Source organism: Ixodes scapularis, unplaced genomic scaffold (assembly GCF_016920785.2).
Source record: "Ixodes scapularis isolate PalLabHiFi unplaced genomic scaffold, ASM1692078v2 PGA_scaffold2__306_contigs__length_199485367, whole genome shotgun sequence".
Taxonomy (NCBI): domain Eukaryota; kingdom Metazoa; phylum Arthropoda; class Arachnida; order Ixodida; family Ixodidae; genus Ixodes; species Ixodes scapularis.
In genome coordinates, this window is record NW_024609857.1 from 46,773,952 (window position 1) to 46,918,130 (window position 144,179).

General features: G+C 47.5%; 3 protein-coding genes and 2 pseudogenes across 3 annotated transcripts in view; 2 read left to right on the forward strand and 3 right to left on the reverse strand.

The window, feature by feature from the left end:
• The first annotated feature begins 25,000 nt into the window (after positions 1–25,000).
• Positions 25,001–84,361, forward strand: LOC120843729. The gene is made up of 2 exons (XM_042291374.1): positions 25,001–28,196; positions 84,297–84,361. Exons 1-2 carry the CDS (start codon positions 25,001–25,003, stop codon positions 84,359–84,361), a joined length of 3,261 nt encoding a protein of 1,086 aa, XP_042147308.1.
• A 2,847-nt stretch (positions 84,362–87,208) lies between these two features.
• Positions 87,209–89,287, reverse strand: LOC115323940 (annotated as a pseudogene).
• Positions 89,288–111,447: 22,160 nt separating this feature from the next.
• LOC121047462 lies at positions 111,448–113,485 on the reverse strand (annotated as a pseudogene).
• A 22,322-nt stretch (positions 113,486–135,807) lies between these two features.
• Positions 135,808–136,482, reverse strand: LOC120843730 (piggyBac transposable element-derived protein 4-like). The gene has a single exon (XM_040215176.1). The coding sequence runs from the start codon at positions 136,480–136,482 to the stop codon at positions 135,808–135,810; it is 675 nt and encodes a 224-aa protein (XP_040071110.1).
• Positions 136,483–141,792: 5,310 nt separating this feature from the next.
• The window catches only part of LOC8027004 (multidrug resistance-associated protein 1-like), a 4,417-nt gene continuing 2,030 nt past the window's right edge, over positions 141,793–144,179 (forward strand). Inside the window, exon 1 of the mRNA XM_040215177.3 lies at positions 141,793–144,179. This exon is cut by the window's right edge and continues 2,030 nt beyond it. Within this exon, the coding sequence (XP_040071111.1) occupies positions 141,860–144,179 (2,320 nt within the window). The 5' untranslated portion in view covers positions 141,793–141,859.

Sequence of the window (144,179 nt, forward strand, 5' to 3'; positions counted from 1 at the left end):
GTGGGCTGGTCCTTTTTAACATTGTTAATTTCTCTGTAATTATGTCTTTCATACGTGTATCTATTGTACACTAACCTAACAAACAGCGGCGATAAAAAAAAAAGAAAAGAAAAGCTGTGGCGCAGCTCTATGATATGGTAACGTCTCCCTTTTGCACGCAACGGACCCTGGTTCGATTTCCGCGGGTGGCGGCCCATCTTTTTCAAAGATTAATCAAAATGAACCACGGCCACCCAACGCCCTTCTACGCCAACTAAAGCATCAACAACGACAAGGAAAACGGCTACACTATCATAAACTGCAGCATAAACAACGCACATCATTTCCAGTGTTGGGAAGAGCTATCGCTGAAAAATATACGTATTATTTCAGGTGCATAATAAACTGTATATTTTCTTGCAACATCGGTGGAATTTTAACCCTATTGACTTCAGTAAAGCAAAACGTCATAATGTCCTTGACAAAGTCTTTCAAAACACATGAACATATCTGTATTTTTCTGTTTCCAGATGACACGTGGAGGATGATAGGCGCCGGCCTTGACTTGAGTTATAAACTAGGTCTTTTCCAATTGTTTTATTTTTAATAAATATTTTTGTTCTCGCGTCATTGGAGGCTCCGCATACAACCGTCTACGCATCAGCGGGATCGATATGCCATCTGCGTTACTTGGTAAATAAGCTGTATCCTTATCTTTTTTGTTGTTAGTTTTCTCTTTTTTTTTTTTTTTGCGGCAACAGTTAATGCAATTTTCCCATCACTGAAAATGACGTCCGTTTTTTATGTGCATTGTCGTTTTTAGATGTATTTGGCGTAGTAGGGCGACCATTGTCGATGTTGCCAAATATTTAAAAAAAATATCGCCTGCCGCCGAGGGATTCGTACCTGCCCCCGCTGCGTGCGCAGCGGAGGCATTACCATATAGATACGCCAAAGTGTTAACAAACCGCTTTATAAAAGGTGTCTTACTATGCCTAAACTTCTCGTCAAAGCTGTATTTTACAGGTGGGTTTTACCTTGTAAAATCACGAGGCGTAGCTCCCTTTATGTAAAGAATGTGGCCAAACAGCTTGCCAGGGTAAACGGCGGACGGGGACGCAAACGACCGAGCCGAGTGACAGAGCGAGTTTGGCGCAGGTATTGATAGATATGGGGGTGGGGAGCGGCGTCGAGGGGGTGGGGGGGGGGGGGGGGGAATTATGTTGGAAAGTGTAACCGACCAGCAAAAAAAGCAGACAACACGCAAACGAAATCATGTGGCAGCAAGAGCGCCATCGTCATGCAACCGCGTTGTCTTTCATTTTTGTTAGTTTTGCTATATTTATCCGCATTTATTTTTAAACCAACGTTAAATTACAAAAAAAAAATATTTTCTTTAATAGACTACGGTCAACACGGGCACTTTCGATGTATACCTCATTTTATTAATTTTTTTTAAAATCAAGCCGGAACTAGAGTAACTGTATAGGCTCTGCTTGCAGCAAGTGGAGCATATGCAGTTAGTCTAGCCGAAACAATGGGTAGCGCCATCTATCAATGCGATCGCCAAACGCGTCCCGCCCCTCATGGCCTCCGAGATCCCGAAGCGCGCGCGCGAAGGCCTCCGGCCGTCCCATTCGAGTCGCTCCCTAGCAGTACGAGTGTAATTGGGCTACCTCGGTCGCTCGCCGCGAGGGGGCGGTGTCTGCCCAGTCATAACCGAGGAGCAAGCCGGCACCGTCGCAGGTAGAGTTCTGCATTGGTACAGGCCAGACCGCGGGCCACGGGCCGGCTCGGGCTTCACGGCTACATTCATGAAGGGCCCGGGCAGGGTATGGGCCTTGCATTCAAGTCTACAAGGGGGCACAAAGAGGACCAAGCCGGCCATCACTTGTTTTTTTTTTGTTGTTGTTGTTTTTTTGCGGCCTGTTCTTCAGAAGCGTGTTCGGGTGTTGGGAAAGGAAACACAGTGGGGGATAGACAGATGCTGAAGCACGTGTGTGTGGGTCAGGGATGGGCAAAATACGTGCAAATATGTATTGAAATACAAATACAAAATATTTCGTCAAAAATGTATTTAATTACAAATCTAATTACATTTCCAAAAGAGCATTTAAGTACAAGATACAAATACAACCAAATGTATTTGGTCTCCTCCAAATACTTTTCCAAATACATTCCTCAAAATTTGCGTCAGCGACTTCAGGGCACCTGCAACGGGTTTCTGGGTATCCCGTTTTAATTTTGCATCGCACACTCGGGAGTTAGTGTGCGAGGCTCTAGTAACGTAATAGAAATATAATCACAAAAAAAATGTAATCAGCTTGGACGTAATAGGTGAAAAAAGTACAGAGCTTCAAGCAGCTTTTTTTGTCGATTACATGTTGGTATAGATCAACAAAGAACCGAGACGACCAAGGCGCGCAGCACTAGCTAAAGATTTTTTTTTTATTTTTGCAACTCGCACCAGTTACGAAAATCTGGACGACCCGGGCATTTAGGATGTTCCAGCCAAAAATATGGATGGAAATCAGGCTGGAAAGCATCACAAGTTGTCACAGGCACTTATTTAGCCAGTCTGTCTGGGAACGTCGATTTCGTCACTATTCTTGCCCTGGACTAGCACCGTAATCACAAAGTCACTAAACACTTGTGCTTGATTGAGAGACACTGCATTCGGTGCAGAACGTAGTTTTCTTCCTGCTCTGGACAGTGACAATAAATTTGAGAGATGTATTTTCGCCCACAAAATTTTATTTAATTACAATTGTATTTGAAATCCTCTCGTTTTAGTATTTAAATACACACGTTAAATACATTACCCAATTTGTAATTAACTACAAATGCAAAATACACAAAGTATTTAAAATACGTATTTCAAATACTTGTATTTGAAATACTGCCCATCCCTGGTGTGGGTGTATGTTTTTGTATGGTTCGGTCTGTGCAGCGAATGCTCTTCCAGAGGACTAGCGCCGCGGCGTTCCTTTTCGTTCCCAGCGGCGCTGCCATCCTACCATCGCTTCTCACCACCAACACGCGCACACACGCACCTACACAATGCGCACTCTCGCCGGCGTAAGCCATCTGTACGTACGAGTGCGGCATCCCCAACATGGGTGAAGAGGTTCCCCTGAGGAGTACTTTTCCTGAACTATTTCTCGCAAACCACCGCGAAAACATGTTTTTACGGTTGTCCGCAGCGACAGTGGTCAATTTAGAACTTTTTCCACCTGTTGTCCGAACCCGTCGCGACGTCTCCCTTCCTTTTCAACGGTGGCACGTTGTTTTGTTTACTGCTGCTTGTCATTTTTGTTTTTCCGTCCTTTTTGCGCAGGTTTGGTCGCAGAAAAGGACGATTGGGGTGATTTTTCTTAACAAGCGTCCTAGGCCTGCAGATTGGTCCAACTAATAACAACAAAAAAAAAACAGAAAAAAGTTGCTTACAGTATTTACTATCGGGTACCGTAATCAACTTATGTGTACAGCGGCAAGCGAGCTGCCATTCCGAGCAGTTTGTGAGCTATTCATACTGGGCTAAAATAAAGCGCAGCTGGTCCGTGAAAATTAGCTTCGGGCTCCACGGGGCGCGGTGCCGTCGGGGCCGAGATGCGCTCCGATAGCAAACCGAAACTTAAAAACCGGTCGAATTTCTGCGGTTTTTCAGAAAGCCGTAAACTGCTTCGCGTGCCTTCTATCGTTCTGCAATTTGTTGATGTAGTGTTTTTCGATGATGCTGAGCAATTTTCTAATTAAAACCATGCCCTTAAACACAATATTAAAAAGGTTAATTACGCAAAAATAATTAACAATCTAATTATCCCGGACTTTAATAATTTTCCTAAATGGGCCCCTTGCTTAGGACCAAAACGACAACAGCCTTTTTTTGGTTGCAACGCGTAGTTTTCGCAATATCGAATTTGTCCACCTTTCGTGGAACCCCTATATATATATATTGTTACGAAGACGACGACACACATCTTTGGGAAATAGGGGCGCGCGCTGCATGTCTTGGACACACGAGCTGGGAGCGATTCGGCTGATCCGCCATTGATCGCCTCTGGTCTTCCCACATCGCACCATCAAATACGTCTCTCATAAACACCCTCACAAGTGGTGGAGGTGCAGACGATTCCCAACCTCTCGGTTCCTGTCCTATCACGATCGGTCCTGGAGCTTCGCAGCGGACGTTCAACGCACAACGCAATGCCGAACGAGGCGGGCAATGCCAACGGACAACGACCACCCGCTGCACCGCCCATCAAGAACCGCCAGCGAGATCCACCAATTTTCAATGGAGCACCAGAGGCTGATGTCAACGACTGGCTAAGAAGTTACGACCGGGCTAGCCTACATAACAGGTGGGACGATACTCTCAAGCTCGCGAATGTGGTTTTCTTCTTGAAGGATACCGCACTCCAATGGTTTGATAATCACGAAGAAGAGATAAATTCCTGGGACGGATTCCAATCGGCTTTCGCGGAAGTATTTGGCTAACCCGAACGCCGCAAACAACAGGCGAAAGATAAACTTGCCCGAAGGTACCAAACTACAACCGAGTCCTCCACGTCCTACATTGAGGACGTCCTCCGCCTGTGTCGGCGCGTCGACACTAACATGACTGAAGAAGACAAAATCCGACATTTGTTCAAAGGGCTATCACACGAGCTATTCTCAATCGTAGCTCCAAAATCCCCTCCAACTGTTCAGCACCTCATTACAGAGTGCAAGAAGTACGAGGAGTTGCAGAGCGCCCGAATAACAAAGGAACCCTTCGAACGCCTGCCCGAAGTATCTCAACAGACCACAACGGCGTCCGACCTCCCACAATTAATTCGGCAAATCATCCGCCAGGAACTGCTGGCGTACTTCGGCACACCACGATCGTCAGATGGATCCCCAAACCAACGGAACGATACCGAAACTATACAAAAGGTAGTACAGGACGAAGTACGAGCTGCTCTCCAACCACTCGCCCCGCCTACCCCTACATATGTGCCAGCACCACCAGCACCCACACCCTGCTGCCCAATGCTGTACGACACGCAACCCCGCTTCCAGACGTCCTTCGTACACCACCCCCCTCCCCCACGACGAATTTATGGACAACAACGACGCACCGACATTTGGAGAACAGAAGACCAGCGCCCAGTGTGCTTCTATTGTCACACAGCCGGTCATATCGCCCGTTACTGCCGTCGACGAATTGATAATAACGCCTATTTTCATGCGCCTGGCAATCTGTCTCCCTATTCCAGAGATTTTGACGACAGCCGCTCCCCCGACGCACGCCGCTCGGCAAATGATTCACAAACACCTCACGAACAACGCGGCCGATCACCCTCGCCGTACCCCAGACGTCGCCGATCTGTGTCACCCTTCAACCACGCAGCCGCAGCGTCGACGCCGTCGTCAAACTGAGGAGGGCAGCCTGTGTTGCCACCGGAGGTCAGGCTGCACTGCCACAAGTTGCCGAAAATCCTCCTTTTATTGGACCGACGACACTTAACGTTCATATTGCAGGACAAACATTCGTCGCTTTGGTCGACACAGGAGCCGCCAAATCATGCATATCAGACAATGTCTGCCGCCGCTTACGTAAGGTAATTACTCCAGCCAACGGACACCTATTGCGCATGGGTAACGGCGAATTGGTGCAACCTATCGGATGTGCATCAGTGTCCATCCTCATTGCAGACATATCCTATATTGTCGTATTCCTCGTCGTTTCTAACTGCGTCGCTGACGTTATTTTAGGCTGGGATTTCCTGACGTCCACAGACGCCTTTATAAACTGTGCTAGAGGCGAACTAGAGCTGAGCGGCATTGACCCCGTTACTGATCACTCCCATTTGACAAACATGACCCTCCGCACAAACGACGACCTTCTTTTGCCACCACTATCCGCCGTTGCCGTGGCGCTCACAGCCGACCCGTCGTTTATTGGCCCCTCTGGACTAGTAGAACCTGTTGAATCACTATTTGCGAAGAAAAGTATTGGCGTTCCATACTCCATCGTGTCCCTAGTAGAAGGCAGTGTCTGTCTTTGCCTCACCAACCCATCTACGGAGTCGCAAATACTTCCCCGGAACACTCGTGTCGCCAATATGACCATGTATCAGGAACACCACATCGCCACTCTTTCGGAACATTTGTCCCCCCCCCCCACTTGTCTACCCGCTTGTGCACGCGATATGAGTGACAACTTTACAAGGATGGTGGACGCTAATTTGCCTCCCGAGGACCATCGATTAATCACCCTGCTTAAAGCTTATTCTGATTTATTTGACTTCAGCAGCCAAGCCCTTGCTCAAACATCCGTTGTCCATCATCACATTGACACTGGAGAGGCACGCCCACTGAAAAGCAGACCATACCGAATTTCACCCACAGAGCGCAAAGTCATCCAGCAACACGTCACCGAAATGTTGGAGAAGAAAGTCATCCAGCCTTCCTTTAGCCCTTGGTCTTCACCCGTCGTCCTCGTAAAAAAGAAGGATGGGTCGTGGCGCTTCTGTGTAGACTACCGCCGCCTGAATAAAGTAACCAGAAAAGATGTCTACCCACTGCCGAGGATCGACGACACCCTAGACGCCCTCCAAGGGTCATCCTTCTTTTCATCGATGGATCTCCGGACCGGCTACTGGCAAATACCAGTCGCTGATGCTGACAGACCTAAAACGGCATTCGTGACACCTGACGGCCTCTACCAATTCAACGTAATGCCGTTTGGTCTGTGCAATGCTCCAGCAACCTTCGGAAGGATGATGGATACATTGCTCCGCGGCCTCACCTGGGATATATGTCTATGCTACCTCGACGACTTCGTCGTTTTCTCAACCACACTTGATCAACATTTAAACCGGCTGAAGCAAGTTCTTGGTTGTTTTCGCTCCGCACAGTTACAATTAAACTAAAAAAAATGTACGTTCGCTGCTCGACAACTGAAAGTACTTGGCCATGTAGTCAGTGCCAATGGCATCAGCCCGGACCCCGACGAACACAGAGCCGTTTCTGAATTTCCTGTCCCGCAAGTTCAAAAAGACGTCCGTGCTTTCCTTGGACTGTGCACATACTTCCGAAAGTTCATCCCTGGCTTCGCTCACGTCGCTGAACCTCTCAATCAACTCCTTCGCAATAACACCGCATTCCAATGGGGCCCACTTCAACACCAATCTTTTGAGTCCCTTAAATCGGCCTTGACGAACAGTCCCATTCTTGGCCACTTTACTGAAGGAGCCGAAACCGAGATACGTACAGACGCTAGTGGATATGGCATCGGTGCCGTCTTGGCTCAGAACTTTCCAAACAATCAACGTGTTATCGCTTACGCGAGTCGCACTCTTACCCAATGTGAACGGAATTACACTATAACTAAACGCGAATGCTTGGCTGTTGTATGGGCTGTGTCAAAATTTCGCCCCTATATCTACGGCATTCACTTCCATATAGTGACCGTCCACCACGCACTCTGCTGGCTCACCAGTCTGAAAGACCCCTCAGGACGTCTTGGGCGATGGTCCCTCAAACTGCAAGAATACAGGTTCACCGTCCTCTACAAGTCTGGAAAAAAACACCTTGATGCCGATGGCCTGTCTCGATGCCCTCTACCGCTCGTCGCTCCTCATCAAGACACAACAAACTAGCTCACGACAGCGCCTTTGACAACGGTTGACATTTCTGCAGCCCAGGCGTCTGATCCTTACCTAAAACCGATAATTGATTACCTTTTTGGGGTAACCCCACATGTCTCAAAGAGCACAGCACGCTCCGCGCGTTTGTTCGCCCTTCACAACGGCACCCTATTCAGAGGAAATTACGACCCGGAAGGACGTCCTTGGCTTCTCGTCATTCCACGAGAGCTGCAAAGAGATGTTATTGGTGCAAATCATGACGACCCAACGGCCGGACATCTAGGTTTCTCCAAAACGTACTTTCGCATCCGAACCGACTACTTTTGGACTGGAATGTACCGCGCCATCGACAAATATGTCCGTTCTTGTCACCAATGCCAAACCAGGAAGAGTCCGACGACAAAACCATCTGGTACACTGCACTCCATCTCCCCACCACATCATCCCTTTCAGAAAGTTGGAATTGATTTCTTGGGCCCATTTCCCGTCTCCACCAATAACAACCGGTGGATCATCGTAGCTATTGATTACATGACCCGCTGCGCAGAAACCAAATCTGTTCCTGAGGCTACCGCAAAAGAAGTTGCGAACCTTTTCCTCACCTCCATACTACTACGTCATGGAGCTCCACAGTCCATTACCAGGGACCGTGGCACCCCCCTTCATTGCAAAACTCCTGAACGAGGTCCTGAGGCTCGTCAGTACAATTCATCATGTGACAAGCGCTTATCATCCGCAGGCTAACGGCCTCACCGAGCGGCTGAATCACACACTAGCTAACATGATGTCCATGTACATTGCCGACAACCACACTAACTGGGATGAAATCCTTCCTTACGTCACCTACGCCTACAATACCGCACGTCAAACAAATACAGGATTTTCTCCTTACTATCTCCTCTATGCTCACGACCCTCTCACAACTCTCGACACTGTTTTGCCATATATTCACGCATCTTTGGACCCCTTCGCCTCTGATATCATTTGTCGAGCCGAAGACGCCCGTCGCCTCGCCCGCGTATAAGCAAACCATATCCCGTACAGCACCTGGCCACGCCCCCTTGTCACGTGACATGACGTCACTTCCGCCAAGGCAATTTGTCATGTCACGTGACCTGACGTCACTTCCGCTCCAAACCGAAACCAGTTGTTTTATTGGTTTGCGAATTGTCACGTGACATGACGTCACTCGCGCCGCTGTGGCAAGGTAAACATGGCGCCCGCCGCCGCCTGAAGCACGAATCGTACGCGGTCGATCATCGGTGCAGTCGCGGCTGAAGCCAGAAACGCTTGAGACGGGAAGCCTACGTGATCGACGCAGTCGCGGCTGAGACGCTGTGAACGCGGTGACGCGAGGGACTCAACACTTGGTGACGCAACTACGCGACGCCCGCAGTATGCGACGTCTCGCATCGTGCTTCTGCACAGGAGTGCGTAAAAGGCGCAAGTACTTCTCTTAGCGTTCTCAACTCGTCGCTTGATAAGAGCGAAGCAAGGTTACTACCAACGCCTACCGCTGGTTTCCGAAGTCGAGCCTTCGGTTTCCAACGTCGGGTCTCGATGTCGCCGCTATTCTTGCCGCGCAGGTTCGTCGCCGACGCGGCGGATGTGAACCATGTCATGCATGAACGCCTTTTTCGATACGAAAATATGCTCTGTCGTCACGAACGCTTACGCCGACCCACAAGCTGAATTTGAAGTATTGTCAGCATTTTTATTTCGCCTGTACGTTGTCATCGCATCACCGTTACTCGCGGCGACGCAGATCTTCGTGCTTGCCTTCTAGCGGTGCCGCGGCTCTCCCGACCCAAAATAAAAAAAGCTGCTCTACGCTCGAACCGCAAATTGGGGAAGTGGTAAAGAAATTAGCTTAGTACCGTCAAAAACACTCGTATGACGATAGGCATGCCCAGTGGAACTATGAAGAGAAAAAACAAGAGTGCATACTTTGAACTCGAAAAGTTTTTATTTCACCACATTAAATATATTGTTGCAATGCAGTGCTGGTTTCAAAGAATGCTATTTCCTCAGTCCCTTGCAAAATGGCAAGTTCACACTGAAAAGCAACAGTTTACGTGTACAAAAAGAAGTTCACAAATGGTAATAATAGTTTCTCTCGAGACCTAAGGTAAAGCAAACGGGCATGTCGCCTCAAACGTATAAGGCACATGAAAGCTGTAACTTTGAAAGCTACTACAGCTTTTTCATGTAAAAGCAGCTTCACACACTTGCAACAGCTTATGACCTGTGGCTGACCAGTCAGTCACAAGAGGCTAAAATCGGTTTGAAGTCATTCCCTTCGTAAGCAGTTTGCAGGTGAGTGGAACAGCCTTAAAGTGTGACACCTTTCGCTGTAAACACCAATTGTAAACAATGAATAAACCTCTTCTGTTCTTACTTAAGTTGTACCATGTCGGAATTTTACATCACACTTGTGTGCCTGTGAAATTGTGTGTGCATGTGACAAAATGTGAAATTGAGCCCGAAACTGACACGGCTGCAAAATAATCAGTTTTAAGAACTCGTGTCGGATTCAAAATTCCACCCAAAAATCCTGGACACGGAGCAGACGTTTGATTGTATCTGTTCGGATGAGCAGCTGTGTTTTTCCTTTCATTAATCCAGACAGTTCGAATGGATGTAACCTCTGCTTTTGTACATAACATGTGGATATGAGCATAAACAACAGGGGAGGCACCCAGCATTAGCATCAGAAGAATGAAAACAGGTTAGAGAGCAGCTGGACTTAATTCTACTTGTTGGCTGATGAGTTCGTGGACGACATGAAGCGTGGAGTCTTCTGCCGCGCATGTCAACCCTCTGTGTACGCCCCTCTTTCAACGTCTTTTTTTTTTTTGACTCCGCTTTTGAGGAGACTTGGGGCTAAGGACGTTGGCAACAGGTCACCGGTTCACACTCGACAAGTGCTTCTGGCGAGTCTGTGCCCAACTACATTGCTGTGCTGCGTCGTGTCGCTCAGCACTGCGAGTAGACATAGTTTTCGTACAAGTTTTGTGACCGGTTAGTTTGTTGGGTGTGTGAAGAAGCGATTTAGCGACACCTTCTCGCCACACCAGATCTCGCTTTCGCTAGGGAAATGTGGGGTTTTCCGTTTGTCGCACACTCCGCAGCAATCGCAAGTTGTTGAGCTCAACAACTTGCGATTGCTGCGGAGTGTGCGACAAACGGAAAACCCCACATTTCCGGGCTCCAGAGACGGCAGAGGTTCGCCACATGGACAAACACCACCTACACAAGGTATGAAACGGTTCATCAATGCCAAGCCACAGCCCTGGCGCAGGGAAGACATCTTTGAGTACAGCTAGAAAATGTTGCGCACAATGCAAGTAGCTATAATTTTAAACACGCCATTTCTGTGGTGGAAAGGGACTCATCATACATGCGTGCCGTCAGTAGTTGGCCAAATCCAAGCACCACGCTCCGGTAGTGGAATCCAATCATCATCTGGGATCTTTGAACCAAGGTAGAAATCGTCGAAGTTCAAGTAAATGAAATTTTTATCTGCATAGATGGTGAGGCTTGGTCAACAATTGTTCTAAAGAGATAGTGTCGGCTTGGAACGGCAGCAGAGACTTAAACCTAAACTGCTCTCCGAACGTATCCACAATGTAAGTTGGTGGTTCTGGGAAGTGTCAATTTTTCCACGCGGTTCAAGGGAAAGGAGCGTGAGCCACCATTGCTGACCGTGAAAAGACGTGGAGCAAGCCTGCTTGAAGGAAACCGGTTTGAAGTATTCGATAAGCTACGTGATGCGTGGGCAACAGACCTTTCTGGAAATATGTGATGCCCCCAGCGTCTACTTTATGCACTGCGACGTCCAGATGTATGGTACGAGGAATTGTCCAAGAAGCGAAGACGTGGCAGAGGGAGAGCAAAACAGAGGGTGGGATGACCACTTTTTTTACCACTCACTCAATTTTTAGCATGTTCTGAGCTCCTAATGATAAGAAAGAGAGAATCGTGCTACTACTACGATATACAAAGCATTCGAGCCGGCACGAGCATACATCCGAAGAGCCCCACAATTCCCCCCTTTGCAAGGTCTTTTGCGGAAAGGTCTATTGCGCATTCAGAAGGGGAGAGAGAGAGAGAGAGAGGGGGGTCCAAGAAGATGACAAATTGAAACACTCTTTGTCGAGGCTTGAGAAAGGACGGTCTTGCTCTTGTCTACCGCCTAACACAACACAAAGCACTACTATTTAAGGTGTCCTTCAATTAGCCGAGCCACTCCCACAGACTCAAGGACTGCCAAAAGAATTTCCAAGGGTCTTCGAGTAAGGACTTGGCGGACCCACATACTTTCACACTAAATCTAAACTTAAACCCAAGTACCACAAGCGTCGACTTGTTCCTTTGGCCCATGAGCCAAAGGTGTAGTACACCATCACGCAACTCGTGCAACAAGGAATTTCGCCCCCGGTGCGGAAATCTACATGGACTACTCCGGTTGTACCCGTGGGGAAGTCACACGGCGTGATATGGCTATGTGCATGTCATAAACGCATCATTAATCCAGTCTTGAAACAGAAGTCGTACCCACTGCCAACAGCACAGCAAATGTTAACTTGTAGCATAGTCCTTTATTACGCTTCTGGTCACAAAACGTCTCCGTAACGCTATAGGAGGGCTTGGTGTGCGACTACGTGTGGCACTGGAACTGACAAGGAGCATGAAAGCTGTCAATCTAGCCAGCACCACTGGGAACTGGGCATCCAGGACGTGCTATTGTAGTTCCGAACCCACTCTGAATGAGCCACCTTTAGATCACAGTGATGCATCAATTCTCTGATAGTACCGTCCTTTTAACCAAAATTCATCAATGAAACGCATTTAACCCCAGTTTGCGTTCAATTAACGACGAGGAAGTTTCTGGACCCCTGAGGATGGACGGCTCCGCTCATCACGGATGAATTATAAAGCTTTCTCCTGGTGAAAACTGAAGTTTGTAGTTGGAATGCCTCGAATCCTACTTCAAGGCTAAGAACATCACAAGCTCCGCAAAGATGCAAGCCGTCTTCCTGGCGTTCTGCATGAATAATCCTACGACACCGTACGAGCCGTGCCCGCGCACAAAAAGCTTCGGAGGTCGAGCTTGAGATCATCAAGCGCCTCAATGAGCACCACGACCCCAAGCCAGCGAAAGTGCTCAGTCGGTTCAAATTCCATCAACGGTACGAATCAAACTACGATGGGCTCCGTCTCCGAGGATGTGGTCGCACTGCAAAAAATCACTGCCGACTGCAACTTCGGTACAGTGACGGCCACAACGACCACACCCTCTCTGGCAACGGCCACCACAGCCATGCTTGTGTCAAATGCCAGTTCACCACAAAAGACTCGACAGGTCCCGCAAGCCCCAGCGAGAGAATTCTCCGCTGTGCTACCGCTCGAAGTGATGATGAGGGACCGATTAATTTGTGGCATCAAGGATTCCCACCTTCAACGTTTGCTAGTGGAACGGAACATCACTTTAGACTGCGCCAACACTCTCGCATTGAAAACAGAGTCGGCCGCCAGCCAGCAATTCCAGATGCGGAAACAAGGTAATGTGCCCAGTTCCACTGCAACCACAAGTAAGGGGGCGAGATCATCAAAGAAATCCTGTATCCTTTGCGCAGGTATGCGTTCACCTGATAAATGCAAGCTTGCTAAAGATGCATGCAAATTTTTCCACAAGGGACACTTGGAAGAGCGTGTTTCAAGCAAAGAGTTCAACGAAAAGTCAAAGGAATGCTCGTCAAGTCGTACCCGTCGGTTGACGGTAAAGGCGAGACGCATGGAGACCTCTGCAATGAGCAGCGTCGGTGAAGGGGACCCGTCGTGGATTATTGTCACGCTCCTGGTGGATGGATGACCTTTGGAAATAGATCAGACTTTCTCAACGAACGTCGCAGATTCCAGTTCGCTTCACCGTCCTTTCAAGCGAAACTCATTAATAAAACTCATTTAACCTTAGTATGCGTAAGTGGACAACCCTCTTTCACATGTCTCTGATTTGTCAAAGCTGTATGTTGCGCTAGTTGGTATTGGTCTTGGGTTGCCAAAGGCATGGTAGCGCTTTTTTGGATGAGGACAAAAGAAAGAAAGACAAGACAGACACGAGCGCTGACTGCAACTATTTAATCAACATGGAAATGAGGCATATATACATGCTTCGATCCTATCGATCAACCAACCCCAGGCCTAGCCGCCACTTGCATGAACTGCACCTCCTTATCGAAAAGGTCGATAGATGCAACGCTGACACACCCCAGCCCTGCCCTTTTTATTTCGTCTGCTTCGATAATTTCCCTAACAGTTCTATTTTTATGTTTAGCGAGTACGGAGCATGAGTCAAACAAAGGTTTGCACTCGCAGTCATGGCAATGCATTGAAAGGTGGCCATTCCGATAGTTTTTGATGTTTAGACTATCTTCTCGGAGCCTATCGTTCAAGCATCTCCCAGTCTGACCTACATATTTCTTACCGCATGTTAAGGGAATCTGATATACCACACCCTCAACACAAACGACAAACGACAAATCCGTTTGTCGTTTGTGTTGAGGGTGTGGTATATCAGATTTCCTTAACATGCGGTAAGAAATATGTAGGTCAGACTGGGAGATGCCTGAACGATAGGCTCCGAGAAGATAGTCTAAACATCAAAAACTATCGGAATGGCCACCTTTCAATGCATTGCCATGACTGCGAGTGCAAACCTTTGTTTGACTCATGCTCCGTACTCGCTAAACATAAAAATAGAACTGTTAGGGAGATTATCGAAGCAGACGAAATAAAAAGGGCAGGGCTGGGGTGTGTCAGCGTTGCATCTATCGACCTTTTCGATAAGGAGGTGCAGTTCATGCAAGTGGCGGCTAGGCCTGGGGTTGGTTGATCGATAGGATCGAAGCATGTATATATGCCTCATTTCCATGTTGATTAAATAGTTGCAGTCAGCGCTCGTGTCTGTCTCGTCTTTCTTTCTTTTGTCCTCGTCCAAAAAAGCGCTACCATGCCTTTGGCAACCCAAGTCTCTGATTTGAAATGTGTTGGAAGAAGCAGTCAGGTCTTAAGTGAATGCGACTTTATAATAAGTGCATAATGCATGGGAGGCTAGCAGACTCCCGCGTCAGCTAAGAAATCTTAGGGTACAAGTAACATACACCAAAAAGGTTCAACCGGAAAGGCAACCTGAGCCAAGTCGCGACACAAAGAGGGCTTTTCACAGTGGCACACTAGGAAAACCTTACCGTGGAAACCCACACTCTTCTCACAGGTGGCACGTTTCAACGTTTTAGACTAACCAGAGTGAAGCTGTTCATCTCCTTAACAAGGACTGCTTTACGAAGAACGGTTGCCAACACTGATGCAGCTACACTAAGGTCGCTGGCATTGGTCGAGCGGTCAGCTCGTGGGGCTGGATCGAGGCGCATAACCCTTCGATGGCACTGCTGAGGGGATCGGTGGCCGAGCGTGTTAGTGCACCACAGCTCGGAGCACATGAAGCAGGAAGCTTGGACTGCAGAATCCAAGAATTCGAGGTTCAATCGCCGTCCCTCCTTGCTTCAATGTGGATGAACATCATAGTGGCACGCAGTCATGTATCACTACTGCGTGATGCACGTCAAAGGGGTGGTGCAACGATTTTAGTGTTGAAAGAATTGGCAGTTTGTATTTTTTATATTTTTTACCCAAGCTCAAGTGACCAAAAACGTGTCACTTTGCCTCGAAAAACCGCTATTCCGGTGCGTAGTCGCAAAGGAAAGAAAATATCTGCCAATCTGCAGTTGCCGTGGTGGCTAACGGAACTGATGTGTGATATGCGGAAGTGAACAAAACCTGTCCCCCTCCACTGCTACACTCGCCGTCAGCACCGTGGCAAACCGTCTTTTGTGTCGACAGCTCGCCGCGACCTTTGATGATGCTAATCCTTGAAAAGTTGATAATCGCGAAGGAAGTGCGGCCACGTACTCGAGAACGGAGCCCGTCGTAGTTTGATTTGTTCCGTTGATGGAATTTGAAACAACTCTGCACTTTCGCTGGCTTGGGGTCGTGGTGTTCATTGAGGCGCTTGATGATCTCAAACTCAACCTCGATCTGAAAGCTTTTTCGGTGCAAGCCGGGCTTGTACGGTGTCATAGGTTTATTCATGCAGAACGCCAGGAAGACGGCTTGCTACTTTGCGGAGCTTGTGATGTTCTTAGCCTCGAAGTAGGATTCGAGGCATTCCAACTACTAACTTCAGCTTTTACCAGGAGAAAGCTTTATAATTCATCCGTGATGAGCCGAGTCGTCCATCCTCGGGGGTCCAGAAACTTCCCCGTCGTTAATTGAACGCATACTGCGATCAAATGCGTTTCATTGATGAATTTTTGTTAAAAGGACGGTGCAATGAACAGGATGCTGCGACATTTGTTGAGAGAGTCTGATCTATGTTCGTGGCTTCCTGGCGCTGACAATACTTGATCCGAGCGAGGGGGACCGTGAGAGCGACGTTACTTGGACTCTGCACGGTGTTCTTATAAGTGTTGCCGCCGAATATAACATTCATAGCCTCGTCCCACTAGAGCGACAAACACCGGTTTTTGTCCGACGACACCACAAAGTTCTGTGTCGCCGACAATCGCCGACAAACGATTGACGACGGACGAGTTCTTGTCTGTCGTTGGACTTGAAGTGCAGCAAGCAGTCCCACTGAGGAACATCTCTCGGAGACAAACCTATCCTCCTCGCCCGTTTATGCCTTTTGTTTTCTCCCTTCCCACCCTTCTACCCTTCCTCCCGGAACGAGAAGCCCTTGGTGGCCACTGCCACTCCTCGTTCCCGGCCCCGCAGTTCCGGTCCCTCGGTTGCATGTAGTAGTCACGGGCGAGGCTTGCTGGCTGGTGCCGGGCGGTCGTGTTGCAAAAGCGAATTTGCTCTGGCTGGTTTTGCTCGTGAAAACTTGGTGTGCAAGGTGGTGCTTCAAGACGCCGAAGTCTACGCCCTTGCATCAGGATGGATACACCCATGTGCGAGGACCGACCAAAGTAAGACCGCTTACCACGAAGTAGGACACGACGTTCCGCGGCAAGCCACTCCGGCAGACAAGAGACTTGTCATCACGTTCTGTGATAATCGGGATGCCGTATTGTCCACAAAGGAGCGCTTTCCCTCGATCATTCGAATATAAAGTTATAAACATCCTCAAAATCAGCGTGAAACTCCGTGGCGCTCACCTAGAATGCCTCGAACGGCCCACAAAAGGAACGATTCAGGTATTTCTAGTTTGGAAAAAGTTTGGTGTCGACTGTCAGCACTGTTTACGGAAAGTCGCCAACAGCAAACGATGAGAAGCTGAAGATTTAATCAAGAAATAAAGTAATCGTCGCGCCTTTCACCGTGTTTGTCGGCGCGTTTTATGCCCAAAGAGCAAAACACGAAAACCGCGTCACCAGACTTTGTTTGTCTGTGTATTTTGAAGTGTTTTGTTGACAACTCCAGTCCCACTAGGAAACAAGTTTCCTTGCCCCCGTGTTCTGCGTCGTGTCCGCCCAGGTGGGACGGCGGACTCCGACAAACAGGCTGTCTGTCGGTGTAGTCTGTCGTTCGTTGTCGTGTGTCGCTGTCGTTTGTTGCTGTTTGTCGCTCTAGTGGGACGCGGCTATCACGCTGTTTACAAATAGCACCTGCAATCAAGGTTTTAAAGTTTGATCAGTTGACTCAGCGTACAGAGCCGAAGACACTTAGACTTGTCAGAAATGCTCTCAGTGCATTGATGCATCACCGTCATCTAAAGGTGGCTCATTCAGAGTGGGTTCGGAACTACAATAGCCCAGTTCCCAGTGGTGCTGGCTAGATTTGCATCTTTCAGGCTCCTTGTCAACCCCAGTGTCACACGTAGTCGCATACCAAGCCCTTCTATAGCGTTGCAGAGAAGTTTTGTGACCAAAAGCGTAATAAAGGACTATGCTACTAGTTGAGTCAACATTTGCTGTGCTGTTGGCAGTGGGTACGACTTCTGTTTCAAGACTGGATTAATGATGCGTTTATAACATTCACATAGCCATATCACGCCGTTTGACTTCCCCACAGGTACAACTGGCGTAGCCCATGCAGATTTCCGCACCAAGGCAAAATTCCTTGTTGCACGAGTTGCGTGATGGTGTACTACTCCATTGACTCATGGGCCAAAGGAACAAGTCGAGGCTTGTGGTACTTGGGTTTGAAGTTTAGATTTAGTGTGAATGTATGTAGGTCCGCCAAGTCCTTACTCGAAGACCCTTGGAAATTCTTTTGGCAGTCCTCGAGTCTGTGGGATTGGCTCGGCTAATTGAAGGACACCTTAAATAGTAGTGCTTTGTGTTGTGTTAGGCGGTAGACAAGAGCAAGACCATCCTTTCTCAAGCCTCGACAAAGAGTGTTTTAATTTGTCATCTTCTTGGACCCCTCCCCTCTCTCCCTTTCTGAATGCGCAATAGACCTTTCCGGAAAATCCCGAGACCTTGCAACCGGGGGAATTGTGGGGCTCTTCGGATGTACGCTCGTGCCGGCTCTAACACTTTGTATATCGTAGAAGTAGCACGATTCAGTCTTTCTTATCATTAGGAGCTCAGAAAATGCTAAAAATTGAGTGAGTGGTAAAAAAAAAGTTATCACACCCTCTGTTTTGCTCTCCCTCTGCCCCCTCCGTGTTCTGAAATCACAAACTGTTAAACAAACATCAACTCCGTCTTCGCTTCTGGGACAATTCCTCGTGCCATACATCTGGACGTCGCAGTGCATAAAGTAGACGCTGGGGGTACCACATGTTTCTGGAAAGGTCTGTTGCTCACGCATCACGTAGCTTATCGAATACTTCAAACCGGTTTCTTTCAAGCAGGCTTGCTCCACGTCTTTTCACGGTCAGCAACAATGGCTCACGCTCCTTTCCCTTGAACCGCATGGAAAAATTGATATTTCCCAGAACCACCAACTTACATTGTGAATACGTCCGGAGAGCTGTTTAGGTTTAATTCTATGCTGCCGTTCCAAGCCGACACTATCTCTTTAGAACAATTGTTGACCAAGCCTCACCATCTATGCAGATGAAGATTTCATTTACTTGAACTTCGAAGATTTCTGCCTTGGTTCAATGATCCAGATGATGACTGGATTCCACTTCCGGAGCTTGGTGCTGGGATTCGGCCAACTACTGACGGCATGCATGTATGATGTGTCCCTTTCCACCACAGAAATGGCGTGTTCAGAATTATAGCTACTTGCACCGTGCGCAACATTTTCTAGCTGAACTAGGAGATGTCTTCCGTGCGCCAGTGCTGTGGCTTGGCATTGATGAACCGTTTCATGCCTTGTGTAGGTGGTGTTTGTCCATGTGGCGAACCTCTGCCATCTCTGGAGTCCGGAAATGTGGGGTTTTCCGTTTGTGGCACACTCCACAGCAATCACAAGTTGTTGAGCCCTAGCAAAAGCGAGATCTGGTGTGGCTAGAAGGTGTCGCTAAATGGCTTCCTCACACACCCTACAAACTAACCGGTCACAAAACTTGTACGAAAATTATGTCTAATCACAGTGCTGAGCGACACGACGCAGCAAGGCAATGTAGTTGGGCACAGACTCCCCGGAAGCACTTGTCGAGTGTGAACCGGTGACCTGTTGCCTACGTCCTTAGCCCCAAATCTCCTCAAAAGCGGAGACAAAAAAAAAAAAAAAAAAGATATTGAAAGAGGGGCGTACACAGAGGGTTGACATGCGCGGCAGAAGACTCCACGCTTCATGTCGTCCACGAACTCATCAGCCAACAAGTAGAATTAAGTCCAGCTGCTCTCTAACCTGTTTTCATTCTTCTGATGCTAATGCTGGGTGCCTCCCCTGTTGTTTATGCTCATATCCACATGTTATGTACAAAAGCAGAGGTTACATCCATTCGAACTGTCTGGATTAATGAAAGGAAAAACACAGCTGCTCATCCGAACAGATACAATCAAACGTCTGCTCCGTGTCCAGGATTTTTGGGTGGAATTTTGAATCCGACACGAGTTCTTAAAACTGATTATTTTGCAGCCGTGTCAGTTTCGGGCTCAATTTCACATTTTGTCACATGCACACACAATTTCACAGGCACACAAGTGTGATGTAAAATTCCGACATGGTGCAAATTAAGTAAGAACAGAAGAGGTTTATTCATTGTTTACAATTGGTGTTTACAGCGAAAGGTGTCACACTTTAAGGCTTCACTCACCTGCAAACTGCTTACGAAGGGAATGACTTCAAACCGATTTTAGCCTCTTGTGACTGACTGGTCAGCCACAGGTCATAAGCTGTTGCAAGTGTGTGAAGCTGCTTTTACATGAAAAAGCTGTAGTAGCTTTCAAAGTTACAGCTTTCATGTGCCTTATACGTTTGAGGCGACATGCCCGTTTGCTTTACCCTAGGTCTTGAGAGAAACTATTATTACCATTTGTGAACTTCTTTTTGTACACGTAAACTGTTGCTTTTCAGTGTGAACTTGCCATTTTGCAAGGGACTGAGGAAATAGCATTCTTTGAAACCAGCACTGCATTGCAACAATATATTTAATGTGGTGAAATAAAAACTTTTCGAGTTCAAAGTATGCACTCTTGTTTTTTCTCTTCATAGTTCCACTGGGCATGCCTATCGTCATACGAGTGTTTTTGACGGTACTAAGCTAATTTCTTTACCACTTCCCCAATTTGCGGTTCGAGCGTAGAGCAGCTTTTTTTATTTTGGGTCGGGAGAGCCGCGGCACCGCTAGAAGGCAAGCACGAAGATCTGCGTCGCCGCGAGTAACGGTGATGCGATGACAACGTACAGGCGAAATAAAAATGCTGACAATACTTCAAATTCAGCTTGTGGGTCGGCGTAAGCGTTCGTGACGACAGAGCATATTTTCGTATCGAAAAAGGCGTTCATGCATGACATGGTTCACATCCGCCGCGTCGGCGACGAGCCTGCGCGGCAAGAATAGCGGCGACATCGAGACCCGACGTTGGAAACCGAAGGCTCGACTTCGGAAACCAGTGGTAGGCGTTGGTAGTAACCTTGCTTCGCTCTTATCAAGCGACGAGTTGAGAACGCTAAGAGAAGTACTTGCGCCTTTTACGCACTCCTGTGCAGAAGCACGATGCGAGACGTCGCATACTGCGGGCGTCGCGTAGTTGCGTCACCAAGTGTTGAGTCCCTCGCGTCACCGCGTTCACAGCGTCTCAGCCGCGACTGCGTCGATCACGTAGGCTTCCCGTCTCAAGTGTTTCTGGCTTCAGCCGCGACTGCACCGATGATCGACCGCGTACGATTCGTGCTTCAGGCGGCGGCGGGCGCCATGTTTACCTTGCCACAGCGGCGCGAGTGACGTCATGTCACGTGACAATTCGCAAACCAATAAAACAACTGGTTTCGGTTTGGAGCGGAAGTGACGTCAGGTCACGTGACATGACAAATTGCCTTGGCGGAAGTGACGTCATGTCACGTGACAAGGGGGCGTGGCCAGGTGCTGTACGGGATATGGTTTGCTTATACGCCGCCCGGCTACAAACTCTGCAATCGCAACAGCTACAACAACTTCGTCACGCGGACACCCACATACCAGTGTCTTACAATATCGGCGACCTCGTTTTACTCAAGACACCAATTCGCCAGACTGGAAAATGTGAAAAACTCCTGCCTAAATTCACCGGTCCATATCGCATCATACGTCGTCTTTCCGACATAAACTACGAGCTGGCTCCAATATCTCCGCCCCGCGACCACCGCTCCAGACCACAAGACACCGTGCACGTCTCCCGCATCAAGCCTTACTCGCCCCAACCCTAACCACCCTACAGTACCGGATGACCGGCACTACCACCACCGGGGGGAACTGTTACGAAGACGACGACACGCATCTTCGGGAAATAGGGGCGCGCGCTGCATGTCTTGGACACACGAGCTGGGAGCGATTCGGCTGATCCGCCATTGATCGCCTCTGGTCTTCCCACATCGCACCATCAAATACGTCTCTCATAAACACCCTCACAATATATATATATGAACGAATATGTGCAGATGAATGAACCATACTTAATCCAATGAATCAAAGAATCAAAGTTTTCAGGAACCCGCCGAAAGCCAAAAATTGGCGGAGCCAATTTTTGGCTTTCGGCGGGTTCCTGAAAGCCAATTTTGGCGGAGCCAATTTTTGGCTTTCGGCGGGTTCCTGAAAACTTTGATTCTTTGATTCATTGGATTAAGTATGGTTCATTCATCTGCACATATTCGTTCATATCCTCCTTGGAGACCACGTACGATGGTGTGAAGTGCCCGTGTTGTATATATATATATATATATATATATATATATATATATAGGGTGTTTCAGAAAACGCAGGCGAAATCGCTCCTGCGAAAACTACTCATCGCAACGAGAAAACGCTTGTGGCGTTTTGGTCCGGGGCCAGGGGCCCATTTAGGAAAATTATTAAAGTCCGAGATAATTAAAGGGATACTACAACGAAATTTCGGCGCTCATTTTTTGGTCTATATGTGTTCAAAAGAGCAGTATCACATGGAACATACCAATATCTTGTTAAAAAAGTCTCGAAAAGGTATTTTAAAACGAATTAAACGATTAGCAAAGAGCACCTGGTGGATGTCGCTAACGCCTCGTTTGTAATGCTCGTCTAGGAACCTTGACAGCTAGTGACGGAGGTTGTCTCGTCTCCGGCCACGACGAGAGAAGGGGGGAAGGAGGAACTCCCCTCTTCCCGAAAATCCCTTTTGTGTGTCGCAGAAGTCGCTAGTGTCCCCCTAGAAAATTATAGAAGATTAACCCGTCACTCAAAATTCGCACAAAAGCAGCCGCTTCGGTGGCTGGAACGACTAGGCCATCCTCTCGACATCAGCCTCGCCGTAGCTTTGCTCGTCCTGAGACGACCTACGTCACGATTGCGTTGGATGTCACGTGCTCTAAGCTGGGCCTTCTCCGAGCGCTTGCCAGAGTGGGCCGTTTATAACGAAAAATACAGCCACCAGGCTCAAAATACAAACGTGCGATTGTCATTTACGGATATTGTGGATCATATTCAACCTATTTTTGAACACGACGGGAATATTTCAAATTTCGTTGAAGTATCCCTTTAAGTTGTCAATTATTTTTACGTAATTAACTTTTTTAATATTGCGTTTAAGGGCATGGTTTAAATAAGAAAATTGCTCAGCATCATCGAAAAACATCAAATCAACAAATTGCAGAACGATAGAAGGCACGCGAAGCATTTTACGGCTTTCTGGAAAACCGCACAAAATGGACGGGTTTTTAAGTTTCGGTTTGCTATCAGAGCGCATCTCAGCCCCGGCGGCACCGCACGCCGTGGAGAGATAGTGCAAACAGCTAGCCTCTGCTGCGTCGCGCGATGACAGCGCAGCAGAGGTTGGTTACACTATCTCTCCACGGGGCGCGGTGCCGCCGGGGCTGAGATGCGCTCTGAGAGCAAACCGAAACTTAAAAACCCGTCCATTTTGTGCGGTTTTCCAGAAAGCCGTAAAATGCTTCGCGTGCTTTCTATCGTTCTGCAATTTGTTGATTTAGTGTTTTACGATGATGCTGAGAAATTTTCTAATTTAAACCATGCCCTTAAACACAATAATAAAAACGAAATTAATTACGCAAAAATAATTAACAACTTAATTATCCCGGACTTTAGTATTTTCCTAAATGGGCCCCTGGCCCAGGACGCAAACGCCACAAGCCTTTTTTCGTTGTGATGAGTAGTTTTCGCAGGAGCGATTTGGCCTGCGTTCTCTGTAACACCCTGTATATATATATATATATTCCGTAAAAAGCTAAATTTTCTCTTGAGATTTATTTATGCTACAAGAGATGACCATGAGACGAAAAATTCTAGGATTGTAATAGAAAAGTTTGTTTGGCCATTCCCGGTCAACGTAGAAATGACTATGACAGACAAGGTCGCATATCGAAAGAAACTGCTTGAAGCCATTACATCGCAAAGTACTTCACGTCTAACCTTAAAATTCAAGGTTTGGAACCTGTAAACATACCAGGTTGGAATACCGAATTAACCAGAATGGAACAAGGTGGGAATTCATAAATAAACCAGTTATTTCTCTTGAGATCCCATTGTTTATTTGCATATCAATTAAGTTACATTACAAACTACATAACGGGATACGGTGGTCTGTGCTACATGGTCCAAAAACTAGACATTTACAAGACACCGCTGTACCTTTTAATCACTACCTACATTTACCACGAAGTTCATAAACAAAAAATGGCGAAATCTTCGCGTTGGTGGCCGTACCTCCATCCCCAGCATTCCTGGACACGGTCTCCTTGGGCCCTCTCTGTTATTCTCAGCAACACGCAGTAAAATAATAATTTCAGCCAAACTACTGCAGAAATTCCTAAGTTCCCCGGGATATCTATATAGGGCTGTCACGATTGTGAAGGAAAAAGAAAAATTAGGAAGGGCGAGCGGCCTACAGGCAGGCCGAAGAGAAGGAAGAAGAGGATATAAGAAGCAAAGGGTGTACTTGGAGAAGGACGTCCTTGGCTCTGCTCCGAGGCGAGGCCACCAGCCACTGGCCACGCTCCAGTGTAGCGAAGAACCTCACCGATCTCCAAGACTCCTACCATAGCGACATCGCACCCCAGAGACGACCACGAGAAGCAGCTGGACCGGCTTCAGCATTTCAAGGTCGTGAGTGACGATCAACATTCAGGGGACTGGGTCACGGGGACCGATAGGGTTTGACTTTTGGGATTTACTTTCTTGTACATAACAGTAGTGTTCTTTACGTTGTAAATATATGTTTTATTATTCTACTTGCTCGACCTCTGCCTCCACTGATTCCGTGTACCGTTCTGGTCGAACGCGACAATTTGGCGAGCCTGCCAGGATGCCCTTAATTTGATCATGCCGGCCGGAACGTGCACGAATTGGTGGAGTCGAGTGAGGCAGTATGGATAGCGAACGATTATTGGCGGTGGGGAAAGAGTTAGGCTACCAAGGAGACGAGTTGAGGAAATGGATAGAAGACGAAAAGGCTAGCACAAGGGAGGAAAGAGCGATGGCTAGACAAGAACGAGAGTTAGAATGCGCTAAACTAGAGAAAGAGCGGGAAATTTTGCAACTTAGGTTAGCGGTACAGGAAGCCGCGGGGACCTCCTCTGAGAGAAGTAGGGACAACGGAGAAGGAGGGACGAACGGACAGAGACATCACTTCAGTCCGCACAAGCTGATTCCCCAATTTAACGATGCTCGGGATGACCTGGATGCATATCTTCAGCGGTTCGAACGTACGGCGGCGGGACTTGATTGGCCGCAGCAAAAATGGGCCACAACGTTAAGTCTGTGCTTGACCGGCGAAGCACTTACAGTAGTTGGCCGTATGTCCCCAGCGGATGCATTGGATTATTCGAAAGTGAAACTGGCACTCATGCAGAGATTCCGATACACGAAAGAGGGCTACCGAGAAAGATTTCGAGAAGCAAAACCCGATGACGGGGAAACGAGAAAGCAGTTTGCCGCCCGACTAGCAGGGTATTTCGACCGATGGATAGAGATTTCAGGCGTGAAACGAACGTTCGAGGCCCTCCGGGACAAAGTACTCGTTGAACAGTTTCTACAGAGTTGTTCTAGTCGCTTGTCGGTGTTCCTTAGGGAACGAGACTGCCACACACTAGAGGAGGTAGCTTCCAAAGCCGATTTATATCTGGAGGCCCAGATACCAACAGGAGCAAGCAAGCCGAAGGTGGAAGAGCTGGCTAAGAAGTCGAGCACCGAAGACACAGAGAGAGCGGCGAGGGGTGGAAGTAGAAAGACCATCCGGTGCTTTCTCTGCAACAAGGTCGGCCATAAGGCAGAAAACTGCCGCAGCCGTCCGTACACGTCCAAGACTTTGACTTGTTGGAGCTGTGGCCGCACAGGGCACCGAGCGAACACTTGCGGGTCGACACTAGACAACCGACCTCAGGCGTCCTGTGTATGGACGGTGCCAAGCCACACGAGGTGTACCGAGGCAGACGAATCTTACGTGACACTTCAGGACGGCGCCAAGATTCCAGTGGTGAACGCTGCTGTTGGACGAGCTCCAAAATTTCTGGTTGAAAACATGCCTGTGGTGGAGGGACGTCTCGGTGACCGCAAAATAACGGTTTTGAGAGACACCGGTTGTAACACGGTCGTCGTTCGAAAGGAGATGATTCCCCCCGAGTCGTTCACAGGAACGTTGAGTCCGGTGTTCCTTTTGGACAGAACCGTAAGGTATGTTCCGGAAGCGGAGATTCTGGTAAGGACCCCATACTTTACGGGAAAAGTAATGGCGAAATGCCTGAGCAACCCGTTGTACGGCTTAGTGCTCGGGAACGTGCCCATGGTGCGAGGCGTGAACGACCCCGACCCAAATTGGAATCAGGTTGAAGAGATGAGACCAGCTAGGAGGTCGGTAGCACAGACGTCGACAGGAGAAAGAGAGGAGGACAGCCGGGAAGGTATTGTCGAAAAAGTTCATGAGGGTTCTTCAGAACCAGTGCAAACGACCGCACCAAGCTTTGAGCCGCGTAGTAACGAGCCTATGCTCACCGCGAACACGATAGAGACGGGAGGAAATAAAGATCTACCAAGACAACCGAAAACCGGACTGATAGTACCGGAGGTTTCACCACTAGAGGCAACAGCGGAAGAGATGCTCACGGAGCAGAGAAATGACGAAAGCCTCAAGAAATGTTTCCGTAACATCGGCAAGGTGACTGCTAAGCACGGAGGAAGAACGACGCTGAAGTTTTTCATAAGGAACAATTTGCTTTACAGGAGTTGTACCTTCAGCTCGGGAAGGAAAACAAAACAGCTGGTTCTCCCCAAGAAGTTCAGAAGAACTGTCGTCACCATGGCCCATGATGGCATAATGTCGGGCCACCAGGGAATTAACAATACGATCGGCCTGGTCGCGGAAGAATTCTTCTGGCCAGGAATGCAAAGCGAGATTCGCCGATATGTGCGGTCATGCGACGTGTGCCAGCGGACCGTGCCCAAAGGAAGAGTGGGCAAAGCGCCCTTGGGCACAATGCCAACCATAGCGACGCCTTTCCAAAGGGTAGCCATCGATATCATTGGCCCTATTACGACCAAGTCAGATTCGGGAAAGCGATACATACTGACCATGGTAGATGTAGCCACTAGATACCCGGACGCTGTGGCTTTGCGCACAATCGGGACCCCTGAAGTGGCAGAAGCCCTAATGGACATGTTTACGCGGTACGGCGTACCGGAAGAAATTCTCTGTGATCGAGGATCCAATTTTACATCGGATCTTATGAAGGAGGTGAGCCGTTTGTTGTCGATGAGGCACCTCCTAACGACCCCTTACCATCCTATGTGCAACGGCCTGGTTGAAAGGTTCAACGGCACCATTAAGCAGATGCTCAGGCGAATGTGCCAAGAGAGACCTCGAGATTGGGACAGGTACTTACCAGCACTACTTTTTGCTTACCGAGAGGTGCCCCAATCTAGCACAAGATTTTCTCCATTTGAGCTATTGTATGGAAGGAGGGTACGAGGACCGTTGACCATCTTAAGAGAAGTATGGTCCAATGAGGCAATGACTCAAGAAATGAAGACCTCTTACGGATACGTCCTAGAATTAAGAAATAAGCTCGAGGAGACGTGCGAGATGGCACACCGCTGTCTCGAGGGGGCTAAAGAAAGATACAAGGGCCATTACGACCAGAAGAGTGTGAAGCGAGAAATGAAAGCAGGAGACAAGGCGTTAATACTCCTCCCAAGTGACAACAACAAAATGCTGATGCAGTGGAAGGGTCCATTCGAGGTCACTGCCAGAAGAAACGAGGTAGATTACGAGTTGGATTTAGGAGGTAAGAGAAAAGTGTTCCATGTGAACATGTTGAAGAAGTATGAAGAAAGAGAAGAGCACGAACAAGTCGCCCTAAGTTGCGGGTTGGCAGTAGAAGTCAACGGTGACGATGACGTCAATGACGATGGAGACGGGGACGATGTCCCAACGCTGTCTCTAAAGAAACAGCAAGATGAGCAAGATGTAGTCATTGAGGCAACTTTGGACACGGAGAAACGACGCCAAGTGTTGGACGAGTTGGATATAGGAGGTAAGAGAAAAGTGTTCCATGTGAACATGTTGAAGAAGTATGAAGAAAGAGAAGAGCACGAACAAGTCGCCCTAAGTTGCGGGTTGGCAGTAGAAGTCAACGGTGACGATGACGTCAATGACGATGGAGACGGGGACGATGTCCCAACGCTGTCTCTAAAGAAACAGCAAGATGAGCAAGATGTAGTCATTGAGGCAACTTTGGACACGGAGAAACGACGCCAAGTGTTGGACTTGATGGCTCACTACAGAGAGGTCTTCTCAGATCTACCAGGAAAGACTAACATGATCAAGTGCGACCTCAAGTTGACCACCCAAACACCAATACACATAAAACAGTACCCATTGCCGTTAAAAGTACATGAGGTGGTGGAGGAAGAGATAACGGAGATGTTGCGAATGGGCGTTATAGAGAGATCGAATTCGCCGTATAACGCACCTATGGTGATGGTGAAAAAATCGGACGGTTCGAACCGGTTTTGCATAGATTTCCGGCGACTGAATCAAGTACTGGTGTCCGATGCAGAACCCATACCAAGGGTAGACGTCACTTTTGCGAAGGTGGGACGCAAAAAGTTCTTTTCTAAACTTGATTTAGTCAGAGGGTATTGGCAGATCCCCATGAATGAAGCGTCTAAAGAAAAGACAGCATTTTCATCATCGAGTGGGCTGTATCAATTTAGGTTCATGCCCTTCGGCCTGAAAACCGCAGCAGCAACTTTCACGAAGTTGATGCGGAAGCTGCTAGAGGGTATACCGGACGCATACCACTATATTGACGACGTGCTGGTGGCGACAGACTCGTGGCAAGAACACATCGACACACTGAGGGAAGTTCTGAGCAGGTTGCGCTCTGCCGGTCTAACGATAAAACCAAAAAAGTGTGAAATTGGATTTCACCAGATAAGCTTTTTGGGACATCGGATAGGATTGGGATTAATTGCTCCGAAACAAGAGATCCTGACGAGAATACAGGACTCACCGAGACCAACTACGAAACGACAAGTAAGATCATTTCTCGGACTGACGGGATTTTACAGGGAGTTTATACCCAACTACGCAGGGCTCGTAGCTCCCCTGACAGACCTGACAAAGAAGGGAGCACGAAATGACGTGGAGTGGGAAGAGGAACATGAAGCAGCGTTCTCTCACTTGAAGCAGCTGCTAGCTGAGCCACCCATCCTTATGGCTCCTGATTTGGGAAAAGAATTTACATTGCGGACTGACGCTTCAGACACAAGCTTGGGAGCGGTGCTCCTACAGGAGAGAGACGGGGTGCTACATCCAGTTGCTTACGCCAGCCGAAAACTTAGTAGGGCGGAGAAGAACTTCGCAACAATAGAAAGGGAATGTTAGCACTGGTTTGGGCGGTGGGAAGATTTACGATTTATTTGTACGGTAGAAACTTTCGGGTTCAGACAGATCATCAACCACTAGAGTTCATTAATAAGGCAAAATACACGAACAGCCGTATCATGAGGTGGAGCATGAAGCTACAAGATTACAGCTTCCACGTGGAGTACATCAAAGGGAAAGATAATGTGGGCGCTGATTTCTTGAGTCGGATTTAGACGAGGGAGCAGATTTAGATGATAATCACGGAGGAGTGTGTCCTAGTATGTTTTGGATTAACTTTTTGTTTGCTGGGGGACGATTCAACGTGAATTAAGGGACTGAGGATTGAAGAGTCCACAATCCTATATTTTGTTGTGAATAGGGTAATTGCAGGTCAAATTAAGTACCTTCGTTTTCGAGGTTGAGAAAGTCCTGCTGCGACACAAGTGCGGGTTGTGTTGAGAGATAGAATAGGGCTAGTACCGCACCGACGATTTTGTACTTAGTTGGGCACGCGGGCGCTGGGCGTGATAAGCTGTGTGCTGTGAGTGAAGCGTCCAGATGTGCCGTGCACGTGACAGCTGCCGAACAACCGCCTACGAACAAAGGACAAGAAAATGAAAAAAACAAGCAAGAAAATTCATGGTATGAATTTCTGGAACGTCGGGGGCATTGTCACGATTGTGAAGGAAAAAGAAGAATTAGGAAGGGCGAGCGGCCTACAGGCAGGCCGAAGAGAAGGAAGAAGAGGATATAAGAAGCAAAGGGTGTACTTGGAGAAGGACGTCCTTGGCTCTGCTCCGAGGCGAGGCCACCAGCCACTGGCCACGCTCCAGTGTAGCGAAGAACCTCACCGATCTCCAAGACTCCTACCATAGCGACATCGCACCCCAGAGACGACCACGAGAAGCAGCTGGACCGGCTTCAGCATTTCAAGGTCGTGAGTGACGATCAACATTCAGGGGACTGGGTCACGGGGACCGATAGGGTTTGACTTTTGGGATTTACTTTCTTGTACATAACAGTAGTGTTCTATACGTTGTAAATATATGTTTTATTATTCTACTTGCTCGACCTCTGCCTCCACTGATTCCGTGTACCGTTCTGGTCGAACGCGACAAGGGCACTAATAAAGACTTATTTAATACCTACTTGAACCTCAGGATTGTATACTTTTTATTCCTGGGCCCGATATAATATTGTTGCATTAGGTCCTATGGGCCACTTTGACAAAATTTTAAATTTCTTGTCACTGAAATGAAGAATCGTAAAGTTCCCGAGGAATATAATAGCTGCCGACTCATAGCACACACCGCAGTTTAAATTTCGGTATTTTAATTGATACTTTTTATTCCTCGAGACTTTCAAATTCGGCCCGCTTTTTGCCCCTGTAAAGCTAGCACTCCGCCGTGCACCAAGAAGCTTGCGGCCAAGCTACCTTTACATAGGCTTATCGAAAAAAAGATTTGTACGATGCGTTTGTGACAGCATATTGACTAAGAATGGACTATATAATAATTAGATGTTTACAATCAAAATTTCTGCCCTGAATTTTAAATATAAGCAATTGTTATGTAGGGTCAGAAGCACTTGCATTGTATATATTTTGCTTTGAATTTGCCTGTGTACGTAAAGTTTTAGCTCGGTTACAGGCATAAAGTGAGAAAAATTCTTTCAGGCGTATATAACTAGAACGGGGCGCCGCTGGCCGTTCGATTGTGTGTATTTTTATCTATGTTATTATATATATATATATATATATATATATATATATATATATATATATATAATATATACACATAACGCGTATAAATTAAGAACACAACGGCGACGACGTTGAGATGATGACACACCGGGTGACGGCGGTGCCTCAATCTGAGCCCTGGGGTGCTATGTTGCGCTTTTTGCACTCCCAGGAGACTTGGAAGAAGGAAGTGACGTCAACGACTAGATCAAACGCATATTGGATGTTGACAGAAGAAAACAAAATCAACATCCAATCTGCATTTGCTGCGTTGTTGACGTCACTTCCGTCTCCATAGTCTCCTGGGAGTGCAAAAAGCGCAACATAGCCCCCCTGGTTCCTCGGAAGCGGCAGCTTCTACTTTGACTGGGCTACCTCCAGGGAGCCTGATGCTTCGACCCCAATGAACCCCAGTGAGCAACAGCGCCATCATGTTCCTGGGGCTCCTTCATGCACCTATCGAACGGCGTGCCAGATCCCCATGGCTCGCTGCTGAGCCGCCCAACCCACCTCCACGAAATCTGCACTTCTGCAAATCGGACTGCCATCCTCCCCAATACCAACAATTCATGTCGTCGTCATCATGCATGTATATACTCATCAGCAGGGTGTCGAACCGGAACCGAACCGAACCGAAAACCGGAACCGAACCGGTATTTTTTTCCGGAACTGAACCCGAACCCCGAACCGTTATATTGTTATCGCGATGAACCCGAACCGGAACTAAACCGGAAAAAAAATAACGGTTACCGGCTCATGTCAAAACGGTTCGGCCACGCGCTGTTGACAATGAATGTGCTATCAATGCCATTTGTTTTTTAAGTGCCGTCAACTGACACACACCCTCGCTTACATATTTTTCTTCTCCACTCAATCTTAGGAATATAAACGCTGCATCCATGAATCTTGACAAACGCTGCATCCATGAATCTTGACATAGGAACCAGTATTGCGCTGGTCGCGGCTTGCACGGAAGAAAGAAAATTAAAAGGCTGTGCAAAAAAAAAAAAAAAAAAAATCGCGTCACGGGATTTTATTTTTCTACAATCTCGTAAATCCTAAATGCTGCTGTGTGCTCATTTCATAACACGTTTCTAGAACGCGCGAGTTCTTGAAGCTTGCTTCCATCGCATTGAGAAAAGAAAAGGCTGTGGAGTTTGATAATAATGCATCCGGTTTCGTATAGGCACTTAGAAGCTAACATATTTGTGAGACAGCGAACTCTTCTATTTTAATATTTATCCTATTACGTCCTTCTGGCGTTGCGTTCGGTGAAGTGTTTTTCATATTCCGTATCTTGTTCAATGAAAACTTCTTTAAGGGTCTAATTTGAGTTACCGAAGGCTAGTTCAAATAAAGAAAGCTGTATTTTCTCCCCACTGTTCCTTCAATTGCTTACACGACGAGGTGGCGGGATAGTTCGCGACAATTAGATGAAGTCCGTATGCGTAAACGTCGGTGAGGTAACCTTTGAGTGCACATAAAGAAACCATTACTGGTAGAAATCCCTGATCCTTACACTACGATGTATCCCGTTTCGTATGTGCTGATTTCAGATGTTTTATTTGTAATTTATTTTGATGTTGCCATTTGTCATTTATAATTTCCGAACCGGTTCGCGAACCGGTTCGCGGATCGAATTAATCGAACCGGAACTGAACCGGAACAAAATAAATTTACCTGAACCTGGACCGTAACCGAACCCGTATTTTTTTCGGTTCGACACACTGCTCATCAGATTATCATGTTCACTAGACGCGGCACCGCGGGCCTCCATGGTGCGGGCTGCTGCCTTTCCGCGGTGCCGCGGCTCTCCAGAGCCATATAAATAAAGACGAGAAACTAAGGGCTCAAGACAAAATGCTTTGCTGACCAACAGCCGGTAGCGCCTTAAAAGAAAGAACAATAGTGTTTCCTCGTTTAGAGGATCAAAATTCCAAAACTACATCATAAGTGGCGCGCATCACTGAAATAACAAAATAACAGATTGTCTCTTGGACGCAAAACGGCAAAATACACATAATTGGGGAGATTTTTTGTTAGCTGACACCGATCGCCTAACACTCCATGTGGGCAAATAAAGATCTATTCCTTCTAAAAGCCAAATTCAGAAACCTAAACTAATAGCGTGTTCGTTTCACACGCACTGGCACCGTTCGAATTCTCCCCCAGAATGCATCGCACTCACAGAGTGTTGCACGGAAAACTGGACTCAAACGAACTCGCCAAATGCACCGAGTGCAGAAGACTGATTAGTGAAGAAAGGTAAAAAACACAGGCCAGCTGGTGAATGGTATCCATAATAAACCTGAGACGAAGGAAGTTGTACTGTTGTACTGTCCGTTTTTTTTTATTTTTCCTTCGTCTCAGAAGACTGATGTTGCCGCCATCTATGTTGTAGAAAAGGTACCGACTTCAAACCGAAACTAGCGCCTTTCTGTTCGGAGAGCTCGGCTGCCGTAGAGATAGTTAGATAGGAAATTTACGCCGTCTGTATACAGACGGCGTAAATTTCCGCACCCAGTTTTATACAAAGCAGCTGGTTACGATCTTTCAATTCTTATAACGGTTTACACTGAAGAAAACTGATGATGCTGTCCGAGCAGAAGCTTGATCCGCTTGAGCATGGTATTATGCGTGAACCACTGAAAGGGTACGGCTTAAAACTAGCCTGTTGGAATATCCAGCAAAACTGGGACTTTCGATTTGGATCGTCATTATAGGTGGATCAGAAATTAGCCTTGGTGAGGGCGTCAAGAACAAGAGCTTTCTCGAACAAAATACGACGGGGCAAGTTAGCTGACGTAGGTAAATGTTAAACATGATGATGTTGCCCAATCCTCGGGTAAAGTTACGATCTTCAGCTTTCTCGGATGCTTATTGGGCAGACAGAGATTTCTGCTGGGGGAGTTTTGCCGACAAATGTTAAATTTTCCACCCGCACACGGATGATGATAGACATCTCGGGGGCCGCTGTTACGTTTGTTCTGAGCATTTCTTTACACACTGGTATATTTCAGCGTTTGTACTGCAACAAAGCGATTTAAAACCTGCAAATAAATCACGGGTTGTCAATTGCTTCTTTCGGGAAAGAGCAGACGCTCACAATTCAAGCTCGCGTTTGATTTCGTAGCCCGCAGGACGCGATTTCTATCAGAAAATCTACTTTTTGTTCCGTTCGGTTCCGCGACACATCGTAGCAGACGAACCCTCGTCGTCTGCTCCCGCTCCTCGCCGGCTCCGCCGGAGCGAGGCATGACGGGATTGCATTTTGGCGCACTCCCGATTTTCTCGGTGCAGCGAGTGCATGCACGCGTGGGGTATCAGCGCTGAAACGAACACGGAGAGTGCAACCACTCGTGGAGTGCCGGCCGAAACGAACCCGTTCCACGCTGCGAGTGGGCACGCGTGGGCACGAGTGCCGTGAAACGAACTCGCTATGAACTAATGTTTGCTGAAACTCTGGTATATCGTGAGCATCGTTTCGAAAAAATTACCAAGCGAAAACACCACGCAACACATTTGACGTTGTTTCACATCTCGAGACACTGGCTTGCACTGGTGCACCGACTGCCTGCGTAGCATAGCGCATAGCACCAAGCGGCCCACCCCACTGAGACATAGAGATCAGTGGCGCATAGTCGTAAAATGTCTGCAACTGATGATGATGATAGCTTATTTGCCAAAAAAAAAAAAGAAGATTCAGCGCGGACCTTTCATTCGTCAGGGCTGGATTCGGCGCTGTAGGCGTTCTCTTTTTTTTTTTTTTTTTCAATCACCATATTTACAGCTCTCTGGAAGCCACGCAAAAAGGGGTTTCATATTTTTTTTTCTATTTTTAATATCGACAGTGTGCCTTCAATGACCGACGACTTTGATTAAATTTAGTGGTCGCGTCAAAACCTTACAAAACGGCCCGTGACCACGTAAAAGAAAGTGAGCGCGACTCGAACCGACCAGTTCTCGATCGGCGGTTTTCGGGCGGAAAGAAACCGAATTTCGAGCCGCAAATTCTGTTATGGGTAGTTGGGCTCTCATATGTCACGTACCACTAAAAACCTGGGCGAGCATAAATACCCTGTCAGTGTCCCTTTAATACGTAGGCGCTTAGCATAAATGAAATGATCAAGAGAGCCTGTACATTGCTTCCTAAAATAACTAGTCACAGTTACTTTTTTTATTCGCGCTAATTTCTAGTCGAAATTACGTAATTCTGATCAGTACAAAAGGTGTGCATGAGAGCAGCGCCAGCCGTTGCTTACAGTGTAATACTATTTTAGCGATGTTGGTTAATTAGTTTAGCAAAATTTCAAGCAAATCGGAGACAATGAAAAAAACCTGTGGAGTACCCCTTTAAAGAGCCTGGCCACTCCTTGAATCACCCAGTAGATCTGCGTTCACTTGACTTTGCCGTTGCCCCGTTTTCGCTCACTCCCCATGCCGAAAAAAATCATAACTGTTTTATTATTTGCTGTGTCTGATATGCAGCGACGAGAAGGAATGGGTACTTACCGTCCTTGTAACGGGTAACAAACACCGCAGGTACGCGAACAGAGCAGGAGACGGAAGACAAATTACTCTGCTCGTGTCCCTGCGCTGTTTGTTACCCGTTAAAATTAATTACCAACTAGCCTATTCGTCAACGCCACGGTTCTTACTGCATCGCGCCCAGGTGTGGAGCAGCCCACCACGACGTGAGCAATGGCGGTGCGGAGACGATGGCAGATAACAGATGCACACTGCACAGCCCAGCGAAACCGAAACCGAAACTACCCGTTAAAGGTGTATCCACACGACGGACCGGGCCGCGGACCGATTGATCACGTGATGCGCGGCCCGCGGGCCGCCCGGCTGCAATGAGCATCCACACGGCGGACCAAAAGAGCAGACGACAGAGTGAACGGGCCGGTCTAACCCTCGACCTCACAGCTCCGCCAAAAGCATGCAACGAGCTGCTTTGAGGCTATTTGTAAGGAGCCAAGATGGAGGTTGAACGAAAGAGACGTTTGGCCGCGGTGGCCCTGGCGTTGACTATTGAGGACGAGGAGGACTTAGGTGAAGCGAAAAAGGCACGGGGACATCTTTAGATGATTATTTGAGTAGTCGTCGCGAATATTGTCCCACAGAGCGGGGAATTGCTCCACGAGCGCGATGAAGTAAAAAGTTCCATCGTCGCACAACGAAAGGTTCGTCTTCTTCGTCTTCAACAGTTGGCGCCAAAAGAAAACGACTTTGGATTCAGATTCCAATCCAAAGAACAAAAGTCAGCTTGTTGCCAGACTTAGCACTTCAATTATACTAAAAACGCCGCGGTCCGCCGCCAAGGTCCGGGCGAAAAAAGCGCTTGGCATTTCTCACAAGCGCGGGCCGCGGACCGCCGGCGGACCTCGAAAAGCGGTGACGTAAGATCACGTGATGCGCGGCCCGCGGACCAAAACAGCATTTTGGTCCGTCGTGTGGATACACCTTAACAGTGCCAGAGTTCATGGAGTCCTCAACCACTAGAGGCGCTGCTTGCCACAACTCATCAATTTGGGCATCGCCAACGCCATCGAAATCGCTGCTGTTGTTCTCGTTTCTCCTTGTTCTCGAGTGTTCGTCCCCATATTTTGATTTTTAACCCCGTTCCCGTTATTTAAACAGTTTTGTTAGAATTGTTCTATCACGCATAGCTTTTTGGCTGTCGTGTGTCCCCAAAGTCGCAAGCTCAAGTTCTTACTGGCACGCCGTGTGCTGCATGCCAAGAGTTGAGCAAGCGCCATCGAGTGCTCCGCAAAGCGCGGTGAGTTCGCACGGCTAGACGGCTAAACCGGCGTTTCGTTGCTGGGCTGACTTTGAGTCCGTATTCGCTCTTTATTTTCTGTCGGATGTAATAGCGAGCGTACTCATGCAAGCTCTTCCTTCCGGACTCCGGAGTGAGAACTACGAGAACTTGGTAAGGTGGCCCCGCCACGCGGGTGCTCGTCCAGGGGTGGCTTCCGCAAAGCAAAGAGCTTGCGCTTTTACCTTTCTCTCTGGCCAGGAGGCGCAACGGTACGAACGAAAAAGCCGCGTTCTCCTGATCGTGCCTCCGACAGTGCTGCAGCAGTTCGTCAGATCGAGTAAAGCCCCCTGTGCATGTGTTTGTGCTGCAAGTCGACGTTAGTAGATTAGGTCAGTTGTGGAACACCCGCGGAGGCAGGGTACTCCCTTCACTCACCTCAGTCCGCCTCCCGTCGTTGCAAAACTGCATTCTTAGAGTGAAGCCCCTTGACGTGTTTGCGTTTTTATCAAGGGATTTTTTTCCTAGTGTATGGTGAAACACCATCTAGACACTGTGCATAAAAATAACATTTGCATTCCATAGAATACACTGCAGTCACCATAGCAGCCATCCTCAAACCGGTGACGTGTCGAACGACAGGAGTCATTGTCAGCAGCCTTACTCAAGGTGGAACCAGAAAGAAATCGAGAGCGTTCTCGTTAAGAAAATTTCATCTAGCCTCACTGCAGCATATAGAGTCACGGAGGGGCCTGGAGCCTTGGTACAAAACTGCAACGTTTCTCCGGAGTTGTTTAGCAACCTGATGTATGCGTTTGATTCTTCTTATGTATACCAGGAACAATGCCGTCTCCTGACCTTGCTCCTGAGGAATCTTTCCAAGCAACAGATCCAAAAGATGATTACTTCAGCAACTCGCCACCTGATCCAAAAAGCAAGGAAGAGCCAAAAAACGCTCGGAGTGTGGTTGATTCCTGACCGCTACACAAGAATCAGGCTGAGCCAATAGGATGTTCAGGCAGCACTAAATAATTACACAAAGAGGAAGTCAGCTCCTCCCGACAAAGCCCAAACAAGAAGGACGTTATTGACATCATTTCAAAGGGACAAAAAATATGTCTCAAAACGTTTTATGACTAGGTCTATTCGTGAAACTTTTCGGTTGTTTAAGGCGGCTCAACCTGACACGGCCATTGGGCTCACCAAGTTCTTCTCGTTGTGGCCAATGTGGGTGGAGTATACATCTTGGCACACAGTTTCCTTGTGTGCATGCTGGGCTAACATCATGCTAAGTGCTGGTGCCTTAGAAGAAGCCACTGGAAAAATAAGAAGTGCTGAAGACCTTCGTGAACTGACTATATGCGACCCTCAATCTATGTAGTGTTTCCTCGGCCAGTGCAGCTCATGCCCAACAGCTGAATCTCTTTTTTCGCCTGGCCTGGGAGTTTCAGATGATGATGAAGTGTCCTACGCGGCTTGGGAGAAAGGAGAGCTGTTAAGGAATGAAGTAGGTCCTGATACGTTTGTGGAACACCTTCGAGAGTAGTTGAGAAAATGGGTGCAGCATGAATATATTTGATGCAAGCATGGCAATACGATAAGAAAGCAAAACAATTTCTAGAGTAAAGTGATGTCCTGCTCCATTTTGACTTCACAGAAAACTGGACACTTAAACTGCGTGAAGAAGTTCAGTCACATGACTGGCAAAAGACGCAAGGTTCAAACTTCACAGGCGTGCTGACAACTAGAAAAGGAACGTGTGGCTACGCCCTCATCAGTGATGACTCCATCTACCAATTTCGCCCATGCATGCTGCGCCATTGCGAAAATTTGTGAGTGGGTTGAGGACGTTGCTCTCCTGTATACACAAGTGACGTATGTCAATGATGGTGCAGAAGGTCATTTTAAAAAACCGGTATCAATTTCATAAGCTCACCAAAAACACATACCTGTCGATTAAATGGCTGTTTTCAGCTACTGGGCATGACAAGAACGCCTGAGATGGGATTGGAGACCTCGTCAAACACCACGCAACTCTTTTCAGTGTCTGAGCTGATAGCTGATGAGGGCCTGCCACATCAGCTATTATTAAGTGTGTGTCAGATATAGCGGATGTCTGCAAGACAAAATTATGGAATGTTGCACTAATTCACCTGCCGAGGCCTGACGTGCAGGTGTTCAGGAAAATGAAAACGAGAGACTGGGATTTCCTCCGGCCCGTGCGTGAAAATCAGTCCTGGCACTTCTGGCAATGCACACGCGTCAACCCACTGCAGCACAAATTGCTGGTATCAAGAACGGGAATGTCTACAAAGAAGCCACTTCGGAAATAATTATTAGCCTGCACTATCGTCTGTGAGCAGTGTAGTGCAAAGCAGCTATAACAAATCTCACAAAAATCTGATAAGAAAGAATCGTAACAACAATATTACATAATGGGTACCGTCGAGTATTTATTTTCTCTTCGCGTTTTATGGCCTGTGGGTACCTATTCAAAGCTAAGGACGATAAACGCAGTCCAACTCCATGTTATGAAAACGGTTCTGAGTTTGTATTATCCGTCTGAAGGCGACTGCGCACAGAGGGAAGAAACCTGACCCTCGGGCCCGGCCAGCGCCCCCGTTGTTTACACCAACGCTCGCTGGAAAACAAGGTGGAGCGGGCTAGGGTGTCTCCATGTTTTTTTTTGTTTAGAGTGATGCCATTTTTTATAGAACATGATGCCTACACCACAAACTTACAGTAAAAATACAAATAAATTGCTGAAAACAAACTGCCGTCAATGTCAAGAGCTCGTGCAGGGAAGTGAGGTGCTCTTTGGTGATGTCCCAGAACAAAGAAAAACAAAAGCGTCGAGAACAAAATGGTCAGTTGTCATCACACTAAGCAAAGCGCATACGATGGTGCTTTGCTTAGTGTGGTGCGCGCTGTGTCTGCCGCGTGCCTCATGGGCGCCTTCCGGGAGGTCGTCTTGTGTCCCACAGGCACACCTCAGCGGCTCCAAGGCGCGCCGCTTCCGCCCCGCCGTAGCATGTTACCGCCGGGCTTAGATAAATATATCTTAAGCGGAGCCCCTCTGGTAGCTTCCTTTACATGGCCTACACAGAGACCCTACATCCCGGCTATTGAAAACAGGCCCTGCGAAGCATGCGACATGAGAGAGCCTCTCGATCGCGCCGGACTGCCGAGCATTTTCTTTAACTCTTATATAAAAACGCTCTAAGAATTCTCAATTTACAAACCACCATCTGCCTCTGTGCCGTCAATTTGTTTCTTTCTGACCACCCTCGACCGTTTTTACACTTCGTAAAAAGAATGAATTTGTCATTCATGGATATCTACACGCCCCATTCACGGTGCTGCGGTAGTCTCAATTTGGTCATATTTAAATACACAAAAGTAACGCAACAAGTATTGAAGATTCTGTTAGTGCCTATCATTGGCCTTAATGTGGAAGAGATTAAAGAAATCGAAGATGGCCTTTCATTTTAAAGTAGTTTCAAAATACAGTCGACTCTCATTAATTCAAACTTGAGGGGGGCCGAAAATTTGTTTGAATAAAGCAAAGTTTGAATTATCAGGAATTTCTTCCCGTAGAGACGCATAGGATGGGACCTGCACGTTAGTTTGAATTATCCGAAAGTTTGAATTAAGAGATTTTAAATTAACAAGAGTCGACTGTAACTTGTAATTATTAAAATTGCCCCATTTAAACGTTTCGCTTAAATGTATTTCGCTGCCCAGGATAATATATTTAACGCCAATATTAACAAGATACAGGACAACATGTTGGCGAAGTTAGAAAGTTCTAATAATTATAGATGTGAAGGAAAAAAAAAAGTAAGTTTTCTTGCGAAATGTGCCATGTCTGCGATTTCTTTCTAGAAGTGAGCAATGTTGATACTCAATGATAAATATGTTAAGTCAATCCTGCTTATTCGTAGGTTGTCTAAATATTTCTAGACCGGTAGCTACAGCAGCTTCTTTGGGAGAGGTGACGGAAATGCCAACTTTGCGCTAGTTGCACAAAGTGCTTTGCACTGAGAGTAGGCTTCTAATTTTTTTCCGTAAGGACAACAATTTTTTTCGCAAAACAGACTCCTGTTTTGTTTTGATGCTCATTAAGTCTACAAAATATTTTTTTTTTCATAAAAATTAAAAATGGTTATTGGACATGGTTGGCCAAACTTATCATGTTGCTCCTGGAAGAGTCCTGGCAGGGAGCTTTTGAGGATGCGCATTTTAGTAAAACTGACATATTACTAGACTGAATTTTTTTTTTTTACATTCCTTCTGTTTCCTTTTGTTGTAAATACTGTGATTTTTGGTTGCACTGTAAATGAACAAAGTGGGAACAAAAAGTATCCATTGAAGTTGAGTGGAATTTCTAGGCTGGCTTGCTCGATATAGTGCAAAGACTTTCAGACTTAGGCTAATTAACTGCAGAAGTTAATCTGTGTCATCTATACAACGAACAGAAAACCATTTTTCTTGCACATGCTTGTGAAACATATCAAGGGAAACATATCAAAGGTTCAAGTAACCCTCAACTTTCATGCCACTTTTCGAATGATGTCACGGGGGGACCAGCTGGTTTCCCGTTGGGTTCTGTCTTCAGAGCCCTCAGCCGGTCCCTCCGTGATTGTCGACTCTTCATAGATTAGCGTCGCCGAAAGTCATGGTGAGCGTTCAAAACAAAAGACTGTTTGCCACAGGGATGATGGCAAGTGTGGCACAGGGCTGACAGCAAGTGTGGCATAGGAGAGGGCCTGGTTTTGTAGACTTTCACGCATACTGCACTGACGCGACACCATAGCTGACGTAACCGCCACATGCGGCTGCAGATCGCTAAATAATTAGTTTTTCCCCTTCGCGATTATGCAACGAAGTAACTCTTTTGTGTGGGAAGGTGGCATGTTTTTTTCTCGCTTGTGCCAAAATACAAGCTGCAAATTCTTTCAACACTGAAATCGTTGCACAGCCCCTTTAAGAAGAAGCAATATTCAGGCTAGGCTGTGTTGTCTTGACGACGCTCTTGAGCCTAATAAATAAGGCCGAATGATTTTGTTTTATTGAGCTGGCCCCAGAATAAAAGAGACATCAGCTTGGCGAATGTGGAATATTTTTCGACTAGAAGTTTACTAAATGTATTGCAGTGTTTTCTGCCTGCAGCTTTCGCCTCCGGGCTGCATCCAGCATGACCGGTGCTGTGTAGTGCTCATGGACGAGGTGATGTGCGTCGGCCGTTACAAGCGACCGTGACAAGTTGTCCATGGAGAGACGATTCGCTGTGCACCTACCGGCATCCGACTGGAATGACGAGTTCCTGTGATGGCAGTTTGTCCTCCAAACAAGGTAAGTGATGGAGGGAGCGGTTGGTGAGTACCCAGCTTTATATGCGGTTGTTGCTGTAAGATTCTACCGCGCAGACAAAACGGAATGAAACCTGAGCAACACATACCTCATAGAACATCTTTTCTACAATGCGCATCCTTAGAAATGCAACCGAACAGGATACACTGGTCGTCGTCGGAGTCCGAGAACTCCTTGTCACTGTACATGGACTACAGACAGTCGTCTTCTGCGCCATCCAAGACAATCGAGTTATCACGCTTTTTGAAGGAGTGCGCGACTGTCGACCATGGGAGCGCGATTCAGTGCTTCATGAACGCACTCCGCGAGGTTGTCGAGCGCTGCTTTCTTCAGATGCATCGCCAGCGTTGGATTACGCTCGGTGCCGACGAGCCAGTCGTAAGCCGCGCATGTGTCGTCCCCTATCGGCTCATTGAGGCAGATGTCGAGCGGCTGTAGTTGGGACGTGTCCCGCCCGGAACGATCACGAGGTTGGCTGTTACAGGCCATGAGCTTGTCTCTCCTGCATTGGCTGATGCGACGCTGGAACGGGTCAAGCTCCAGCATTGAACGGACGCCAAGGCTAGCTCCAGGCTCCTTCCTTCGCGCGGAATCAATCCGGTCGATCTTCGACTCTATGTCCGTCCGCCCTTTGGGGTGTGCTTGCGCGACCGCATTCTCGGGAATCATCGCTTTCGCCGGCAAGGTCTTCCTCTTGAAGAAAGAAGGGTCCGACTTGTGTCTGTTGGTCGTGCAGAACGGCATCGCTGTCGCCCTGTTTTCTTCGTCGCCGGAGGAGAGCGTCCGCATTTGGTTTCCACCCTTCGCCTCCACTGTGTAATTGGGGGGCGCGTCAAAAACACTGGTGTTCGGTCGGCGTTCGCGATCTGCCCAACGAGGTGGCTGTTTGAGTGCAAGGCATGATGACAAACCGCTGTTGGGCTACCAGCTTCTTTTTGTAAGCCTCCAGGAGCTTCTGACAGATGCTTGTCCTTCTCCCGAGTGAGTCTGGGGGATTTCCAAGCTTTACGCTGGCTCAAACGCCTTCACCTCGATAACATCTGAGTAACGAGGCAGCTGACTCGGTCGGAGCTTCTTCACTTAAGCTGAAAGTGAGCTCTGCAGCTTCTGAAGACGTCCTTGCTTAGGGCTATTGAAGCCTTTGCTCTCAGCTTAAGTCCAGGCACAGCCGACGCTACGAGGTAATGGGACCAATCAGGCAGCGTCAAAAGTGTGTCACCTGGTCTTTTCTGTTTATGATTGGTACTGCGATTATAGAACTTGGCAAACACTATGATGGTGGGCTTTCGACGCTGTCCGATTGGTCGCATCAGCACACTTGGCGTAGCCTCCTTCTGAACTTTAGGTGAAACAAAGTATAGCCTTACAGGCTATACTTTTTCCAACGCTCGCACGTTGCAGAGTCAACATCTGTCCACTCGCCGCAGGTTGTACGGAATGTGAGCTGGTACCGACTCTTGAACCTTGGCAACCAACTACAGTCTAAGCTCGTTATAACAGACCTTGATTTTGACCAAGGTTTCGGTCTGTTGTAAGAGGAGTATGTTGTATACAGATATGAAGTTGTGTCAATGGCGTGTAGAGGAAAACCATCCGAACTTCACAAATTGGTATGTTATATCCAAATGTCTGTTGTAACCAGGTCTGCTGTAATGAGCGTAGACTGTATCTGAACAAATGAAGTCAGGGGCGTCGACATTCTTGCAAACACCCGAGCCTTTTCACAGACGAAAGGTCCGCTGAGAGGCAAGTTGCGGCTTCTCATGTCACGGATCCACTGGAGCACAGCCTTTTCGACGTTCAGGTGAACCGGCGTTCATAGCCGTTTTCTTTCTTGGTCGAAATGCTCTTTTTGTTGAGCCTCTGATCTTTTTCTTGTTGGCGATCAAGGTAGCAAGCATGCTTTTCTTCAAAATACTTGTCTGCGATCTCCTTCCTCGATACACTCTTCACAACCTCTTTAACCCTTTCATGGTCACTGACGTACCTGTACGTCACCGCGGGAGCGTCCCGCATGGTTGCTGACGTACCGGTACGTCCGCGACTGCTCATTCAAAAATTCGCGCCTCTGCTTGAACGGGCGCGTTCGCGTAGACGTGCTGCCATCTGGTAGGTTTGTAGGGAACTACGACCATATAACTCCGGTCGTGTTTGTTTTGGCGCGGCTTTTTGAAATCGCGAAACTGGATGCTCTGTGCAAGTGTTACCTTCGGGATGACCGCGCGTGCTGGCTGCTCCGGGGGCAGCGTAGTGGATTGGAGCGATGGCTCTTCGGGGTCAGACTTTGAACCCTTCTCGGTCTCAGAGTCTGATGACAGCTCGACATCCGACAAACAACTGGAAACCAGCTCGGTTCGGAGTCCGGAGTCTGACACACAGCCGCACCGTCTGCTAGACCGTCTCGGAAGCGGGTGCGTCAAAGTTTTAGTCCTTTTTGTTTTGTTCAGCCTCCAGCGAGTGTGCTGCAGATATTTTGAAGTGTGTGTACTGTTTATTTTAAGTCTTACATATTTTTATGCGACAATAAACTAGTGTATACTCTTTGCTAATACACCGAGTAAAAAAACCCTACCACGGGGGCACGTCTTTGGACAAAAAATCCGACCATGAAAGGGTTAAGAATGGCCGTCTTCATGCCAATAGACAGCGACGTGTACTTCCCACTGTTGCGTCTGGGAGGGTGACGACCTCAGGCGCGGAACCAAGAGTCGGGGCTGTGGCTCGCTGCTAGCATGGCCCCGAGGAAACGGGCCTGGAGTAGGGCTACTGAAGTAGAACTTTTATGTACATTGAATATACAAGTAGCATGGTCGACTGGTTAATCGGCTATCGGCAGTCAGCAGTCAGCAGTCGGCAGTCGGCGACCTCGGGCTCTCTGAGCCCGAGTTATAATAATATAATAATAATGACTTTATTTAACCCTCCAAGAGCGAGAAGGCCCGCGGAGCGAGAGAGGAGCCTTCCCTGGCATTCGAGTGTTCACGTGGTGTTTGAAGTTCGGGGCGGCTGATGCAATTTCCGGGTGGTCTTTTACCAAGGGCAGATGATGCAATTCCTTCACGTTCTTGCCCCGCTTCGGTGGCTGATGCAAGGGGTCGACGCCCTTGCCGAAACCCAACACCGACAGACCCACACAGACAGACAGGCACGCACACGCACGCCGGTGCTTCTCCCTCCGAATGCTGGCGGGCCAGACGGTCTCGTGGCCTCCGGGAGACATTCTTTTTGTGTTGTGAGCCTTCCTCGAAAGCCACCACCGGCCCGATGACTCAAGGGTCGGTCTCGGGAATCCGAATGTGACTGTCTAGCGCCGTTGGCGCGTGCCGGGGCCCCTCGTGTCAATGGGCTTTGCTGCCGTTGGCGACAGGTGAAGGCCATTCCGAGGGCCTTTCACAACACCACGTGATGCCATTTCAAGTCAACCCTCCGCTAAATGAAACTGCCGCAACGTAGCAACTGAGCTTGGACTTTGTTCTAAACTCAGCGACTTGGCATCAATGGTGCCATGTGCAATAGAAGTGAAAATGGTAGTTTGTGCAACGTAACTAAACGTCACTTCCCCGGAAAATCGCCCACTACAAAGAAGAAAAAAAGAAAGCTTTTTGAGCCGGCTTGGCGCCAACCAACCAAACTGTCGGCAACGGAAAAAAAAAAAAAAGAGAGAACCTGCGCTTTTCGGCGTGCAGAGTGGACCGCACACGATGCAACAGAAAAGCGCTTCGAGAGCGCACACTGTCTCTGCGCCCGACCACATGCTATGTTCTCTGCGCTACTCCACGCCAGATTGGTTGCACTGGCTCATGTCATTCGCTACAATCCATCTCAACAGCATAGAGGAGCAGGCGCATATTTGCACACGTTCGGCTTTGCAGCAAGGGGCCCGTGTTTCGCTGTACGTTGATGTTTTTTCTGTCGTGGTGCCGTGCAACGTGAACCCGCGCGCATTTGCTCGGGACGAATTTATTCGTTGCGGAGTCCTTCCGAGTTTGAACTATCAAACTTTTCTTCCCATAGAAATGTGTGGGCGCTCGCCGGGACTTTTGAACACAATCGAAATAAACGAAAAGTTGAATTAACCGAGGTCGAACTGACAAAAGTTCATTGTATTGAGCCTTTCTTGCAGAAAAGTTGGTACATCCCTTTCCTGCCCTGCAAATGACTTGACCACAAATATGAAACTGCTCGTGCGATTTCAGAGCATTGAGTGCCTCTCGTAACATATCTAAAAGCCAAAAAAAACAAGAAAAAAAAAAACCGATCACTTTCAAGACAAGTCCACATAAATGTGTGGGTCGGACTTTTATTGGTATGAGTCTCACCAATCGTAAACAAATAGGTGCAAGAGAAAACATTGCTTCACAGACACATTTGCCTCACAGAGAAGTTTGAAACAACTCGAAGCAGTTCTTCTCGCTTGTGAGGCAAAGGTAAACCTTGCATTTTTCGCAACGTTTCCGCGACCGTGAGTTGCATCCCGACAGCCTTCACATCCGGGGGGTCTTCAGGCTGTCCACGGTGGGCCAGTAGTCAAATGAATCTAGATGCTTATTTTTACTGGGAAGCTTTGCCACCTTGTAAGGCTGTAGAGTCTGGCCATTTGAGAGGTCGTCCTCTTCCGTGGCTTCGCTTATTTTTCTTTTGGGTGCTGAGCAGAGAGCTTGAGCAACTAACTGCCAGGTTCAAGTCCAGAAGGTCCACGGCATGCTGAAAGACTCGCAACCCTTCCAATGACTTGGAAAGGTTGCATTCAGCCACTGTCACATTGACTGGGCAAAGTGCGCAGGCGCCCTATCCTCCTGAAATGTGCACACTTCTTTTTGCATATGGTATGCTTCCAGCTCAAGGATTACTTGCTCCTGTAACATTTGGTGCTAAGCATCGGCGCTCACAGTCTTCGAGAAAAAGAAGGGACCAACGACCCCTCATCTCCATACACCACACCAAACCATCACCTTTGGTGAATGTGCTGTGTGTTCCATCAACCACTAAGGGTTGTTTCCGGCCAACAGACACGGTGTGGTGCGGAGCGAGAGGGGAAACGCACTCGCTGCGGACCGCAGCGGGGGTTTGGACGCCCGTTATGCCACAGTTTGTGGGCTCCAGGCACAGGGGGACAAAGACAAGGCACATAACAAAAAGTGCACCAGAAACATCTAATAAAAGCCTAATAAGATGGTGATGAAATTAAAAGAAGAATTCAGACGCAGTCTCAGTCAAGCGGAAGCATACAAGAGAAACTTAGTACAGTCGCCGACCGATTATTCGGACTTCGCTGGGACCGAAAAAACGTCCGAATAATAGAGCAGTCCGACAAATCAGCAGATTGAAAAACTTGCCTTTATTACTTGCAAGTGGGCTTAAAAAAGCCGTAAATAGTGCCTTGTTTCAGGTTACGCCTGCGTGCCTTGTTTTAGGTTACGCCTCCGTTTCCGTTCGGCAACTTTCTGTTAGCTTGAGAATCGCTGCCTTCTTTTCTAGCGTTATGGTCGAGTACTTTCTGCGCTTCTTAACTACAGATCGCGGCGGCAGAACAACATATGGGGCCATGACGTCCAAGCCAGCGTTTTCTGAATGAGATCAGAGGCGCAAATCCACGAGCGAAAAATGGCGACTGGCGACTAGACGTGTGCGGAAATCGCCGGCGGCAGCGCGTTGGTGTTTGTACCTCCGGCGGCGGCGTGTTGACGGCGCGGGCGTCAACGGATCGGCGGCGGCGTGGCACGAAAGAGGGAAGGGGGTAAATTATAGAGTGAGGGGGGAAGAGAGAAAGGAGTCATTTGAATTTAGAAAACAAGATGCAAATACCATAAAAAGAAACGCGCTTTTTTACTAATTCTTTTTTTTTTTTTTTCTGGAGAGTTACATTGCCTTCGCTGTGAAGAGTGCGTCCGTTAGAAGAATCAGGTACTCCGGCGTCTTGTTCATTCTGTATTGTAAGAGAATATGCTGCTGGCCGCAGCCGTGGCGCAAGATCCTCCGCAAGACGAGGAGCAACGACAACAGATACTTTATCACCGCGTTCGACCTCACCACGAGCTTGTCGCGCGCCCCTTGCCTGACAAGTCGACCGAGCACGTCCTTCGATTTCTAGAACTCATACTCTCATTCCGTACGCCGCAAGCCCTCATCACCGACAACGACAGGGTCCTAACCTCACGTTCGGCTTCGCGGTACTTCGCTGACAGGCACATTTAGAACATCCTAACAGTCTACATTACGCTCCCGAAGCTAACGGCTTTGTCGAACGCGCCAACGGAAAGACCCTTCCATGTCTGCGAAAGAACGTCAACGGCAGGCAACCAGCTCTCAAGTGAACCAGCAGCCGCATGCCGGACTCCAGACATCACTGTTCCAACTCCTGTTCAACTTTGTCCCACGTCGACCAATGGAATATTCCCCGCTTCCCGACGAGGTCAACGAGGTCGGCGACGTCCTTGCGAACTGCGACGCTGCAAACGCGAAGTTGCGAACCTCGCTTACTCTTATGGCGTGAAGCGTTCCTACGATGCAAAGCATCGAACAGCTCCATACGGCGTCAGGGACAGGGTATGGTACACGAACGGCCTTCGTACCTCGAAACTTGGTCCGCTTTTCCACGGACCGACCAATCAGTGCATGGTTACAATTGTAACCATGCACTAATTGCGCTGTTGGCAAGGTGCTGTTTGTGCTTAGGCGAAATTATTTTGACCATACACAGGATAAAGCATTACAAATAGCTTTCATATTTTATTATATCCTCGGGACAAGAAGGAAAGTCAGCAAAAATTGTTGGAATCGCCTTAACTGGCGGTGCCGTCCCGCGCGCTGCCATGTTGTCTGTTTACATGTATATTTGCTTCACCACTTACTAGATGGCGCTGTAAACGCTTAGGTTGTCAGATGAATAGTAGACAAATTGTCTAAATTCATCAAAAATGTAGAGTTTCGGAAACGCTTGTTCTAGAGGCCGCGGTTCTGGAATGTGCACAATTGTGTACATGGCGTCTGAAAGGGTTAAGCCATCACCAACAAGGACAAGCAAACTTACACCATTTCCGGGTTTATCCCGCAAGGCACACCGGATTGCCGCCAAGCTGCCATGCGACAGCTCTATTTTTTATATTTTTTTTCACGAACAACCAGCAATCGACATGGACTCGCCGACTCGCCTTGCACCGCGGCCTCTATGACCGCGGCAGATCCTCCGATTACACGCGCTTCACGCCGACGTCGCCCTCCACAATGGCTAGACGCATAACGTAGGATCACGACAACAATAACAAGATTTGCGAGGACGCAAAGATTTTGAGCTCAGGAGTGTAAGTGAATTGACTTGGCAGAAAAAGAGATAGTGTATTTGCGGTCCGCGGCAGGGCCACGGATTGGTTGAGATGTGGTGCGGTGACGCAGTGTGTTTCTACGCTGAGGCTCTTAGATTAAATCAGTTGAAAGTAAGCGCTCTGTGGTGTTCTTCCTCTGTCTATGTCTTTGAAGCACAATCATGTTTTCTCACGTGCAATACCAACTCGCCCAACAATCAGCAGTGGTAGGAGAGTTCTGGGGAGACCATGCATATTTTGACCTCTGGTAATTGTGTAAGCACACCGTTCTTGGCATTGGACAGTGATATGAAGCGTTTTTTGTGTCTCTAGGCCTTGTTTTGTGGGTTTTCCAAGAATTGTACGGGCTGTGCTGAAGCTGGAGTTGCCTGTTATCTCATGTGGCTGGTCAGCCCTCACACCAACCAGCCTTCAGGGTGGCTGGTTGGTGTGAATCATTGGGATCTGTCTGAATCACAAATCATATAGCTTCTGTCTGAGTGTCTGGCACTCGGTGACCTAGTGAAAAGGAGTTATTTTTTTTTTCTTCGGTGGTGAGGGTTTTGAGGTATATATAAGAGCGTCCGTTGTTCAAATAAACTAGAAACTGTCTGAGACTTGTTGTTTTGTCCGTTCTTTTATTGTTCCGTGTCTATGTTTACAATGGAACTTCTATATTTATCGATATATTTACAGGAGTAAAAATGAAAGGGAAAAAGCGTACAGACACCAGTGTATTTATTCATTTTTTTATGCATAATATAGTAGGTAAGACCCATACAGAAGCAGAAAAAAATACACCAATATTACGCACACATCCCCCTCCCCCCCCCCCCCAAAAAAAAAACCATAAAAAACAATCCGGCGTTGCGGGCGGCGCGCCAAATTTATTGCACGGTGGCGGTGGCGGCGTGCTGGCCCTGGGGACTCCGGCGGCGGCGCAGGGCGGCGAGAGCAAAACAGGTGGCGGTGGTGGCGTGGCGCAGCGGCGCACAGGTCTACTGGCGACGCGAAGGAACGATAAACAGCAAAATGATAATAATGATGATGATGATGACGTGCAGCTAAATGGGAAAAAAAAAGGGCTAGCATAGCGTCACCTAGCGGTAGGACTCAGGAGTGCTCAAGTAGTGCAGCCAAACCAAGCCAATCCATTTGCAGCCAACATAGAATTCAAAATAGCCGCTTCTCGATGGTGTTTTCCGCTGATCGCTTGCGACGATTTTGTTCGAATAATCATACTTTCGGACTTCAAGCTGTCCGAAACATTGGTCTCGTGAATATACACTATTTCTATGGGGCAAATCACGGTTCCGCCTTTAGGTCCGAAATATCGAACAAGTCCGAAATATCGGAGTCCGAAAAAACTGTCGGCGACTGTACGTAGCTATGGGCGAGACAGAGAATACATAACAAGAGGAATAGGAACAATACCGCACTTTGGCGTAGTCCGGCATGACAAGGTTCGCAGAGGCATGGGAGCACTTGAGTCAGTCGATTGCGATAGATTTTGTTTCGACTTCGCCGCTCTGCGCCAGAGGCGGTGGTTGTTGGCTTCAGTCGCTGTTGTGTCACGGACGGTCGATGCACTGGGGCAGTCCGGCAGAGGAAGGCTGCACAGAGCAGGAGCACAGAGGTTGGCCACGTTCAGTGACCAGACGGGTCTTCCCCTTTACCGCGGTGCCCGAGGCTACACCCGGAGCCAAGAGGTAGAGAAAGTTGCGCTTTTGAGCCTCTCAAGTCGACTGCCGTGCCGTGTTCCAGTTCCAACCGAACGGCGTGCTTAATAAACTCAACAAAACACCCCGTCCCATACAATCGCTATACACACACAAACAAAAAAAAAAAATGACTGTCAAAGCGGCGAAGACGCGTGTCACCCCCAGCCCCAAACAAAGTCAATTCCTAAAATGCTAAACTAGGCCATCTGGCAAACCTATTTCCGAATTTCAAGAACTGTTACTGCGCCCGAGCATCGGTCAAAAGCATCCCCCAAGTGGGGCTCAAAGAGGCCATAAACAACAAGGTTTGGCTAGTTGGTTGGTCATGTTGAAAAGATATTAAAACAGTGCAAAAAAAGATGAAGGACCAGTGGAAGGAGAACATGGACACAGCGCTGACTTGGAACTGAAAAATTTACTTGTTCATGGTACAGCAAATAAACATAAAAAGAACCGGACAGAAACAGAAACATCCAAACCGATAGCACAGCCCTCTCCCATCATGCCAACACATGCTTACACATACTTGCCCGACTTCCTAATAAAATCCACTTTGTCTCTTGCTAGGGCTATGGTTGGAGTGGTTAGGTGTTATCAAATAGCTGAGCACATGTACACCTATTACAATGGACTGTGAGGTGGTCGGCAGGAAAGGAGTGCAAGGAAAGAAAGTGTTTCCGCCCGGACCTTAAAGGGGCGGTGCAACGATTTTCGGACTTCGGTCAAAAATTTGTGGAAGTTGCCCCCTGACACTTCTGAAGTAAAGAACAGAAAACCGATTTCGCCTGCGTGTCCTAGTTTTTGCGTAAAAAAAAGATAAAGATTGGTATTTCGAGCACCCCTCAACTCACTCCCAGTCTTCAGGGTCACACCTGGTCGCACTCCCAGTGACGTCATTCGGAGTGCCGTGTAGCTTCCCGTGTGCTATCTCGGAGGACGCTTCCCCTCCCTCCCTCTGTGTGCATTAGCGGGCGTTAGGCTGCAGCTTAGAGCCGAGCGAGGTCACGTAATCTTTGCGCCGTAGTTCCTTCGGCTGCCACTTGGGGCTGCAGGTGGGGGAAAAAGCTCGAGTTTTGCTTTGCGATTATGCAGCGGAATCGCGACATTTTTAATGAAGGAAGTGTTTTCTCTATTCTCTGGGACACGATAAACAACGTAAAAATGACGAGATGCAAATTCTTTTAATCATAAAATCGTTGCACCGCCCCTTTAATGCACCTCCCTGTCTGTCCAACAAGTTAAGTTAGGGTTGAGGCCGAGACCGTTGAGGTGCAAACGAGCGCCGACCAGGAAGTGCCACAATACCACCTGCAGCGACCACATGGCCCCACAGACAGCTGATGTTGCACCATTTACAATATCCGTGGCCCGGCAGTACCAGGCCGGTTTTTGTGAATATTAACAGGTTAATTTTCTCATCACAAAAACAAAAAATTCCTACTGGTCTGTATCTCAAAATAATTGGGACCTTAGCAGAGAAGATAAGCTCCAACGCTTGCAGATCGACCCAGCTGGCACGTACACAATACATTAGCAAAGCATTCAACACATGATGAAAATAGGATCGGAACATTCTTTTCTTGTAGGTAACACAACGAATTGCAAAGTAAAATACGACACTGAAGCAATTAAATTTGCGTAAAGTGTTACGCTCCCATGGCACCATCACTGATGCATACTTCCACCAAATAGGCTGACCTAGCCGTGCACAATGAGCTTGAGTAAACTTGGAGCGGTAAACCAGCGGCCAAAAATGGCAGTCCCCCCCGGTTGCCGCCATTTTGCCAGTTCGCTACATTAGTGATCACATGACGTTAATATATCAGCACCCTGAAATGGGCCAGATCAAGGTGCGCAGGGCCGTGCTCAAAAATTTACTCGATCTCGCTCTCGGGTAAAGGTTCTGTACCTTGGTGTTCGAGAACCTACCTGCGAACAGTCACTCTATCTGTCTTGTCATGTGACCTGATCCGCCAGAGTAAATGGATCCATTCGAGTAAGATTGCTGACTGAGATTGGCAAATCTGATCTGGACCCCTCTGGGTGCAGCTATCTTGACATCACGTGATCACTAATGGGGCAAACAGGCAAGATGGTGGCAATTGGGTGGTGCCATTTCCGCTGCAGGCCGTGAGTCCTGGTTTACCGCACTAAGGTGATACTCAAGCTCGTTGGCTGCGTACGTTGTTATTAGCATACAGCAGACGTACGAAAAGTCTACACAAAAAAATTGAATACAATAGAGCTTCTAATTTAAAGTACGAAGCAAGGCGTCACACGACGGTAGTGCCAGCGTCACAATCAGCGATTACTCTGCGCGACACAGCCGCTCAGCACTGGCGTTCTCTCCTCCCTTTATGTATTACACTCGAAACTGGTACTCCTGAAGCTGGAGGCTCCATCACAGCACCCTGCCATTCAGGTGCTTTCCCCTAGTAGTGTGCTGCAGCGGCTCGTGGTCGGTCTGCACCGTGAATGGTCGGCAATAGAAAAGCATGTCGAAGTGCTTAATCCCCCACAGAAGAGCGAGTTCCTCCCGCTCTATTGTGGCATAGCTGATCTCCGTGGGAAATAGCTTGTGACTTGCGTTTTTGCCGCTGGGTGGAGGATGGCGTTGTGCTCCTGCATAAGCACTGCTTCGACATCGTAGTCAGGCACGTCTGTGTATAGCACAAACGGACAATAGAGGTTTGGCAGCCTCAGAATCGGCGGGATTGCAAGTTTCGTTTTGATTTCCATGAATGCCTTCTGTTCCTCGCACCAGGGGATTGTAGGGTGTCCCTTTTTTGGTGAGGTCAGACATCGGATTAGCGATGGTTGCATAATTGGGGCTTAAGCCACGATAATAGACCGTCAGCCAGAGGAAAGATGTAACTTGACGATTGGTCTTTGGCCTCTGTGCATCTCTGATCTTCTTGAGGATGTAATGGACGGGAGCAACTTCCCCTTGGCCAATGCGATGGCCTAGACATGCAATTTCTCGAAAGCCAATTTCGCACTTAGTTGGCTTCACTGTCAGGCCTGCCCTCTGGATTTTCCCAAACACCTCTCTCAATGTTCCTCCCACTTGTCACTGGCAATTAAGACATCATCAAAGTAGTGGCTCGCCCCAGAGATTTCCTCAAAAACCTTTTGCATCACCTTAGTGAAGGTCGCCGGGGTCATAATGGCCGCAACTACACACTTGCAGCCATTACGAGAGCAGTTTGACTTGGCTTGACTTGGCCTGACTGCTTGGCAGCAGAAAAAAATTGGCTTGTTGGCTAGCTAAACTGGACGCAACTCGAGACTTGCGGAGCTGAAAATTGGAAGTGCATTCATTACGCTAGGGGGGAAAAAAAGTAAAAATATTGGTACCTTGTTATGTTTAAGGGGGATGCCCCTGGTCCGCACATAACGCCACCTTGTCTCATACTTGATCTAAAGTCTATGCCAGGGGTGGCCAAACCGCGGCTCGCGAGCCGCATGCGGCTCTTTGCTGTTGAAAGTGCGGCTCGCAGATCCCTCCTAACGGGACCCCCCCCCCCCCCCCCCCGCCCCCCTCCCGCCCCTTTCCGCGTTTCCCCAGGAAAAAAAGAAAGGATTTCACAATAAAGCACAGCTTGTGGTTTGGCAGCCTTGTACCCCCAGACGCACAGTCGTACATCCTTGTGCCCCCATACGTACGGTCAGACTCCGGCCAAAATTGAAGTTTGCCCCCCCCCCCCCCCCCCCCCCCTTGCGGCTCTTAGAAGTTTCGTGGTTTTGTTTGCGGCTCTTAGGCCGGGTCAGCCTGGCCACCCCTGGTCTATGCTGAGCTGACTACCAGTGACAAAGGGTGGCCGGTAGGGCACAACTCATCAAGTTGTCAAGCGTCGTTCTATGCCGTGGAACAGCCCGGTGATTCTGACTTGGGACATGAACCGTCAATAGGTCCGATCAAGGAGACATCTCGTCGAGGTGGCGGTTCAGGCAAAATCCCTTGCGCTCCCCGAGCGCTGCCATTTTATTATTCCTTCAACAATGTAAATGCGGTACAACCAATCACGACATCCTGGCTGTCGTCATGCAGACGGCACGTGGCAAAGACCGAAGCGTGCCGACAGCATTTGGCAAAGAGCGATGCGCTCATCTGTGCGTTGCATTCCAAGAAAACCTTTGCCCATAGCTGCCCTAGATAGAGCTAGCTTACACACTACATACGTGTTGTGTTCATTATGTGAGTAAATGCTGTTGGCATCCTTATGCATAGTTTTCCCAAATACGGGTTTCAAGTTTTCTATGTAGGCTCTGGGTGGACTGGACACATTACAAACATACAATTTTCATCCCTTTTTGCTTGTGCGCATTGGCTGTGGGACGATAATTGTTATGGCACTAAGCTGCTCTTGATTGTGCTGGTTGACGTCTTGAGTAATGAGGACTTTGAAAACCAGGGTGGCGGCACTCACCTCTGTTCCCTGTGCTGTTGTAGGCTTGTAAGTGCTATACTCTGTCAACCTCGGTGTGCCCATGTTCTCCTGTAAGCGTGTTATGTCTGGTTTTTGTTTTATTGTCCCCAGGGAATCTGTCAGGACACATCTCTTGCTTTCAAAACCCTTTCAATTCCATTGCCAGATCAGGATGTCTTGATGAAGGTGGGTGGTGGGTGCACACGGACCGGTGTGGTTAGAGATTGTCTGCAGTGTTGCTGGCGTTGTTGCCATCAACACTTTACGGGTGCGTGCATTGGGATACATGGTAGACTGTTGTAAAGCTTTCGTGTGTAGCGTTAGTCCCAAGCCTGGCTAGTCAGGTCTGCATGGCTTCCAGCATTTGCTGCAATCTGCCCAAAGTTTTCCCCAGAGTGAGGATCAATTGCTTGAGCTTATTGAGGCGCTTATTTTTATCACTTGCTTTCATTGTCAGTTTTGGAATTATATGAAGCGAAGCAAACACATTGTTTTTCCTTTTACACTTTCTTTACTTGCTTCCTTTGCTAAAGATAAAGTCTGCGATTCTGCCTACTGCACAAGACTGTGCTTGCAGTGCAGTGGTCTGCGCTTGCAGTGCAGTTGTCTGCGCCTCCATGGCCTGCAAAGAGATGTATATTGCAAATAGGCAATTGAACTATGTGAAACATATGTATTCCGCCAATTTACCCTAATCATGCAACATTTTGTAAGTTTATAGCTATATTGTCACGGGTAGTGACCAAAAATAACAAATAAACAGGAAGAAATAAACGTTTAATGTGGCGAACTTGTGCCAAAAATAAAAGAGTACAAAAGATAATAATAGAGCGTCGTGGGCGTCGAAGTCGGCGGGGCAGCAGAGTCGAACGCTGGGGCGAGACTGAATCCTGCTTGCCAGGCGGAGCCGCTTTTGTACACGCGTTGGCTTCTGGAGCGTTCGATGTAGAAGGTTCGACGCGGAGAACATTCTAACCTCGAATCAGCTAGACGGTTCTCGAATTCACTAGAACATCACATTACAGTGTAAACAAAAATGCGTAGCCGCGGCCAGGAATCGAACCCTGGCCCTTCGCGTGGGAGGTAAGCGCGATAACCGTTGTGCTACGGCCGCGGTGCCTACTTGGCGCGCGGCATTACTCCCCCCCTTAAAAAGTGCATCGCCTCGATGCAACACAAAACAAAGCACATAAAGAGAACGGCAAACTAAAGACTCATTTGAAACACATAAGATCCACAGTCCTATCGAGCGTAGTAAGGCTTCAGGCGCACAACGTGGACGACTTCAGGTCGTGGTGGGCGGCGTGATGATGTTCTTGTTCCGTCAGGCATCACCTCGTAGTTCAGCTCGCCGAGGCGACGAAGTACCTTGTATGGTCCAAAGTACCGTTTCAGCAGTTTCTCACTGAGGCCGCGGCGACGGATGGGCGTCCACACCCACACCCTGTCTCCGGGCTGGAAGTGAACGTCCCTGCGACGAAGGTTGTAGCGGTCCGCGTCGACGCGTTGCTGGTCTTGAATCATGAGTCGGGCGAGCTGGCGGGCTTCTTCGGCGCGTTGAGCAACCGCCTGGGCGTCGTCGCTCTCATTTACAGATGGCTCATGGGGCAGCATTGCGTCCAGCATGGTCGTGACCTTCCGACCATGTACCAGCTGGAAAGGGGTGAATCCAGTGGTCTCCTGAACCGCCGTATTGTAGGCGAACGTGACGTAGGGCAACACCTCGTCCCACGTCTTGTGTTCTACGTCGACGTACATAGAGATCATATCGGCGATTGTCTTGTTGAGTCGCTCGGTCAGTCCGTTGGTCTGTGGGTGGTATGCACTGGTTCGACGATGGCCGGTGCCTCTGAGACGAAGGATCTCTTGAGTCAGCTGGGCCATGAACGAAGATCCACGGTCTGTGATAAGGACTTCAGGGGCGCCGTGCCGGAGGACAATGGACTCAATAAAAAACTTGGCGACTTCAACAGCCGTGCCTGCTGGAAAGGCTTTCGTCTCGGCGTACCGTGTGAGATAATCGGTGGCGACGATAATCCAGCGGTTTCCCGACGTTGACGATGGGAAAGGGCCAAGTAAATCCATTCCGATCTGCTGGAACGGCATAGACGGGGGAGAAATCGGATGCAGAAGTCCTGACGGCTTCGTTGGCGGTTTCTTGCGTCGCTGACACTCGTGGCATGATCGGATGTATAGGTGAACGGTCTTCGGTAGCCTCGGCCAGTAGTACTTTTCTCGAATCCTGGCGAGCGTCCTGCTGTAGCCAAGGTGTCCAGCCGTTGGGTCGTCATGGCATCCTTGGAATATTTCGTCTCGAAGGCTGGCAGGAACAACCAACAGCCATGCTGTGTTGTTGTTGACGAAGTTCTCCTTGTACAGCACCCCTCGCCGCATGGAAAATGTATGCAGGATTCTTAAGAATGCACGGGGAACCGAACTCGCTTGTCCCTCTAAGTGATCGATGAGCGGTCGCAGTTCAGGGTCGTCTCGTTGGAGTGCTGCCATGTCGCTGATGTCCAAAGCGCCGAGGAAACACTCATCGTCGTCGTCTTCGATACAGGCAGGACCGGCCTCGACAGGAGCTCTTGACAGGCAGTCGGCGTCATGATGCTTCCGGCCGGACTTGTACACAACGGTCATGTCGAACTCCTGCAGTCGTAGGCTCCACCGGCCAAGCCTCCGGAGGGGTCTTTCAGATTCGCGAGCCAGCAGAGCGAGTGGTGGTCCGTGACCACGCGAAAAGGACTTCCATACAGATATGGGCGAAACTTTGTTATTGCCCAGACAGCAAGGCACTCCTTTTCAGTTGTAGAGTAGTTCCTTTCCGCCTTAGACAGCGTCCGACTCGCGTATGCGATGACTCGCTCTGCCCCGTCCTGCCTTTGAACTAGCACTGCGCCAAGTCCGGTGTTACTGGCGTCCGTGTGGATCTCTGTATCAGCGAACTGGTCGAAATGGCCAAGAATCGGGGGCGTCTGGAGTCTTCGTTTCAGCTCATCGAATGACTGCTGGTGTTCGTCTGTCCATTCGAACTTTACGGCGTCCTTCGTGAGGTGCGTCAGCGGTGCGGACAGCTTGGCGAAGTCCCGAACAAATCGTCTGTAGTAGGCACAAAGTCCGAGGAATCTTCTCACGGCCTTCTTGTCAGACGGCGGCGTAAATGCAGCCACGGCGCGGGTCTTCTCAGGGTCAAGGAGAACACCTTTGTTGCTCACGACGTGGCCAAGGAACTTAAGTTCACCATAGGCGAATCGACACTTCGTTGGCTTGAGTGACAGGCCGGCGGTCTTGATGGCTTGAAGCACGGCTCGAAGTCGTTTCAGGTGTTCGTCGAAATCTCGTGAAAATACCACGACGTCGTCGATGTAGACAAGGCAGCTCTGCCATTTCAGACCTGCCAGCACGGTGTCCATGACACGCTGGAAGGTGGCTGGCGCAGTACAAAGCCCGAACGGCATCACTTTGAATTCGTACAGTCCGTCGGGAGTGACGAAGGCAGTTTTCTCCCGGTCGCGTTCGTCGACTTCAATCTGCCAGGCCACTCTTCAGATCCATCGACGAAAAATATCGGGAGTGGCGCAGTCGGTCTAACGTATCGTCGATGCGGGGGAGCGGATAGACGTCCTTCTTCGTCACAGCGTTCAGTCGACGATAGTCCACGCAGAACCGCAGGGTTCCGTCCTTCTTCTTTACAAGGACGACTGGGGACGCCCATGGGCTCCTTGAGGGTTGAATGATGTCGTCGTCGAGCATCTCCTGGACTTGATCTTGAATCACTTTCTTTTCCTTTAAGGAGACTCGATACGGCGACTGATGGACAGGAAGTGCGTCGTCGTCGGCAACAATGCGATGTTTCACCAGTGGTGTTTGGCGAATCTTCGATGTCGTGGCAAAACAGTCGCTGTATTCGGCAAGGAGATCAACCAGTTGCCGGCGCTTCGTAGCTGGGAGCTCGGGGTCGATGTCGAGCGGCGGCGGCATGCTGTTCTGCTGTGACGACGAGGTTTCTACGGAGATTGCAGTGACCACGTCTGGCGCCTGAAGCTCCTCAATGTGGCCCACAGTGGTACCCTTCGTTAGGTGCTGCGGCTCCTCTCGGAAGTTCGTTACAAGAACAGTTGTACGTCCTTCTTGGAGATCCGTTACGCCTCGTGCGACGCCAATTCCTTTCTCAAGGAGCAGTTGGACGTCGCCTTCTAGAAGAGCTTCACCGTGCATGGCTGCGTCGGTTATGACGGGGACGAAAACACTCGACCGCGGCGGTAAGTTCATATGGTCGGCGATAACTCGGATCGCGGTTGACATCGTGTTGGTCTCCACCGACGGTAAAACAGGCTTTCGCAGCGTCGGCTGGTTTGCCCCGAGATCGATGACGGCGCCATACTCGCAGAGAAAGTCCATTCCGAGGATAACGCCTCTTGAACAGTCTTGCAGAACGACGAACTTAACAGGGCACGTCTCACCGTGGATCTCGACGTGAGCAGTGCATCTCCCGACTGGTGTGATGAGGTGCCCTCCGGCGGTTCGTATTTGTGGTCCATCCCACGGCGTGGTGACTTTTCGAAGGCGGCGGGAGAGCCTCCCACTCAAGACTGAGTAGTCTGCTCCGGTGTCCACGAGCGCCGATGCGTCGTGGCCGTCGATGACGACGTTTAGGTTATTGGACACCGTTGCAGGGGCGTCGTTTCGATTTCTGGTAGCGTTTTGAGTCGGGGCCCTCTGACGTTTGTGGAGGATCTTGGCGTCGGTCGTCTTCGGCAACTCCACCTCCAGGGGTTGCCGCGCCTAGTTTTCCCGGCGAGGAGCGAGGGGTGACAGGCTTTCACGTCGGGGTCGGTGCATCGGCGAAGCTGGACGTCGCGGTGACGGCGACCGAAACTCTCGGCGTGACGCACGCTCGGGGGACTGGGGTCGTCGCAGGTACTCGTCGATCTCCCGAGGGCGTTCACCATACCGGGGGCGCGGGTCGCTTGGGTGGAATCTGCGCAGCCCGAGTCGTCGGTATGGGCATCGGCGGTACACATGGTCAGCTTCCCCGCAGTGGTAACACAGCGGGCGTCGGTCGGCCGTCCTCCAGACGTCTGTCTTCCTCGGCGCAGGTCGCTCTGGGGGAACGTGCGCCTGATCTTCCTGCCGTCGGGGGTACTGCGGCGTTGGGGCGTCTCTTCGGGGTGGCGCCGTGGCGTGGTGGGAAGCTTGCGGCGGTCGTCGGGCCATGGCGGCGTAGCTCAACGTCGGTTCCTCCGGTGCCACCCTGGTGACGGGAATTTCTGGTTGGAGCGCGCGATCCACTTCTTCTCGGACAGCCTCGGCGATGGAAATGGTTGGCGGACGGCTGGTGGTTGGCAGCAACCTTCGCAGTTCCTCCCGGACAACCTCCCGGATAATTTCGCGGATGTCCGTACCAGGCACGTTTTCACTACTAAGGAGCGCGGTTGCAGTGACGCTTGGCTGCCGCTGGTAGTGGGAGGCGCGCGCTTGGAGGGCGCGCTCGATGTTTGTCGCCTCGCTGACGAAGGCGTCGACGGTTGCCGGCGGGTTGCGGACGAGGCCTCCCACTACCAGCATTTGAGGGCTACCTTTATCGGGTGGCATGACAAGGTGTATGTGCAAAAGTCTGGGGTGTGCATAGGGTCCAGGGTAGCACCCGTGCTGAGTAACATCTTCCTTGCAAAGGTTGACAGGGCACTTGACGGTCTGTTGAAGGCCCCCGCTAAAAAGATTTTTAGGTATGTCGACGATTATTTAGTTTTCGTCGACAAAGGTAACTTTAGTCGGACCCTTGATTTCGCGCTAAAAACGTTCAAGGAGCAGGGTTTGGGCCTGAGGTTCACTTTTGAGACCCCAAAAGACCAGACAATCCAGTTTTTGGATCTGAGCGTAGATGTGAGCCAGAGCCACGTTTGTTGGTGGCATCATCCCAGGACCACCAAGAATCTCCTTGATTTTAGATCGGGGCATTCCAAGCTCGTCAAAAGAGGCATTGCAAAATCATGTATCCTGTCCGCAGTAACAAAGTCTTGCTACCACAGAGTGGGACAAAGCCTTGCCGCCCAGGTAGGTAGACTAGAAGACGCCGGTTTCCCGGAATCGGTTATCGCCTCGGCGGCGGAAGCAACAGTGAAAAACATTAAGGGTGAGGCGCGGGGAAAAGTAGCCACAAAAGTAAAAAAGCAGGTCACAGTCATCCCGTATGTGCACCACATGTCACACGGCTTTAAGAGAGCAGCCTCGAAGTTCGGGGTAGATGTTGTGTTCTCGGCACGTAACAAGCTAAGCAGTATTTGCTCTGCAGTGGAAAAGCGGGTTAACAAGGTAGAGAAACGGGGGGAGAGCCCGTGCGGCATAAAACACCGCATTGAGTTCGTGCCATGCACCTTGGGTGTAGTATACAAGATACCCTTCACCTGCGGGAAGGTATACATCGGACAAACGGGGCGGTGCCTCAACATTCGCCTGCGGGAACACCGTAGTTCTTTAACAGGTACGGCAAGCTCCCACTTGGCGTTACACTGCAGGGACTGCGCCTGCACCCCGTTACTGGAAAAAGCCGTTGTTTTGTATAAACACCGAGACCAAAAAGCTCGAGAGATTGTTGAAGCTCATAGAATAAAGAAGGAGGGGTCAGCCTGCGTGAGTCAGGCTTCCTTGATTTTGCTGGACAATGAGGTCGAATTTTTAGATCGGGGATGACGCATGTAACATTGTGTAACTGATAGCACCCAATTTTGGGAGGCGCATGCGCACTTCCATCGTGATTAGAGAGTCGTGTTATGTGTTTTTCTTCGTGGTTTCCTGAGAATAAACCTTTCAGTTGTTAGTCAGCGCTCGTCCTGTCCAGTTCCTTCTCCTGTCCTTGCAATAATTCGCGCTGTTCCATTATGTAGCAATCTCAATTCCACTTTTCAAGTAGACACTTTTGTCTCCTTTTTATTCTGGGAGCACCAAGCAGCTACAGGATTGTGTGCAAAGTGTTTGTTTCGTATATGCCGGTCTTGGTTTGGTGGTGCATGCAGTCTCGCCACGGAGCAATACTTGACCTTGTCAATTGGATTTTTTTTATTTTCTTTACATAGAGTTCAAATAAATGCTGTGTGCATTACCCATGTGTCATGCGGTGACCTGTGTGACACTTAAAGGGGAACTCCGCTGATTTCTTCATGGTCCCCGATTTGCTTGAAATTTTGCTAAACTCGCCAAACAACATCGCCAAAATAGTATCCCAAATATTTGGTCAAAATAATTTTTTTTCACGAAGTTATTGAATTTACAATTTTGGTCCTCACCGTGTTTTTCAAACTGAAAGTCTCTACTGGCAACAATGAAAAAGTGACGTCATTGGAAGTGCAGGGGTTCACTCTTTGGACTGTTGAATTTGTTCCCAACTGATTTGAAGCAGTTTCATGGTGTCAAATGAATGCTCTGGAAGCTCGCTCCAGTCCCTGCGCTCCATCACGGAACAAATGATTGACATATTCTATTTTTTAGACTGCTCGCCCGACTGGCAAGCTGACCTTCCAATGACGTCACGGCCCTGAAAAGGGCGGGTATATTTGAATGTTTGTTTTTGCATGATTTTCATTTGCCGATTTCGCAATAACTATTATGAATTTCACGATACTAAATAGCATACCCGAAAGGGTAAAGGCCGGGGAGTCAGAAAATATAGTTAGTTGAGGTAGCTCAAAAATCGGCGGAGTACCCCTTTAATGTTAGAAGTGATTGCCAGTTTTTCTGTTTTTTCTTTTAATTAAAAGAAAGCCGTCAAGACTACTAGTAGCATGTTAATTTGAGTTGTCCCCACCGCCCATCTGCGTTGCCTCCACCGCTAGCCGGCTGTCCTGTTCACACGTGGGCATTCCACAGGCTTTTCCATTTTACCCGTTCTCTCCATGCGGTACCTTCTACGTTGAGGCAGCCGGTGATTACGTCCCAGAGGGCCGTCCTCTCCGCGGTGGTCAGCATGGACTCTGTTGCTGTCTGGGCCAACACTCGATTTGCAAACATGAAATGAATCAGCATGTCGAACTATTGGTCCGAGTTGTCCCCACCACCCCTCCGTGCCGCCTCCACCACCAGCAGGCCATCCTTTTCACATGTGGGCATTCCACAGGTTTTTCCATTCTACCCATTCTTTTCATGCGGTACCTTCTACGTTGAGGCGTACGTGTGATCACGTCCCAGAGGGCCGTCCCCTCCGTGGTGGTCAGTGTGGACTTTGTTGCTGCCTGGACCAACACTCGATTTGCAAACATGAAATCAATCAGCACGAGATGTCTGTCCGAGTTGTCCGCGCCGCCTCCACCGCCAGCAGGCTGTCCTGTTCACACTTGGGCATTCTACAGGTTTTTCCATTCTACCCGTTCTTTCCACGTGGGACCTTCTACGTTGAGGTTTACCCGTGATCACGTCCCAGGGGGCCGTCCTCTTCGCGGCAGTCAGCGTGGACTCTGTCGCTGCCTGGAGCAACACTCGATTTGCAAACATGAAATCAATCCTCATGTCGAGCTGTCGGTCCGAGTTGGCCCCACCGCCCGTCCTCGCCGCTTCCACCGCCAGCAGGCCGTCCTGTTCACACGCGGGCATTCCACAGGTTTTTCATTCTACCCGTTCTTTCGACGCGGGACCTTCTACGTTGAGGCGGCCCGTGATCACGTCCCAGAGGGCCGTCCTCTCCATGGTGGCGAACGTGGACTCTGTTGCTGCCTGCACCAACACTCAATTTGGAAACAAGAAATCAATCGGCATGTCGAGCTGTCTGTCCGTGTTGTCCCCACTGCCTGTCCGCGCCGCCTCCACCGCCAGCAGGCTGTTGTGTTTATGTGCGTTACACACATAGGCATTCCACAGGTTTTTTCATTCTACCCCTTCTTTCCACAAGGGACGTTCTACATTGAGGCGTACCCGGGATCACGTCCCAGAGGGCCGTCCTCTCCGCGGTGGTCAGCGTGGACTCTGTTGCTGCCTGGACCAACACTCGATTTGCAAACATGAAATGAATCAGCATGTCGAGCTGTCGGTTCGAGTTGGCCCCACTGCCCATCCGCGCCGCCTCCACCACCAGCAGGCCATTGCGTTTATGTGCGGAACATACGTGGTCATTCCACAGGTTTTTCCATTCTACCCGTTCTTTCCACGTGGGACCTTCTACGTTGAGGGGGCCCGTGATCACGTCCCAGAGGGCCGTCCTCTCCGCGGTGGTCAGCGTGGACTCTGTTGCTGCCTGGACCAACACTTGATTTGCAAACATGAAATGAATCAGCACGTCGAGCTGTCGGTCCGAGCAGTGAGCCCCTTGTTTTTTCTCCTTTGCCGCCGGAGTTCAGGTGCAGCCGCTGTTGTCTGCTGTCATCGTCAGAAAAAAACAACGGAGCAGGAACAGTGTGAACCTCGAATGCCGTTTCAGAGTTACAAATAAATGCAAACTATTTATGATAAAATAATGCGTGTCATTTATGTATTTTGAATACCGTAATTACCCGATTCTAACGCCCCCCCCCCCCCGAATCTAACACGCACCCGTTTTTCCAGGCCAACAAACCAGAAAAACTTTCACCTCCGATTGTAACGCGCACGGAACTTCGTGATCAAGAACAACGAATGCGAGAGAAACAGGTGATTTATTTACCGAAGTAGTCAATCATCTCCCTCCTCAACGCTCTCCGAGAGCTCTTTGTCGTTCCCCGCTGACCACAACATGTCGTCCTCGGTGCCGTCAAGCGCGTTCGCTATGCCGCACTTCTTAAACAAGCGTTCAACCATGGCCGAAGGGATCGTGGCTAGACCTGTGCGCGGGTCAGAAATCGCCGCCGGCGGTGCGCCGGTGTTTGTACCTCGGGCGGCGGCGTGTTGACGGCGCGGGGATCAACGGATCGGCGGCGGCGTGGCGCGGATGAGCGAGGGGAGGGGGAGGGGGGTGTAAATTAGAGAGTGTGGGGAGAAAGAAAGGGGTCATTTGAATTTGGAAAACGAGATGCAAATACCATAAAAAGGAACACACTTTTTTTTATTTCATTTTTTTTTCTTTTTTTTGTGAAGAAGGCGTCCGTTAGAAGAATCAAGTACTTCGGTGTCGTGTTTATTCTTTTTTGTAAGGGAATATGTCGCAGGCTGGCAGCCGCGGCACAAGATCCTTTGCAAGACGAGGACCAACGACAACAGGTATATTATCACCGCGTTCCACCTCACCATGCGCTTGTCGCACGGCCCGTGCCTAACAAGTCGACTGAGCACGTCCTTCAATTTATAGAGCTCGTACTCTCATTTGGTACACCGCAAGCCGTCATCACCGACAACGACAGGGTCCTAACCTCTCGTTCGGCTGCACGGTACTTCGCCGACAGGCACATTCAGAGCATCCCTAACAGTACCTTACGCTCCCGAAGCTAACGGCTTTGTCGAACGCGCCAACGGAAAAATCCTTCCATGTCTGTGCGAAAGAACGTCAACGGCGACATCGACCATTGGAGCGATTATCTCTAGGCAACCAGCTTTCAAGTGAGCCAGCAGCCGTACGCTGGACTCCAGACATCACCGTTCGAACTCCTGTTCAACTTTGTCCCACGTCGACCAATGGAATTTTCCCCCGCTTTCTGACGAGGTCGGCGACATCCGCGCGAACTGCAACGCTGTAAACGTCAACCTCGCTTACCTTCACGGCGTGAAGCGCTCCTACGATGCAAAACATCGACCAGCTCCATACAGCGTCAGGGGCAGGGTATGGTACACGAACGGCCTTCTATACCTCAAAACTTGGCCTGCTTTTCCACGGGCCGTACGTTGTCACTTAAGTCATCACCAACATGAACAATCAAACCTACACCATTTCCGGGTTTACCCCGCAAGGCACACCGGATTGCCGCCAAGCTGCCGCACGAAATAGTGCCACACCTATGCCACTATTTCATTCCAGAAAGCATCAGGCATATCCCAAGGAGAATTTTTGAACCTAATTAACCTCTATCTCAAATCTATGTTCGCTACTTGGGATGGTCATACATACTTACAAAAGCAGGGAGTCTGCATAGGATCATGCATTGCCCCTGTCCTTAGCGACCTCTATCTTGCCCACCCACCAAGACAGGCAGTTAGAGCGCCACCTTGGATACTTCCAAAGTTATCAAAGTCTTCCGGTATGTTGACGATTATTTAATCGTACTAGAAACCGATCATCAAGTCTTTACAACCATGGTTGCCGAAGTTCTAGACAGCTTTAAAGGCTGCATGAACCCTTTAAACATTACGCACAAACTTCCAGTTGACCACTCGTTAAGATTCCTGGATCTGCGACTTTTTATTTTTATTTTACCTTATCATGTATGCTGGTCCTATAAGCCCAGGAGGAAAAAGCCACTTCTACCTTTCAACTGGGCGCACTCGAAACTTGTTAAGCGGAGCATTGTGCGGTTAAGTCTCAACAACGCACTTACAAAATCATGCTGCCATTCCATGCAAACAAGCTTCAACGGGCAAGTCTCTCGATTAAAATGCGCAGGATATCCAACCTCCTTACTAACATCAGTGGCCGAAAAACTCATCAAAGACATCAAGCAAGGGGACCTCATTAAACAAAAAGAAAAAGACGGGGCCAAGAAAACCGATCATTGTGCCATATATTCACAACTTTTCCCACGGTCTAAAGAAAATAGCTAATAGAGTTAACCTGGACATCGTCTTCTCAGCCCCTAACGAACTTCATAGCCTGTGCAAGAGAGTAAATACACCCACAAGAACCACAGTCAAGTTCATGAAGAAACATACAAACAACTTCGTACAGTGTACCGAAAAGGTGGTCTACCTCTTCCCTCTATCCTGTGGACGACAATACATAGGACAGACCGCACGGTGCGTCAACGATCGCCTTCGTGAGCACAACTGCACCATCACCAACAAAAACTCGGGACACCTGGGAATTCACTGCCGAGACAGTGGCTGCACAGCGCAGCTGGAGAAATGCACAGTGTTAGGCAGGAACTACGACAAGCTGACAAGAGAAATCATGGAAGCAGAGAACATTGCCAGGCAAAAGGAGAGATGTGTCAGCACTCCTTCCATAATGTTATCCAACAAAGAACTAGAGTACTTAGCCATACAATAATTTAATGGTTTAGCTTCCTATTACAAAAACACAGGAAAAAGAAGGAAGAAGAAAAGGGCAATTTTTTGCCATAGAAACCCTAGTCCCAAAAAAAGACAAAAACAAAAATTGTAAATATAACGTAGAGTTGTCAGTCAGCGCTGTGTAAGTCGCTCTTTCTTTTGTGTGCATGAAAGCTTAGAGTGCTTGTTTTGAGGGTGCGCTGTTTCCTTGTCAGTCATGAACAACCAACTCGACCGAACCTCCGTTTTAACGCACGATATAGCTTTTTTCTTTTTTTTTTTTCCACGAACAACCTGCAGCGATTGACGTCGATTTCAACCAACTCGCCTTGCACCGCGGCAGACCCTCCGATTGCAAGCGCATCACGCCGACGTCGCCATCCACGATGGCTAGACGCATAACAGAGGATCATGACAACATTAACAAAATGTGCGAGGGCGCAAGGATTTTGAGCTCGGGAGTGTAAGCAAATACGCTGGTGGCAAAGACCCGTAAGGAGAGCCTCCCCGACTCGACCGGATGGGGGCTCGACTTCGACACCCGATGCTGGATCGCGGCGTGGAAACGAGAAAGGAGGACCCCTAGAAACACGATGTGACAGGAACAAGCCAGGCGTGTGGATCAAAATAAAATACGTTTGAAAGAAGCCTGAAAACGGACGCGAATATAGCCCTCTTGTATGAAATTATTTCACAAAGCTTTCATTAAACTGTTTTGCAGTCTACAAAACCATTGATTCCATTATAACACTTTAAAAACACAGGCGAGCTGGTGAAGAACTTCCATAGTAACGGGAGACACGGAACAATAAAAATAATGGACAAGACAACAAGTGTCAAACACAGCTTTTATACCCGTTTTCATGTCAAGAACTCTGCTAAAAAGAGTCCGACTCCTCGTGAACCATTACTAATTTCCACCTTTATGTGAAGAATTGATATATGTAGCTGGATTCTACTATATATATTATCAAGACGTATACGTTCCAGCGCCAAAATCATTGCTTTTTTCTCCGACAACCAAATCTCATAAGACTGCGTCGCGTATATGAACATCTTTGTTTCATGTATGTGCTCTGCCCCTCTGTAATGCCTTCGGGCCCTGGGGGTACTTTAATAAATAAATAAATAAATAAATGCTCAAAACTTCCTATTTTTTTTTGAAAAAACGGGTATAGTTTATTTGAACAACGAACGCTCTTATATATACGTCAAGACCCTCACCACCAAAAAAGAACTTTTTTTAAAGAAAAGGTATCACCATACACCCTTTTGTCCCATATAACGCACCCCAAAACTTTAGTTCGACGCACAGACGGCCATACATTTTACGAGGGGCTTGGTAACGGAGCGATATAACTTATTAAATAGCTAAATTACGTATCAAAGACCACAGAAAGAAAACACTGAGGTTTTGCAGTTGGGCCAAGAAAACTCCGATTATTTTTTTTTTGTAGTGAGTAAAACGTACATTAGCTATTTTAATAAGTTGCTCCACAGGGCTATCAAGCCTCTCGTGAAAGTTAGTACCGCCTGATCGACGTCTGAAGCTTTGGGGCGTCTTTTATGGGGCAAAGGGTGCAAGAATACACCCTTTTTTTTTAGAGTGCAGGTCACTGAAAGCCGGACACTCGGACAGATCCAAATGATTCATGGTCACACAAACCTGCCACGCAGACGACCCCGCTTGATGACTGACCAGCCACATGCGATAACAGGCAACTCCATCAGAACCCTTACTAATATGATACACGCGTGACGAGATGTCCCTACAGCGTGCAATTCGCTCAACGAGTGTTGATGAAACGATTCTGTTGACAAAACGTGTGTCCGTGAAGCGTGTGCCCATGAAAAGTTGTCTGCGATACGTAATTCCACGAAACGAGTTTCGACGAAATCAGAGGGTCCCGTACACCTCTCCTGCTTGAAAAGTTACATCTGGGTTCTTATGTTTTTTTCTGGCGCCCCTGAGGACCACCAGAAAGAGGGTTGACCTTTTTAATTTGTGCTGAGGTTTGAAAACTAAATTTACACCGAACCCATTTGCAACTGATACAAAGTTATGAGAGATTCCATGGTAGTAAGGCACACACACAACAACCTTCACAACCGGTTTTTCCACAGGAGCCGGATTAAATCTTCAGCACCTTGAGCGCAACTCTAACAATTACATCGTGGTGATGGTCCGCTTCCAAGTGACGCATCTTTTGCAACTCAACTGCCTCACCAACCCAAAAAATACGGGATTCTTTACAGGCGTTATCCATCGCAGACACAATTACACCACTCTTAACTATTTTCAAGTGACAGCTGTCAGCAGCCAACAGAGGCTTGGCTGATTCCTTGCCGTACCTCCAGCACAGGCCCTTTTCTGTGTGCAACAGTAGGTCTATAAGTACTTAATTCGACTGTTGTGATGGCAGGGTTGTGCGGTCCAATCGACAAGGACCGCACAACCGTGTCAACGTGAACATAAGTCTAGTTTTAAAAAAAGTCTCGGACAACACTGGAGCAATGCACAACTTGATACACACACCCTGTTTTTGAATAAAAAGAGAACCATGAAAGTCTACGGCAGTGAACTCTAAATGAAACTCCAGATTGCTGATAAAACTATCTACATCAATCCCAGTGGCAGACTGCAGCTTTACTAGATTATCATCACACCACCTCCTGACCCTTATTAACAGGTCCGACTTATCCGTAGAGTAATATAAGTCCTTGATGTCTACAGTTGTCACATCGCACCTTCTCCCATGATGCGGATTCAATATTTCAATCAATTGCTCAGTTTTTGAGTGACAATGAACTGTTGCTTTACTCCTGTCAGGCATTTCTGGATAAAAACTGACAACACCTTCTGCCAAGCTCAATTTTCGTTCACACTGCCAAGCTCAACCGTTCACACCAGGATGAGATTGTTACAGTTGTGCTCAAGGTGTAAGGAACGTACGTTTAATCCGGCTCCTGTGGAAAAAAAACGGTTGTAAAGAATGTTGTGTGTGTCTTGGAATCTCTCATGACTTATATCAGTGGCAGAGAGGTTCGGTGTAAATTTAGCTTTCAAAGCTCAGCACAAATTAGTAAGGTTAACTTCCTTTTCGGGTGGTCCTCAGGGGTGCCAGAAAAAAACACGTGTGCAACACGTGCCGGAACTATTGATGGCGTCCGCCTCAATTATCTCTCTAACAGTCTTATCTTTGTGCCTAGCGAGAACAGTGGAAGAAGCAAATAATCGGTTTGCACCTGCAGTCATGTGTGGTTTTAATTGACTTTGTAGAAAAAGAGATGGTGTATTTGCGGTCCGTGGCGGGGCCACGGATCGGTTGAGATTTGGTGTGGTGACGCAGTGTAAATCTACGCTGAGGCTCTTCGATTAAATTCCCTTTATATGTTCGTTTCGAGCCTATGAACACTGTTTTGTTGTTGTTAACTTATAGCACGCCTCCGTCTCATTCTCTGCGTTTGCTTATCGGCTACGCCGGGCATCGAACGACCACCCCCTTATTGTCAGGTCTCGGTGATGACCTTCCGTCGTCGCCGGGCTCGTAACACTCGCCCCTCCCTACTCGAGCTTCCTGCCTTCGACAGTACTTCCGCATCTCGAGAGCCTCGGGCATGCGTGCGCAGTCGAAGCATGGTGGAAGGCAAAGAGCCTGTCCTAGAGGTCGAACGTTGGAAAGAGAACCAAACAAAATGTGCCCAGTGTTGGCACGCCGACGCCAGCCGCTCGGGAAAAGGTACGGAGAGACAGCCCACTCACCCTGACGAAAAGCATCCCTTGGTTGTCAGAGTCCCAATATCGCGAGTCGTGATTTGCCACGACCAGGCTCATGACAAACGTCTTGAGGGAATATGACGAGAGATTCCACATGTGCGAGTCCCTCGTGGCCTGGGAAAAAATTCATTGACAGTCACACCCTCATTTGCCAGTCTGACACCGCAATCTGACACAGAAGCAGAAAAAATTCACCGACAAACACACCCTCGTTTGCCAGTCTGACACAGAAGCATTCCACCGCACGCTTAAAGGTGTACTCCACCGTTGTTTTCATTGTCTCCGATTTGCTTGAAATTTTGCTAAACTAACCAACAAACATCGCTAAAATAGTATCCCAAATATTGGGTCAAAATATTGTTTTTTCGCGAAGTTATTGAATTTACAGTTTTGGTCTTCACCATGTTTTTCAAACTGAAAGTCTCTACTGGCAACAATGAAAAAGTGACGTCAGAGGAAGGCAGGGGTTAACTTTTTGGACTACAGAAGTTGTTCCCAACGGATTTGAAGCAGTTTCTCGGTGTCAAATGAGTGCTTTGGAAGCTCGCTCCCAAATCCGCGCTCCAGCGCGGAACAAATGATTGGCATATTCTATTTTTAGACTACTTGCTCGACTGGCAAGCCTGCCTGCCTCTGACGTCACGGCACTGAAAAGTGCGCGAATATTTGAATATTGGTTTTTGCACCATTTTCATTTGCCGATTTCACAATACCTATTATGAATTTCGCGATGCTAAATAGCGTACCGGAAAGGCTAAAGGCCGGGGAGTCAGAAAATATAGTTAGTTGAGGTAGCTCAAAAAATCGGTGGAGTACCCCTTTAAACGTGCAGTGGAATGTGATGAACATGTGGCGGTGCTTTTTTCCGTTGAATTTGACAGGAAAATTATGCCGTTGCGTCATGCGGCACTGACACCATATCATGTGACACGTTGATGTCGCATCACGCTCTGATGTCTTGCGACGCCGTGCGATGCCACGTGGCATTGCGACATCACGCGGTTCGACCAACGCAATCGAGAAAGGTCTGTGGAGGGTTTTCCAATATAGCCATCATTTTGAAAGTGCCGACTCGAGACAACAAGATTCCTCGAGTTTACCGCTGCGACGTATCGATTAACTGCCCACTTCATTCCTTAAATCAGTTGAAAGTAAGCGCTCTGTGGTGTTCTTTCTCTGTCAATGTCTTAAAGCGCAATCATGTTTTTCACGCACAATACTAACTCGCCCAACAATCAGCAACGGTAGGAGAGTTCTGAGGGAGACCATGCGTATTTTGACCTCTGGTAATTGTGTAGGCACACCGTCCTTGGCATTAGACAGTGATATGAAGCGTTTTTTGTGTCTCTATAAGGTCTTGTTTTGTGGGTTTTCTAAGAATTGTAAGGGCTGTGCTGGAGCTGGAGTTGCCTGTTATCGCATATGTGACTGGTCAGGTCATCAGGGTGGCTGGTTTGTGTGAATCATTTAGATATGTCTGAATCATGAATCATATGGGTTCTGTCTAAGTGTCCGGCTCTCGTTGACCTAGTGAAGAGGAGGTGTTTCTTTTTCGGTGGTGAGGGTCTTGAGGTATATGTAACAACGTTCGTTGTTCAAATAAACTACAAACTGTGTTTGAGACTTGTTGTTTTGTTAATTTTTTTTTATCGTTCCATGTCTCCGTTTTCTATGGAACCTCTGTTTATTAATATATTTACAGGAGTAAAAATGAAAGGGAAAAAGCATACAGACACAAGTGTATCTATTCATTTTTTATGCATAATATAGTAGGTGAAACTCATACAGAAGCAAAAAGAAACCACCAATACCCCCCCCCCCCCCACCAAAAAAAAAAAAAAAAAAAAGATGGCAGCGCCGGCGGCGTGCCGTATTTATTGTGCGGCGGCAGCGGCGGCGGCGTGCTGGCTCTGGGGATTCCGGCGGCGGCGCAGGACGGCAAGAGCAAAGCAGGCGGCAACAGCGCGGCGCGGCGGCGCACAGGTCTAATCGTGGCCCATGCCTCGCGCTCCCATCCCGCGAGTGTTTCGAGAGGCGCACGCTTCAGCCGACCGCTCGTCAGCCGCTCGTTGTACAGCACACGAACGCAATCTTTCACGGGCTTATTGAGGCACACGTCGAGTGGCTGAAGCTGTGAGGTCATCCCGCCGGGTAAGACAACGAGGTCTGTGTTGCAAGCGGCGAGCTTGTCTTTAACGCGCTGGTCCAGATGGCACTTGAAGGCGTCGAGGACGAGCATAGCACGGAGCCCCAGGCTGGCTCCGGGCCTCTTGCGCCACATGCAGTCGATCCAGTCAAGGACCATTCCGGTGTTCATCCAATCCTTTTTGTTGGCGCGCACAATGACGCCCGGAGGAAAGGTTGCCGCTTTCGGGAGCGTCTTCCGCTTGAAGATTAAGAACGCGGGCAGCTTGTGGCCGTCAGCTGTGCAGCACAACATTGCCGTGACCCGCGTCTTCTCGTTGCCGGTCGACAAAACGCGCACTTGTTTGGACCCCCTCACTTCGATGGTCGTGTTGGCGGGCATGTCAAAGTAGAGGGGCGTCTGGTCCGCGTTGGCGATTTGGCCCAGCTGGTAGCTGTGCTTGTGGCGCAACAATATTACGAACCATTGAAAGGCGCACAGCTTCTCCTCGAACGCTTCCGGCAGCCTCTGGCATATTCCAGTCCGCCTCCGTAGGGAGAGGCCTTTCCTTTTCATAAATTTTGAAATCCAGTTTCTGCTGGCCTTAAAGGGGAACTCCGCCGATTTCTTCATGGTCCCCGATTTATTTGAAATTTTGCTAAACTCGCCAAACAACATTGCCAAAATAGTATCCCAAATATTAGGTCAAAATAATTTTTTTTCACGAAGTTATTGAATTTACAATTTTGGTCCTCACCGTGTTTTTCAAACTGAAAGTCTCTTCTGGCAACAATGAAAAAGTGACGTCATTGGAAGTGCAGGGGTTCACTCTTTGGACTGTAGAATTTGTTCCCAACTGATTTGAAGCAGTTTCATGGTGACAAATGAATGCTTTGGAAGCTCGCTCCAGTCCCCACGCTCCATCACGGAACAAATGATTGACATATTCTATTTTTTAGACTGCTCGCCCGACTGGCAAGCTGACCTTCCAATGACGTCACGGCCCTGAAAAGGGCGGGTATATTTGAATGTTTGTTTTTGCATGATTTTCATTTGCCGATTTCGCAATAACTATTATGAATTTCACGATACTAAATAGCATACCAGAAAGGGTAAAGGCCGGGGAGTCAGAAAATATAGTTAGTTGAGGTAGCTCAAAAATCGGCGGAGTACCCCTTTAAATGTGCTCCTTGGCAAACCGCGATGCCTAGTGAGCTTCAGCGCTCTGACTTTGAGCACCTCAGTAGTGACTGGCATGAGGTCTGCTCAAAGCTTCTTGATGAACTCCACCAGCTAGTCCTCTATTTCCGGAAAGCGGCCTCTGTGTGGTCCGTTAAATCCTTTGTGGGTGGCCTTGCTTTGAAATATGCAGTCTTTAAGTTTTCTCCAGTCGCGCACACACGTTTCGGGGACGCCGAAAGCAGCGCGGCGGCTCTGTTGCCGTCAGTCTCGGCACACATAATCACTCTTTTCTTGAAGCCGGCTTCATAGTGGAAGCGGCGGACCTTCGTTGCCGCTGCTGCCATTGCACGCAAGTAAGCGCGCAAGTGGGACGACTTGCGTGAACGCAGAAGGAACAAAGAAGGAACAAAATGGTTGCTAAAAGCACGGAGGAAAGATGGCAAAAGGCTTCGGCGCCATCTTGAGATGGCGATGGCAATGGGTGGAACGAAATTTCCTCTGTTTTTACAGTTTCGGTTTCGTATCTGATTCTAACGCGCATGCAATTTTTTGGCCTATTTTTCCGGAAAAAAGGTGCGCGTTAGAATTGGGTAATTACGGTACAGATATCTCTAAATTTGATATGTATTTGTTCTGCTTTTTTCCCGAAAAAATAGCATTGCAGTCAGTGTTGTGCGGACTCCCTGGAATTCCTTCTGGGCGTGGCTTTGATCCTCAAAATTTCTAAAGTTCCGAGTTAACAAGTGCCGTGATTTGTGACATCACAGTGAAGAATCCTTCCAATGAAGTTGGGTGCTTGTGAAGTTTTGGCTCCTCCATGGCCACGTCACAATGAACTTGCTTTATAGGTTTGACCAGCATAAGCAATTTTAAACAGGACGAAAAAAAGCAGAAAAAACTTGATAAGGGTTGATGTAACAACTCCACCTTCCAGTAAAAAGTTGTGAATATGACTGCTGCTAGTATATGACAGACTTCAATATTCTGACAATATTTTTTTCAAACTCGATATTTAGCAAGGATACTTGTTAATTTGTGGCAAAATTTATATGAACGGCTTTATAAGCCTATATTTTTGTGTCAGCTTTCTTGTTTAGTCCATTTTTGGATAGCTTTTATCCATATGGTGGCACAGTGAACAGAGTAAATTAAAACTAAATTAGCTGGAGCAGAGGGTGGAAACTTGGGATTAAGCTTAATGAGTTCCACTAGATTATTATTTGCCTTTCCCGACTCTTTTGTTATTGTCGCATTCGTCAAACCCTCATCAGGATTTGTGACGTTCTCAGATCATGGCCTCGAGGTCGTTTTCTCAGACCCTTTTCATAAAAAGTTTCTAGTGGTAGTTGATGAACATACATTGTTTCACCGCTGTCTTCAGTGTGACAAGGGACAAGATCTGTCTTGTTCAGGAGCCCGTCAGGACTCGAAAGCAGGTCTTTCCGAGGTTGGGAGAGTACGAGCAGCCAGAGTCGCGCGGACCAGCGGAGAACTTCAAAGAGCCTGCTGTCGGCATCTGCCGGGCGCCGACATGCTTTCCGTGGATATCGCTTGCTATTGGTGAGCCGCAAGTGCCAATAGACCCTTTACAAAAAACAGCGCCATCTGTTGAACGCAGCGGCAATCAGCGTCAGCCGCCATCTTGCAGGGTTGGCGGCGGCAGCGCTGATACTAGTTGACATCGCGTGACTGGCGTGCGGCGCGTGCATTTTCGACCACGTGTGTGATGCCTACCTACTGCTGCGTGCCCCTCTGTAAACAGAGTGGGTATTTGGACTCGTCCGGAACAAGGGTACATATCTATCGATGTTCACGTTATGTTTTGACAGGTTTAGACATGATCGCGCAGTCAACAAAAGTAAAAGCCAGCACTGAGTATCGTGCCTTGCATCCTTTGTTCCTAAGTGAAGTTTGCAGCATTCGTAGTCCGATTCCCTTGTTTCAGCTAGGGAGGAGACTACACTGTATCAGTGACTGATACTTTCCACACTCCGTGGGTGACGTGGTGATGCAATGCTGCTCAAGGGTGTAGCTTTCTTGCTATCCCACAGCTGCGTGCGAAGCTTTACATCCGCGCATCTCTGATTTTATTTCATGTACGAGCGAAGCCAATGCTGCAAGAACCCGACGCTGTGAACATTGCACACATACTCACGCGGTGAAAGCCTTTTAGATAAGTGTTTGTAGCGTGGACTTCGCTCTCGGCCTGTTCTCCACATCTTTAAGCGCGAAATACATGCGCGTCAAAACTGTCCGATCCGACGTGCGAACTGCCGGAGCGGACGCTCGAGGGCGAGGGTTTTCGTAGCCTCCGATGCGACGAAAACCCTCGCCCTCGAACGTCCGTTCCGGCAGTTCGCCGTCGGATCGGACAGTTGGCGTAGTTTGCCTTCACGAACGACGAGATGACAAACCCCTCCACAAGGAAATTGTAACTTCTCTCGAAGCAACGCACCGATTCCGATCGACTCTCGTAGAAACGTTCCACTTCGTTGTCTTTCACAGCTGGAAGTTGGGAGATGTCGGTTACCCAACCGGTGATGGGGAAAACCCCGCTTGTAGCCATGCAGGAGCGAGGTAAATAAGAAAGTGTCGTTGGAGAGAGCAGCACCTACAGCCGCACGCGCGTCCGGGCGTCCGGAACAACCCTGCAAGATGGTGTCGGCCGCCCAATGTAGCGGCACTCGTTTAGCGGATTTTCACCGTTGCCAGATATTTTGAAAGGGGTCTATAACATTCTACACTACTGTGTGTACATGCCTTCCACAAACGTCTTCTGCAATGTTCTGCATCCGCATTTTTGCAACTGACTGCACCACACTCAAACTCAAATGTCTGAACTAGGCTTCACTCTCAACGTAGACAGAAATCAGAATGTAGGACTGTAACTGAGCTGATGAAGCAAGCCCTTGCCCGCAGACCGAACACTGATGCTCGGTGCCGTCTTTGTGCAGAAGAGATCCACCGCCTTTATCAGATCCGAATCGAACCTCTGGTTTTATACCTGTTACAATGATACTGCAAAGGGCAGATTCCTCAAACTTTGCAATCTTGACATCCTGTTTCTGCGTATGCATGTGTTCTCCACATCTTAGATATGAACAGGGCACAAGATATATCCTCGTTTAAAGAAAAAGACCAAGAAAAAAGACAATCACAAGCAAGTGCTCATCCTTGTCCACCTCCTTGCATCATGAACCAACTAGCTTAACAGCAAGTATTGATATATCCTCAACTATGCACCTGACTTTTATCTTTTTCTGGTTCCATCGTGTGCGTGTTTGCACAGTGTCCGTTTGTATGCAGACACAGGTATTTCGTGGAGTCAGGTCAACCTTTGGTTCAGAGACATCCATGGAAGACTGCTCCCAGTCTGGAACAAGGTCTTCATTTCCAACTGGGCTGGGGTTTGGATTTGGATCCGCGACCGAACTGGCAGCACCCGTTGCCGCTCGTTCGACGATGGCTTCGCCAACAGCTTGCGTTTTTAAACAATGTTGCACATCGCATCATTCTTCTCCTATTCTCACGCAACTTCAACAAGCAAAACCCAAAGTCAGCCAATATATAACTCAAACTTGTCAAAAGTACTTGTGAACTAGGAAGTAAAGTAAATCTACCAGTAAAGAGAGCAGAGAGAGCACTCGCGTGCATGTGGATCGGGTCCCTGTGGTCTCTACAGCAAGCAAAAAGGCATGAATAGTGTGTGTCATTGAAAACACGTGACTTTTTAACTAAAAGAACCAAATACTTTTAGAAACCAATATTTGACTTACGTCCTTGCGTCTCCTCTTCGCAAACGCGCCACGATGAAGGGTTCGTGGCGCAACGACGTAGTTGAAGATGGTCGGCACGGCGTATGGCTTTAGTCTCGGAACCTTCTACCCTAGACCGAATTCCTTTGAAGGGCGCGAGCTGAGCTCGTATTTCTCGTCTGCGTAGTGTACGCTGCACAAGCGAGATGCTTTCGTAGGAACACAGTGCATCCGACGCACTGTAGTAATCCATCTTGCTCGCCGCTGCGGGTCTCGTGGAAACACGAGACGTCGCGTCTTGGTTCGCACGCTAATGGTTGTGGCACCCACCGCATAACAGAAGTCACCGCCCATTCATAAATATGAGGTCTAGAGCATAGCCACATTAAAAAGAATGGATCAGAGACAACTGCACTGCACTTGACAACACAGGAGGAGGGCCACGATGACTGATGTGACGTCAAAGCGTCTGCTCTCGACAATGTTGCCACGAAAACATTGTTTATTTCCAGACAAAATTTGAGCGCAGTTTGGACTTGGATTAAAATTTGTTTACCCATACAAGGTAGCATAAGAAATTCAGGATGTTGTGCGGAACGTATATGTCTGGGCACAACGACAATAGATTTCAATTGTTTCATTGAAGGCAAAATTTCACCGGACATTCCCTTTAAGATTAAGTACCATTAACTGTTTCGGTAGGCGTTAATTTGAGCATTTCTGATTTTTTGTATTAGTTTGTAGGTTTAGTAAAAATGGATGTCCACCTACAGCGACAGTGGGACTTTGCACTTCAAGTGAGGGAACTGAACGCATATTTTATTCAACATTTTATGAGTTACTTTTTACAAGTTAGGTTTCGGGTGGAAGAATAACAAAGCTGGAGTGACACCGGCAAAACAATGAAGCTCATTTCTTGGTATGAAAATGAAAGCAGGGCCGATCAGTTTCAATTCAGAGGTAGATATCACAGGACGTGCTACTGTGCTGAATCTTCTTTGAGCAGCCAGGGTTCCTGCATCGTGCAGCATTCTTGATGTCGTCTTTCTTTGGCATGTGATGTTCCTACACCGCCCGGACTTGCAAGCTTGGCAGCAGCTTGACTCTTTTGCGCAGAACTTCCACCGTGTCTTCGTCGGTGAAGTTTAAACTCTAGATCCTCTTCAAGGGGGGTACTGAGAAGTGACTCAGCCACATTGATTTTGAATTCGATGTACTGCATGGCAGGTTGCTTCACATTCTTCTTGTTTCCACGGTACTCCATCTATGCAATCATGCAGGCCAGGTCAACGAGGTGAATCATTGTCCTGAGGCTCCATATTGAGGTATGGCGGTGTTGGCTGTAAAATGACATCAGCCTGTCGCAGAGGTTAACGCCTCCCATTTTGTCGTTGTACTTTTGAACCACCATTGGACGAGGATGGTACTTTCCTTATTTTAAGAAACACCTAACAAAGCAAGAGAAAAAGAATCGTAACAAGCAACCCCTTCAGATCATCGGGGACGTTAACATCTCTGACAGAGCCGGAAACATGCTCGATCAGGGGCCGAAATTGGCCTTACAACCACGGCTGGAGCCCATCGACAAGGTGTTGCACTCATAAGAAGTATCGCATCCAAAGCTCATGCTAATAATGTTCCGCAGATTCTCAGTGAAGGACTTGAATGCATTGCAAGCCAGAAAAACTCACACAATGCAAGTATGAGCTTCGGTCCCATAGTTCAGGAGCTCATTTACAAAAACCTAAATTTGTGGGTTTCTGACAAAAAAGGTGGATTTGTTGTCCTGGATCCAGCTGTGTGCAGCAAGCGAGCCACTGCAGCTTCGGTAAAAATCTTTCTTCCGGTTGATGATAGACAAACCAAAAAAGCCAAGCAGGTGGCCCTGAGGCTGCTGGATCATAATAACTTAACCAGCTTAAGCACCAAACTCAGGAAAACAAAAGAGAGCCATTCAGAAGTGTTTTTCTTGGTAAAGACTCATAAACAGGACATACCGTTTCTGGTCATAGTGTCCAAACGTGGAACCTGGCAAACCCATCTTTCGTCTTACCTAGAAAATAACCTGTCCTGCTACAAATTGATGGTCCTTACAGAATAAGATATTCAGAACAACTTATTGCTTATTTTCAGGCTAATGGAGCTAATGTTGTGTGCAGTTTTTCCATAGACGTTCACAATATGTATTATTCAATCCCCTCATGGAAATTCTCCAATCTATCACCGAGACAAAAGGCATCACTGCATTTCAGAACGCAGTTGGGATAAATGTGGACACGTTTTTGGAACTATTAGATGTCTATTTGTCGGCAACAGTACCACAATATCAGGGTCAACACTATGTGCAAAGAAGTGGGGTTTGTATTGGTTCTCGGGTGTCGCCGAAATTATGTGATCTATTCCTGGTGGCCTGCGGCAAGTTGATTGAGAACAATTTGAAGGCTCCAAGGGTAATAGCCATCTTCCGCTATGTGGATGATTTCCTAGCACTTTGTGGCACGGAGATAGATGACCACGCAAGTGGATGCAGACGTGCAGCTGTGCAGTGTTTCCAAGAAAATTGCCCTGACCTCATTTCCACACATGAATCCCCTGTCGATAGAAAGATAAAATTCCTAGACGTTGGGCTTACATTCACTCCAGGACACATGTGCTGGAGGTACGATCCTTGGTCAGCTAAAGGGTCTCTTCCCTTCACGTCCGAGCATTCAAGAACTGTCAAGAGAAGTGTTGCCCTCACGGCTCTAGTGTCTGCGTTATAGAAATCCTGTCGAAACAAGTTATCGCAAAGCTTTGGCCGACAAGTATCATGACTACGAGAAGCCACTTATCCAGCAAACACTATTGGCCAAAAGGGAAATGGTGTGTCCATGGCCACACCAGTACCAAACATTTTCTGAACATTTGGTCAAGGGAAAGAGATATGTCCGTGGCCAAAAAATTGTCGAACATCATCTGAACACTGTTGGACAAGGGGAAAACAGTACGTCCATGGCCAAACAAGCACTGAACAGCTTCTGAATTTTGGGGGCCAAGTGGAAAATGGTAACTCAGTGGCCAGACAAGGGCCAAATAGCTTCTGAACACTGGTGGCTAATGAAAAAAAAGAGAGATCTGTGACCAGATGCTTTCCAGTCATCTTAGGATCACCAGCAGCAAGCATTTTGTCAATGGTCAGACTGGCCAAGCAGGTGCCAAGCAAATACTAGTCATTGGCCACCAAAATTTTGTGCTGCATGGGTACTTATCATCGACATAATCTCCTGTGCTGAGACACCATGGACATGCGTAGTACCCGTTGAAGAGTACGAGGTTTTTGACAGAAGGGCGTGTGGGGGCATTTATGCAGCAGCACAAGACGTAATCTCTCTGAGTTTTGGGTGGCTTGGTTCTGCCAGGGTATTAGTTGCATGCTGTTCAGTCTCTCCACGAACTTCCCAAGAAACAAGGTCACGTTGGTATGGGGCCCTTGCTAGGCCAAAGTCCAGTAGGCACAGAAATATGGAACCGTTCGGGCACTGGTAGTTCGTAGACTGTGAATTTGGTTGGCTATACCAAAGCACCGGAAGGCGTGAACATTAGACTCTCATCTGTGTTCACAGTCAACATGAGATCACTGCTTTGCAGAGTTCCTGAGGACTGGAGCTTGGCACAGGCCTACGCTTGTGTGATCGCCTTGACGACAGTTTTGCTTGTTCCCCAATGTCCAGCTGTCTGACTCGGCTTTTCACGAAGGGCAGGCATGTGCCGCTGAATCATGTGGTTCAGTTGCCTGTGGTCGTCGAGCACGACAGAAATAATGCTCTCCTTATAGGCCTCCTTCAAACTTCTTATTCTTCTGCTGGTAAGAGAAAAAGCCATTGTCTTTTATGTCCTTCAGCAGGACATTGTATTTATGGCAGGAACAATGCCGTGCGTGTAAGCATGCTCCCGTCCAATACTTCCTAAGATGTGTTTGTGCAACAGACATTGCTGCCAAAAATCCCACATATATTTTCCTATAAACAACTGTGAACGTGAAACGTTCGCGGTTATAACGAAATAGTGGCCACAACGAAGCGATCACGATTTCTCATTCCCTTTCTCACTTCGTTACCCGAAGTCAGTTATAACGAAATTGCGGATATAGCGAAGTGATTTCTGATTGCCGTTGACTTCGTTATAACCGGTCTCGACAGTACTCGCAAATGCTGGCAGCCATGTTTGTTAGAGTTTGAAGTCAGTTAAACCAGCACTCTCATGATATTTTTGCATAGTACACTGTATGCTGATTGTTACATTATAAATGAACTAATATATGTTGGTGTGTAAAGTAATTGTGAAGTACCTAATTGAATTTCTGTTATGTTTTTGGAGGTACATATGCCGATCCCCCTGGTCTGTCTCCTACGCAACCGACGCTCTATGCTGTGCCGTGCTGAGCTACATGTCAAGGATGAGGGTGGCCGGCAAGGGCGCAATTCACTGAGTTGCCCAACGGGGTTTCATGACGTGAGTCAGGCTGGTGATTCCAACTCCGGTACTTGGTCGGATCAGAGACACATGTAGTCGAGGTAACGTTCGGGCAAATTCTCGGAGCAAGCTACTTGAGCCGCCCCATTTATTCACACACCCAACAATATTCCTCAGGGCACACCCAATCACAACTCTTACCTTGGCTGTCACGATTCCGATAGGCGGTGAAATCTGCGCGTGCTAAGGAGAAATCCCTCGTGCCTAGAGTTCTTGTATAGGCTCCCTACAGGAGACAGAGTTGCGCATTCATCTCCGTAGCGCCGTCTTTCCTGCACGGCATGTTGATCCCACTCGTCACGTGACTGAATTTGGCGAATAGCAGCGCTGCGCGTTCGATTCGCGCAGCGCACTCAAAAGCAGGGGAACGTACGCCGGGGCGTGTGTAAGGTCTACTTTTCTGCACGGCACTTCATCTGGCTCCTCATGTGATCGGATCTCGGCGAATAGCGGCACGGCGGCACGTGGAAAACAGGCGCACAACTCTGGCTCCCCTAGGGAGCCCATACAGGAACTCTACTCGTGCCGAGAGTGCAGTGCTATCTAGTGCTGCATTGAAGTAAAAGGCAACGCCTACCCTTAACTCCCGTAGATGGCACTAGCTTGCAACACTACAATTCCTTTCTGATAGTAATGCATAATTTTAATTAATTTTTTATGGTAGCACTTTTTGTTCTAATTGCAATTTAGCTACTTGGAAGGAAAGTGGTTGTAATTGTAGTTAAATTACATTTTCAAAGTAATTTATGGCTGTGATATTGTTCTTCGTTTTAGCTACCACTCAAAGCTTCCACAACCCTCCTTTTCCAAAGTCGTATCATCGTTGAATGAGGAACTGGAGAGACAGTCATGCCGCACTGTGCCGAGAGAGAGAAGTCCTCTATCGGAGCACGTACGAGTCTGTGATGCAAACCAATTGTCCAAAGACTTTGGTGCCCTTGCTTGGTGGCACGGAGTCTATCAGATTTGGGCACATTGTCCCCACTAGTGCCTAAGTTCAGCAGTTGGGTGATAGTTCCCTGGCCCACACAGACGTCAAATGCATAAGTAAATCCACTAACACCAGTTTGTGCAAATCAAATCAAATCAAATCAAATGGTTTGTTTTTCCATTCAACAAAAAATGGGGGAAGGCCGAAGAAAAAAGCTGATAAATCAGCTTGACATGGTCCTCGGCCACCCTACAGAAATAGTGGCGCTGGCAATGGAAAACTATACGCTGAAGAGTTAGGAAGTAAAATAGTCAGTGAAAATACAAAAGGGCATGTCAGGAGCAATGGGTAGAAGTATTAAACAACATTGAGAAACTGACTAGAAACACCTTGATCCCCCACTTGGGGGGCTTAATTCTTACGTACTGCTTTAACGCACACCGTCCTTCGAACGGAATGATAATTTCATCCAACGCATTGAGCTTTTCAAGCTAAGTAGTTGTGTCTTCCGATCCCCAGATAACAAGTGGTTGAACCTTGGAAAAATCTATTGTGGCCAGGATCTCCAGGTGCATTCATCGTAGTGTTGTCATTGACATAAAACTGTGTCCTCGGTTTGCTGAATCAGTTACTTGGCATCATGTCAGTGGCAGGTGCATGATACTTTGCATGGCTCCAGTACATTTTGTGGAATGGAATCATGAAAACACCGTAAATGGCATAAATGCCACTTAACTTTTTCATCTACTTTGCTGTTGTCTTGACAGAGTTTCCACTTTTCTGTACCAAATAGTTTGGTTTGTCAAGCAAAGTTCCTGAAGATGGAGTCATCTTGGAAAATTTTGAAGTAGGTATATGGTGATGTCAGTTTTGTCTGGTAGAGGTCCAAACTGTTCTGTGAACTTTGCATTCAGAGGAACAATGTGGTTTTTCTTCCACATCGGTGTTTTCTTTTTTAGAAGCTTTTTGCCCTTGCTGCATACCTGGAAAAGTACCCGTGGTGGTTCTCCTCTATTCATCAATGCCCTCAGTTCCTCAAAAGTGAAGAACACCCAAAATGTTAAAAAGGCAACTGCTGTAAGTCGGGGTGAAAAGAAAAATTGTACACTAACACACCAACCGTAAAAATCGACTCTAAAGATGGATGCTTTCCAGAATACAGCAGGATGAGAACCAGGCGAGGTCAAATTTCGGCAATCCGAGTTCAGGCCCGGAATCCACCATTCCCTTACACAACACGAACTCAGCCTCAACTGTAGTTAAAGGTCTCCCAGTATTCGATCAAGAAAGTGACGGGCAAGTGGCATGGCACCTCCCGACTGCAGGAGGCTCCTTTGGTGGAGCAGGCACTTGCCATTAACTTTTGATTGGCTTGCATTGACTTTGGTTATTGTGTGACTGTTTTCTTTGCAAGTTTTAGATCAAAAGTGGAGCTTCCCAGATGACATTTTTATTTGCACCGTGGAGGTACTTGAATACTGAACACTTTTTGAAGGCAGGAACAACCATGCCATGTGGAAGGCTGTACTACGCTGCGGGCACCAATTCAGCAATGTTCAAAGCATACGGTCACTTGATACTTCCCAAAGGTGTCAGCCCTCATCACTGACAAACTCGGGAAATTTATTTTCCTAATTCGAATGAAAACAAGGTCCTCAAAACACGTTTTGGTCTGGTCAGGGTTTTTCCAAAAACATGTGGACATTGGGGGGAGGGGAGGGGAGGGAAGGGAAGGGAAGGGAAGGGAAGGGAAGGGAAGGGAAGGGAGGGGAGGGGAGGGGAGGGGAGGGGAGGGGAGGGGAGGGGAGGGGAGGGAGGGAGGGAGGGAGGGAGGGAGGGAGGGAGGGAGGGAGGGAGGGAGAGAGAGAGAGAGAGAGAGAGAGAGAGAGAGAGAGAGAGGAGAGGAGGGGGAGGGAGGAATGGGCTCTTAAGCACTGAAATACTACACGCTGCTCTTTTGCGCTTTTTTGAGCGCACTGTGCCTGCACATTAATGATGCCAAATGCAGGCATCAGTCTGACAAGCATAGTTCTGCCAGATTCACTGGATCTGGACGTTCCAAAGCATTATATGTTTCAAAGACCACCTTTTTGTTTATCCTTGATAAAATATAGGGGTGGCTGGTACATCACAAAGCTTGGCGATCAGTTGGGCTAGTGGGCGGCAGAGCGACCGCCGCCCTTCGGGGGGGGGGGGGGGGGGGGGGGGGGGGTGGATGGGGAGGGGGGGAAGCCCTGGGTCTGGTTCACGTCAAAAAAAGCACGTCCCGCTGGCGCCCCTGTGGTATAGACCTTTTCTATGTAGTCGTCGCCATCTTGTGTGTTGCAGCGACAGCCACGCCGTCTGCCATACAATTGTTGTGCATCCATTTTGGTATGTGGAAAGCAGCTTTAGTCCTAGCTCTCGCTCTATCCCCATTGATTCCGTGCATTGTATTGTATCTTCATTGTTTTCCCTTTAGTTCTTAATTTGTTTGTTATTGAAAGTGTGGATTATTCTTGTATTGTGCCATGTTTATTTGCCTTCATGGTGCCCATTGTTGCGCCAAGAGCGCCGAGAGGTTCGTAGCCAGCGTCGCCGGTAATCGAAATCGGAGGTATGTTCACTTTTCCTGGGCACGTTTGCTCTTCGCGTGTTCTTTTTTGTCAAGAGTGACAGCTTTTTGCGAATGAGTAACAGTGAGTTTCTATGGGCGAGTGAGGGCGATCCCTGGCATGGAAGTATCATCGTTTAATCATAGAAATGCTCACATGGGACTTGGCAATGCAGGCCGATTGGTTTATCATTCACGCATGGTGCACTGTCGAGATACAATCGTGAGTAACCAAGACATCTATACTTCGTATGATGCGCAGAGGTGTCTGGACTATTCAGGAGATGGGGGGAGGGGGGCGACGGTGGACGTGGTGGTGCCACTCAGCTACCGAAATCCTATGACCTTAGTCATGATGTTAGCTACTTCATGTAGCCATGACCTTACCAATATGCATTTATTTAGTTTTGCTCGAGCAATAGCTGGACCTTCACAAGGCCCGTTTCTTATGTTCCATTATATTGTTGTATTTGCTAGGCTTCCTCGTTCTACAAGTCAGTCATGAAAAATGTTGTGTGTGTCCTTGTTCAACGCCTTGCAATCATCTGTTTAGCACTGCAGGGATGATTGTGAAGTAAATGACCCTGCTCATTCCAGATAATATCAGGAAACCTCTTTGCCTTCATGGTTGGGAGTAATATTCTGTTATTTGAGTGTTCTAAATTGAAGGTTCAAGTTTATCCCCAGCTGAAAATGTGCATTGCATTGTTTAGCACACAGCAAAAGGAAGCAATGAAGAACGGGCGTTCCTGCCCTTTTCACAATATATTGAGCCTGCAAATGAGTGCAACCGAAAATTCGACTATTGCTTAACAATGAAACGGGCTAAAATTTAAAATCAACACCCAGCCCTAGTTATCTCCAAGAGCGTGACTAACAAAGCATTTTCAGAAAGGACATGAATAAACAATGAAGGCATTAGGGTTCATGTCATGCAATGGTCTTCCCTTTTGTGAAAGCTGGCATGTTCAGCTTCACTCCTTGCAGTTCCAGGTGGGTGTCCAAAGCGAACCCATGATTGGCCATAATTTCGTCGCCATGCTGGAGGTGGTCCTCGACCCTGCAGTGCCGCACAATATATTTATCAGAAGCCCTCCCACCATACACATTTCACACATACATGGTGAAACCATTGGGGGCAATAACTGTAAAAAATTTGACTGTGTTATTTGCTTTGTAGGAGCTGAATGTTTGAGCTCGAGCTATCAGCTTCCTAGGCCTCCGCAGAAGGATTTCCGTACAATCAAAGATGCAGGTCATCTTGCTGTACCCACCTTCAACAAAGGAGGCAGGCATACTGCTTTGAATGTGTGATTGTGGCAGCCAGACAACAATATAGTTCATTATCTTCTTTAGGATCACAAGCATATTCCTCACTATGTCACCAATTCTAGTGACAGAGGTCTCAAACGTCCTAGCCAGGTCCCCATAAAGGAGGCCTAAGCGCAATCTCATCAGTTTTATGAGAAGCTGATCTTCTGCGGGCAACCGAAAGTTTGCGGTGGTCATTTTACAAATGGCTTCTGCAAGACTCAGAAACACGGTCTTCAAAACACCTGTATAAAACATGCTGTCTGAAGCCAATATTTTCAACCCAATACAGGCTTTCGAGACTCCTTGATAGAGTAGCTGTGGTCTTCTAGTGTCAGAACTTCCCACTGAGTTCCTTGATCTTTTGTTGTCCCCTGAGAAAGGTAAAATCAAAGAAGTTAGTTGCTTTACAGAGATTATGCTGCTTAAAGGGATGGTGAACGGAAATTTGGATTTCAGAAAAAACAATGCAGGAGATGTAGGCGGGACGCTACAATCCCTACAACACTACTCGTAAGGCGATATCTCGAATGGACCGTCGTATTTATGGAAAAAGAGGTCGAGAGTGAACCAGGCCGTCAAGATACCTAGTTTCCTCCTCTCTTCGCTTCGCTCCCTCAAGGCGGCGACGCGGAGAAGACGCGAGGCCGTTCCCTCTCCTCCTCGGAGAAACATGACGTGAACATTTCTGTCCTTTTCTTGAAAAATACGGTCATCCGTTCGAGATATCGCTGTACGAGTGATGTTTTGGTGTTTGTAGCATCCCGTTGCACGCTTTTGCCACCGTGTTTTGTAGAATCCAGATTTCGGTTCAGCATCCCTTTAAAGAAGGCAATAACTTACTCTAGGGCAGTGTCATGCTTTCATAGTGCCTCGATCATTAAGTCCACTCTGCAAAACCTAAACCATGATCCACATCAATGAGACGTTGGGCAGCCTGAACTACTACATCTCTCTCATAACATTGCATTGCAGTGATGATATTTCATTTACATAAACTTGTGCAGCCCTACACTTTCATGAAGGATGGATGAGGATTTATCATATCTAAAGGCACCACAATAACTTTGATTGTAACTGTCAAGTTTTCTTGGCCCTGGCATGGCAGAGCCTCAGGCTGTGGGGCTGGCGGTGTCATAGGGCCAGCGGGGTGTGCTGGGGTTTTTTGATGCGCTAATGCGGAGGCATAACAACAGTAAGAACGAACTCGCAAGAGTGGCCCGCATTTCATCCGAAAGGCGGTTTGCTTACAGCATCCAGCAGCCATAGTAAACATACAATTAAAACAGCGCAAACTAACACAGGACAAGTAGAAGAAGGGGCACAGACACAGCGCAGCCTCACGACTTACTCTCTTTTTCGTCATCTTGGAACACATAAACATAAGAAGGCAAAGAAAGGAAAAAAAAAAAAAGAAGAATCTGACATGTAGGACGTCTTCACTGTCATGTGCCATCTGAAAAATTTCTAACAGAAAGTACCATTATAAAAAACAAATAAAAAAGTAAATTAAATTATAGAGAAATATATAACTATACATTGTTCCACTTCAGGTCTGAGCGAAGCCTGTTTACTATGCACCACCGACTAACCCACCTCCAAACATTACTCCAGCAGCCAGTCGGGTTTCCGCAACAAGCTTTGCACGGGCGGCTGGAACGGTACTGTCTTAGGTCAGGACACGAACTGGTAAACCCTGGAGGTGCGCAGCGCCATTTGAATCCCCTAGTGCCCGGAGGCTGTACGAAAATCAACGTGGCGGTGCAGCGAAACCAAAACCGTAACCGCAGGGCTGCGCCATTGTGCTTGAATGGAGGGGCGGTAGTTTGCACCACCTAACCTACATATTAAAACTGGCTTCTTTTTTCTTTTTAACCTGGCTTGCATATTATTTTGCTAGGTTTCTGCTGCTTTGCTGCTAGTTTTTGCATTTCAATGCTCGTTTATGTGCGTGGAGATGCACACAAGCCAGCATTGAAACGTGAGGCCAGCAGCAGAAACTTACGAAAGCAACACAAGTGACATATACACAAAAAATATACAAAGCTTGTTCTTTTGCGTTCATTTTATTCAAGAAACAGTACAAAATACAGAAGAAATTCCTCACTATTTTACACACAAGAATCAAAGAAGTGAACAACAACAAAACAGGATAAAAAGTTATGATTACGTGCGACAAAGATGATGATATGCGTCCTTGCAGAAATATTTCACTAAATTTACATGAAAGTTTTGATAGTCCACGCAGAACCGCAGGGTTCCGTCCTTCTTTCTTACGAGGACGACTGGGAACGCCCACGGACATCTTAAAAGTTGAATGATGTCATCGTCGAGCACTTCCTGGACTTGATCTTGAATCACCTTCGTTTTCGGTTGCGGTTTCCTTGATATGGCGACTAGTAGACTGGGAGCGCGTCGTCGTTGGTGGGAGGTACTTTAAGCAATGTTTTGCCATTGGTGTGTAGCAGTGTTGGTGGGAGGTACTTTAAGTACATTGTACTTAAAGTACTACTACAAATAGGTTTAGGAAGCTTGTACTTCACTTGAAGTACATTCTCTGAGTATGTACTTGTACTTAAAATATTTTTTTCTGGTATTTTCTGAGGAAAGTACAGTTCCCGACTTCAAAGTATATTCCCCAAATTTGGTTTTGTTAGTTTGTGTTTCGAAATGATGCCTTGTCAGCTTCGAAGAAATACCGGGAGAGATATTCTACTCTCACCAGAAACGTGAGCAGACGATGCATCGCTCTGTTTGTTCTGGGGTCGGCTTTCCTGTAGCTTTTTGAACTCGCTACTTCTCGGTAGGTCAGCCCAAAGGTTTAAAATATTAGGAGAGCAAAATTAATTATAATGTAGCACCTGAGATTGTGGTGCGGAAAAATTAAACTTTTAAGTCAAAGAAAAAGATGACAGAAAATGCCACAATGTTTTGAGACCATTCTCTTTTTTTCTTTTCCTTCCACTTGAAAGTTCCTTCATTTTTTCGCACCCCAATCTCAGGTGTCACATTATGATTAATTATTACCACCTCGCTTGCGCACTCAGTGTCTTTTTCATTAGGAGAGCACTTTTCTCTATGAGAGGATTGCTTGCGGAAGCTACGGGGCTGATGTCATGCCCTTTCCTAGTTCATTTAACCCCCTTGGGTGCAACAAACCAGTGCTAGCGGCGCCAAATTCAGAAGTGGGACTTCTGAATTTGGCTCTATTCTTGAGAAAAACTACTTTATGGCCATTTGGCTTTATCAGATATTCGCCACTGTTTTTGAAAATAGGTCATGCACCCCTGATTACCCCTGTGCAATGCATACCAGTTAAAACATCACTGTATAGCGGAATGAAAGGGCATCATGAAAATTGTTTTAAAATATTTGTACTTTACTTTCGAAGTACATTGGATTTATAGTACTTTACTTCAAGTACATTGCATCCACTGTACTTAATACTTTACTTGAAGTACAGCACATCTCATTTACTTTATACTTTACTCCAAGTACCTTTTTGGTTGTACTTTACCCAACGCTGGTGTTTAGCAAACTTTCTAGGACGTGGCAAAAGTCACTGTATTCAGCGAGGAGACCAACCAGCTGCCGGCGCTTAGGAGCTGGGAGCTTGGGGTCGATGTCGAGCTGCGGCGGCGACGTGCTCTTCTGCTGTGACGACGAGGTTTCCTCGGAGATTGCAGTGATCACGGCTGGCGCCTGAAGCTCCTTGACGTGGCCCACAATGGTACCCTTCGTTAGGTACTGTGGCTCCTCTCGAAAGTTTGTCACAAGAACAGTTGTACGTCCTTCTTGGAGATCCGTTATGCCTCGTGCGACGCCTATTCCTTTTTCAAGGAGCAGTTGGACGCTGCCTTCCAGAAGAGCTTCACTGTGTATGGCTGCGTCAGTTATGACGGTGACGAAAACACTCAACCGCGGCGGTAGGTTCACATGGTTGGCGATAACTCGGATCGCAGTTGACGTCGTGTGGGTCTCCACTGGCGGCAGGACAGGCTTTCGCAGCGTCAACTGGTTTGCCTCGAGGTCGATGACGGCGCCATACTTCCAGAGAAAGTCCATTCTGAGGATAACGTCTCTCTCACAGTCTTGCAGAACGACAAACTTCACAGGGCATGTCTCGCCGTGAATTTTGACACGAGCAGTGCACTTTCCCACAGGCGTGATGAGGTGTCCACCAGCTGTTCATATCTGCAGCCCATCCCACGGCGTCGTCACCTTTCGAAGGCAGCGAGAGAGCCTCCCACTCAAGACTGAGTAGTCTGCTCCGGTGTCCACAAGAGCTGATGTGTCGTGGCCGTCGATAACAACGTTCAGGTTGTTGGGCACCGTTGCAGGGGCGTCGTTGCGATGCGTAGTGTCAGGTGAGTGGGAATGCTCCAGCGTTCTTGGAGGCTCTTTGCGTCGGTCTTCTTCAGCAACGTCACCTCCAGGTGACGTTGCTGTCTTTAGGGTCCTCGATCCTGCTGCACTTTTCTGTGAGAATATGCAGTTCTCTTTCTAAGGCTAGGATCCTTGTTCTTGCTTTCTTGAGCTCTTGTTGCAGTTTGGTGATCTCCTTGTCCTGCCTTGTGGGTGGAGTTGGGGTCTGTAGGCTGGTTCCATCCTGCTGGCTGAAATCACGTTGACCAAAAGAGAGCTCGCTTTGATCTCTATCATTTTCACTCTGGTTTCCAGCATCATCGCAGCTTGCTTGTTCCTCGATAGGGTCTTCTCGAGTATCTCTCGCATGCACAGCAGATGTTGCTTGTTGGATCTTCGATTGAGATGGGAGCACTAGAGGGGAACAAGCTTTTGGTGGTTTTGTTGTTTTACAACTTTTTTAAGGGCAAACACAGATGGTACCAGCATTGTCCCGCAACATTCTTCTTTCTCTGACAATGTTCTGCAGGAAGTCACCTTCTCTAAAATGCGTGGAACATACCTTCGCAGTTCTTATGTTGAAAGGTAGGTCTCGTTTGATGGCCACCAACCACCGTTTGTGCAAGTCCTCATTCTCTGGATTGCAGTGAAACAATACCTAAGAACACAGAGGAGGAACAAAATTAAGTCAACAGTCCTCATATACATTCAGATTAGTCTACTGAGCACATTTGACCGACAATTTTTTATGTTTACTGGGGATTTCTGCAGATAACAATTGGGACTTTTGGTACATCATTTTTTGGCATCACTGATATTGCTCCTGCAGCGTGCCCAAAGACCTACGTAAATACGGAGTTCAAGTAGATAGTTTTCAGAGCCCACTACCGATCCGGACGTGCGTGACTGCACGCTTTGAAGTGGCAGCGCGAGCTCCCGCTTCATAAGCGCCTGAAAACACGGTCTACTAAAGCTCTATAATATCTCACGCAGTTTAGAAGCAGGAATGGCGCTCATCTTCCTCGTGCAAAAGCTGCGCATGCATGAAATGTTCTCACAAGCAGTCGATGTCCAAACCGTCCTAACACTGAAAACCACATTGCTCACGCACGAAGCAACGCATCCCATGTGCTCCACTGTTTTTCGCGAAAACCACAAATCGAAGATATGCATATAAGTATGTAAAACTGTGTGCTACTGGAACAAGTAGAGATTTCAACAAACTGTAAACTATGTGCGCGGCGGCCGATGCCGCGGCCGCTCGATTTCGCTCTTGAGCGGCCGTGGCTGAGATGGACAGGTTACGGTAAACAAAACAAAATTATGTACCGAAGCTTATCTTATCTCCGTGAATATTCCTGTAGCCGCTTTGTGTGCATCGTGGCACACAGCAACACTTCGGCATCTTCACCACGGAGCGTAAGCACGCTCCGTTTCTTCGTGCTACGACAGTCACGTTGGCTGGCTCGGAGGGCATGCCACGCACCCCCCCCCAACATGGCAGAAGTCCGGGGTTCGTGCCAAGCATACCAGATGGCGCGCCTCATTTTTGCATATAGCCTATTGTACTAAAAAGGTGGAAATGACAACATGTACAAAAATATATGAATGCGAGCAGCAGCGAACCTTGAAATGCAACACAACTTATTGCACAGGAAAATATTGCAATAATACAGAACTGTGCTAAAAAGGTGGAGACGAAAACATGTACAAAAATATATGAATGCAAGCAGCAGCAAACTTCGAGATGCCACACAACTAATAACTTAAGCACAAAGCTATGTTCCCCCAGTTATTTACAGTTACTACATTGCCACATTTGTTTTTGAACTGCCTCTTCAGTGTTGTACAAGGAATATGAAACCATGCAAGGCACCAGTCGCAGATAATTGAATCAAAATCGTCCAGATCCCCATGGCTTGTGTCACATTGCCACTGATGCAAAGACTTTTTCTGGTTTTCTGTAATGGTCACCACAAGCCATGCGTCGTCTGAAATAGGTTAGAACAATCTGGATATCCACGGTCTCATCTAGGATGCCACAGTGAAGCGACTGGGGCTGTGTTTCAACATCTTGCTTTTCCAGAGGTCTACCCTTCAGTGTGCTGGTTGCAGCTGCTGCATGCACTAGCCACGTGAGAATCACAGTGTTCTTCTCAAGGGTGGGAAGTGACTTAAAAGGGCAACGTCCGGTAGCACACGTCCTCTTCCTGGGAAGCCCATTCACTGTCAAAGTGTTTCCTTTTTGCCGTCCACATTTTTGCATGGGATGCGACACCTTGATGTCCTTTATAGCAGCAGCAGAAAGCACTTCAGCTGGCTCTTCAGATAAAGTAACAGAAAGTTCTCCACTGAGCTTTCTGGCTGCTGCATCCAAAGCATCAGCACAACCCGCCACTACAGTTACTTCGACAGTCTGTTGGGCAACCTCAGTCAGTGTCACAGTGTAGGGGATTGCATTATTTTCGCTTGACACTTCGGTTGACCTTTGGTGGCCTGAAGCAGGGAGAGTCATGGGCAACCTTGGCAAGTGCCAAAGTGCAGGGGATTGCATCACCGTTGCTTGATATCTTGGTGACATCTGGAGACCTGAGGCAAGGAGGTTCACGAGAGACGGAACAAGCGTGAGCATCCTTGCAGTCTTCAGCAGCCGTTTCCCGCATGTTAATAGAAAGACGAACGTCGTCGTCATCCATCCAGTGGTGCAGAAGTGCTTCAAAGATTTCCATTCTCTTGGGAAATTTCGGCATGGGGACTTCAGAGACAATGCCAGTGATTCTTCCTAAGACTGCCAAGGCTTTCCAAGTCTTTTGATGGCTTGACAGAATTGGTCGATGTTCCTGCCTGTCGACATACAGTGGTTCTGGCTCTTCATGATCCTCAGTAAGCAGCACCCTTCAGTTCTTTATGTAGTTTTCTGCTGATCACCGTTCCACGCAGAGACTATGTCCAAACTTGCTCAACCCAAGCTGACTTCGAGCAGCAAGTGTGTGGCAGCATGGTAGAAGCATAGCTTTCCTGAAGCCACAGGTGCAGTCACTGGCAGTTGCTTCACTATTTGTGTTCACTGCAAGTCGACTGGAGAGGTGAACGTGACGTTCCACATACTTCAACGCATAGGGAGTCAACAGCTCACAGTACTGCTCCAGGTCTTTATCACCGTTTCTGACTCTTGTTTTTTGGAGCTGTGCTGCTGCTTTGTGCTCTCTTTCCTTTCTTTTTGTGTATACAAAGCAAAAGAAGTTTGTCACAAAGTCTTCCTGTGAGCTGTATCGCTCAACAATACCCTTCAGTTTAGCATTTATACATTCAGCCTGATTATTCGTTGCGTTTAGGAAGTTGCCAAAGGACCACTTGTTCCCCATTATCCATTCTTGGTGGATACTGTGCTAGTTCGACTCAAAGTAGTCGACTACTGCCTTTGGCGATGAGACTTCAGGGTTTCATACAACTGTTTGTTGTTATTCCCAGTTTTTGGACACTGATTTGATTTCCCTTCGGAATGTCTGTCATGTGTGAAATGCACAAATCTGCAAAGAAGATTGTGGAAGTAGTTGGGTGATGATCTGCCTTTCTTTGAGGTCTTTGTCGGCCATGGTGACCCTGATGGAGTCCCAGTTCTTGTTCAGCTGCTTGAATATGTTGAAAAACAATCGCAGGGTGTCACTGTCCTCCGTTGTGAATAGGCCAACCGCCACTATCTTACTTTTTCCGTTTCCATCTTCGACAATCACTAGAAAGCAAGCCATGCTCATCTCAAGTAACTTGTTGGTTGCATCAATAAAGATAATTTCTATAATCCTCAAAAGATTTTTGCGTGCCCCTGTCCTGGGAGAAGATTGCTCCGAGCTCATTGTTTTTGTCGGTCAGTAGCCAAACTGTAGCCTGGTATCTGTCTTGGAGCATTTTGACAGTAGCTCCCAAGTCATTTCGAGAAGTGTCTTGCTTCGTTTTTGCTGCAAGGCTAGGTAGGTCCCTTAATGTAACAGCCTTGTTGCATTCTCTCTTGTTGTATTCTCTCAAGGTGCTCCCTAAGCAGCTTATTTGGCCGGAGATGCAGCATTGACGCAGCTTTCACTTTCAACTTGGGCGGCGATCTCCGTTGTTGGGGCAGGTTCCTGAAGAAGGGCTCAGACACAGTGCGGTTGGTAAGCTCGAGGCATAAACTTCGGACTTCGAGGTGGGTTCCGTCCTTGCTGGCAGCGAGATAGATGTTGAACCCGCAGCGTTGTTTGAAGGTCCTGCGTGCAAATTGTTTTTATGTGTGAAAGAAGTAATGAAAAAAGCACTTCGCATACTCACACTTATTGTAAAACAGAGTACATATTTGGTCTCACTGTACACACAAGTTTATGGGGAGCTATTATATTCGGGGACAACTTTCTGAGGCATTTTTTAAGTGTGTGCTTTCAAACCTTTGCTCAGTGCTTAAGGTGTACGAGCGCCCATAATGTAGCCGCGTAGCCTCATAAAGTTGTCCCCTGGTGAACAGAATAGATCTGTGAAATAACCCCAGCATATTGAGCATGCTGAAAATGTAGGTACACATGTCACAAGCACTCGCCTTATCTGTATAGGAAGTATTACTAAAAGCGTTGACGAACGCACTTGCAACGCACCATTTGTTTTAAATGTTTGCTTAAAAAAGATTTCTGCTGCAGAGTCAGACGGCAGCATGTGCAGCACTTGTACAACACTACCAGCATGCCACTTCATGCTTGGGATGCGGCATGGTGTCTTCAAGACATACCCAGAGATGGTTTTGGGGTTGCAACCCCTGCCCCAAAACCATTCCTGACCCAGTTGGCTGGACAAAGGAAAGGTGCTGTGATGTTGTGTAACATTTCTCTGCTCACTATTATGACCAAACTGAAAATTAGTGGGATACCTATTTGCACACAATTTGCTCATATCAAATGTATGTAAAGAGCTCTTTTTGAGATAACCCCCCCTCCCTTCCCCGAACGACCTTAGCGTCTGGTGCCTCTAGTGTCGAGGCATGTGCAGCTTGCCCGTGTAGGCAACTTTGGCAGGCTTGCAAGCGTGTGCCAAAGCCTTCCTTGTAATTGTGCTCCGACATATGCACGTGCTGCCATATAAAGCCAAGGGAAGTGTCGTTCAAGATGCTGATGCTTGAGAGAGTACTAACAGCTTCTCTTCCCCAGTACTAACCGCATGAGACAGGATGTTTGCGGAGGTGCGTTGCTACAGCAACACGCCTCTGCAAACATTTTTTTTTCTCCTCGAGAACATTTGTTGTTCTTCACAGTTAGTCAGTGTCAATTGTTGCTCTTTGTCACTAGAATTGGACTAGGGCCAAGAACTTAAATTAAGATGGTAATGTAGAAAACACCAGCCAAAATCACACTGTATGCAGAACAGTAGCCTCTGGCAAGCAATAGAAAATGCCGAAAATGCAGCTAGCACGGATGGGCCGTACTGCACAGGTTACTGAACCATACTGATGGTTGCAGCAGTGGCGATTTTTACACCTGAAGACCTTTATCTTGCGACTTTGCTTCCATTACTAATGCTGCACCATATAGGTACCAAGCAGCTTACCTAAAAACAAGGAACTCGGTCGAACGGGGATCTGGAGTGTTCAAGCGATGATTCCCATGCCTGGACATGCGACTGCAGTACAAGGCGGAACGGTCAGCCCTCATCATCACCGCCTTTGCTGCACTGCACAACCTGGCCCAGCTGCGAAAAGAGCCATGCCCACCCGCTCTACCCTCTCCACCAGTCCCCCGACGCCGGAGGCGGCTGCGTCCTCATGCACTGCCATCACCTCCAGACCCTGTCGACACAATCAACGGCTCGCTGAAACGCACACAGATCATCGCACTGTGCTTCCAATAGGGATATTCAAGCAGAAGCACATGTTTATAGTCAATGACAGGTCAAGAATAGTGTACAAGCTGGAGAGGAGGAAGCAGACAGAAGCTTGAGGTGGAGAGGAGAAACCTCCTTTCCACTTAAAACTTCCGTCCTATTTCTCCCCTCCAGCTTGTACTCCGTTCTTGACCCGTCACTGACTCGTGCAAATACTCAGACACAAATCCAGTAGTAAGCTCTCGAATAAATTGATTCTTAAATCAAATTCCGGGTATTCTGTCACTTAACATATTCTGGGAAAGATTTGTGGCCAGCATAGAGCTAACGAAAGACCCGCCCTTTCCTTCAATTCTAGTGGGCTGTTTCATTCAACTTCCGAATATGCAAAACATTTTTTTCTATCGTTTCACTACAATGCAGCGCTCATAATTAAAATAAATAAGTAAATCCTCAGAATGCTACTAAACTGAAAGTACCCAAATTTAATTGTGATTGCCACACCCTTGTTGCTTGGAGCGCAGGGCTGCCAGCTGCTCCACCTTTATCTCTCTCTCCAGCTGGAGCAGCTGGAACTCTGCCCGTCCGTGTCGTCGCTGCTCAAACAGCTTGTTTCGGAGTATGCGCATTTCCATTAAATGTTGCGCCTCCTTCCGCCGATCTTCCCTCTCGAGGATGTCGGCACGGGCCTCCTTTCCGGGAGCCAGGATCCGCTCCAATGCTGTGATGCGGTTTCCAGCTTTTCTGGATGCCCCGCTTGGCAGCTCAGCACGGGGGCAGGTAATGCCCCTTGCCGGCGGAGTCGCACACGCAGCTCCAACGCTGCTCTCTTGGAGAGGTGAGGCGGACGGCTCAGGAGCATCTGGGCATGCAGAACACATTGGCACTGTGAGTGCTGGGGGAAGAGCAAGTACACAGGGGAAGAGGCCGAACAGCCACATGGGCCTTTCGCAGAAATGTTCAAAGCTAGGCGTTGGTAAACTACAGAGCGTGTCCGATAGGTTATGCTCTGCACCAGTTCTAGCACTGTGGATGGTTTACGGTCGCATTGTCATATAATTTGTGTCCCTCTGCTTCATCCTTCCCATCGTGCTTCGACTACATGCGATTTTGCCCCGATAGCATGTTTTGTTCAGTTGGTTAACGACAGACCATGCCATGTCAGACGGCTGATGGGATCAAATTCCTATCCGAGAAACAAACAAGAGTAACTGCACTATGTAAGCCTTCCTCAAAGGGGGCACCACAGCATGTGTACACTCAGACAGTTGTTATGGCAGATACTTTGTTAAGAGCAAATGTGCGCAAGCTTGTTGTCGCTAACTTGCAGCAGGGAACAAAAAGTTGGGGCACAAACGAGCTGGTGAAAGTTTAACAAAAATTTAAGGCGAAAACCCTGAGACTGGGGAAAGGAGTGACAGCACAACGCGCAAGTCTCAAACACAGCTGAAATTTATTGTGCAAAGGTTCGTGTGTATATAGCGTCTCCACAGCTGTGTTTGAGACTCGTGTGTTGTGCTGTTGTTCTTTCCCCGTCCCTTGGTTGTTGCCCTAAATTATGTTACAACAGGGGTTGTCTGGTCAGATTGTATCTCCAGGAAAACAAATAAATCTTAGCTTTTGGATTTAAACACATCTTTAGCAGAAAATCTTAATATTTTATACTTCCCCGATTGAGTAATTGAATTTTAAACAGCTTAAACTGCTTCTCAAATGAGCAGTGTTTACATTGTCACCATTGACAACAGCAGAGGCTCTGTAGTAGCAGAATGCAAAGGGATTTATTTGTGTCCCTCCATCTTTTTGTTGCCCGTAAGAGCAGTGCAAGTGTTACGATGTGGTTCATTGTTGTTGTGCTAGATATTTTTCGTGAATGGGAGGCGACTTTTGTGGTTGTCACCTTTTATACTTTTCCATGAAATATATAGCAGCTGTAAAATGGATTAGTGCAACGCGTCGCAAGCACTAGATTTTCATGAAGGAATTTTGGGAAAAAAGACCTACAATCTCAGATCAATGCTCGGCAGAAAAAAACATCTCGATAAAAAAATTTCAGAACTAGAAGCACTCAAATTGGAGAGGTGCCCCGCAATGCTTTCTCGATACCAATAGATCAGGGGTGGCCAAACAGCGGCTCATGAGCCGCATGCGGCTCTTTGCTGGTCCAAGTGCGGCTCGCATATCCCTCGTTAGGGATCCGTTGGATCCCCCCGCCCCCGTCCCCCCCCTTCCCCCTCACCGCCCCTTTCCGCGTTTCCCCAGGAAAAAAAAAGAAGGGATTTCAGGCAGAATAAGGTACGGCTCGAGGTTTGGCTACTTTATTACGTATGAGTGCAGAAGGCTGTACGACAGTACAGCCTTGTGCACTCATACGTACAGTCAGACTCTGAACAAAACCTTAATTTGCCCCCCCCCCCCCCCCCCCCCCTCCCCTGCAGCTCTTAGAAGTTTCGTGGTTTCGTTTGCGGCTCTTAGGCCGGGTTAGCCTGGCCACCCCTGCAACAGATCCTTTGCAAAAATCCCATAAGCCCGCACGCGCCACGGGGCAAATAATGAGTCCTAGGTACGCCTCTCGCATTGTCCTTCCTCCCGCTATTATGTGGCATACGCAAGCAGGTGCACGGAAATGCAAGAGAAGGTATCTCATTGGCTATCTTTTGCGAGGCTGCCCCTTTTTCATCCCTCTCCTTTGCATCGGCTCCATCGATTGCTACGCAAGTGCTTTGTTGAACCTAGTCGAACTGTGTCACGGTTGCAGTGCAAAATAAGTGGATTCGGTGCCGCAGATGCGGTACACCGCCAATGACGGTTTGGCGGATGTGCGGGATGGCGGATGGCTGCGACTGCTGCTGGCGGCAGCTGCCGCGACTCACTCGCTGTCGCGGAAGCGCAACGAGAAGGCACGTGATTTGTAATGAGTCTTCCCAAAATTCTCTGCTGTCGTGGCGCTGTACGCTTTGCAGCAGGTCTATTAACCACTAGTTTCGGTTTCAATTCACAGTACTATGTCGCGACCCACTGCTCGGATTTTCAATTTTGAAACTTCGAAGATATGTAGAATAGTGTAGTTGTTGCCGAGCAATAAAAGAAAGACTTGGGTGCCTTTTTTTTTTGTTCCAGGTTTGTTGTTAAAATGATAATAGTCGCAAATACAAGTAGACATGTTATGGCTCACAGTACTCATCCTCGACATGTTGGTGCAAATTTGTCCAAATCGAAAAGCCCCCAGTTACCTGGCACATCGTTCCAGCGGGCGTGACTGTCATTGCCTTCAGTGCCTCGCACCATTGCTTCAAACATTGCAGCCGGAGGCAGCGACAGCACTGGCCGGTCTCTTGCCCTGTCGCTGTCGCAGAGATTTGTCACCTGTGTCTTCATGTGCTCTGCCGCCGCTCCCTCAAGAATGAGTGAGGGGCTCATCGGCCAGCTTGTTCATGGCCCACCTCCTGCGTCAGAAACCAAAGAATTCAAAGCTCACATTGGAGAGAGAGTGAACAATGTGTGGGACACAATTCAAAGTGCACACTGAATTTTCTGAACGCCTCTGGGCGAGTTAAAACAATTATTAGGGGGACTAGAGTGAACCCAACGAAGAGAGAATCTGGCACAACCCAGTGGAGGACTACTTTTAACCACCTGGAACCTTCTTATGGGCAACTGAATGCTGGGCACTCTGTAAGAATAGGCTTCCGGCAAGATGCGGGACCTCATTTCTTTTTTCAGTGACGATTGTAAAAAAAGAAATGTCAATAACGCCAAATGTTTTACAAAAAATATGTAAAAACAAAAAAAAAAGAAGTAGGCCCACTTTGGATTGAACCTGGATCTGCTTCATGCGTATGAAGCAGACTTTCCTGCGCTACAGCTTTCAACAACTCGTTTTGACAATTTGTTTTATATGAGACCCAACAAGGTGCACAACGTTGTGCACATAGCATTGTTCTGGCCGAAAAGGACTTCTCTCCGATGTTTACTTTGTACACATCGGGAACGGTTCACCAAATATGCAAATTGTCGACTTACCCGTGGCGTGGATGTCTCTCGTCTCGTCGGACTTCGTTTTTTTGTATCTGGATTTTTAGTTCTCCCAACACTTCTTAAGTTGCTTAGCGCTTCGTGGGCAGACGTTTGGCTGGCTGTTATACTCGGTGCTGAGTTTCTCCCAAGCTTCAAGTTTAGCCTCCTTCAAGTAGTTATTTGTCTTCTTGTTTTCCAGAACTCGTGCATTTTTGGTTACGAGCACTTGGAGGAGCGCCATCTCCTCCGCAGTGTAAATAAAACGAACCCCTGCCCACTCTTCGGTATCGGCCATTTTCAAGTCGTTGGCGTTGGGGTCCTTCATGATTCGTCGTGCAAGGCGACGAAGCAGGGCTGCACGGAAGACAACGGGCGGCGAAAGCAAGAAAGACCAAGAAACGAATTCGAAGACTACCGTCGAGGGAACGACAAGACGCAGGAGACGTAGCCAGCGAATGAGCTTGTTGCAAGACAAAGTAACGACTTTGTCCGATTTATCGCTCAGACACGACTAAACTTTACGCTGCCTTAATAAAACTTCGTAGTTCACTAATTCAATGTTTGTTTGGTACACGTTTTTAGATAACACAAACAAATATATTTATTTTTCGCGTGAAAACGGTGTTTTGAATAAAACGTTTGGCTATACTCTTGCTCCCAGACGTCCTCAAGCTTTTTGGAGTGGAGAATGGAATCTCGAGTTTACTCGAGTTCGAGTGAGTGCCGATTCGCTTTTGTGAATACCGATGGCACTTCGAGTGGAGTCGCGCGCCCATACTCCACTCAAGTCAAGTCGAGTTTGGAGTCGAGTAGGGGAATGTTCATGAATACGGCAGTTAGGAGTATAGAATGCCAGCTGCGAAAACCAGCTGCCAGCATTTAGCCATCTCGGGAGGTTGGCTCGTCTCGTGGATGTATAGATGACTTAATTGCAGAGTGTGTGCCAGCAGGTCCGACAAGCAAATAATGCACACTATGAACTTGTCACCACTAAGTGCGACATGGAGTATCTTTGCCTTTGCAACGGTTTTCACTTCATGCCATTTGGCCACGACGTCAAGGGCCTTGCACACACTCTGCAGAGATTGTCTAAATTGGATGACGCTGTCATGTCTGTTGTCTGTCCATCCGCCTCGTCTCGCAGAGTTCCTTCAGCCGGCTTCCAAAGGTGTCTTTAAGCACCTTGCTTTGCTTCGATGATGCCATGAAAACAGAAATTACTTCATGGTTCCTGCAGCGTTTCCGACAGCTTGCACTCGTGATGACTTTGACGACAAGTTGAGGGCGTGGTTCAAACACGGGCAGTGCACTGCATTCGGAGCATGCTGCCTGATTTCGTTTACTGCTCCACGCAACTCGGACGTCATACCATTGCAGCCATCTGTTGCTATGCCGACACTTTTCCAGATCAAGCCCCAAGTTTCTCAACATTTGCAGGACCTCTTCACCAAGAACGTTTTCAGTCAGGGCAGGCCCAGCAGTGCAAGAGTTGGCACCTTCAGCATCTTCACGAGGGTCGACGAACTGAACAAAGTCCTCTCGTACTTTGTCTTTGTGCACGTACTGCAGTACGAGACTTAGCTGTGATGTGTGTGACAAGTCAGTTGTCTTGTCAAACATTAGGCTGTCCATACCTGCCTCGTGTACCCACTGCACGAGTATTGCAACTATCTCGTCTCCACAACACTCAATCAGTTCGTTCTGGGTCGTCTTGCTGATGTATGTAGCTCGAGATGAACTGAGGAGGTGCTTATGAAGTGTAATGTCACCGCTTGATACCCAGAAGTGAAGGAACTCGTGGAAATTTCCCTCGTTGGAGGCCGATGAACCTTCATTTTCATGTTGAAGAAGCACGCCATCGTCTTTGTGTCCCCGGAACTCTAGGTTCTGGTGACCCAAGAAGATAATTGACTCTACGATCGGCACAAGTCTACGCCGGTTTTCTTTCACTTGCTACAGCCGCTGACTGCAAATCTGGTTCGCCACATCGTTCTCAAGGTAGCGAACGCATGCGAGGTAGTCCTTCCCAGCCTGCACCGCTTCCTTGTGGTACTTGTTGTTCTCATGTGCAGTAAGTGCGCCGTCTTTACCCAGTAGCTTGGCGAACGACACAGGTGGCTTAGTGACCAGCTTTGGAGTGGCATGTCTTTTTGGTAGCCTCCTACGTTGCCTGCGGTGAACAACGAAGAGTATTTGCAGTAGAGACCTCTTTAGTTATCTGAAAGCATGAGCCACTTAAATTTTTTGAAATACGAGTAGTTCGCATATCACTTCTCTTCTCTGCCGCTTTTCACGTGCACCGAGAATGGAAAAGTGTAATCCTGGGGAGGACTCCTGCCATTTGGCATGGTCGTCTAACTGCTTCCCAACAAAGTTCCCGATGTCGCACAATGTTGTCGCCAAGAAGCTACCACTATGGACTGAACCGCTCGACGAGATAACACCTTGACTGCCGTGACTATCGCTCTGTAGGTCTTCACTGCTGTCAGATGAGCTTGAGGGCCCTGCTAAGTGGTTCAAACAATCGCCCTCAACAGATGCCGAGGAACTACAGGACCCCGGTTGAAGATCTCCAGACTGATCTGCTGGTGTCTCAAAAGTTGTAGATGACGGTGCTCCGTCGGTGTCTTCAATTCCAGTTAGAAAACGTTTCTTGAGGGCCATGCAGAAAAAGCTGTCAATTTGCAAATTTGTTCTCTTCGTGTTTGACTTGATCCTTACATGCCTGCAAACGAAGGAATGCTGTTGTCAAATATTTGGTGTCCCGCAGTGCTGAACATCAGTAGTAAAACTCCATGCTGTCAAAGACAATGTGCTGGGTACGACCAAGCAGGGATGACCTTACCCAGTTCAACAGGTTGCTGGATATTCCTAAGTCGGAGAGTCTCTGCAATAAAATGGAGTGGTCAACTTTGTCGAAAGCCTGCTTAAAGTCGAGCTGAATGAGCTCGCAGGGTGTACGTTGTGGGGGCCCGCTCTGCCGCCGCCTGATTGCTACCAGACGCCGGCGGCCGAGGGCGGCTCAAGGGCGAGCCGTCGGCACCCTCGGTGGCCGATCGGAGCTGGTCACGGCCGGCTGGTGGCGGCGGCGGACGTCCTTGACCCCCCCTTCACAGGAGCCCGACCCCCGAGGGCCTGGACGGCGTGAATAGGGAGCCGGCAGGACACCCACGTCGGAATGAAGGCACCCGTCGGCCTGGCGCCGTGAAACAAGGGGGTGCGAGGGAAAGACCGGCGGTGCTCGGAGGGTCGGTGGGGACGGGGGAGTGGTGCGACGGATGGCAGAGGGAACGGACCTGTGGATATTGTGAGGTGCGACCGGCGGAGAGCTCATCAATGTGAGTCATTAAATGTTTATATTGAGAGTGGTGTTGTGACACTTGGGGTGGGGGCAGCTGGACGGGGATTACCCCACAACGTCCATCTAGGGAACTGCTGATGGTGTGAACCGTGGTCGTGAAAGCTAGCTCACAGCTCCGGCCGGGGCGAAAATCATACTGGTGCGAAGAAAGCAACTGGTGTCGCTCAATATGTTCTAGTAAGTGTCGATTAACTATTTTTTGAGTACATCATTGCATTATGTCGCCTTGTCTTTACTTCCAATGTTATAGATAATTGAAAAAAAAAAATCATGCAAAGAAACAAAAACAGCAGGAAATGCCCTAATATACATAATAGTGTGCACAGCCCTACATGTCACATTGCAGAAACGGAGGCATACTCACAATCTGTGTCAGAACAAGTCAAAACACGTCCATTTGATGATGCTATGTTGGAGTGTTGAAGAAAGCCTAGACTTTGTACCTTTGACAGGTTGTGAAGTATGTCTTTTGGGGTCGGGGGAAAAGACACTTATTTTCTTGGGTCTAACATGGGGCTCGAACCTTCCTGTACCATTTGTGGCGGTTCATGTCTGAAAATGGTTGGAAAAGCATAAAATCACTGATACACCTATAAAAACACCAGTTGCATGAAATTTAGACAGCACCTTGGCACTCACACTTCTGCAATTCCTTAAAGCTCTTGTAAAAGCTATGATCATTCAATCTTACACTTCCACTGTACTGCCTACCGGAGGTGGGGTTTGTTTTTTAGGTGTTAGCTGGGAGGCTTTGATCTTGGAGGCCTGCAACCAGCCTAGTATCATCACCCCAGTTCAAGTATTTGCCGAGTTGTCCATCAAGGACCTGCAGAGGCACCAAGTAGCTTTAATTAAAAAAAAAAAAAAGAAAACCAAGGACAACAGGATGTCTTCTGAAAACAATGTTTAAATTGTAGGAAGAAGCACATAGATGGAAAGCTGTACAATACATAAGAAGTTAAAATAAACTTCAGAGGTATATTTTATCGGTGCAATTGTCCTTACATTTAAACGTGAACCTACCGTAAAATCCTGAAATAGCGCCCACACTCGATAGATCGCCCACTCCGCTTTTATGTTCGAACACGTGTTTCCCCTGAATACTGATAGGTCGCCCACCTTCCAAAAATAGCGACACCCGAAGGTTGAGAAAGGTGCCGGAGGGTAGGGGAGAAGGTTTGGAAAGCCTAGGATTCCCTTCACAAAAAGAAGAGGCCACACACAATAAGGGAGATAAGATAACGGAAGGAACACGGAAAGCGGTCAAGGTCACTTATTGAATGACATCAGGAAAGCGTTGAAGGTCACTTAATGGTTGTCGTCAGATCGCCCGAGAACCCCAGAAAATCTTTCGACCAGCAAACTGTGAAGACGTTTCTTGTGTATACTCGGGATGAGGTCCAGCTATACCATCCAGAAGAAAGTGGAAGTCGTGGAATGGCACCGCAAGAACGGAGCTAACGAAGCAAGACTGCGCGCCATTTCGAAGTTGACCGGAAGCGTGTACGGGAATGGAATACGAGCTACCAAGTACTTCTACAACAATGCCATGGAACGAACAAGTTGAAGAGAGCAATAGGTAGGGGACGACCCGTTTTTAGTGAAGAAATCGACGACGCACTGATGGACTTCCTGGAGACTGTGAGATCCGCCGGTCGAGCAGCCAGCAATCGCCTGCTTCAAGAGCATGCGCGGAAACTGGCAGAACAGATGGGCCTAGGAAACTTCCAAGCGTCATGCCAGTACATAGCTAACTGGAAGGAGCGATTTAATGTGTCTATGCGGGTGGGGACCAACGAAAGTCGGAAGCTGCCTGCCGACTACGTTGAAGCAATTACGGTGTTCCGAAAGGCTGCGTCAACTCTGCGCCTGGAGCACAACTACTCGGACTACAACATAGCCAACATGGATCAGACTATGGTCCGGATGGATTGCCCTGCTGCGAGAACCAACAATGCTGTCGGCGAGTCGAGTATTCGCATCGCCAACACCGGCTGTGCTCGGCGAGGGATGACGGTGGCCTTGTGCGCGACGGCAGCGGGCATCAAGCTACCTGCTTTGATCGTACTGAAGGAGCCAACCGGCCGGATTCCCCCCAGAGTACTCTTTTCTCTAAGGATTCCAGGTATGTTGTAATTAATCACCATTCAGGGTATAAATGTCGAAACAAAGCCTTAGAAATACGTAAAAATAAGGGTGACAGCATTTTTTTTTTTTTTTTAAATAGAGCGACTGTTGCGTCATCCATTGACAAAACGCCACAGCCCGTTTTGTTTTGTATCGCCCCATTTCCGAAAGATGGCGTAGCCGTTTTGGCCGGCGCCATCTTAAGCGCACGAGCAGTTGGCACGTGACTTGCTGGCTTTCCGAAGCTTACTCACTTGCGCGTGCTTCGGCGCTCGGCCATAAAATCGGGCAGTTCGCATATCTTCACTCATCGGCGTAGCATGTGTAATGTGCGTTTGGGGCCCGAACTGTTATTTCATGTTATACTTGTTGTACTTGCAGCAAATGTGCGAGTTACTTCTTCCAAGAATGGTTGGATGACCTCTCCCGTCCTGCTGGAGTGGACTAGGAGAGTTTGGGGCCCGAACGCCGACGACGTGAGGAGACTGCTCATACTGGACCAAGCACCCATACACAAGACAGAGGCGGCCCGAGAAGCGCTCGACGCAAAAGACACCGACGTCGTCTTGATACCGGGCGGTTGCACGTCCATTTTGCAACCCGCGGACGTCTCGTGGATGAAGCCCTTCAAGGACGCGCTGCGTGGAATTTGGGCATCGTTCTTCCGGAAAGGTTCGGTGACTCCAAAGGGCAACCTTCGCAAGCCGTCGCGTCAAGAGGTTGTGGACTTCGTGGCTCAGGCGTGGGCCTCCGTCTCCGAGGATACCGTGCGGAGTTCGTTCAAACGGTGCAGAATATCCACAAGGCTCGATGGCTCCGAGGACGCCGAGCTCAACGACCGTTTGGCTTCGGTAACCAATGGACCCGAGGATCCCGAGAGCCTCATTGACGAGGCGTTAGATTTAATCTTTGATAGCGAAAGCGATGTGTCGTTTGACGGTTTCAGCGATGAGAGCTAGGGAAAGAAAAACCCACGCTGCTTTGGCGCACGCGTTACTCGATTTTTGTTTGTGATTTTGGTTATTAAATACTGAAAGATCGCCCACCCCACTTTTTTTGCCAATTATCTACGGCGAAAAGGGGGGCGTTAATTCAGGATTTTACGGTAGTCTGTTTAATAAGGAAAGAAAACATGATGCTTTCTATGGTAAGGTGCCAGCTGATTGGAGCGGACTAGCCCTTGGCTATCCTGCCACATGTCTCCCAAAGGTGACACGAGCACAAGCATCAGAGTTTTGAGAATTTACAAAATTTGCCAAGTTTCTTTAATGTACAGAGCCATTGATATCTGAAGAATCTTCTCAAGGGGCAAAGGTTCGAGTTCACTCAACAGTTTTCCTTGTATGTCCTGGGCCTTGCGGTGCCCCATAAACACAGAGTTGTACCTTGTTGTCACCTTGTGAGATCAGTCCCAACACCTTACGAGCACATCCATTTGTTTGTGATGCAAATAGTCGTTCGAAGACTCGTCAAAAAGCACCAAGTAGTGCTCTCACTTTTTGATTTCCCACTGCAAGGCCGTTAGAAAGAAAGGTTTGAGTCCATAGCACATCACATAGGTGCATTTCTTTTCTCCGCAAAAAATGCTTTTACCACCTCACCATCTGGGAACGTGTTGGAACAACTTGCCCGCTTGTGACGATGACCGGTAGAAACAGTGAGATCTGACGATTTTCAGAGTGTTACCAACTTGTGCGTCTTGCAAGCAGCGTTTAGGTTTGGCAACTGCAGTGGTGGCGGGACAGTGGATTGTTCACTTGTGCCCGGAGCCAGGTAATTTTGCACTGAACTCTTGGCTGCAATCTTTATGATCCCAGCATGTTTTATGCCCTTCATATGGCTCTTCAATGCCGACTCGCCCATGGCGGTGACATCTAAAGTTTTTCAGCACGGCTTGCCTTTGCACGATGCTGATTTGTCGTATCTGGCACCTCCCAGTCCTTATATTCATCGCTGCAGAGTCATGCACCTTAAACCTGCTTTTGCCGGGCATTTCCCTACGACCGACGACAAAACACGAGGCCATTGGCGGGAACTGTGCACAAAGCATTCCCGGATCAGATTGGATTCGGATCTGCTCCAATGTGGCCAACCATCCAATGAACATCGGCTAAATCTAAAAAATTGAGATAACTTAGACCGAAACGAAAAAAATCGATAAGCATAACAAAAATGCTCAATATATACCCGCATTTGCTATTATAAATAGCCATTCACGGATTTTGAAGGTCTAGCCAAAAAATGCCAGGCTTTCAAGGGCCCTGCAAGTTAAATTCTCAAATTCAAAGTCTAGCGAAAAATCTAGGGTTTTAAAGGGCCTTGAAAACTCAATTTTTAAATTTAAGAGGTTTTAAGGACCTGTGCACGCCCTGTGCACGCCCTGTGCAGGAATCTCAGGATGCTGTTGCGTTCTCAAAAGTCTTCATGGTCCTCACGGCATTGAGCTGCTTGTGCACCTTCTCAAAGTCGTAGAGGGTGAGGAGCCTCGACAGCTTCGCACAGCCCGACGACATCTTGTGATGGAGAAACAAGTCCACCCCGGTTTTTTTGCCTAACAAGAGGCGCCAGCTCTTGTGAATGCAGGGCTGCAATACACTCTCGGCATGTTGTAGTTGATCAAACTTTGCGGACAACAAAGCCCGCAATGTATGGCACCACAGAAGTGACAAAAGGGGACAGGCTTTCAGGACAGTCAATGTGGTGCGTGCGTGTAATCGTGGTCTTCTGGCTGCATGATTGGTGCCCTCCTGGTGTCGGTAAGTGTACTGGTTGCTGCATCTTCTTCAGGCACGATAGGTCCAGTCAGGATTGATACGATGTCTTGAGAGCAATTTCCTGAGTTGGAAGACTTCCCTTCTGTCTGAATCAACAATCGTCTGTACGAAGCCATGAACTGCGCAGCCGTAGGGTTGTTGTTACACCCTCCCCGTCCTCGAATGCACCCGAAGAAATTCTCAGCGTGGTCCTGGCTCAGCTTGTGTGTTAAGAGGCACTTTAGGTGCTCCTGACCGACAAGCTCATTGAACAGCTTTTCAGTACTTGCAATGCAGCTCAAGTAACCGACAACACCGGTTTTCTTTAACCCTTCCAAAATAGGGCGTCCTGATGGGTCTTTCAGTCCCTTGATGTACCCTCTAGCCTCAGAAAAGAATGCCCTCCAGCATGCTTTATTCTGCTTCCGTAAGGCCACCTTGAAGGATTTTGCCAACGGCTTCCTAGAATTGAGGACGTCAAACAAGTGGTCGAAAACTCTGATGAATTTGCTGTTGCACTTGCACCTTTGAATTGTGGCAGCTTGAGCACTTGCTCGCAGAAGTCCAGAGCGTCAGCCACTGATGCACTCATTGCTTGAACAGCATACCGCACCTTCATCTTTTGTTTTTCTCACGCAATGTGGACCTTGGTAAGTCTGTTTCCAAGCCTCAGACCTTCTTCCCGTTGCAAGGCCTTTAATGCCTTTATATAGGCCCACTTCATATGTTTCCCTTCAATGTCAACAAGGTGACTGACGGATGCCAAAGAGTTACGGATTAGCTTTATCATGTGGCAGGCATCCAAAATAATGTGAACATTGTTAGAGCAGTTAGCCGGGTTCACAAAGCTTGAAGAAAACTGTTCAGGGTCAGGGAAAAGGTCAGCACCTAAACATCTCGCCATCGTGAAATTGGACGAGGCCCCGTCAAATGTAACAGACTACCTCAACCCCCACTGACGCAAGCTTTTCAATGCACTGCTTGGTCAGCTCAGCTCTCTCTGCACCCGTGAGTGCATCAATTAAGAAGTACCCTACTGGCATCTTAAGTCTCGCGTTTATACCACAATCATGTAGACACAGACACTTCTGGCTTCAGGTAGACTGTCATCCAAAGTCCACATAACTGACTACCTTGTCACCAACAAGTTCCACGTGTTCCCTTATCGCCATATCGTCGACGACCAGAGCACAGTACAAGTCTCCACCTCATGCTTGTGTAAGCTTCCCCAGAAATGGCAATGCCTCAGCTGTGAAACCAGGAGCTCCACAGACCGATTTATACCACTCCCTAACTGTACGCTCTACGTCAACAATGAGCGTACGGAAGGGCATCATTAAACTTTGACCGAACATACTCGTATGCAGCCGGAGAGTGGAAATGTCAAGTTAGCGCAAATGCGCGCAGCTCGCGCATTTGCCTTTTTGTTTCGCTTCCTGCCCTCCAGAGAAGTTGCTGAACGTCAGACGAAAAGGCTGCAGTGAACACTTGTGAACCCTCGTCAGACAAGAACCTCTTTTCTTTGACTTCTCTGATGACTTCCTGAGCTGTTTCAATCCTCTTGGTGAGCCTTCGTTTGCTCTGTTGTAAGGTTTTAACTTTTTTCTTCAGTTGTGCTAGTTGCTCTTCAAGGGCACGCACCTTGTTTTGATACCATTGCTTGGTAGGTGAATTTACAGGCAGCTCTCCCTCCGCTTCAGGCACTTCAGCAGTTGCAGTGACCGCGTACTCTCGAGGCTTGGGTGCCGGCCACTTCCTTTTAATCTGTAATAAACACGTGACCTCGGGGGTCACGTGACCTGAAGGGGTCACATGACCTTAGGGGGCCACGTGACTTCAGGGGGTCACATGACTTCTGGGGGTCACGTGACCTCATGGGGTCACGTGACCTCATGGGGTCACGTGACCTAGGGGGGTCACGTGACCTCGGGGGGTTACGTGACCTCGGGGGGGTCACGTGACCTCGCGGTTTTGCCGACGGCGACGCCGACGCCGCTCAAGCCGGAAACGGGCCCCTAAGAGCTGCGCTCTAAAAAGTGAAAGCCGTTTACAACTCCCTGTAACGCCGAATTAGAGCGCAGCTCTTGAGGAAGAGGGTCACATGACCTGGCTGTCACGTGACAATGACAATGCCGATGATGTCATCAGTGACGTCACTGATGACGTCATCAGTGACGACAATGCAGATACCAATGACATCATTAGTGACGTCACTGATGACGTCACCAGTGACGATGCGGATGTCGGTGATGTCATCAGTGACGTCACTGATGACGTCATCAGTGATGATGAAGATGACGATGCGGAGGCCGGTGACGACATCAGTGACGTCACTGATGACGATGACAATGCGGATGTCGATGACGTCATCAGTGATGATGATGCGGATGCCGGTGACGTCATCCGTGACAAAGACGTCATCGGGGGGGGGGGGGGGTCACGTGACCTCAGGGGGGTCGGGTGACTTCAAGGGGTCACGTGACTTCGGGGGGGAGGGGGGGGTCACGTGATCCCGGGGGGGGGGGGGGGGGGGGGTGCCTCGCGGTGTGCATTATGGGACGTTTCCCATAATGCACCGCGCGGTTACGCTGACGCCGCTCAAGCCATAAACGGGTGCCTAAGAGCTGCGCTCTAAAAGCATACATGTGCTTTCTGAGTGCCAAGTTACAAGCACATGGATGCGTATGACAGTGTCAAAAGAAATGACGCCACAGCCTATTGGCTACACGTGAGGCAAAAATCAGGTGAAAAAAAGTTGTAGACAACCATTACACCACCTCTTTCTCTCACGCACGCATGCACGCACGCACGCGCGCACGCACACACACACAAACACACACACACACACACACACATCCAGTCACGTCACGGACTGACACACACATCCAGCGTCACAAACCGACTTGTGACAAGCACGAAACATTCATTTCGCTGTCACAATTCCCCTTTTGAATACTCACTGGCTTCTGGAGATGCACTGGAAAGGCAGGGAACACACTGGGCACACTCCCAGGCAGCAGTCGCGTCGTTTGTCCGGTACGGTCGAAGCATTCCGGTGCGAAATGCAAGGAACACAAACGATCGCCGTCTTTCGCTTGCCAGCGTTCGCGACGAACGGCTCGCTCCCAAAGGCTTTGCGTCTCCGGATCCTTAGGAAATCTGTAATGAATTCGAGGCTGTTAATTGTTGTGCGCAGGCGCCAAATTGCCGGGCATCGCCAGGGTGTAGGGAACCTCGACCGCAACCCCATTCAAAACAATTATCATTGTACTTACAACTGTAATGTGATCCTTTGCCCTGCCTTCGCCCTGTTGGTACATCTGTAGGCAACACAGGAGCAAACCATTCTTGTAGGAGTCTTGTTTCCATGCCCTCTTCGCCAATTTCCAGTTGCTTTTAATCCACAACAAAGACCGCGTTCACTTCTGTCTGGCGCGTTTTCTGCCCACGGCAAGATGGCGGCCAACGGCTTCACTTGACGAGCGCCCCCTCCACTCCAGCAAACCTCTTTACATCCCCTGGACCTGACCATAGACACAAGTCGACCCGACCGTAGACACGGGTCGACCCGACCGTAGACACGAATTGACCCGACCTACGACGCAGGTCGACCCGACCATAGACACGGGTTGACCTGACTGTAGACACGGGTCAACCCGACTATAGACACTGGTCGACCTATGTAAACCAGCAGATACGGGTGCCACGCAATTCCTGTTCACAAAAGGTTAGCATCCCGAGACAATACCACCTAGATAGGCAAGGCCTCCGGACCACTTTCATACTATCATCGCAGCGAGATCGATCGCACAGTGAGATTGGGCACGAGTGCTGTGGCAGTCTTTGGCTTACACTTGTGTTCAATCAGCGCGTCGAAGCTGGGACTCTGGCCCAGCCACCGTGTCAGCATAATCCGACTGTGATGTCATTTCATTAAGAAAGAAGAGGCGATGCAGACACTTTTATTATCTAGGCTGTGTTGCCCGAGGCCCCCACTAAAATGAACTATTGACACAGCACCTAGAAAGAGCATGCAAAGAAAGCACTCTAGAAAAAATGATTCCAAAGCAGGTGAGTTGACATATATATTCATTACTTTAAATTGAAGGTAAAGGTTAAGTTCTACCTAAGAACTCAAGCTTCCTGTTGATGTCCTGAAGCTGCTCGCCAATGTATCTGTTCATGAGGGACCTCCGCTTCTTCGGTGACTGACCCGAGGCAGTCCGGCTGATGTGCAGCTGGAAGGCTTCTGAAAATGAGTATGACAAGGCAATGAGTTATATGTACTGGGTTCAACCAACCCAACAGTTATGACATGTTAAGTATTTGAACTACTGCAGAACCAAGCAAATTTTTTTGTGGGGGAAACACTGCTAAAAGGATGTATGTTGCAGGAAAATGTAACAACCAATATAGTTTTTGGGGGGCCCATAGGTGGCACAGCAAGCAAATCTCAATTTATTTCAAATGGATATTCGGGGCTGCAAAGAACTATCCTATTTATATCAATGCAGATTGAATGTTTATTTCTTAAAAAAAGTATTAAAAAAGAAGTAGTCAATATACAGGATGTTTCTAACCGTGACAGGATCGAAATTAAGAGAAAAAGACAGGGTACAGGAATAAACAACAAATTTCTTTGAATTAGCTTTATCGATCGTGGCAGACGTCACGGGAAAAGTGTAAAGTAATAATTAGTGTAGTAAATACTTCAAATCTATTAATTGACTTCTTTACCCTAGCTGGCACATTTAAATTAGAGATACGTTTCCCATCCTCAAAATTGGCTTATCAGTTGTTAAAATTCAAACTACTACATTCTGCTCCACAATATTTGGTAGCAAAATTGGGCTACTTAGAGTCTGGGATTGTAACAGCCGATACCGCCTATTTTGAGGACGGACATAATATCTACAATCCAAACTCCTCAGTCAATGCGAATACCTAAGAACTTAATGAATTTTAAGTAATTACTTATTTAATCATCACTTCACACTACACTGCTCCCTTGACGTCCGCTGTGATCGCCAATACAAGTCTTAAGGAATCCTTTGTTGTTTTTTTTGTTGTCAGGGGCACTGAACTAATTTTTTTAAAAAGTCGTTTTTGATTTTATATTGTTTACAATGGTATTAGTTTCCACATATACCAAGTCCTATATTACAAAACCGCCTATTCATCTCAAAGCAATAGAAAAACATGTGCTCTTTCCTCGCGGTCTAAATTGTGTGAAACCAATGAAAGCCCTACAATACGCGCAGATTCCGTATCATTTTATCATAACTTCTTTCGAAGAGAGGGATAGGTACAGATTCGGATAAGACTCCTCTCTTTCACTGCGGGCGAAGTCATCTCTTACAACTCGCTGACAAGCGCCCTTCATTGACCACTTTACTCGGGAGCAAAATCATCCCAAAAAGGGTGTGTCGCTATCTTTGAACACGCTTTTAACGAGAAGATAAGCTATGCACGGTTGTGGTTTCGGGTTTGTTGGGATGCTTAGAGTGTCTAGACTGAGTTGTCCCCACTAAAGGACGATCTGAGAATGGATTTCAGTGCCCCTTTAAATACCTGTCACTCTTAGGGAAAAAAAAAAGCACCCTGTATTAAACAAAAAATGGCAACCGAGAAGAGCGAGCAAAATTTCTGAGATCATAAATCTAAACTAGTAATCTCCAGACTTAACTACTACTTCTAAGCAGCGAAGCTCGATGAGCACACTGCAATGCACACGGTGAACAGTTAAGAAACTCCAAACTCCACGTAAAACAGAACTCATGAAACCAGAGGGAAACGAGACACCTAGCAAAAGAGAATGGAGAACAAACATGCCAGAGAAAAATAATGGAAAGATAAAAAGACTACTGCAAAAAGCCTCAAAACCTTTAGAGCTTCTAAGTATAGTTTGGTCACAATAGCCTGAGCAAGAACGTCTTTCACTCGGAATAAGCACTACAATGGCCTGGGAAACAATTTAACGATTTCGAGTAAAAAGGATTAGCGGAAATTCCCTTATGGTTTAATCGTTCAATGTTCAAAACTGTGACCGCATGAGTTCCTAATTTTAAGTAATAAATAGAGCATCTAAGGGCACCTCTGTAGTGAATTGTAGCATGGTGTGTAAAAGAACAACTTGTTCCGTGCATATAAAGCCCAATAGATTTCTTCGACAAATACTGTATATCCTAGGAAAATTATCGGTTGAGATTAGCAATTCTAGCTTTTTCAAGCACAAAAGATTGATCATGTGAACTAATGCAAGTTTGATGTTCATAAAATAACTATTGAGACCAAGTTTCAGCAGTGGTCGACCATGAGCCATGTCATAGAGATGCCTGCAAATACGTGGCAGAGCATGGTGTGTTGGGGGTAAAGGAAAAGCACTTACTGCCCACGGCCGCCAGCTTATTCGGAGTCAGAGCTCGCTTCGCAGCTGATCCCTCGAGCCGCCTACACGCCTGCCCAGTCGCACTTTGGCGCTGCAGGTTTGCAGAGCCGAAAACAACCTTGGTTGCCTCTTTACAAAACATTGAGTCTCCGCGGGCACCCAAGATGTAGTTCAGCCGGCTTGTGGCAACCATGACCCCGTGACCAAGGTGGGTCTGAAAGTAGGAATAGCAGTGCGTTATTCTACACAAGCAGTTATAATGGCCACAATGCAAAAATACTCCTGCTGGTAATGGGCTTATAAAACGCATGCAGCTGCTCCAGTGTTGAAATTGAAGCGAACATAACGCAAGCTGGCCGTGTTTGATATGCCCAATTTAACTCTCCCCGAATATGTAGAATGGCATTGTACTATTGGGTCCAAATAAAGTCCAAACGGCAGAGCGCATGGCTTTCTATACATGCTGCGATTGCTGGTGGCTCTATAACTCATGAAAATGTACCGTGGACTGCACGGATGATGATAGCTTGAGTATTGCGTTGAAAGATCTGTCACTACTGCCATTGTCAGAACATGTGCGAAATTCCTTGTTCAGCAAGTGCAAACACCCACAACATTTCCTTTTCCTAGCTTGCACAGCTTTTTTTTATATGCTTCACAATTTTCTAATAGATAGGCAGTGCTAATAACAAAAACAGTGTGACATGCGAGACAGAAGAGCAAGGGGTAACGCAGGATGAGTGTTATCTTGACTACCAACTGCAGTATATTACTCAGAAAAATACTCTACATTGGCTCATACATACATCAGGTCCCCTTGCTCGTCCTGTGTCCTTCCCTGTTCTTCTTTCTCATGACTCACTGGGATTGCAGAACGTAGGTCTGCCAATTTGCATAATCCACAAATATATAAATGAAATGCAGTAACTTGAGTGGGCCTTGCATTTATTGAATGTTGGAATAAACAGGAATGAAGATCCACCCCTTCACTGTTGCACACATTTAGGTGCTTAATTGATATTACAAATACCTAGTCAATGGACAGACCCTGTCTGGCTTTCTTGGTTGCGGACGGCATAAGAGCCCGGCGGGCACATTTATATTTCTGAAGTAATCCACCACAAATCCATCCTGGTAAAGTTTAATTTTAGTTCACCATCTTTTAATCATTGAATTCCTAACAAATCTTGCCAAAGAGAGATCTTAATTCAACTATTGAGCAGCTATTGAGAACTGTCATGTATTTCCAATAGAAGGCATAGTCAACAAAAGAAGAACAACGTAAACCTCATGAAAACAAAACATTGTGCATAATTAACAACCTAAATTGCACGTTAAATAAGTTGAAAATAAAACCATTTCAAGATGAATGAAGTCCAATATTGACTACAGTTTTCGTTATTAGGAAATACAAGTTTTCTAAGTCCCTGTTTCGAACAAAACTATTCCAATACTCAACAGAGTACCAATCTGCTCTATCTGTTGAAAGCATGAATGTAAAATATTGAAAACTTCACGATGCCACCGATATCATCGCTGCTCATGCAAAAATACTTACTGGAACCTCACTAAAAAAAAAAAAAAAATAACTGACTTACAAAAAAAGAAAAGAAACTTGTTTAGGAGTTTCATAAAAAAAAAAGTGACCAACAAAATTGGCAAGTAGGACCATAAAACGGAAGGTTTTCCTCACAAGTCAATTGCTTGATTGCGTTCTAGCGCAACGGTTTGGAATTTGCTTCGCTCAGCGGGACGTTCCCACCTTCTCCTCGTCCTCTCGCCGGCTTGATGTTTCTGTGCCAGCAACTGTATACACAACAAACATCATTTATAAAAAAAAGTCTACAGATCATCGAGTCAAACAATTATTGTTTTTATATGTTACGTTTGCGACACGAATGAGAAGCATGAAAGCGATCTCAGCAAAAGCACACACTCCAAACACGCAAAAAAGAAAAGAAAATATTATGCCAAATGTTTCTTCAATTTTTGTATAGTACTTCTCGCTTTTGCCAGAGATTAGATGATAGGTGAACATATGCCAGCAGGCTCTTATGTATGTTTATATACCATAATAAGGTCCTGTAAAAACGCCAACCTAAAATGAAAAAGTAAATTGTGTGTGCGTGTACGGGTGTGTGTCGAAGGGGGGGGGGGAGAGAAGTAAAACACTTTTTTTTACTAACACATTGCCCACAATTTCATCTACAAATGTTCGCCACTTTTGGAACTTAATCAGACCTAATGATAACCGCAGTGATATGAAGCTTACAACGTAGATGGAAAACGAGTAGGTCAAGATGGAGCGTGCATCATTGCTAAACGATATATTTACAAAATCTTTTCCTTCTACCAATGTTTCTGTGTACCCCAACTTCACTGGCCCTGACTTTTTGCCAATGAATCCAATATTAATTTCATATGATGGTATAACTGCAATAATTAACAACCTCAAGCTCTTTTCTTCATCCGGTATTGACAATATTAACTCCAACTTTTAAAGAACACGAAGTCGTATTTATCATCTATACTATCAATGATCTTTAAGCAATCATTGGAGGAAGGCTGCCTTCCCGAAGACGGGAAAGTTAGAAAGGTGACTACAATTCATAAAAGTGGCGACCACTCCTCACCGAAGAATCTCCGGCCAGTTTCTTTAACATCCATTCCTTGCAAAATATATCATATATTCTAACCTCGCATGTTTCCTAGAATCGAATTCTTTTTTTCACCCCTCTCAACACGACTTCGGCAAATCATTTTCCTGCGAAACACAGCTTCTGCTCTTCACTAATAAGCTGTACATTGTCCTTGACCGTGGCTCCCAGATAGACTGCGTTTTTCTTGATTTCTCTAAGGCCTTTGACAAAGTTTCTCAGCGGCTGCTCCTATAAAAACTGAGCAACCTCAACATTGATCCGAACGTGATATGCTGGATAGAATCGTTTTTAACCAACCGTTCTCGATATGTGCATGCCAATAGTTCCCCAGGGTTCTGTTTTAGGTCTGCTACTTTTCCTCATCTATATTAATGATCTGTCTGAATGTATATCCTCTGATATTAGTTTATTTGCTGATGATTGTGTACTATATAGAGAAATAATAAATAACTGACATCTCTGTTTTCCAATCTTATCTTAATTCGGTATATAACTGGTGCGACAAGTGGTTGATGCAACTCAACCTTACTAATTGTAAATCCATGAGAGTCTCCCGTCATACTAACATATGCTCGAATTACTACATCGACAACACTCCGCTGCAGTCTGTGTCCTCATACAAATACTTAGGGGTTACATAACTTCTGATCTTTCCTGGGAAACTCGCACTAACTACGTAACTAACAGCGCCAATCGCGTGCTTGCATATTTTAAACGAAATTTCTCACAGTCGCCAGTGTCACTAAAGCTCCTCTTATATACGAGTTTAGTACGTACTAAGCTTGAATATGCATGTTCGATCTGGGACCCCGGTCATAACACCATCATTGCAACATAGGAATCAGTTCGAAATTGTGCAGCACGTTTCATACTCTGTAATTACCCTCGTACATCCAGCGTTACTTCAATGAAAAATAGCCTTGGTTTACCACACTAATGAACCGTAGACGCATATTCCGCCTGACTTTATTTCATAAGATTTACTATAATAACTTTTTCATGCGCGGTGAACTTCTTACTTTACCTACTTATGTTTCATCCCGTGTAGATCACCAGTACAAAGTTATCCCCAGTTACAAAACTAACACTGTATTATAATTCCTTTGTTCCTCGCACTAGCTCTGATTAAAATTGCCTTTCCGCTGACATAGCCTCCACAACCAGTATTATTGATCTTAAAAATGCCTTGTTAGTTTTTGATTAACCATTTTCTAATTGTCATTACTGTTATAACACTGTATGAAATATTTTTGAAATGTCTGAGCAAGCGTGCATTATTTCATTGTATCAACAACTGTACCTCTGTCACCTTCCCCCTCCTCCCACTCCCCTCTGTAATGCCCTTCGGGGCCTTGAGGGTAAATAAATAAATAAATAAATAAATGACATGCAACTTCTTCACATGCTCTAAACCAGTTGCGTTATGGAGTCAATATATGAATGAGACATATCAAACCAATAATGTACAGGCAACTCTATCTAATTCAAATTCCAGGAAGCCACAGGCTTTAGTTTGAAATATCAAAAGTTTGAATTATCAGAAATTTATCTAAATAGGATGCGAGGTAAAGTGGCAATTTGTTCTAGGAATAGCTACCATACCACGCGGATTTTATTACTTTCCTCCTACAGGCCTATTTATAAGTAGGCACACACAGAAAAAAAAAACATTGGTGAAGTTCGAAGTGAATAGTGGATTTGGCCGAATATTTTCTAATTGAATATTGAATAGCTTCTCCAAGCCTTTTACTACCATTGTACCATGCTTAAACGAAAATTCAGCTGAAGTTGTGAAGGTTATTCCCAACCTTTCATTTGACCTTTTCTAAACTCGGTTAGTTTTAATGTGACTATATGCATGAACCGTGGCCTCAGAAAGTCCAATTCTTCATTGGTGGGGGGGGGGAAGTGGCATGTAAACGACAGCTTTGACATAAAATTAAACCTATAGAGACGCCCAGCTATCCTAATCAAGGTCATTTACAAAATTGCTTGCTACCATAGGATACTGCGCATCCGCCCATTCCACACTTGGCGCCCATTCCCAAGTTTGTAAGATGCGAGAAAATACGATCAGTACATTGATATGTAAAATTGATGACCTGACAAGTACCCATTACCCATTTTTTTGCGATTGTCTCTAAATTTGTAGTTTCTATAATCTTGAATTTAAGCCCCCGGAAAAAACAAAACAAAAAAACAAGCATTAATAATGAAAGCAGATTGTCAGGACAGTTCTGCTTGCATAATTGCGGCGGGTTAGTCCCACCGAGTGCGCTTCTCACCGAGCACTCGCATACTGCAGAAAAGAAATGACCGCCAGCTTCGTGAGTATTGCTTTCCCACAGTACACACACTGAACAGGGCTAACCCGCCACTAAGAATAGTATGAACTAAGCAAAAACAATTTTTATTTAAGCAGCTTATAAATGCGTTGAAAACATAGCGAGCCAACCAACATTTTTTAATTTGTTTTGAATTTACCGGAAGTATGAAATACCTGAGTTCCTCTGTAGTAAAGAAACGTCTGTGGACTATTTCAGTGATGCAGAAATGAAAAGCAGATTTATTCTCCCTACAGTTTTAATGAAGAACGGCGATAAAAAATATTTTCAATTCTTTGTGTATAAACCAAAGCTATATGCAGTAATAAAACTGCATTCCTTAAAATCATTTTTTGAATATATGATGGCACAGAAATATTTGGTTACATTCCTTAAGTAGGAATTGTGCAATGGCCAAATTAGCAAAAAGGAGGGGCCAGCAGCTTATACAGGGTGTTTCACGAAAGGTGGACAAATTTGATATTGCGAAAACTATGCGTCGCAACAAAAAGAGGCTTGTGTCGTTTTGGTCCTGGGCCAGGGGCCTATTTAGGAAAATTGTTAAAGTCTGGGATAATTAGATTGTTAATTATTTTTGTGTAATTAACTTCTTTAATATTGGGTTTAAGGGCATGGTTTCAATTAGAAAATTGCTCAGCCTCATTAAAAAACCACTAAATCAACAAATTGCAGAACGATAGAAGTTACGCGAAGCATTTTACGGCTTTCTGAGAAACCGCACAAATTCGACGGGTTTTTAAGTTTCGGTTTGCATCTCGGCCCTGGCGGCACCGTGCCCCGTGGAGAGATAGTGCAACCAACCTCTGCTGCGCTGTCATCGCGCGACGCAGCAGAGGCTGGTTGCACCATTTCTACACGGGGCACGGTGCCGCCGGTGCCGAGATGCGCTCTGATAGCAAACTGAAACTTAAAAACCCGTCGAATTTATGCGGTTTTTCAGAAAGCCTTATAATGCTTCGCGTGCCTTCTACCGTTGTGCAATTTGTTGATTTAGTGTTTTTTTTGATGATGCTGAGCAATTTTCTAATTGAAACCATGCCCTTAAACCCAATATTAGAAAATTTAATTACGAAAAAATAAATAACAATCTAATTACCCCATACTTTAATAATTTTCCTAAATAGGCCCCTGGCCCAGGACCAAAACGACACGACCCTTTTTTTGTTGCGACGCATAGTTTTCGCAACATTGAATTTTTCCACTTTTCGTGAAACACCCTGTATATTTTCCAGGAGCTCCATATACCAGTCACATTTTCTTTTAATTCCTCCTGCGAGGATGGTTTTGGCCACTCCTTTCTCCTTGGGGTTTTCATCGCCAGACAGTTTCTCTCAGCTGAATTAGTACCAAACTGAAGTATAGTTCAAAAGTTAAACAGAAGTTTTTTACAGGTGTTATTATACTTTTATTTTTTTTTTTGCCTCAAGGAGTAAAATCACACCGATGTCGAATGGTGTCGGGCAGTGAGGTTGGCACTCATGAGATTAGTTGGCGCTGGTTCAGGAAGTGCTTAATTGCAATGTGGCTAGTAGTACTATATACCCCGACTGCGACTATATAGGCTTTTGCTTGTCTTGCGATGACTTGATGCAGGAGATATATCGGTAGAACTGTCATACATACATGTGGACCAATCAACAAAGTTCTCGCCTAACACATCTGTCGAACGTTGCTGCTTTCTTACTTTGGAAAAGCGGCAAGGAGGAAAGTAAGAGTGGGGTTACTCTTCACCGGTTACAGATCGGTCATGACTTTTGTTAAGGCTCATTGGCACTGGGTGCCGATGGTCCTCATCCAGGATTGTGATCACGAAGTATTGAGCATCTTTTGAGGCAATCACCTTGATAGTTGCAGTGTAGCCGGTCTTGAATGTCCTGGGCGAATAGTAGAGCAGTACAGTTTCATTACATTAGATGTCTTGATTTGTTTTTCTGGTTTCCAGGCAAATTAACAATGAAAGCGAAAATAGGCAGGCAAGCTGGTGAATTAACTCTATATTGAAAAAAGCTGACTGTGAAGAGATGAAAACAAAAATGGACAAGCACACACACACACACACCATCTCCAAACACAGAGCTGTCTTTTCAGACAGAGTATGCGTGTTTGGTCATTTTTTTTTTCTATTCTAGTGTGATGGTCTTGATCATGGGGTCCAGGGAAATGTTTGACCATTGTCCCTACTACATAGGCGTGAAGTTTTGAATATACTATACATACACCTATACTTTGTTTCATCTTACCAGTGACCGCTAAGGACACTCTGATCGAGCCACCGGAACCAGTCACTTGCTCAGACGATGCTTTAACCTCCCCCCCCCCCCCCCCCCCCCCCTTCGCCTGAGTTCACGCCGCTTCGCGGTGACAGTCTGCGGTGGCTCATTAAAACAATGTTAACCCACCTGACCGACCCGTACATGCTGCTTTGTGGCGACAGCCTTATGCGGCTTATTAGAGAAAAGGAGCTAATCTGAGCTGTTGATGCAACAATATCTCTATAAAACAATCTGTCGAAACGATTTGTCGAAGAAACATTGTTCGATGAACTGATTGCCTCTGGATGAATTCTGTGATCCACTCATTGGCTACGATATCACCCTCAAGTCCCGTGAACTTGGGAACCACTGCCGACGCATCCGGAGCCACCTGCATGGATACATCCAAAGGTGCTGGGAAATTTGGCTGCAACAGCGTCAGGCATTCGAGGAGTTCTTGATTCTGGTGCAACACTTTAGCCATCATCTCCATCACGGCCGGAGCATTTTCCTGAACTCATGACTCAGGCTTGAAGTCCTTTGGCATTGTAAGTCACTTGAGTTTTGAAGTTTCAACGTAGCATGGTCTCGCTGCGTCACACAGTTTTCAGTTAGGCTTTACATCGTTGGAGTCTTGTCGTTGTTGACGGACCCCGGAAACTCATCACCGATCAATGTAAGCGGTAGTTGTAATCCCACTTCTGATTGTTATTGAAGACTGGGCAGTTTATTGAGAAAAATTATAATAGCATAAGCTGATACAAAACTTGGAACTTGGGAGCAAGCCGGAAACCCATCCGTCCGTCTTGGTGGTTGCGGTAATAAATACAACATGGCGGATTGGGTTGGACTGGATGTTGTGGTTTTTCCCTTTCTAACGGGTGAGCTGAGTCTGCTCCGCTCTAGCCAGGTTATTCCCTATTTCCCTGCCACCAGTCTTCCAGTATGCCCTTGGTGCATTCGATCACCCTTTTGGCTGCTTTGGTTTAATTCCTACGGATCCGCAGCTGGGTGCAAACCCCCTTCGTCTACCTCCCATGTTATCTTGAAACCCAGGACCATCGATAGCCCTGTTTGGCTCTGAAATGGCGTTTTTAAAATCTTTCGTAAAGTAGATAGCAGATAGACAAGCACTGATTGGGTGATGTCTTATTTTCTGTCGTACATGTCGCGATTTTACGGTATATGTATATTTATATTTTCCGCGAATAAACTTGAGTTGTATGTAGCGCTCCGTGTTGTTTCTTTCTTTTACTTGTCCGTTGTTTTTAGCGCTTTTACCATCGGAAATATGAATCACCAACTAGCCCAAGTGCATATCCTTCTAAAGGGTCCGATTTTGTTTCCGGGTGCGGTGTCAGACCGTGGCAGGCAACCACAATGTGGTCGATTGTCTGAGACTCTGTCCCAAAGATGGCGCAGAGGGTCTCCGGGTCTTCAGTAAACCTTGCTCTCTATGTCCTTATACCTAGAGTTCCGGTCCGAGCCTGGAATAGGGTCGAAGTGCCCAACTAGATGGCGCTCCGAAACTGAGACGGTGGTGCCGTCTATGGAGGAAAAAACGAAATTGAATTGCGTTAGTCGGATCTGTCAGCATCGGCTACAGTGCGGTTTTGAAAGGATAGAAAACTTAGGTAAATTTTTTCGGGGATCAAATCAGAAGAAGGGCGAAAAGCTATGGCAGCACGTGTTCTCCCTTCAAGAGATAATCGACGGCCCTACCAACGAGGTGAAGGCCAAATATGTGTCTCGAGTGCGGTCAAACGTCGTTCACAACATCACTTTGCAGGTGAGTGGTGTTAGTTTACATTTTGCGTTAGAATAACATTTTATTTTTTACTCGTTACGAGGGCGATTTGTGGTCAATGTGGCCCATTTTTCTTTTTGCCTATGTCATTGATGTATTTAGTCGTACGTGGAAGGCCCTCGAAAGTCTTGCGCATGACTGTTTGCATGGTCTGTGGTGCTTTGCAAAAGCCGAAAGCCATACGCAGGTATTCATACTTTCCGTCAAGCGTCACGAAGGCTGTCTTGAGGGCCTCTTCTGGTTTGACACGAATTGTGAGGAAGGCTGTCTTGACATCCGTCGTTAACAAATTGCGTGAGCGATCTTTCACGATCTCGTCGAGAGCATCCTCTATTAGTGGCATCGGATAAGGGGAATTCAGTGTCTTGGTGTTGAGTTTTCGATAGTCATGGACCATCTTCCTCGGTGTAGTCGGTTGATTCGGCTGGTCTATGACAATAGTTGGTGCTGCGTACCCGCTTTTAGTAGATCTGATGATCCCTCGTTTCAGGTAGTCGTTGACTTCCTCTCAGATGAATTCACGATCTGCTTAAGAGCACCGATAGGGGCGTGAAGCTACAGGACTGTGTCGATGCATGCTCGAAATGGGTTGCCTCCTCCTGTGTAGGCCGTCACGATTGGAAGTGTTCCTGCGTGTCCGTAGAAAGCAGTGAACGTTTCTCTCGGGGTGTCCGTGGGGTTCGTATCATTTCTTGCTTCGTGTCTCTTCGGCTCGAAGGGTTGCCTGACTCTTGGATTGCGGGCAGTCTCGTGATATGTGTCCAAAACATGAACAGTTGATGCATTTCCGCTCCCCTGATCTGTTATCAGAAGGCGGTTGTGGCGTGGGTGATTTGTGCGTACTGAACTGATTTGGCTGATGCTATGTACTCGGCTTGAATGCGTGCAGAAGCCTAGGATTTGTAGGGGGCTCACAATCGAGTGTTCGCCGACTGTCAAGTTTCACCGCACGGTCAATTAGCTCGATTATTGAAGTGCAATTTTGGGTAGACAGGGGCCTTGCCTATTTGTCATCTTGGATGCCACTGAGGATCAAAGAGATCCGTTTCTCAGGGCTAAGTTTGTGTGGTGCTCTCTCAAGCATAGTATTTTTCGCATACATATACTGTACGAGAGTCTGGCTTGGTTCGAGCTTGCGTTTGTTCTGGAAGTCTCAGTCGTGGATGTCGTTGCCGTATGATTTGTGCCAGTCGCGGGCAGCTCCTCAAAGACGAGTGATCGCGTTCAGCATAGTGAGAGACGGCGCCCAGTTAGCAAGTGATGCGACTCGATTGATCTCCTTGAGCCAGTCTTTCAGGCTCTCTAACTGGTTATTTTCGAATCGCAGCTGCTGTGTCACCCGATGAGTGCACTTGGAGAGGTCGGGAGTTTTGGTTCAATGCTTGGGCGAGCTGTCGTTCTGTTTCAGCGATGATGCCGAGAATGTCGTTCGACTCGACGGGTCGTGTCTCGTTTTCGTTGGCGCTTGACGTTGCCCAGACAAGAACAGGTCGGGTTGACCCTTTGGGCCGGCGATGAATATTTCCTCCTTCACTCGACTGATCGGAATCGTGGTCACTGCCGATGTTCATGGCGTGAAGAATCGTCTGAAGTTGCGTTTTCATTTCCTTCATCTCGTTTCGAATCTCGTCGTGGCTGTTAGGGTCCGTGATGCAGGGTGGGGTTTGTGTCGACTGCTCCATGTTAGCGAGAGACGCGACTGGTAGGTCGTCATAGTGGGTCAGTCGCGAATAAAGATTGATTTTAAGACACATGACTGAAGTTTAATAAAGCCGTGTACCAAACAAAGCATAATGGTGTTCCAGCAGAAATGCTGATATCCTGCTTCCTGCTGCTGCTGTCCATGTGGCTGTCCTGCTGCCACAGAGCGCTCGACCAAGCTATCACCAACACGCACATTCTGTCTTAGAAGGAGACATCATACTTATTTATAATGGGTGCTTGCATGTTGACAAGAGCTGAGCAAACTTTAACAACCTGATTCATCTGTGTGGTAAGTGTGAGTGGAACTCTGTGCTTCAGAATGTGAAAAGTTTTGAGCCTGTATTACCCTTGGTACATAAATGCGAACTTGGGCGACGTGGTAAGTATTGTTCATGTGCACCTGAGAAAACTGCAGACCAGCACCTAAGAAAGGTGGCACGACGAGGACAGCACATATCCTTTTCAGCCACGGTAGTTCGGATGCTCCGAAAGCCCTTGTCGCTTAAAACAACATCATGGGGCTGAACCAGGGACAGAAGCCCAGAGTTCGATTATGTGGCAGTCACTTTGTCGACCCCCCTAGATCTTAGATATAAATGAAATCATGCCATTAGGAATTATGCCAATCAGCAATTTGAAGTTGTAACCAATTTGTAGCTGGAGTACAAGTAGTGCTGTTTCTCATGGTCAGATGGAGATTAAGTTCTAATCTCTGTGCAATCAATAATGAATGTGCAACCTGGGTAGTGCATTTTAAAGGCTGGTGGTAGCAACTCCTTGATAATTTCATGGGCTGGCACAAATGCCCATCGTTCAAGTCCCACACTAAGAGTGTCCAGTAGGTTCCTGAAGAATCGAGAAGCTGTGGTCTTGTGGATGGAAAAGAGAGCGGCCAGTGCGGTGTAGCTGATCCCCAACTTAAGTTTCATTAAGAAGAGAATGGGCTTGTCCTTGGCCAGAATCTGACTACTTCTGTACCTAGTTGTGGGTGTCTGACTCAGTCGGAGGTCGAAAACAGACATTTTGACACCACATAGGTCCTGCAGTGCCTGCTCTGAATCATCGAGGGACTGAAATCCAAGGAAGCCATATTGCCGTCGCCACTCTCTTCTTGTGCTTGGGGCTATGCTTGAGGCCGTGCTTGGGACCTAATGGTTGGAAGGAAAATTAGAATAAAATATTCCTTCTGAACACAGCTGAACAGGATAGAAACGTAAGTTACGACATTCTCCCAACGAGAATATTGAAATTAAACATATTCCTCTGTTGAAATTGCCTCATCCACCTGCTCCGTGTCACTAACCTGCGTTGATCCGTCGTGCCCATCTGTAGCAGGCAGCGAGAGCTAAAGCGGCCCACCACCCAGTGCCTCGTCATCAGTCTGAATCACCTAAGAAACAGTACCACGGAAATAAAAGTAGCACTCAACATTCTGTGCCACAAACAAATCTATGAATACTTTTCACTCATGACAGTAGGCACTGAAAAGTAAGAAACGAAGGCCCAGAGCATTATACTCTATGCTGAGGCAGAACTTGCATTTACAGTCCTAAAAAAAGGCCCTTAGATGGTATTACTTGCAGTCACAGGGTGCATAAAATGTCTACAATTACCACCGTAGACGTGCACTTCATAGGCATAGCTTAGGCTGCCGTGTGGACGAGTGTCGTGAAGGAATCCCAGTCGGAACTCACGGCCCCCGTTGTCGCCTCTGGCTCGGAAACCGTGTCAGGGACAGTAGGCGCCTCCACTGGTGGTGGTGTGGGTTGGCAGCGGCTGGATCGTTTGAGCATCCTAAAAGGTTGAACATGTCACATCTTGCACTATATGCTAGACCACATTACTATTACCCCTTTGCACTCTCTACATTGGGTGCCTTTTTCTTGTAGACAGGCGGGAAGACGGTGGGGATCGTCTCAGCGTCGTTCTTCCAGTTGTTCACAAAATGGGTTTGCCAGAGTAACGTAGCGCCACTGATATTGATATTGATATTATTTATTGCACTTGATAAGTAGAAGTGTACAGGCGTGCTGGTTTTGGGGGAAGGCTGACGCCCATGCACTATTATGCCCACAACACCGACCTATGCACTCACAGAATATATATATATATACATTTGTACAGAAGCAAAAAAAAAAAAAAACTAGTGTGCTTACACATTGATTTGTGCACTCTTATAACATGTATAGGTTGTACAGAATGGTGAAGTAAATAAATAAAAGAACTAAGTAATTAAGTTAGAAGTCAAGGGGGAAAAGTTTCAAACACCGTTAGAGGGGTCACGGAAGAGCGTCTCAGCTACTTCTTTTGCCTCTTGGGGATCAGAGGGAATGTGTTCGGTGAGGTTTGGGGGGAGCACCCTCCAAAGCGTAGCTGCCCTCAGCAGGCAGGACTCCCTATGCCGTAATGTTCGGGACATCACGGGCTGGACTCTACCCGTTCTTCTGTTCACCCTGGGGGCATCATAAAGTTCCTGTTGGTTTGGTCCCATGATCCTGCAGAACAGCCGGACAGATGCTACTTGCTGTCGCTGGTGCAGGCTCCTCCAGGCAGCAGTCTTCAGGAGGTCACTGTCACGATCTTTCTCGAACGTGGACGAAGGGGGAAACACTGCGGCGATTGTAAGTGTAGGCGGCACGCCGTTGCACGCCTCGTAGTGTAGTTTGGAGATATTTTTGCTGGGGGTACCACACCACAGAGCAATACTCTAGGTGGGGCAGCACCAGCGCAGTGTAAAGATGGCGGAAGGTGTTAGGTGTCATTCCTCGTGTGACTCGAGTGACAAAGCCCAGCATGCGTCTTGCTTTCGATGTGGCGCTGTGGACCTGGGGGGCAAAGTTGAGGCGGCTGTCCAGGACGACACCAAGGAGGGTTGTGGAGGGCACATGCTTTAGTAGTGAGCCACCCAGGGTTAAGTTTGAGGCTTGGCTTGTAGTTTTCGAAGTTTTGGAAGAGATAGCGAATGTCATTGCAACACTTTTAGAGCACTTAAAGGATAATTTGTTTTCGGCCGACCAGCGAAAGCACTGGTCGAGGTCGTCCTGAAGGGCTTGGTAGGAGCTGTCAGAGCAGATTAGCTGAAGAAGGGACAAGTCATCGGCATACATGATTGGTGTGGAATTTAAGAGTTTTGCAACATCGTCAATGTAGATCAGGAATAATGTTGGGCCCAGCACGCTACCTTGAGGAACTCCAGAAAGCACCGTGGAGGGTGGGGATTTTTCACCTCCGAACACTACACGCTGGGTCCTTCCTTCAATGAAGCTCTGCAGCCAGCGGAGAAGGCTACCCCTGATACCATACTTGTGCAGCTTGTTCATAAGGAGCTGGTGGTCGATCTTGTCGAACGCCTTAGAGAAGTCCAGCTGGACGAACTCGCAGGGCGTACGGTTGTCGAGGTGCGCGCTTACCGTGTGCACTACTGTGCAGAGTGCTGTCTCACAGCTTCAGCCTGGGCGAAATCCGTGCTGGGCGCTGGACAGGAGATTGTTTGACTCCAGGTGATGCAGGATCTTCTTGTTTATGATGCGCTCAAGGATCCTGCAGACCACAGACGTATAAATTCTACGATACGAGCACGTAAATCGCCAACTCTCGTGACGCCGGCATCGCCACAGCGCTTTACCAAACTTGGCATATCCGCATTTTTTTATGCTGATCGTCATACTAATTCCATCCCAGTTCATTATCGGTGCATTAAGCAAAATTCATGCATTACTAATAAAGTACTTCTGTGGCGCGCTGCCGTGATCCAGGCTTGCCGTCGTTGGGTCTCGTACGCTTTGCCATGGAAACGGTAGAATTGCAGAGACTTGCTACTCCGTTCTCTGAGGTTGTTGCTTCAACCAACCAACCACGCAACAGTATCGTGTGCCAGGTTTACGTTTCTTTTTCTTCATTCCTCCTACATAAGTAACTCGTGAAGCGACGAAGAGGGCAGCGAAACGCGTAGGAGAAAACTGCCAGACGCGATCCGTTAGCATCAAAGTGTCCCGCTAGGGTCTGGAATAGCGCTGCAGTCAGTGGCAAAACTAGAGCACTCCTTGCGTATAGCAGGCCGCTTCCAATGTTCTCCTTCCTAATGCTGCCATTGAGCGAGCTGTACCTCTGCATAGATATCTCCGGGCCATTCCGCCTCTCCAGCGTCGCTGCTCTTCCTCCTGCACCAGCCTCCTCACCGCTTTGTCGTCTGTTCCCCTATTTTCCTGTCGTTCCTCGCCCGGCTCCGCTAGCGACTCGACTGGCATGTTATGGCAATACGAGAGTGCCCTTGTTCTCTTCCTCCATCTTGTGTTATGTTCCTTGCAGATCGCATATTCCCAGACCTTGTGGGCCCATCTGGCGTGATTCATTCCGGCTAGACGTCTTTCATAGCCTGCTTTGGCCACCGCTTCGCTGGCCTCAAAGCTCGACCGGCCCAGGTGTCCTTGGACCTCGGTCATTGGGGCTTCTTGACGGGGCCCTCAGTGCCATCCTTCTGGCCTCTCGCTGCCTCGTCTCGATGAAGTTGCGAGTGTTCGACAACAGACACATTACCTTGTTTCCGGAAGTTATGCCCCGGGACCGCCACCATCTTCCACAGTCCCCGCATCACCCCAAGCCTGTTAAGGGTCCAGAGAGATTTCTTACCAAGAATCCATTTGCCTCGCAGGGCCCGTCTTCGAAGTTGCTCTTCGTGATATCTTTGGTAGTTAGGTTCCTCCTGCATTTAGATGCCCATATATTTGTATTTTTCAGTCCAGTGGATTTTTCGCCCCTCTATTGACCATTTGTTATCTCTATACTCTCCTACATCTCCCCACCCCACCACTGCACACTTCTGCGGGTCGAATTTCAGTTCGAGTTGTGCCCCTTTTTTCCACAAATTTCCATAAGTTCTTGAAGCTCCTGTGGTGTGTCAGTGAGGAGCACTAGGTCGTCCGCATAAAGAAGCCCTGGTAGCTTTTGTGTCACTTGTTGTCCCATCTTCTTGTATGTCAAGTCGAATCCTTTGTTACTTAGTTGTATGTCCTGTTTCATATCGCTTACGTATATCATGAATAGTAGTGGGTATAGACCATTCCATTTAGCGCTCTCTGGGCGGCACCATTTTGTTCGACCGCAGCGCCCTCTCCACACATCCGGGAAGTTCAGCGGGTTCGGCGGGGTAAAACGAGAGAGAGGGCACGCCGCCGACTCCGCTAGCAGACGACAAACCGGGAGGTTGCCGTTCTCCATCTTTGGGCGGTATCGGCGGGCTCTACCGAACACCGAACTCTCGCTCGTGGCTGCCGTTGTGAAGTGGTTCGCGTTCTTAGAATAGTTGTGGCTACTCCAAAATCAGCCTATAGTCTCGGTTGTTCTATTTTGCTAAATGATAAACTAGCATATCTTTTTTCCGTTACTTAAATAGCAGTTGAGTCAGCCGGCAGTACTACCCTCAACTACTGCGTGTATTGCGGCAGGAGAGCACGTTTTTATTTATTATTTCAGACTTCCACTCATGGTCGCTAAAGGCCTACACCAGTACGAACTTTTGTATAGTAAAAAAGGTACAGTAACCGGATTTTCTTTTCGCCAAAGAGACCGGCCAATCTGACACAGTTTTCCCTATTTTTGTTTTTTATTTGCACGCAGGTAATAGTGCAATTGGACCATGTGAGTTTTTTTTATCTAGCATAGTATTACACGATAACTGGCATACCAAAATCTGTGCATCTGCGCTTGAAAGTTTCAAAATGACGCGATTTTAAACAGAGTTTGCACGCCAGCCGGACGCTAGCTACAGCCCACTCGGCGGAGCGGACGGCTTGCGGGGGAGAGGGGGAGTGCATTTTTTTTCTCTTTTACCCTCTCTGCTATGACCCTAATGGAACGGTCTATAGAGGGCAGCCCTCTCGAAGTCCTCTGCAGATTTTGATCTCTTTGTTGTGTATTCTTCCCCCTCGATTATCACGAATCCCGGAGAAAAGCTCACCGGAGAAAAGCTCACGGGAGATAAGCTCACCGCTAAACCGGCGGATGCGGAGAAAAGCTCACCGGCCATTGAGCGTATGCGCAGAAAAGCTCACCGATATTTTTTCTTCTTTTTATATGGAGGCTGTTGGATCGTGCGTAACATATATAAATCTATTATCATTAAAATTCGTCAGCTTTGTAAAAAATAAAATGTCCTCTTTTGTAATATTTGTTAAGCTTAATGGGTATATTGCTCCCAAATTAATAATTGCGGGCCAGTGTTTTTTGTGGCTTACTCTCTAGGCAACGAAAGCCCAACTAAAATCTTTATGAAGTTGAAGAACAGGAAAAAGTTAAAAAAAAAAAGTAATGATGACTGCCTAAAACCTAAAAATCAAAGGTGTAAATGCCGAAAATTCAAAAGTGCACGCGCAACACGGCGGTGCCTGAAATTCTCTTTGAAGCTTTTCTTAACATTTGAAAACAGGATAAAACAGTCAATAGAATATCGAGGCTTTTTTCTCCCACGGACATGCACGCTTTCTAACCGTTCGTGCTGGTGTTTCCACGGGCCCTTTGTGTGATAGTGTCCTTCTACGGTGCGTCAGCCATGACCTTCAGAGGTGCACACTGTCTCCGTTGTTATTCGTGAGCTATATAAGAACTAGTCATTTGTAAGGTAGGTAGCGAATTGGGCGAGTTGGTAAACGTTATACATGATGAAAACCGCTCAAACGACAACGACGACAAACATGACACGACGAAGCTGTTCGCGCAACTAAAGTTTTGTTAGTGAAATTAACAGAAAGAAAACAGCGTAGCCGACACTGATTACATTAACAAACATCTACTTATCTATTAGGCAGTACACAATATTTGGACCTCAAGCGATTCACACACCGCTATTCATATTAGCTCGCAAAAAAACAAACCTCTTTATCTGACAGAGCTACCGACGGCGCACCCTCAGCTGTCAATAAATTGTTGCCTTTTTTACCGGTGTAGGATGTTCTGATTTTATACTTGCGGCTTCATTAATTTACAAAATGGGTGATTACTAATTTCTGAGGAATTAGTAAATATGCCCAATGAACCTCAAGAATATTACAAAAACGAGTACATATTTTTAATGAAGTAACGAATGCGAATTGTGTTCAATTGCCACGTTTTACGCAGAATCAAGCTAAGCTAAAAAAAAATATCAGTGAGCTTTTCTCCGCATCTGCCGGTTTTGCGGTGAGCTTTTCTCCGGTGAGCTTATCTCTGGTGAGCTTTTCTCCGGTGAGCTTTTCTCCGGTGAGCTTTTCTCCGGTGAGCTTTTCTCCGCCGCCCGATTATCACACTTGTGCCCTGTATGTTTTCCTCAGTAGTTCGATTACTTCTGCTTTTAGGTGTGCTTCTAGCTTCCGCCGCAGCAAATCATGGTTCACTGTCCATTAGACTATCGCCGACGCTAACACCATGCATCGCGAAGCCTAGTTGTTTTCCAACCACTTACCAGCCTCGCACCGAAAATGTCGAAGTTTCCAGCGTTGCGCGATAGGCGACGCGCACTATTTTTCAAATCGCGGACTCTCTACGAACTTTGTGCCACGGGAAAGGATACCGCAGGTTGCAGACGCAGCAGATTCGCGTTTGTTGGTGCGAAGGACCCGCGGAAACCCGCCGAGAACTCGCATCTCACCGGAAGGAGTGCCGCAAATCGTGGACACAGCAGACTCAAGTTTCATGTTGCAATAAACACGCGGGAACCCGCTACAAACTTGCCTCACAGGAACCTATACAGCGCGCGCAGATTGCGGACAAAAACGCGGGAATCCGCTACAAACTATTATGTTACGGGAACAAATACCGCAGATCGCAAACGCAGCAAAATCGTATTTCATGATGCAATATACACCCTGGAGTCTGGACCAACTCGCGTGAAATCGAGATCGCGCGCGCAGATCGTGGACAGAAGCGCGGGAATCCGCTACAAACTTTATGTCACGGGAACGGATACCGAAGGTTGCAGACGTAGCATATTCGCATTTCACGGTGCAACATACACGCGGGAACAACTCGCGTGTTACGGGAGCCGATATCTCGCACGCAGATTGCGGACAAAAACGCGGGAACCCACTATGAACTCCCTTGTCAGACGTGCCGGCACAGCAAATTGCGCGGTTGATGCGATTCCGGTTGGACATCGCGTGACGTCTGACCGGAATTGGGTGGTGGGCGATGTTTCGGAATTTTTATGTCTCACATATTTAGCCAGAAGAACGGGATGGGTGACCTCTCGGGGGTGGGCGTTCTCTCTGAACTTTAGGGTAGTTAACAGCTCTTGCAGCCCGGAAGCGCCAGAACAGATAACTTAGGTATGTTCTAGTCTTCTATTTCTTAATAAGAATCATAGTCGTGATGCCGATTTACAAATAAAACCTACAAAGCATGTGATAGCTGTCGTTACTCCATGTCTCACATATACAGGGTGTTTTTTTATTGCAGATTTGTTTAAAAAAAAGGCATGAAAGCTACACTTATGCGGTTTGTGCTAATGAGTTATACGCCCAGGGGGACATTATGTGGGTGGCTAATCTTTGCCACTGGTAAGCAGTAACCTGCCCCGTTGTCCGCCATAGAAATTCTCCTTTTTGCAGTTTGTTGTTTTCATCAGTTCCTCAGGAAGATCTTTTCTGTTTGTTCGGACGGTGCCTACAGCAAGGATAGCCCTCTCTGCAAGATCTTCCATCAGGCGCGTGGACGTGAAATAGTTGTCGAAATACAACTGAGAGCCAGGCTCCATCCCTTCCGATAACGACAGCACGACATGTTCTCCTAGAGTGTTGTTGGCCGGCCGCTTTGCGTTCTTTCCTTCATACACTTCAAACCGTAGCAAATAACCGGATTTCGAGTCTGCTCTTGCCCACACTTTGTATTCTCTCTTGATTGACTTCGTGGGCTGGAACTGCTTTATCGATGACCCTCCCTTGAATCGGATCATGCACTCGTCAACCGCGTGATCCACAGATTGTGTGTACTCGCTTTGAAAACTGGTGTTCAATGCGTCCAGGAGAGGGCGAACCTTAGCAAGCCTGTCAAATCCATCTTCTCCGTTCTTTTTTGGTTTGCTCTTGTCGCTTACGTGGAGGCAGTTCATGATGGATTGGAAGCGCTTGAATGACATCATCTTCGATATTTCTGGTGCGCTGAGGAAACCATCGGAGCTCCAGTAGTGGTACAACTGGTGTCTTGGGTTGACGCTCATAAGTATCAACACCCCCAAGTATGCACGCAGTTCATCTGTCGTCAGTTTTTTTCACTTTTTCGGCACGTTCGCTCCACATAATGGTTTGTTTCTTCAACTAGCATGTGCATGACAGGGTCGTCAAAGTAGAGGGTGAAGGCATCTGCTGGCTTTCTCGGAGACTTTGCGGAATACTGCGGATCCCAAGTTTAGGGATTTTTTACCACATTCGTTGGCTCACTGGTACTCCATGTACCCGGGACCTCTTCTTCTAGATCGGACACACCTTCCGCATCTTCATTGCATGCTTTTGGAACTTTCTTCTTTGTCCTTCTTTTACCGCAGGATGCCCTGCGTTTTCGCTTGCTAGCTGATAGTGCATCCCTTCTAGTTGATGGAGCGCCTGCGTCTTCCATGTCTTCCTTGCTTCAATCAGGAGGGGCAAGCTCAGGGATGAACTCTTCCTCGCTGCTGTCACAGTCTTCCTCACTGCACTGTGGGTCGTCAGGAAGACTGCACAAAAGATCCAAGGCCTCTTCGGGTGTGAGGGAAGCTTTTCCTACAAAGATGATATCAAGTGCGACAAAGTGATCAAAATACGGTCGTTGCGCGATTTGGGGAAAATATTTTCTATTTTATGCTCAGTATATATACAACGCAGCCAAGGTTTTGAAATGTCTGGTTGAACCCCGCCCCCAATTTTTAATTTTTTAAATTTTTACCAGGTGATTTAATATAATGTCAGAAGACTGCCCAATTAATATTTTGCTACAGAGACATACATTTTTAATAAAGCCAAGAAACGCAACTGCTCGAAACCGAATCCTGCGCACGCAGCTCGGAGAAATATAGGCCTTTTTCACAGGGGCGCCACCAATAGAATGCAGTAGTGACGATATTGAAATATCGTCTCTTCCAGTATGGGCGAATACATTGTTTTGCCGTCGCTACGCCAATAGAATGCATTTAAGAGAAGGAGAAGGGGTGACGGCGTAACCGTCACCCATTCTCCTTTTGTCTCCCCTCTACTTTTTTACTATTTATAGGTTGAAACGTTTTAATATTTTTTCGTCGCCCATACCGGATATGCTTGGCGGTCGGGAGATAGAGGAGGAGAGAGTGCCAGAAGTCACGTGGCTACACCCAACCGCGCTTTTTTTTCGCCCAATTTTTTTTTTCTGTTTTGCGCGCAGCAGACGATTTTACAGCGTTGCGCGTACCGTTTGTCGTGCGATTGCTTTGCAGCTGTTTGTTCCGCTCACTCTTCTGCACTTCAAGATGAGTTGTTTTGTACATTGAAGAGTTGGAAATGAGTAGTGAGTGCCCGTGGGGAATGCCCGTAATCGGCTCCGAAAAGAATGCCCCCAAGGTTTTTCGTGAAAAGCTGCCTCACAGGTCCTGCATCCGAAAGTGGCATTGTGCAGCAAGGTCTGCACAAGTTTCCGAAAGATCAACGGAATCGGGGACCGATGGCTGGCTGCAATTCCTGTAGAACAGTTTTGGGCACTCGGAAAGCGGGCGCTACCCGATTTATATGCTCTTTGTGATTTTGTGGAAAGTGACATTAAGTTCGTAGGCGTCAAAAAGGGAGTCCCATACCATTTAGTTCAGCGACGTTTCGTCCACAACATTTCTTTTCAGTAATAATTGTACAAAATATAAATGTAAATAGCGCAAAATGTAAAAAAGCAACATAAAAAAAAAACTGTTTGCCCACGCTTTGGATTGAACCTGGGTCCACTGCGTGTGAAGCGGACACCTTACCTTTTTTTTTGTTCTTTAACAAGAACATTTACAAAATTTTACAGAGTGGCATCACAGAAGGAAGCTCTATACCATATTGCGAAATTCTCTATACTATCCATTAAAATTTGAAAGGTCGGCCTTTAATGCACACTAGCACACCCGGCCGTGTCCTGTTGAGCGCCTTCGCACTTCGGGCCGCCCTAGCTAGGTGCCATTTGCTATTTCCGCGTTCGTCTCTCCAGTCGTGTGGACAGCTCTTTCAGCATTCCAGTCCCGGCCGTGCTGCCTCCTTTGTCAGCGAGATCACATAGTCAAAACCCTCCACAAAATGACGCCAGGCTGGTTTGCTACACTCTACCACGTGCACGTGGTCCGACCTTGACCGCCAAAGAGCCCATAGTCCTAAAAGAGTAATGATCTCCCACGCCGCATTCGCTGTGAGCGGTAAAATGGAGGTGGATATAAAATGTCTAGGGTGACTTAGTGCAGTGTTTCCCTCTTCATCTTTCGCAGATACTCCCCTGAGAATTTGCTTTCAAGATACGTGATGGCTGCTGCTGCCTCTTTATAATATCTCAGAACGCGTGCCCTAGAGGTTTCTTTTGCCCCTGCGAGCTAATCGCGAAGGAAGCTGCCGCCTAGCTCTCGAAAAGAGGCTGTAATGTGTGGCGTTTGTTCATCTCTAAAAAACAGGTATAGGTGCACCTTAAAGGGATGTTGAACCGAACATGTTAGTGTCTATAATAAGCGGCGCAATATCTGTTTTGATGAGTCAGCAGCCCCTGGTGCGCGCGAGCACACGCAACGAAATTGACGTCATCATATTCCCCATTCACGCCTAATAAGCTCGAATAGAGGATATGATGACGTCAATTTCGTTGCGTGTGCTCGCGCACACCGGCGGCTGCTGACTCATGGATAGTGCGCCGCTTATTATAGACACTGAAATGTTCGGTTCACCATTTAAGCTTGAGTTCGATGTTTACAAGTCCCAAACCACCCTTTCCCTGGCACAAAAAAAAAAAAGGTTGTTTCGCAGCAGGCGCTTGATTCGCGAGTCCCACACGAATGTCGCAAAAAAAACGATGCACTTTGGCTTTTTCACTTGGCGAGGAAGGTATCGCTTGTTACGAACGGAAGCGCGGTTGAATGAATAAAGACAGATATCTGCCTCGCCATTCCAGCGCTTTGAAATATAAACGCGGCAGATGCTCTCCCTCCCGCGCAGCATTCACTTGATTAGTCGTCAGGCTAACACCCAAATAATTTGGTATGCTGGGCCCCCAGGTGACACCAAGAAACAGCTCCGGTTTGGATTCCCAAGGGCCAAGCCAGGCCCCCACGAACTTAGCGCAGTTCATTTCCACGCCGGATACGCCGCAGAAGTCCACAATGCGCTGCACTGCCGCTCGCACTTGAGTTCCTGGGGAGCATATCACCGCCACATCGCCCGCATACGCCAGGACCTTTATGAAGCTAGATGACAAGGAGAGCCCCCGAATGTCTGCATCGTTTGTTATCGCTCTGCACAGAGGTTCCAATTACAATGCAAATAAAATGGGCGACATTGGGTAGCCCTGTCGCACTAACCCGGAAACAGGGATGGGAGCTGTTCTGTTTCCGTTCACGAGCAGTCGGGTAATGACGTCACGATAGCACAAAGCGCAAAATTCACCGATCCCGCACTGCTCCAAAAGTCAGAACAAAGACGCGTGGCACACTCTGTCAAAACTCTTGCTGAGATCCACCTGCAGCACCGCCAGAGGACACCCTAGCTCCTCCGCCGCCTCACACACTCTTCGCATTGCCTGAAGGTTCGTTCCTATCGTCCTTCCTGGAATGCCGTACGTTTGATGCTTGCCGATTAAGTCATCCAAGCCCATTTTTAGCCGGTTTGCTAGAATCTTGGCGAATATCTTGTAGTCACTGGTCAGCAGGCTAATTGGCCTGATCTGATTAACACTTTGAGTCTTCTCGGACTTCCTTTTCGGTATGAGCACAGTGACCCCTTGTCGCATGGATGGAGGAAGTGTCCTCATATACGTTGCAATGAATTGGTCCCTGTCGAGCCGAGAAGGTCTTGTAAAAAATGCTGCCCAGTCCATCGAATCCGGGAGATTGACGTGGTGCCAGGTTTTTTTATAGCTTCTTCTACTTCAGACGTGGTAATCGGACGGTTGATCTGTCGTTTGATGGGGTCAGACAATCCTTGCAGCGGCTCTCCGAACAGCCGAGGGAGTTGTGCACCTCTCTTCTCCGAAAAAAGGTCCGTGTACGCTTTCACAAAAGCCTCCTCGATGACATCCTGCTCGCTGAGCACAGAGTCTCTTATCGGCGGGGTTGTTATCCTATTTCGACAGGCGTGCTGCTGTTCCTTCGTTTTGAACATTTCTTCGCCGGTTCTTCCTCTCTCTCAAAGGTTGTAGCTTTGCTACGGATGATAGCACCTCGGTACTTTCTAAGATACCTAGAATGCGACCTTTGCAGTCTCGTATGTCTTGTGTGAAGACGCCTGACGTCCAGTTTTCTTCCTCTATGAGCAAGCATACATTCTTTGTGAGTAGCGGTTTTTCCTCTTTGGCTTTGTCTGCCCTCATTTTACTGTATTGATATGCTTGCGCCTTCACCTCTTCTTTGAATTCTTCCCATAGTACCGCATCCGCTAATCTCCCTTTAATTTATTCTCTATGATAGTGGCTATTTTTGTTTTAAGCTCCTCGTCTTCGAGATGGCTCTCATTCAGCTCCCACACGCCCCACCACGCCGACCTTTTTTTGTCGTGAAGACGGTTTCCCGACCTGGGCTGCCGCAAAAGCGTGGTCTGAAAAAGGGAAAGGTTGAACTTGGTTTTTGGGGGTTCGGCAGGTCTATTCATTGTCTATTGTTTCTTGTACTCACTCCTATCATAGTCTCCGCTGGGGGATTAGGATAGGAGTGAATTAAGTAAATTAAGTTACTTCTTACACGAAGCTACATTGGCAGCTGGGCATCGTTCCATTTCAACAACACTAAGTATTTAGCTGTAATGCAAAAAGCTCCGTTAGTATGTTTACGCGCAGACGCCGGAAAATAAACTTTTTATTCTCGTTAAGATCGACACATGTCTTAAATTCAAGATTTCCAACGTCTGCTTAAAACTGCAAAGTCGAAACCACAAAACACGTGGCTGTATTTCTCGATTGTATTTATACTTTTGGGTGCGCTTTCAACATGCTTACTCCCCTGCTTTGACCCCACAAACGGCAGTAAAAATGAAAATAATAAATATTACAACAATACAAAGGGCTGTAATGCACGTTGGGAAAATGATGGATGTCCTACGTTGGTTAGATTGGAAGACAGCGCAGTGCACAGACGCGACGCCGTTTCAGTTACGTAGCTGTAGAACGTATATTCGATTGCAGCTGGAAAATAAAATGGTCCACCGGAAATTGCCCCGGTTGCTCATTTTTACTTACGTTTTCGTTGTTTTCTTTCGACGCTAGGCGCCAACGGTTTCATCTTTTCGTACAGTTTGCGTGATCATTTTTCGTGCCGCCAGAGTCGCTATCACATATTTTATTCCTCGAGATTGGTTTCGGGCAAGTGAATTGTGATTTCTTTAGAGCGTAATGTCGCCCTTGGCTCCTGTACAATAGACCACGAGTGACTGATGGCGCCTTTCTGCACATCGGTGTTGTGGGACTGGGATTACACGTGGAACTCGGAATACCCACGGCTGACCTCATGCTTCGAGAATACAGTCCTCGTCTACACGCCAGCGATTCTTCTCGTCACTTCTGGCTTCGTCCAGTGGCTTGTGCGACGACGGAAAAAGCAACACCGTTACCGCGAACCACTCTCCAGGACTCCGTTAAACCTGTCTAGATTCGTCGCAAGTCTTGTGTTGACCCTCACTTATGCCTTTTGGCTCGTGTACAAACTGGTTGCTGGGACATCATCCGGGTCATTGGTGATAGCAGACCTTGTATATACCTTCAGTTTCGCCATCGCCTGGAAAGTTCAGGAGAACGATCGAATGAACGGAATTGGGTCTTCACTGTTGCTGTTTGTCTTTTGGCTGGTGACCGTTCTTTGCAAACTCCCCGAGTGCTTCCGCCACGTGACAAACCTTTTTACGTCAGACGACAATTTGCCTCGCTTTTCGACTCTTGAATTTGCCGCGTGGGCGTCAACTTCTCCGGTGATTATGTTGCAGTTGTTTCTATCCTGTTGGACGGTCGCCAGACAAGACGCGAAAAGGCCTTACCTCAGTGCTCCGCCATTGTCCTTTCTTCTCTTTTGGTGGCTAACACCTTTCATACTTAAGAGATCACGGCGCCCTGTTCAGCTTGAAGATATTTACAGCATACCACCGCACATGAAGACTGGACGACACTACAGACTGTGGAGAGCGGGTTGGAAGAAGGAACTGCAGTCAGCGGACTACGTTCCAAAAGACGGATCATGTGGTGCCTCTCGACCTCCGCCTTCAATATTCTGGTCATTGTGGAAGATCTATTGGAAACCTGTTGCTCTATCGTGCATTCTCGCTACTCTACGATCCCTGCTAAGTATCATCCCAGCTCTCCTTTTGCATCGTCTGACAGACTACATGACCAAAAATGAGCCTACTTGGAAAGGAATTTCTTACGCCCTCGGGATGGTAAGCGCTAACTTTGGAACTGGCCTGCTTGCTATCCACATGGACAGGATATTGATATTCGCGGGGCTAAATGTCAAGTCTGTCATGGTGGCGGCAATTTATAGAAAGACACTTCGCCTTTCTAACGATTCACAGAAGGACCACACAATAGGTGAGCTTGTCAACTTGATTTCCGTTGATGCCGATCGGATTTTCCAACTTAGTAACACCTTTGGTTTCGTGGCCACTGGAGTGCCGCTGATCATGATGGCTTTAGTAATTCTGTGGCTGTACCTTGGTGTGGCCTGCCTCGCGGGTGTTGCGGCCATGCTCGTTATAATGCCCTTAGTGGCTATGGCGGCTAGCATCGGAAACAGGTACCAGACGAGTCAGATGAAGATGAAGGACAAGAGGCTGAGTACGGTGGCAGAGATGTTGGGCGGCGTTAAAGTTCTTAAGCTGTTTGCCTGGGAAAATGTTTTTATTAATAAATGCACATCCGTGCGGTTAGAGGAGATAGGCGTCCTTAAAAAATATACCTACTTCACCGCTCTCAATTTCTTCATTCTTTCATGTTCGTCTTCCATGGTTGCCCTGGTGAGCTTTGTGACCTACGTTCTGATAAGCTCTGATAATGTCCTTGACGCCACGACTGCTTTTGTATCGTTGACCTTATTTAATCAGGTGCAGTTCTCTATGTTTATCATACCGGACTTCATTTCAAATGTGGTTCAGACTGGCGTGTCAATTACGAGGATTAAAAAATTTCTTCTATCCTCTGAAGTAGACTACTATTCAGTGGGTCGAGAACTAAATGAGGATGATGCTGTGTCAGTAAGAAATGCAACGTTTTCTTGGTCGAAGCACAGATCCCCGTCCTTGAGAAACATTAACCTGAACATCAAAAGAGGTCAGTTGATCGCAGTCGTTGGACCCGTGGGCTCCGGCAAGTCGTCTTTGCTTTCTGCATTGTTTGGAGACATTCAGGTTTGCTCAGGAACTATTGATTGCATAGAAAGTGTGGCGTACGTTCCCCAGCGTCCGTGGATCCAGAACACGACCATTAGAGAAAATGTGCTCTTTAAAAGTACCTACGATACCGAAATGTACAATATAGTTCTGAAGGCATGTTGTCTTGATAAAGACTTGGAGATTCTTCCAGATGGAGATATGACGGAAATCGGCGAAAGAGGGGTAAACTTAAGCGGTGGTCAGAAGCAGAGAGTCAGCCTCGCAAGAGCAGCGTACCAAAAGAGAGACCTTTACTTGTTTGATGACCCGCTGAGCGCTGTAGATTCTCATGTTGGCGCTTCCCTATTTGAGAACCTTATCGGACCACGAGGAATTC

Coding starts and splice junctions, on each gene's coding strand:
- LOC120843729 (XM_042291374.1), top strand. CDS start 25,001: ATGTCCCCAGCGGATGCATTGGATTATTCGAAAGTGAAACTGGCACTC. Junction 28,197..84,296: donor GATGGTGAAAAAATCGGACG/GTTCGAACCGGT, acceptor TCCGATCCCCAG/ATAACAAGTGGTTGAACCTT.
- LOC120843730 (XM_040215176.1), bottom strand. CDS start 136,482: ATGAGCGTCAACCCAAGACACCAGTTGTACCACTACTGGAGCTCCGAT.